This window comes from Mus caroli, unplaced genomic scaffold, assembly GCF_978045245.1.
Source record: "Mus caroli unplaced genomic scaffold, Mus_caroli_1 scaffold_8, whole genome shotgun sequence".
NCBI classification, from domain to species: Eukaryota; Metazoa; Chordata; class Mammalia; order Rodentia; family Muridae; genus Mus; species Mus caroli.
The window spans coordinates 101855183-101990038 of NW_028227263.1; the positions used below are offsets into that span (position 1 = coordinate 101855183).

General features: G+C 50.6%; 8 protein-coding genes and 1 pseudogene across 16 annotated transcripts in view; 4 read left to right on the forward strand and 5 right to left on the reverse strand.

The window, feature by feature from the left end:
• Ntf4 (neurotrophin 4) overlaps positions 1-2160 on the reverse strand; it is a 2846-nt gene extending 686 nt beyond the window's left edge. Inside the window, exons 1-3 of the mRNA XM_021169114.2 lie at positions 2115-2160; positions 1062-1181; positions 1-477 (exon numbers count right to left, since the gene is read on the reverse strand). The exon at positions 1-477 is cut by the window's left edge and continues 686 nt beyond it. Of these exons, the coding sequence (XP_021024773.1) occupies positions 1-466 (466 nt within the window). The 5' untranslated portion in view covers positions 467-477; positions 1062-1181; positions 2115-2160. The remainder of the gene's footprint in view (positions 478-1061; positions 1182-2114) is intronic.
• A 2654-nt stretch (positions 2161-4814) lies between these two features.
• On the reverse strand, positions 4815-9540 carry Kcna7 (potassium voltage-gated channel subfamily A member 7). Its single transcript, XM_021167795.3, has 2 exons — positions 8714-9540; positions 4815-6812 (listed from the first exon to the last, which is right to left on the reverse strand). The coding sequence occupies exons 1-2, from the start codon at positions 9365-9367 to the stop codon at positions 5997-5999; spliced, it is 1470 nt and encodes a 489-aa protein (XP_021023454.1). The 5' UTR covers positions 9368-9540; the 3' UTR covers positions 4815-5996.
• A 14112-nt stretch (positions 9541-23652) lies between these two features.
• Positions 23653-44942, forward strand: Snrnp70 (small nuclear ribonucleoprotein U1 subunit 70). Of its 2 annotated transcripts, XM_021167345.3 has the most exons (11): positions 23653-23894; positions 24227-24306; positions 24587-24743; positions 27266-27328; positions 27457-27511; positions 34491-34555; positions 34638-34700; positions 37716-37797; positions 40778-40879; positions 43927-44014; positions 44092-44942. In XM_021167345.3, the coding sequence occupies exons 3-11, from the start codon at positions 24597-24599 to the stop codon at positions 44792-44794; spliced, it is 1368 nt and encodes a 455-aa protein (XP_021023004.1). In that variant the 5' UTR covers positions 23653-23894; positions 24227-24306; positions 24587-24596; the 3' UTR covers positions 44795-44942. The 2 variants fall into 2 exon arrangements, with proteins under 2 accessions (XP_021023004.1, XP_021023003.1); XM_021167344.3 differs by lacking the exon at positions 24227-24306.
• A 5753-nt stretch (positions 44943-50695) lies between these two features.
• Positions 50696-54084, forward strand: Lin7b (lin-7 cell polarity scaffold B). Its single transcript, XM_021166265.3, has 6 exons — positions 50696-51411; positions 51688-51806; positions 51947-52018; positions 52581-52790; positions 53464-53627; positions 53931-54084. Exons 1-6 carry the CDS (start codon positions 51375-51377, stop codon positions 53950-53952), a joined length of 624 nt encoding a protein of 207 aa, XP_021021924.1. The 5' UTR covers positions 50696-51374; the 3' UTR covers positions 53953-54084.
• A 960-nt stretch (positions 54085-55044) lies between these two features.
• Ppfia3 (PPFI scaffold protein A3) lies at positions 55045-82798 on the forward strand. 4 transcript variants are annotated; one of them, XM_085841755.1, is made up of 30 exons: positions 55045-55270; positions 60194-60448; positions 61371-61472; positions 61785-61949; positions 62656-62730; positions 62903-62977; positions 63813-64034; positions 65109-65255; positions 65352-65486; positions 65575-65658; positions 66513-66644; positions 66877-66939; positions 67030-67109; positions 68151-68295; positions 69494-69681; positions 71469-71691; positions 73157-73320; positions 73413-73540; positions 73935-74028; positions 74251-74332; positions 74821-75021; positions 78043-78105; positions 78267-78293; positions 79335-79510; positions 80011-80108; positions 80551-80726; positions 80809-80877; positions 81064-81235; positions 81550-81621; positions 81731-82798. In XM_085841755.1, exons 2-29 carry the CDS (start codon positions 60209-60211, stop codon positions 81606-81608), a joined length of 3585 nt encoding a protein of 1194 aa, XP_085697881.1. In that variant the 5' UTR covers positions 55045-55270; positions 60194-60208; the 3' UTR covers positions 81609-81621; positions 81731-82798. The 4 variants fall into 4 exon arrangements, with proteins under 4 accessions (XP_085697881.1, XP_029335733.1, XP_021021923.1 ...); XM_029479873.2 differs by having other exon boundaries at positions 81751-82797; XM_021166264.2 differs by having other exon boundaries at positions 81794-82797.
• A 40-nt stretch (positions 82799-82838) lies between these two features.
• Hrc (histidine rich calcium binding protein) lies at positions 82839-86533 on the reverse strand. The gene is made up of 6 exons (XM_021169042.3): positions 84397-86533; positions 84240-84310; positions 83817-83885; positions 83564-83618; positions 83081-83117; positions 82839-82927 (listed from the first exon to the last, which is right to left on the reverse strand). Exons 1-6 carry the CDS (start codon positions 86354-86356, stop codon positions 82891-82893), a joined length of 2229 nt encoding a protein of 742 aa, XP_021024701.1. The 5' UTR covers positions 86357-86533; the 3' UTR covers positions 82839-82890.
• Positions 86534-87520: 987 nt separating this feature from the next.
• Trpm4 (transient receptor potential cation channel subfamily M member 4) lies at positions 87521-116678 on the forward strand. 4 transcript variants are annotated; one of them, XR_002378404.3, is made up of 26 exons: positions 87521-88108; positions 88343-88413; positions 93190-93364; positions 93636-93816; positions 93948-94111; positions 94342-94525; positions 97977-98038; positions 98121-98312; positions 98424-98523; positions 100707-100819; positions 101365-101706; positions 101875-102009; positions 102901-103030; positions 103116-103261; positions 104885-104997; positions 105303-105380; positions 109157-109579; positions 110626-110758; positions 111143-111317; positions 111440-111617; positions 114287-114492; positions 114706-114838; positions 114919-114991; positions 115088-115193; positions 115816-116059; positions 116263-116678. XR_002378404.3 is itself a non-coding variant. In XM_085841757.1 (25 exons), the coding sequence occupies exons 1-25, from the start codon at positions 87800-87802 to the stop codon at positions 115869-115871; spliced, it is 3978 nt and encodes a 1325-aa protein (XP_085697883.1). In that variant the 5' UTR covers positions 87521-87799; the 3' UTR covers positions 115872-116252. The 4 variants fall into 4 exon arrangements, 3 of the variants coding, with proteins under 3 accessions (XP_085697883.1, XP_021023851.1, XP_085697884.1); XM_085841757.1 differs by lacking the exon at positions 116263-116678 and having other exon boundaries at positions 115816-116252; XM_021168192.3 differs by lacking the exon at positions 115816-116059 and having other exon boundaries at positions 87522-88108; positions 116263-116676.
• A 3741-nt stretch (positions 116679-120419) lies between these two features.
• Positions 120420-120943, reverse strand: LOC110298580 (small ribosomal subunit protein uS15 pseudogene; annotated as a pseudogene).
• Positions 120944-132127: 11184 nt separating this feature from the next.
• The window catches only part of LOC110298330 (orphan sodium- and chloride-dependent neurotransmitter transporter NTT5-like), a 12285-nt gene continuing 9556 nt past the window's right edge, over positions 132128-134856 (reverse strand). For both annotated transcript variants that reach the window (XM_021167507.2, XM_021167506.2), the window contains exons 8-12: positions 134502-134688; positions 134055-134256; positions 133765-133924; positions 133277-133442; positions 132128-133007 (exon numbers count right to left, since the gene is read on the reverse strand). In XM_021167507.2, coding sequence (XP_021023166.1) covers positions 132546-133007; positions 133277-133442; positions 133765-133924; positions 134055-134256; positions 134502-134688 — 1177 coding nt within the window. In that variant the 3' untranslated portion in view covers positions 132128-132545. The remainder of the gene's footprint in view (positions 133008-133276; positions 133443-133764; positions 133925-134054; positions 134257-134501; positions 134689-134856) is intronic.

Sequence of the window (134856 nt, forward strand, 5' to 3'; positions counted from 1 at the left end):
CCCCTCCGCCCACACCTGGGCCACCTTCCCCAGCGCTTTCGGCCTTGCAGCGCGTCTCGAAGAAGTACTGACGCAGGGGACTGCCACCTGCCGCAGGCACCTCGCCCAGCACCTCCACTTCGCGCCCACGCAAGTCCACAGCTGTCCGCCGGTCGGTCACCCAGCCACTCACTGCGTCGCACACTGCCAGCTCACCCCGGCGGCTTGCGGGTGCCGTCTCACTCACCCCGCGCCGGCTGCGGTTGGCTGGGGCCCCTGCCGGCTCTCCATAGGCCCCGGCCTCCAGCAGGAAGAGGAGAGGGGGCCCGGCAGGGGCGCCCCTTGACAGGGCCACTCGGGGAGACAAGAGGTCCCACTCAGGGGCCAGAAATGGGGGCAGGGTGGAGGATGGGGGGTGGGGCTCCATGGGGACGCTGGGGAGGAGGAAGAGGAAAAGGAGGAGAGAACAGGAGTGGCGAGGGAGCATGGCTTGCACACCTGAAGAGAAAGAGGCCGTGGTTAGAGAAGAAAGACACCCGAGTAACGGGATCCTAAGTCAGGGACCCCTCCTCCTGCCCCACCCGAGGGCAGATGTCGCGTGGCAGACTGTGGGAGGACCTTAGGAGTACCTTATGCTCTAGAACCTGGGGATTGTTTAACTTTTAGGTTAATAATAAGTATCCAGTTAGTCTAAACAAAAAGGCAAAACTGGGTGTGGTGATGCACACCTGTAACCTCGGCAACCAGGAGGCAGAGGCAGGAAGATGGCCACAAGTTGGAGGCCTGTCCGGTTTGCATGAGTTCCACGCCAGCCAGGGCTGGACGGTCAAACCCAAGGAGAAATGCTTTCTACCGGGTCACACAGCCAAGAAGTGGCATGGGTAAGATCTGAATTCCGTGCAGTGCCACTTGGCCCTCGTGTTCCTATAACCTGGAGGAGCCCTTCGGATCCTGTCGTTCTCGTTTTCCCTGAGTGTGAGACTGACTTGGCTGCTGGGAGATGCTGGGAGGGATATGGAGAGACTAGAACATTCTAGAAGCCGGGCCAGGACTGAAAAGCAGCAGGTGAATGAATACCAGACCTGTCAACAGCACCTCCACCTCCTCACTCTGGGACTGGGGGCCCCCAGGCTGTGTGGGGCCCCTGTGTAGGATACAGGTAGTCTCCCACCTGACATCTCAGGAGAGGGAGGGGCAACCACCTGCGGGAGGAAGGAAACCAGTTACATAGGCAGATGGGGGAAGGGCGCGACCTCTCTCCCCCAAAAAATGCCACCCTTTCCAGAGTCTTTGAAAGCCTAGGGTACCCTGGAGTAGATGCCCCGCCCACCTCCAGAGGGCCCCCCTTCCCTGTGCAGGTGACAGCTTTGGAGGGATGGGAAGCAGATGGGGGGGCGGGGAGCAGAGAGGAGGGGCAGGTGAGGCAACTGGAAGAGATTACATCCCCTCCTCCCGTCCTCCACTAAACGCGGCGGGGGTGGGGCTGGCCTGGACACCCGGGTCCCCGCCGGCCCACGCTCTGGGTCCCTGAGGCTGCTTCCTGGAATGTTCGCTCCTCGCAGGACAGGCCAGGGCCCGCCCAAGACTCCGACTGCGCATACCTGGAGTGTCTGGCTGGCCAGGCTCCGAGGTGGGGGAATGGGAAGTGTTGAGTGTGATCAGGGGCAGAAGTTTACCACACCATTACAGGGAGTGCGGGTGCCCGCTGCCTCCTCCCTCAGACTTTGTTCAGGTCCACAGCTGCCTCTCCTTCCTCAGACCCAGGGGCCCAAGGCCCCTGAACCATCTTCCCTCAGCGAAGGTGACCTGGTTCCCCAGATGCCTCCTCCTGCAAACTAAGTTTCTTGGACTCCAGACGCCTCCTCCCTCAGACCCACAGGTTCTAGGGCTGCGGCCCCTCCTCCAAGGTGTTCATAAATGGAGATTCCCTGCTTCCCACATCCAGGAAAATGGGGCTGGGGATCCCTATTCCTGAGTTAGGTGGAGGGGACCCGCTCCACCTCTGGGAGACTTCCGTCCTGCCTCAGTTTCCTCCGCCAAACCCCGCCCCTGTCGGCCCCGCCCCCGTCCCTCCCTACCCGGGGGCCGGGCGACCCGAACCGTGTAGTCTGCCAGAGGAGGCGCGGAGCTCTTACCTGGGGCGCCCTTCTCTGCTCCCCGGCTGCCCCTGGCGCCTCTGCGGCTCCTCCTCCGGCTCGCTGGCAGCTCGGACGCCCGCTGCTCGCCGGCTGCTCGCCGTTTGCGCTTGGGAGGGCCTGGGTCTGGGAGGAGGCGGGGCGGCGCCCGACGGCGGAGGAGGGGCGGCGGATCCCGCCTAGCACGCGCGGCCCGGCACCTTGGAAGCTTGGCCTCGACCACTTCAGCTCCAGAAGTCTAGGCTGTAACCCTCCTCCATCAGACACTGGGGTCCACACCCCGCCCCTCCTCTCTCAGACCCAGGGGTCCAGGCGCCAGCCCTCCTCCTTTAGACTCGGGTCCAGACCCCAGTCCTCCTCCCTTAGACCCAGTATTCAGAACCCCAGCCCTTCCCTTCAGACCCGGGAATTGCTATGGTGTCTAGTGCAGGTTCCCACCCTCCGCTCCTGTCTCCCTTCCTGGGTCTCCCAGCCAGACATTAGCCAGCTGGGCTTGTGCAGTGATAAGGCTCAATGCCTGGAGACAGTGACTGTCCGGGCTCCCCCACATAGTCTTCTATCCTGGAATTTCTTGGCCGGGGACCAGGAAGACTTGGTTGGGGTGGATAAGAACACTTCAAGGTAATTAAGAGTGAGGAGACCATGATGGGCTTTCAGAACTGTGACCTGCCCAGCGAAACAGCTAACCGTGACCATAAGACACGGGGATAAAAACCCACCCAGAGGGCTGGAGAGATGGCTCAGCGGTTAAGAGCATTGAACTGACTGTTCTTCCAGAGGTCCTGAGTTCAATTCCCAGCAACCACATGGTGGCTCACAGCCATCTGTAATAGGATCTGATGCCCTCTTCTGGAGTGTCTGCAGACAGCTACAGTGTACTCGTATATATTAAATATAAAATAAAATAAAATAATTGAAAAAAACCCACCCATAGAGACAGGGCCCTAGAGCGAGGAAAACACCCCCTCAGAAAGGCAGGATGCTGGAGAGACCTCAAGCAGGGTGTCTCTGCAGCAGACAGGCCCCTTGGGTGACAGGGCCCTTGACTCTGCCATGTCCCCACTCTGGGACTCTAGTTCCCCTACCCCTGAGCTATATTTAGGAGGAAAGCTGACACTTGCCTTTGGGGGGGTCACTCAGCACCCATCCCCCCAACCTAAATATAGCATGGCAAAGTGGCAGGAAGGGTGTCCCCGGATTAGGGTGTTCCCCTCAAGGTGCCATCCCAGCTGGGGTGACTCAGACCCCACTCAGGTTGTTTACTGGAGGTGGGATGGGACACTTCCTAGTCTGGGTGCCCATTTGGGTCACCTCTCTGACCTTTCATTCTTTCCTGACATGGCCCGTTCCTACCAAGGGACTCCAACTCCAGTCTCTGGGCATCAAGGGAGAAGTCTATAAAGAGGGGGAAATTCTGTCTCTTGTCTTTATCTCTCTCCCTGCTTCTCTTTCTCTGTCTCTGTCTCTCTTTCTCTCCCTCCCTCCCTCTCTCCCTCCCTCCCTCCCTCCCTCCCTGTCTCCCTCCCTCCCTGTCTCCCTCCCTCCCTCCCTGTCTCCCTGCTCTCTGAGCTCTGCTTTTCCTTCTGCCTGGCATCTGTCTTCTCTCCAGGGCATGCTCCCCCTCTTCCCCCAGCACCCCTTCCCTGTATTCTGTGATAGAGTCCGTCCATGTCTTTGGTCCCTGTGCAAATCCATCTCCATTTCTGTGCCAGTCAGTGAGTATGTTTGGGTGAAGTGCCCACCCCGAGATTCTGCCATGTTTGTCACCGTCACACTCTTGTCCCTGTCCCTCCTTCCTCTCTCTTGTATGGCAATATGGGTGGTGGTGAAGGCAGCTCCTGCCACAACCTTTTCCTGATGGCTTATGGCTTGGGTGTCTCAGAGGAGCCAAATTCTCCTGGCAGCCTCTCTAAGATGCTTCACCCTCAGGTCTTAAGCAAGAGTTCATATGACTAAAGCAGGTGATATCGTTATGAAAAATAACTCAACACTAGGCACCGATGATCAGGCTTTAATAAGTTAATGCCAGTCAAACACCTTGAACTCTTGTTAGTGATTGTAACCTCTCCTGCTCCCCAAAATGTCTCTCAGGCCCAGAAGACTCCAAAAACATTTTCCTGGAGCTTAGGGTGATGCTGTTTGCTCCAATATCACCTTCCTTCTCTAGATGAGGCAGTCTTGCCAGATGTGGTGACACCCCCCCCCACACACACACAGCTTTAATCCCAGCACTTGGGAAGCAGAGACAGGAGGAGCTCTGTGAATTCAAGGCCAGGCTTGTCTACGTAGTGAGTTCCAGGACAGCCAACACTACAAAGAGGGACCCCGTTTTAAGGGATAAAAACAAAAGACACAGGACCAGTGGCCTCAGGCAATACCTGCACACCAGAAGTTGTGGGGGTGTCACAGGCAGGCCACCTGGCACCAGCCTTGGTCCTATGACGTGCTGGGTAACCTTGAGGGAAGCCACAGCACACTACAGCCTTGGGTTTCTGTCCTAGGAAACACAGAGCACCTCCAGGAGTGTGGTGACCTTCCTTGGCTGTGAGGGATGCTGACGCCACGGCTTAGAGTCTGTTATGACTCAGAGAACAGAGAGGATGACCCTTGGGCTCCAGGTCCCTCTCCCCCCTACATCTCTTCCTCTTTCCCCGCTCTGTCTCTCCCTCCTTTCCTTCCCTCTTTCCCCCTCCCCTTCTCCTTCTGTTCCTTCTCTCCATCTTTCTCTCTTCTAGATCTCTGTCCCCTGCCACATCTTTTCCAAGCACCTACTCTTGCCCTGCTGTGTTTTCTTTCCTTGTGGCTCCAGCCTCTGAATCTTTGTACTACAGCATGGGACAACATAGAAATGGGTCCCACATGAGCAAGACAGGCAGGCAACTTAGTTCCCATCGTCTTTCTAGGTGCCTGGGGCAGGAGGACCCAGAGACACAGACACTACCAGCTCTACAGTGCATACCCCTGAGCAAGCTTGTTCAACGGGCCACACACATCCACGTGCCCATGCTTGCTCCCTTGTAGTTAGTTTTATCTGTGCTGTGACCCTGATCTACTGCTTAAAATGGCCCTCACGTACAGTCAAATTCAACCAACAGTTCCGCAGGACTCACAGTAACACAAGTCAGCATGGTCCCATGAGACCATAGAAGTCATCAGACTCAACTTTTTGGAGACACACGGGGTCACACATCTCAGCTTTGCATGGCCCTAAAATGGTTCCAGTCCTATAACCCTGCACAACACAGAGAATTGTGCATTGTGGGGGTCTCTGTCCCTTTCTCCGAGTCTCTGCCTCTATCTTTTATACCCTAACCCTTTTTCCATCAGGACCCAGAGTGATCACATCCTGTCTGCACGACTCCAGAGCTCACAGAATCTAAAATAACTTGAGTCCTAGAAGAAACACGAATCCACACAATCTGCTATGTATCTCCACATAACCTCTTTGTGTGACCATGTAGCCACAAGCTCACACTCTTAACAGTGCTCCAGAGACCTACAGGAGCCGAATTGGCCCTAGAGGACCCAAAGTTCCAAAAGTACCTATCAAGTGTGACCGGGTCCACACTTGCCCCCAGTGGGACCCCACGAACATCTAGAAATCTCACAATCTATGACCAAGTCTCTTACAGTGCTACCCATAGAGCCCTTGGACATTTGCACAGCTCTACCACATTGCGCAACCAATGGGGGAAGCCCTGGACACAACCCAAATCCTGGCAATTCCTGTCACATAAGGTCCCCCTAGGAGCTACCATGTGACATGCCTTTAGATTCAGAATCTGTACCCTTTCGTTACCACCTTAGTCCTTAACTCAGCACCCGACCTTGCCTTCCCTCCTCCCTCCCACCCCACTGCTCCCTGGAGACCCCAGTTGTCCCTCACACCTCTGTCACCATGTGTTTCCCTGCAGGGGGCCAGAGTGGTGGGAAGAGTTCCGGCCCCTCAGAGTCCACCAGCCCCCCATTAGCCTTGCCCTCCAGGGCACCGCAGGGCTGTGTGTCCACATGGCTGTACATCCCTGCCTCTTCGCCCTCTGTCTCCCGGTGGTAAAAGTAGCTAAAGTTAGAGACAATGACAGGCACAGGCAGAGAGATGGTGAGCACACCGGCAATGGCACACAGAGAGCCCACGATCTTGCCACCCACGGTGACGGGTGCCATGTCTCCATAGCCAACCGTGGTCATGGTGACCACTGCCCACCAAAAGGACTCCGGGATGCTGGTGAAATGGGTGTCCACCCGGTCCACTTCAGCAAAGTAGACTGCGCTGGAAAAGAGGACCACGCCAATGAAGAGGAAGAAGATGAGGAGACCTAGCTCACGCATGGAAGCCCGCAGTGTCTGACCCAAGATCTGTAGACCCTTCGAATGCCTGGATAGCTTGAAGATGCGGAAGACACGCACCAATCGGATGACCCTTAGGATGGCCAGGGACATAGCCGGCTGGCCCACACCCCGCTGCCGGGCTAACTCCGTGCCCAGGGCCACGAAGTAAGGCAGGATGGCCACGAAGTCAATTAGGTTCATCACGTTCTTGAAGAACACAGCTTTGCTTGGGCAGGCCACCAGACGCACCAGCAGCTCAAAGGAGAACCAGCAGATACACAGGGTCTCCACCACAAAGAATGGATCGTTGAAGGGCTGTCGGGGAGGAGCTCCTGGCATGGGACTGGAGCCATTCAGCCGGGCGAGGAACTGCAGAAGGGACAGAAAGGGGTCAGGGAGCCAGGCCAAAATCTCTAGTCACTGTTTCAATATGAAATTAGCAGCATCAGTGTTCCTGAGGGGTGACTTCACTGCTCTACACAGCTCAAGACCCCAGCGACTGCCTTTGGATAGCTGAATGTCTGTTCTTCAGACCTATGGGCAGGAAAGGTGGTGTCTCCTGGGCCTAGTGACATGAGCCTGTCATTCCACCCTCAGGAGCCTGAGGCAGGACGGGTCTGACAATTAATGAGACTGTCTCAAATACAAAGTGAAAAGAAAGTAAGGGATGGAGTTCACTGGCACAGGTCCTGCCTAGAACCCCTCTCTCTGTGAGGGGCTTAGGGTGTGGCTCAATGGTGGAGTCCTGTTCTGAATGTGCAGAGAGGGGGGCTCAGGGTGTGACTCAGGGAGAGCCGTTCCTAACTAGACACCCCCCCTTCCCCACGGAGGTATAGTGGTGTGGTTCAATGCTAGTGCTCTTGTCTAGCATCACCCAGTGGTAGAGCGTTTGCCTAATGCCTTGGATGATGCCATCAAAGATTGTACATCAAAGATTAAAATACGATCAATTGTTGTTCAAACCCCAGCACTCAGAAGAAGGCAGAAACAGTTGGATCTCTGTGAGTTTAAGCCCAATCTTGGTCTATATAGCAAGTTCTGGGTCATCCTGGGCTACATAGTCTTTTCACATGTGTATACTTAAAAAAAGATGTAACCAAATACAGTCCCGCTGTTTCACTGCAGGGAGCTCATGATCTCATGGCTGATCCAGGAGAATCTCTTTCCTTTCAGTATCTTACCCTGCCTGCCCAGTGTTGGATCTCCAAGGGCAGGGCCCTGCTCCTGTTCTGCCTTCCTCATGCCTCCTTGTTCCTGTTGCCTTCAGCCCAGCCCAGACAGCAGATAATGGTTCCGAATGGTTAAATGTTTGCTGTAGGGTCCTCAGCTCCATGCCCTGGCCTAACTCTGTGCAAATTCTTGTTGCTACCTCTGCTCTCAGTCCTAAACCTCAGCCTACCGTGTTCCAGTTTCCTGGCGGTCAGCCCTGCCTGACCATCCATCTTTCCTATTTCTTTGCCAGGTGCACAGACACTGCAGTCTGTCTGTGTCTTTGGCCTCACATGTTCATTTTGCAGGGCTAGGGATGGACTCCAGGGCTTTGCATATGCGTGGCAAGTTGCTCTCTATTGTTCCATGCCCCAAGCCCCACATTGAGGGATTTTAGGCAGGAGCTCTGTCACTGAGCCACACCCCTCACTGGGTGGATTCATCATCTTCTTTCTTAAAATTATTTATTTTATGTGGACAGATGGTTTGCCTGCATATATATCTGTGCACGTGTATGTGCCTTGGTGTTCAGAAAAGGGCATCGGATCCCCTGGAACTGGAGTTAGATACAGATGGTTGGGAGCTGTCCTGTGGGTGCTGGGAATTGAACCTAGGTCCTCTGGGAGAGCAGTCTCTTTATCGCTTAGCCATCTCTCCAGGTCCCTCACTGTAGGGTGGTAGGGGAGTTCTACCACTGTGCCACATAACCCCCAAGTCACTTTGTGCAGTGCAATGCAGATGGTCTACCACTGAGCCCGGCACCAGTCCCTCGCCAGGAAACTCTGGGCAGGTTGTCTACCTCTGAGGGAAATCCCCAGCCACTGTTTCCAGGCAGACTCTCTCATACAGTAACCCACACTGGCTTTCAACCCGTGGCAATCGTTCTGTCTCCTTGCTAGGATTCACCTATGAGGACCCTATGAAGGACCATATGCAGCTTACATCTTTGATTTTTTTTTTTTTTTAAAAGGGCTTCCATCCTCCTGCCCCTTGCCACACCTTCTGACTGGCCAGGTCTTCCCAGGCCCCGCCCTGGACCTCCCCAAATCCCCGCCCCTCACCGGGCCAGTAGCAGCCGCTACCGGCGCGATCCCCGGGTCATCGCGGTCGTCGCGGAAGTCTGGCAGTGTCTCGAGGCAAAAGACTACGATGGAGACCAGGATGACGAGTACGGAGACCACGGCGAGCACGCGCGCAGCCTGCGAGCTCTCAGGAAATTCGAAGAGCAGCCAGAGCTGACGCGCAAAGGCGCGGCGGGGCAGCGGCCGCTCCGGCGGCACCGCGCAGCCCTCGTCCTCCCGCAGCCGCGCCAGCGCCGCCGCGCCCAGCCCGTAGAAGGACACCTCCTCCAGGAAGACGTCGAGGGGCACGTGCGCCGGCCGTCTCAGCCGGCCGCCCGACTGGTAGTAGTAGAGCACCGCATCGAAGCTGGGCCGGTGTCGGTCGAAGAAATACTCGCGGCGCGCGCCGTCGTAGAAGCGGCTGCGGCGCACCGGGTCCCCCAGCAGCGTGTCCGGGAAGCGGCCGAGCGTGCGCGCGCGGGTCTCGAAGCGCAACCCGGCCACGTTGAGCACCAGCCGCTCGCAGCAGCCGCAGGGCGGCGGGCACCGTGGCTCCATGGCGCGCACAGCCCGGGCGACCGGTGAACGGACGTGTGGCCCCGACGCCGCAGCCACCCCAGCCGGGTGTCCGGTGTCGGCGCGTAAAAATAGCATGGAAAGTCCGGCCAGGGCGCGGGGGAGGGGGCGGTGTTACCCCCGCGGGGCTCGGGGCGCCCTCTGCCGTTCCCACACCTGTGGGAACACTGTCACCCGGCGCTTTTCCGTGGATCTCTTGAGCTTTCCCTTGTAGTCATCTATTTTATTTGTTTGGCTTTTGGATTCATGACCCGAGGTCTTATGTAGCTGAACTGACCTTGAATTTATGATCCTCCTGCCTCCACCTCCCAAATGCTGGGATTGCAGGGGTATGGCATCATGGCTATTTATTTGTTTGTTTGTTTGTTATTTAGACAGTCTCCTCAGCCTGTCATTTAAGCTGACCGCGAACTTGTGGCACTCCTCAGCCTCATCCTTCGGATTGCCGGGGTGACAGTCATGAGCCACCGGAGACTATCTGCAGCATCAGTTTCTCTTTTCCATTTCCAGTCTTTCTGTCTCTAGTCCATCCTCCTTGGGGTGGGGGTGGTGGGGTGGTGGGAATGTATCCCCTTAACCAGTTGTCCACATCTTGCTCTCTGCTGGGAGCCTCTGTATCTCTCTGCCTTTTATTATTTTGTTTCCAGACCCTGGGTTTGGGTATGTATGTCAGACTGGCTCAATATTGCAGTACTCTTGCTTCTGCCTCCCGATTGCTGGGATGACAGATGTGTACCACCACAACTGGATTTGTTACTGGCTTTCTTTCTCTCCTAGTACCTTTCAATGAACGAACATCGTTTTGTGTGTCTGGAGTCATGTGTTTATTCCTTTGTGTCTCTAATTACCACGCCTAAGGAGCTCTGCGGCGCCCTGGTGCTTGAGGAGTTCGTGGAGCCTCTTTTGCAACTGTAAACTGTTGCCCGTGTGCGCCGGATCCCTGGCCACTAAGAGTCCCGGAGTTTGAACTTAGACTTTCTGTAGGTGTTTTGAGACTAATAAAACCTGGGCTGAAGCCAAGAATGGCGCCAAAGGAGGCGGGACTTGCCTGGAAGGGTCTAGAGTCGGCCTGGAAGATGCGTAGGGTCACTGTCGGGAGCCGAAGGACAGACAGAAGATGGCCTTCCAGCCACCGGTGTCTAATGACACTAAGTAAAAAATAGTCCCTTCTTATGGGGTAGGATGTTAGTAAAGGGCATTGATAGCTAGTCACTTTCGGGGAAAGGGATCCCGCGCGCCCTCTGCCGGCCGGATGGAGACCTGCACCAAGAGGTCTCCCAGCTAAACCTGGCCTTTCCCTTCCCAGCTTTCTTTTGGGGACTTACTGAGATCCTCCTGCCTCTGCCCTCCCCGCGACCCCCACCGCCCTAAGTAAGTTATGAGAACATGCGTAGTGTCACACGCCTTTAATCCCAATACTCTGGAAGCAGAGGCAAGCCAACCTGTGGGTTTGAGGCCAGCCTGGTGTGCCCATAAATTTCCAGGCCAGTCAGGGCTACGTGGTGGGATCTTGTCGTTTTGTTTTGTTGTTTTTTTATTTTTTCGACAAAGAGTTTCTCTGTGTAGGCCAGTCTGGTGAGATCGTGTCTTTAAAAAGTCTGGTCATGGAGACCCGGACAGGATAATCCCTGGATTTAATGGCCAGCCAGTCTTCAAATAATACCGTGGAAGGTGATAGAAAGACATCCAGTGACTGACTAGACATACCTGACTAGAGGAGTGCCCTACTGTCCAGATACTTCTCTAGACATTTTTTCCCTCATTTTTATCTTGAGACAAAGTCTTGCTAAGTTGCCTAGGATGATTTTCTTTTCTTTTTTCTTTCTTTCTTTCTTTTTTTTTGAGACAAGGTTTCTTTGTATAGCCCTGGCTGTACTGGAACTCACTTTGTAGACCAGGCTGGCCTCGAACTCAGAAATCAGTCTGCCTCTGCCTCCGGAGTGTTGGGATTAAAGGCATGCACCACCACCGCCCGGCTGATGATTTTTTAAAAAAAGATTTTATTTATTTTATGCATATGAGTACTCTGTAGCTGTCTTCAGACACACCAGAAGAGGGCATCAGATCTTATTATAGATGGTTGTGAGCCACTATGTGCTTGCTGGGAATTGAACTCAGGACCTCTGGAAGAGCAGTCAGTGCTCCTAACCTCTGAGCCATCTCTCCAGTCCTGCCTAGGATGATTTTGAATTCATTTTGTAGTCCAGGTGGGCTTTGAACTGGCAATCCTCTGGTTTCAGCCTGAAGAATGGCCAGGACAATAGCCTGCATCTCAGAGCTTAGCTGTTTCCTTCCCTGTGCCTGTGTGTCTTTTTTTTTTTTTTAAATAAGCATTGGTGGGTGTTTTGCCTGCATACATGTCTGTGTGAGGGTGTCAGATCCCTGGAACTGGAGTTAAGTCATGTGTGAGTTGCCATATGAGTGCTAGGGATTGAACCCTGGATCCTCTGGAAAAGCCAATGGTTTGGTTTGGTTTGGTTTTCCCCAGAGATTTACTTATTATGCTTGCAGGCCAGAAGAGGGCGCCAGATCTCATTATTGTGGTTATGAGCCACCACGTGGTTGCTGAGACTTGGATTCAGAACCTCCGGAAGAGTAATCAATGCTCTTTACCCTTGAGCCATCTTTCCAACCCCAGTAGCCAAAGTTCTTAACTGCTGAGCCATCTTTTCATCCTCCCCACCCCTACCCCCGCACTCTTTACTTGCCACCATTTGAAGGTGCTGTTTGTCAAACACTCTAGGGAACTCTATATATACTGGGGGGGGGGGGGCTAAAATGACATTAAGACACTTCTTTGGATTGAAGCCATGTTACCATTTGCCCTGATGCTCTTCTTCTCAAAAGTTAGATCTTATTCTACCCAGCATACGCCATACGCCCTTCTTCCCGTTACACTCGTGCATGGCTGGTATATAGGTTTGAATGAAAACGGCTCCCATAGATTCATAGGAGGTGGCATTACTGGAGATGTGGCCTTGTTGGAGGAAGTGTGTTACAGGGGGTGTGTGTGCACGCGCGCGCCTGCACGTGCGGGTTCTGTGGTTTCAGAAGCTCAAGCCAGACCTAGTGGCTCACTGTCTCTCCCTGCTGCCTGTAGATCCAGATGTAGAACTCTTGGCTACCTTTCTAGCACTATGTCTGCCTTCACACTGCCATGCTTGCCACCATAATGATAATGCACTAAGACCTCTGACACTGTAAGCCAGCTCCAATTACATGTTTGCGTGTGTAAGAGTCGCCGTGATCATGGTGTCTCTTGATAGCAATAGAGCAGAAAGACAGCTGGAATCCTTGCTCCTGTTTCTGTGTCTGCAGTGTGGGAGCAGAGGATGTCAAGATATCCCATATCCTAATCACTGGGACCTTAGACTATTGCTTCATACGGCAAACAGACTCTGAGAGGCTTAAGTGAAGGCTTTTGAGTTGGGGAATACTGTTCCTGGTTACCTGGATAGGTAATGGTGTTAACAAGAGAACAGTAGGAAGCTAAGTATCTCTATGGCTCTATGGTCAAGCACCTGGTCCCCAGTGAGGGGCTCGTGGCACGATTATTTATAGTATTATTTGCAAGGTCCTAGGCTTCCTCTACAGTATTCAAAATAAATGGTAAATAGATAAAATTAAAAATTGTACCCTGGTGTAGTATGCATGTCCCAGCATTCAAGAGACAGAGGTAGGTCAATTTCTGTGAGTTCAAGACCAGCCTGGCCTACAAAGCATATCCGAGGACAGCTAAGGCTGTACACAGAGAAATCCTGTCTCAACCCTCTCTCCCCTTCCAAATTGCTTTAAGAGCTAAGTGGAGTGATATTAATAATCTATCAGGAAGAAGGTGGAAGGATTGAAGGTTTGAGGTCAGTCTGGGTTATATAGAGAGATTCTGTTTCAAAAAAACCTGAAATAGGACTGGAGAGGTGGCTCGGCAGGCAAGGGTACTTGCCGCTCTTCCCGAGGGCTAGGGTTATGTTCCCAGCGCCCATTTTGGGCAATTCACAACCACTTATAACTCCAGCTCCTGGGGATTTAACACCCTCTTCTGACCTCTGCCAGCACCCATTCTTACACATACATGCACACACACATACACACACACACCACACGAGCACACTTACATATGCGCGCACACACACACACACACACACACACACACACACACACACTCACATACATACACTCACTCAAAGTAAATCTCAAAACCCAAAAGCTCAGCTCATGCAGCTCCACAAATGCTCACACCTCAGTATGCTCTGCTTAAATGAAAGCAAACAGCTGACATTAACACAAGCTAGGTGCCCAGCTTTTCCACATTCCTGCCGGAGTCCAGGGATCTGCCTGTCTCTTCTCCCCCTCCTGCCAACTTTAGGAATACAGACAAATTCTGCTACATCCTGCTTTTTCATGGCTGCTGGGGAGCAGAACTCAGCGGCTGATGGCTTGTGGGGTGGACAGACTTTAAGCACTGAGCCATTTTGTGCACTGAAGCAGAGGCTCATTGGAGTTAATCTAGGCTGAAGCTGTCGGCCAACTTTAATCCTCCTACCTCCATCTTCTCAGTCCTAGGATTACATGCCTGCCCTCCACAGTCAGTTTAACAGGTGTCTTAACATGTTGAAATCTAGAACCCCTTCCAGTACCCAGCTCCTTTCTCCGGTTTTTCCGGTCTACATCAAGAACTCTGTCAATCACTCAGTGGCTCCAGAGAGAGAAGGAGGGGGAAAGCTTATTAAAGAGGAAGGTGAGTTACATTTTAAAATATTTAAACTTCTTTTAAACTTTTTTAAATTAAAATTTATTTATTTATTTGTATTATTTCATGTGTGTAGGTGTTTTGCATGCCTGGTGCTCGTTGATGCCCCTGGAACTGGTGCTACAGATGGTTGTAAGCCTCCTGCCCCCATGTTTTCTGGAAATCAAACCCAGGACTTCTGAAGAGCAGCCAGAGCTCTTAACTACTGAACGATCTTCCCAGCTCCTCGTTCTGGTTTTTTTCTGGTTTTTCGAGACAGGGTTTCTCTGTGAAGCCCTGGCTGTCCTGGAACTCACTCTGTAGACCAGGCTGGCCTCGAACTCAGAAATCCTCCTGCCTCTGCCTCCCGAGTGCTGGGATTAAAGGTGTGCGCCAGCACGCCCCGCCCCTGTTTTGTTTTGTTTTGAAGACAGAAAGATCAGCCTGGAATGGAATTCTCACAGTCTCAAGTGTCGTTATTTCTAGGGGGTCCATGTGCGGGACAGTGTGTCCAGATTAAGAGCTTTTTGCCGAGCGTGGTGACGCACGCCTTTAATCCCAGCACTGGGGAGGCAGAGGCAGAGGCAGGCAGATTTCTGAGTTTGAGGCCAGCCTGGTCTACAGAGTGAGTTCCAGGACAGCCAGGGCTTCACAGAGAAACCCTGTCTCGAAAAACCAAAAAAAAAAAAAAAAAAAAAAAAAAGGAGCTTTTTAAGACTCATGTGTGGGGATGGAACTCAGGGCCTGCAGTATGGTACTCAAGTGCTCTATTCCTGATCCATCCTGTCCACACCTTGCTTGCTGCCCCCTCTCCCTTTTGTTTGGAGGCAAGGTCTTTCAAACCTATTTGATTACATTAAAATACAACATTCCTGGACCGTTAGAAGCTTGAGGGAATTCTTTTTCTCCACTTTGTACTTATTTTGTTTTTAGACAAGATCTCACCATTTAACTTGCTGTTTAGATATGGAGACCAGGTTGCCCTTGAACTCACAGTTGCCTGCCTCTGCCTCAAGTGTACTAGGGTTAAACGCATGCACCACCAAGACGCTCTTTATAATTTTTATTTATTTATTTTTTTTATTTGTTTGAGACAGCATTTCTCTGTATATCCCTGGCTGTCCTGGAACTCGTTCTGTAGACCAGGCTGGCCTCGAACTCAGAAATCCACCTGCCTCTGCCTCCCAAGTGCTGGGATTGAAGACATGCACCACCACTGCTTGGCAATTTTTATTGTTTTTAATTATGTACATTGATGCATTGGGGGGGGGGCGCACTTGAGTGCAGGTCCTGGTACGGACCAGAAGAGGGCAGAAGATCCTCTACTCATTGGCAGCTGAGCCCCAAGGATCCTCCTCTCTAACTCCAAACACAGACTTGGTGTTTGTGAGACACCAGATGTGAGCTCTGGACAGCAAACTCTCTTTTAAAAAAATAATTTATTTTATCTTATGTGCATAGGCATGAGGGTGTCAGATCCCCTGGAACTGGAGTTACAGACAGTTGTGAGCTGCCACGTGGGTGCTAGGAATTGAACTCAGGTCCTCTGGAAGAGCCCCCAGTTAGTGCTCTTTTTTTTTTTTAAAGATTTATTTATTATATGTAAGTACACTGTAGCTGTCTTCAGACACTCCAGAAGAGGGCGCCAGATCTCGTTACAGATGGTTGTGAGCCACCATGTGGTTGCTGGGATTTGAACTCTGGACCTTCGGAAGAGCAGTCGGGTGCTCTTACCCACTGAGCCATCTCACCAGCCCCCCAGTTAGTGCTCTTAACTGCTGAGCCATCTCTCCAGCCTGAGAGGTGCTGTAGTGCCAGGGAAATGTTAGTCATCTCCCAAAACAAACTGGAGCCAATATGAGGCAACTCACAGCAGGGCTTTATTCTATTCGAGCTAGCTTTTCCCCCCTGCCACTCCCCTCCACCAATGCATCACCGAAACGTAGGACAGTTTTGGTGGTGGGGGAGACCCAAGTATCTATTGGGCAAGGCTTTATAGTAAGCAGCAAGTGGCAGGGGGTGGTGGGGGATAAGTGTGCAAGCATCTGATTGGAAAGCTACTGTGGCCTTTAACATCATTGGCTGGTGCTGGGAATCATAAACTTAATTTCTGTTCTCCTCTGCATTGGTGGTCATTAGGCAAGGGGTGGGCTTGTAACCTGGGGGTGCAGGTTTGTTGGGGAATAACCTGGAGATGCTGGTCTTGTTGAGGGTGTAACCTGAAGACACTGGTCTTGCTGGGGATTAGCCTAGAGACTGGAGCCAGGCTCAGGTTTTGTTGGAGGCAGTTTGGAAACTAATACTAGGTACCTGCCTGTTAGTTTACCTGAGTTCAAACTTAGGTCAGGTTCTCTCAAATGAAGTCGGGACTTAAAAGATTTGGCCTCTCAGTGCCTAATCTTATTGCAACTTGATATGCTATGTTTGGTTGATATCCCTGGGAAACCTGCCTTTTCTGCAGGACACCAGAGGACGAGTGGGAGGGGAGGGAGAAGGTGAGAGGGTGTCTTAGTCAGGGTTTCTATTCCTACACAAACATCATGACCAAGAAGCAAGTTGGGGAGGAAAGGGTTTATTCAGCTTACACTTCCATACTGCTGTTTATCACCAAGGGAAGTCAGAACTGGAACTCAAGCAGGTCAGGAAGCAGGAGCTGATGCAGAGGCCATGGAGGGATGCTCCTTACTGGCTTGCCTCCCCTGACTTGCTCAGCCTGCTCTCTTATAGAACCAAGACTACCTGTCCAGGGATGGCACCACCCACAAGGGGCCTTTCCCCCTTGATCACTAATTGAGAAAATGCCTTACAGTTGGATCTCATGGAGGCATTTCCCCAACTGAAGCTCCTTTCTCTGTGATAACTCCAGCCTGTGTCAAGTTGACACAAAACTAGGCAGTACAGAGGGTAAGCTTCTGTCAGGATGAGGGAGAGTAAATTAATGAAAGAGCCTAGCACCTTGGCACAGGCCTTTAATCCCAGCATTTAGCAGGTAGAGGCAGATGGCTATCTGTGAGTTCAAGAACAGCCTCATCTAAAGAGAGAGTTCCAGGACAGCCAGAGCTACAGAGAAGTCCTGTCCCCAAAAACCAAAACAAAAAACAAACAAACAACACCCCCAGCAAAAAAATAAAATTAAATAAACAAATCAACAAAAGGTCCTGAGTTTAAGTCCCTACCACTTTGTATTGAAAGAGGAAAATTACTGACCACCAGAACTTCTCACCCCAGAGTACATTCTGAACTCTCACACCAGAGTCAGACCCCCTCTCAAATGAAAACTGTTCCGGGGACATTTCTGAGATAAGGGTCTCCTGGAACGAACCCAGTCCAACCCCTCCCAACTAAGGACTGTGCCAGGGACATTTTTGAGATAAAGGGTGTGAGTAAAAACCTCAGTTTCAATGAATCAAGTACATGGCCAAGGTGTGGGACGCAGTTGCAAAAGCACTTTGGAAAAACCCTTGTTTGAATCACTTAGTGACGTAAAAACTGTATTTTCCCTGCCCTGCTCCCCCCTTTGCCTCCTACCTATAAAAGCCTGTGAAAAGTTTGGGCTAATCGCCGGATCTCCTCTGCACACCGGCTGCATGAGGTCCGGCCCCAGATATCTGGTATATATGTGCTTTTTGTTTGTTTTGTCTGCTTTCTTGTTGTTGCTGAATTAAATCTTACTCCCTATATATCTTAAGTACCGGTCTCAGTGTCTTCTTGGGTGCGCGGCTGACCCGAGGCTTGAGTAAGTGCCTCCCTTTGGGAGTTTGGAGTCTTTCATTTGGTGCATTGGCCGGGAATCAGCGCGTTTACCCAGAAGTCCTGGACCCACTCAGAAGTAAGATTTACTGTTCTGCTTTGGTCTGGTGTCTGTGTTCTGTTAGTTTCTGATCTGGTGCGATCGCTGTTTTGGTTTGGCAGACGCTCAGTGTGCAATGTGCACAGTGAGACCGCGCTCCGGGTAGGAGCGTAGGGTGTGGAAGGATAGACGTGTCCAGGTGTCCACCGTCTGTGCGCCCTGGGAGACGTCCCAGGAGGACAAGGGGAGGACTAAGGACGCTTAGTGGACCCCTCGGTGCGAGATCGTGGGTTCGAGTCCCACCTCGTGCTTCAGGGTGCGAGATCGTGGGTTCGAGTCCCACCTCGTGCTTCTGGTTGCGAGATCGTGGGTTCGAGTCCCACCTCGTGCTTCTGGTTGCGAGATCGTGGGTTCGAGTCCCACCTCGTGCTTCAGGGTGCGAGATCGTGGGTTCGAGTCCCACCTCGTGCTTCTGGTTGCGAGATCGTGGGTTCGAGTCCCACCTCGTGCTTCAGGGTGTGAGATTGTGGGTTCGAGTCCCACCTCGTGCTTTGGTTTTTTTCTTTTTATCTCAGTCTCGTGTCTGCTTTTCTCGTGTCTGCTATTATTCTAGAAATGGGACAATCTGCTGGGTGTGTAGGTGTGGAACTGCTGCATTTGTGTATTCTGAGATTGTGGGTTTATTCTGGCAGTGGCTGTGAGAGGACGGCTGTCTATGGCCTCACAATCTGCACCCCAAAAAAAAAGATGTTCCAAGGGAGACCCTGGAAGGAGTGCCCAGGGTACAGAACAGTCAAAAAGACCTGGCTGTTGCCTGGCAGAGTGAAGGAGAGAGAGAGTGTACTCTCTGCCAGAGCGGGAGTGGATGTGGAATCCCACCCCTATCAGGAAAAGGAGTCAATGTGAAATCCGACCCCGTCAGAAAATAGTGTTTGGCTGGTTGTGTAAGTCCAGGCGTGGACGAGTGTGCTTGTTTGTGGCCACATGACAGACTGTGTGTGTGTGTGTGTGTGTGTGTTAACCCTTTGCCGACTGTAGACTTGGACTGACGTCAGGACAGAATTTGAAAACTCAGTGCTGGTGAGTCCCAGACTGCTCAAAAGAGCTCTGAGATTGCAGAGCTGGGCTAAGAATTTCCGGCTTTGGCAGCGCGGGTAGGGCTTTGATAGCAGCAGTAGTGCTGAGGTTCTGAGTTCTGCAGACACAGCAGCAACGGAGGCTGTCTGTGCCCTGCGAGTGAGTTGTAAAATGCTGATAGTGAGTGCAGCGGCCTGCCGGCCCCCGCCTGCCAGTCCCGGAGTGGCTGTGAAGCCTGCCACAGCTGGGGAGGGGCCGACTACAGCCGACGTCCCTCCTTTGGCCCCCCCAGAGTCTACCCGCACTCCCTTGTGCCTGCCCGGCTGCGTGCTCCCTCCCCAAAGACAGTGCAGAGAACACCCGATGTCTATCAGGTAGTTAAATAGTTAAATTGCTGCCTGCCTGCCAGCGTTTGTTTGCCACTCCCACCGCATTCCGGCGCGTGGCAGAGACTCAGCGCTGGGCTCTTCACATCAAAGGATCTGTTTTCAGCCTGCCTCCTGGGTGGGAGAAAGGCTCATTCTCCTGTCCCCTGTATCCTGTCTCTTGCTAACTGTTAACAGAAAAAATTGTGTTCATTTTGAAATATCAGTGGTCTGATGTGAAAACTGCACTCCCTTCTCTGCCCCATGTGTTTTCTCCTCTCAGGCACTGCCCTGAGCTGTGTGAGTTTGTTCTAAGCTCCGGTGAGGGAGACCACTCACTTGGGGCTTCTTCTGTCCAAGGTAAGGAACACCTGCGGGTCTAACTGCCAGGCTCTGATGAAGGATAGAGGTCTGCAAAAAAGAGCTGAGAGCAAAGCTTCAGCAGACTCAGAAGAGATAGGTTAACAGTGAAAAGAGGTAAAAATAGAGATAAAGAAAATTAGGTCTGAAATGAGAAAGATACTCTAAATGAGAAAGACAAAAAAAGAGGAACCAGTAAAATGAGGCTGGCAAGTACAGAGACCAGAGTCAGAATCAGAAATGTGCTGTAAGACAGAAAAATAAACCAGGGTAGTCGAACTATGGAAAAAGTTAAGTGACAGAATATAGATGTAATAATTAGATAACATTCAAAGTAAGCAAAGACAAGAAAGAGATATATATAGATAGAAAGAGAGACATTATATGAGATCTCCATTGCAGCTAAGAAATAGGAGTAAAGAGAGATAAATGACAAAGACTAGAACCTAGCAAAGTGACACTTGCTAACTAATGCTTCTTGTTCTGTTTTTGTTCCCATGTTAAAATAGAGTCTTTCATTTGGTGCATTATGCAGTATCTGAAATTCTAAGATTAGAATTATTTACTAAAAGAAGGGGGGAATGAAAGAGGAAAATTACTGACCACCAGAACTTCTCACCCCAGAGTACATTCTGAACTCTCACACCAGAGTCAGACCCCCTCTCAAATGAAAACTGTTCCGGGGACATTTCTGAGATAAGGGTCTCCTGGAACGAACCCAGTCCAACCCCTCCCAACTAAGGACTGTGCCAGGGACATTTTTGAGATAAAGGGTGTGAGTAAAAACCTCAGTTTCAATGAATCAAGTACATGGCCAAGGTGTGGGACGCAGTTGCAAAAGCACTTTGGAAAAACCCTTGTTTGAATCACTTAGTGACGTAAAAACTGTATTTTCCCTGCCCTCCTCCCCCCTTGCCCTTTTCTTATAAAAGCTTGTGAAAATTTGGGCTAGGGGCCGGATCTCCTCTGCACCTTGCAGGCTGCATGAGGTCCGGCCCCAGATATCTGGTATATATGTGCTTTTTGTTTGTTTTGTCTGCTTTCTTGTCGTTGCTGTATTAAATCTTACTATCTATACATCTTAAGTACCGGTCTCAGTGTCTTCTTGGGTGCGCGGCTGACCCGAGGCTTGAGTAAGTGCCTCCCTTTGGGAGTTTTGGAGTCTTTCAGTATGACCTGGGAGTGGGAGTGTATGTCAGTAGGAGGGTCAGAAGTTCAAGGCCATCCTGTAGTGGTTCATAAAGAGATAGAGAAGGGATGTGTTTGGTGGCTTTGCTGTCAGGTGTGGGGGAGGGGGTGCCTCTGCGGGGCCCATGCTGAGACATCCCTTCCCACTGAGGGACCAGCCACAGGATGGTATAGTATAGAACAGAATTTATTCAGGGCATGGGGAGGGGAACTGAGAGGGTAGTAGAGACAGAGAAAGGTAGAGAGAGAGAGTAGAGGAGTAGAGGCCGGCCATGAGCACGTGGGGAGAGAGGCAGGAGGGCAATGGGGGTGGGGGTGGGGGCAGGAGCAAGGGGACAGAGGGAGAGCAAGAAGGCAAGAGAGGGAAGAGGGGGCGAGCAGCCCCTTTTATAGTGAGTCAGGCACACCTGGCTGCTGCCAAGTAACTCTGGGGCAGAGCCTAGACAAAATGCCAACACACCCTTCACTCATAAGGGTTCAATGCCATCTTGGGTTACCCTGTAAGTTTGCTTTTGTTTTTTGAGACTTGGTCTCTCTGTCATATAGATAGAGATCTACATCTAGACCTAGAACTGGACATGTAGCCCAGACTGGCCTCAAATTCCAGAGGTTCAACTGCCTCTGCCTCCAAGATGCTGGGACTACAGTTGTGTGCAGCCATGCAGTGCAGGCTGGGGTGGAGATCAGAGGTCAAGGCCCCACCACAGTTTTGGTTTTCCTCAGTCACTCTCCACCTTAATTATCTAGGCCTTTCACTCCACCTGGAATTAAACTCTTGGAGACTGAGAGGAATCCTCCCCTCTCCATCTCTAGTGCTGGAGTTATAGACGGTGCTATTAGTGCTGAGATTTTTCTAAAGATTTATTTATTATTATATCTAAGTACACTGTAGCTGTCTTCAGAAGAGGGCATCAGATTGAATTACAGATGGTTGTGAGCCACCATATGGTTGCTGGGATTTGAACTCAGGACCTTTGGAAGAGCAGTCAATGCTCTTAACCACTGAGCCATCTCTCCAGCCCCAGTGCTGAGATTTTTTACAGGTGCAGAGGAGGGGCATGTGGGTGAACTCGGCTCCTTAAGCTTGTGCAGCAAGCACCTACAGAAGCCATCTCCCCAGCTCCTCTCTTTGTTTTCTTGAGAGAGGCTTCTCTGTAGCACAGGCTGGCCTTTAAACTACAAACCCTGGGTAGTGGAAAATTCTGTAAACCCAGCACATAGAAAGCTGAGTCAGGGGGATTGCCAAGAGGTGAAGGTCAGGATGGAGAGTACTTTTTTGTAGAGTTGCCCCAGGTTCAATCCCAAACCCAGATAATCTAGGAGCCTGTAATCCCATTAATATGGGAGTGAGATGGACAGGGTTAGCCTGAGCTGCTATATGGGCAGTGCATTCTCTCTCTCTCCTTTAAAGTTTTTTTTTTGTGTGTGTGTGTGTGTGTGTGTGGTTTTTCGAGACGGGGTTTCTCTGTGAAGCCCTGGCTGTCCTGGAACTCACTCTGTAGACCAGGCTGGCCTCAAACTCAGAAATCCACCTGCCGCTGCCTCCCAAGTGCTGGGATTAAAGGCCTGTGCCACCACTGCCCGGCTTTCCTTTAAAGATTTATGTATGTATGTATGTATGTATGTATGTATGTATGTGTATGAGTGCTCTACGTGCCTGTATGCCTGCATAACAGAGAGCATCAAACAGAATAGGGCATTAGATTACATTATAGATAGTTGTGAGCTATCATGTGGTTGCTGGAAATCAAATTCAGGACCTCGGGAGGGAGCAAGCAGCCAGTTGCCCTTAACTGCTGAGTCATCTCTCCAGATCCTTCACTGTCTCCAATGAAGAAGAAAGAAACAAAAGAAAAAGGAAGAAGGAAGAAAGAAAATGAAGAAGAAGAATATGAAGAAGAAAAAGCCTGGAATCGTGTGCTCTATGCCTTTGATCCCAGCACTCAGGAGGCAGAGGTCAGTGGGTTCAAGGTCAGCCTGGTGTACAGAGAACAGGAAATATATTTGTGTGTATGTATCTATATACACACACACATATATATAAAGATAAAATACACATACTGATACAAAATGCAAAGACATCTTTGGCCATGGTGAAACTTTGTCTGAGAAAGAAAAAGATAAAAACAACAGAACACATTAAAAAGAAAAAGTAGGGGTTGGGGATTTAGCTCAGTGGTTTGGTCCTCAGCTCTGAGGAAAAAAAAAGACGAAATAAAAAGGAAAAATAATACAAAACAGATTTATCTTTTTTCTCTCAACAATATGAGCTCCAGAAAGAAGAGATGACTATTATATCATGAGCCGTGTCCCCTAGAGTCCAAACAGTGGCTAGCACATACAAAAAATTTGTGAAAGAGTTCTCTCTCTTTTTTTCCTCCTCCCTGAGACAGGGTTTCTCTTTATAGCCCTGGCTGTCCGGGAACTCACTCTGCAGACCAGGCTGGCCTCGAACTCAGAAATCCGCCTGCCTCTGCCTCCCAAGTGCTGGGATTAAAGGGGTGCACAACTGCTGCCCGGATAAGAGTTCCCTCTCAAATCCAATGTAAACGCAAAGACCCTGTTCATGCAGGCACTTTTTGACGGGCTGCGGAAGGATATGGGACATGGTGCAGTACATAGACGCATGCGCACAAGGTCCGGGAAGTGTAAGGAGAAAGGGCGGACTTTCCATAAGTGTCTCGCGGTCATAGGCGGTTAGCTAGAGCGCGAGGCTGAGACCGACCTAGGTCCCATCACGCATGCGCAGTACGGCCGCCGGGCCGCGGACGCTTGGCCATTTCAGAATGACTACAGGTTTGGCGCGTGCGCAGTGCCTCTGGTAAGGCCAGGGCTGCTGTGAGGGTGTCTTTTGACTCGTACGGCGCATGCGTTTTGCGAAAGGCGGAGGGATTCGAGTCGTCTCCACTCCCAGTTCTGGTCGCGAGCTGAGGCCGCGCGGGTTGCGAGGAGAGGCCTGGTTTGCGCGCGCTGCGCGGACCACCGAAGCTACCTGACGCGGGCGCCGCCGAAGTGGAAGTCGGAGCGGGAGTTTTTGTTTGTGAAGGGCGGCCGCGAGGCCTGAGGCTAACGTCAGGCCGAGGACAGCGCCGCGCGGTGAGTGAGTGGGTGAATGAGAGGCCTTAACGGGGAGTGGGGCCGCTACCCACAAGCCCTTGCGGGGTCCCCGAACCCTTTCCCCGCGGCTGTGGCCCGTTTCCCGGGTCAGTGCCTTTGACTTCTTCCTCCGCTTCCCCCATCCTTTACCCAGAGTTCTCTGGGCACTCCAGCCTTCTTTCCCTCAGGATCCCCCTCCCCCAATCTCCTGGGGTCCCCTACCCACAGGCCCTTGCGGTTTGTGTGTTGCCTTTTTTTCCTCGCTTTTTTTTTTTTTTTTTTGTCGCATCCTGGACCTCTACCCATAATTCCTTTCGTCTCTCGGCTCCTAGATATTTTACGCAGAGGCCCCTGGCTTCCTGGATATTATCCTTATGGCCTCCCTTGAAATCCCTACTTCATAATCTTAAAGGTATGAAGCGAGCAACCTCTAGAGCGCGAGGCTTCGACCTGGGTCCCACACCTCCTACTCCTTTTGCCCTTTGTTTTCTGTTACCAGCTTTAAGTTTTTCAGCTCTTACCAAGAGCTTTTCTTCAAGCAGATGTTGGTCACTCCCTTGACCAGGATAGCAGCATCCGTCTGCAAATCTCACGCCTGTTGTTTGTTTGTTTGTTTGTTTGTTTTGGGTGAAGGGGGCCTAAAAGAAAGCTGTGCTAAGTAAAGTATGCTGACATAACGTTTCTGGTCTTAGATTTGGCAAGATGACACAGTTTCTGCCTCCCAACCTTCTGGCCCTTTTTGCACCCCGAGATCCCATTCCATACCTGCCACCCCTGGAAAAGCTGCCACATGAAAAACATCATAACCAACCTTACTGTGGCATTGCACCGTACATCCGAGAGTTTGAGGTGAGCACGTTGAGAGGGAGGGTTTGGCTCTGGATGGGGCAGGCTACCCTGAGGCATTCGGCTTCAAAACAATTTTAGTTGTGTGGTTTGCACATGTGGCTTTTACTTTTTCTGATCATGTTTTGTGCGCATTTTAATTTTTTTTAATTATACTTTTGTATATGTGTGGGTGTATGTGTGCAAATCTGTGAACGTCGTAGTACAACTTGAAAGAGGCCATTCTCTCCATCTTGTGGGTCCAAGAGATGAAGCCTAGGTTGTCAGGCGGGGCTGCAAGAGCCTTAGCCTGCAGAACCATAGTGCTAACCTCTTTCCGTTGAGTTTTGAGATATGGTTTTGCTGTGTAGCTTAGATCTTTCGGCAGTCCTTCTTTCTCAGTCTTATAAATGCTGCATGTAATGGGTGTGTGCTTCCAAGAGCGGCTCATTTCCTTGTAGGGTTAAGAATATCTTTTGTTTGGATGTGGTAGTCCCTAGCCCAAGTGATTGACCAGATTGGTTACATTGGCAATTGTGTCTCCACCCTGAATCCCTAAGTCCCCAAACAGGGTTTCTCTGTGTAGCTCTGGCTGTTCTGGAACTCACTCTGTAGATCAGGCTGGCCTCAAACTCAAGAGATCTGCCTGCCTTTGCCTCTCCAGGGCTAGGTGATCCACCTCTGTCGATTTTGTTTTGTTTGTGGGTTGTTGTTGTTGTTTTGACTCCTTGGCTAGGGGGATGGGAGGGATACATTCTTTCATGGTTTTGTAGATTTCTCCTTGTCACTAAGACTAAACATGAACTCATGATGCTTACTGAACCCAGAGAGTTAGAATTATAAGTGTCTACCACTAACCCAGAAAGCAGAATGTTTAACGCATTGCTTAGGCTGGCCTTTAGCAAGAGGTAGCAGTAAGATGAAACCAGGAGAGAGCTGAGTCACAGAATTTATGTTAAAGGGTTTGGAATAAGGCAGTAAATATCAGTGTTTGTCAGTGTAGTTACTCTTTGTCTTTAAGAGGACAAGGTTGAGTAGACAATATGATTTAGCAGTAACCGGTGATTGCTGCCAAGAAATCCGAGTTCTGTTCCTAGAATCCACAATATGGAAGGAGAGGGTATGCTCTAGCATGCTGTCCTCTGATCTCTATGTGCACAGTGATATACACATACATCCTTAGCTAAATAATCAGACAAATAAATAAATAATGTAGCCGGGTGTGGTGGCTCGCGCTTTTAATCCCAGCACTTGGGAGGCAGAGGCAGGCGAATTTCTGAGTTCAAGGCCGGCCTGGTCTACAGAGTGAGTTTCAGGACAGCCAGGGCTACACAGAGAGACCCTGTCTCAAACAAACAAACAAACAAACAAACAAAAAACCCAAACAAACAAATAAATAATGCAAAAGTAAGGTTATTTTTAGAAGAGGATAGTGTTTACTAGTGCTGAACACTATAGCGTCCTGCAGTGCTCATGGCTGGGAGCTAGAGGTTTGGCTCTACTTACTGAGTATATATGACTTAATCTGAGTCACTTGAGCTTCTTGGAGTCAGTTCTTTTATGCAGAAAGTTTGTCATGCCCACCTTGAGAGCAAACCTAAGGAATACTGCCATATAACCACAAGTCTTAGGAGGAACATTCTGATAGTAAGTAGGAAAAGCAGAATTTACTGATAACAGAAAGTGATTCTTTAGTAAGATTTGCCTGCCTACCTTGGTGAGCCTCTACTTGAGAAATGTTATTATACAATAAATATTTAATTTAATGGATATAGCTCAGTGGTGCCCTTTTTGCAGGTCATGTGCCAATTAGCATTTAATGATAGCCTGGAGAGGTATCATTTTATGACTTGCTATGTCTTTGCAGATTGTCTTGCTTTGGAAGTCTGCCCTGTCCACCATTATTTCAGACATATTTCTAGCATTTGGCTCTCTGTAAATCATATTTGGAACTGTGGAAAGTGACAGGATTCTTGGCTATGGAAGGAACCATGCAGATTTGGTATTATACTTTACAGCTAGGACATCTACATCATGTCAAATGGCTACAGGCATTTAGATTGATGTTCTTTTTTTTTTTTTTCCCCCCCTGAGCTTGCTCTGTAGACCAGGCTGGACTCCCATTCAGAGATCAGCCTGCCAGTTCTCTCAAGTGCTGGTAAAGGTGTGTGCCACCATTGCCCAGCAATTGATGCTTTTGGTAAATACAAAAAAAAATGTTTCTGTTTAGTTTTTTTATAAAGACCTTCAAAAATCAGACAGGTTTATGTGTTGTTTTTTTTTTTTTTAATTATGCATAGTAGACATAAAGTTACTTGGACTGGGCAGAAATTTCTGAACACTGGAGGTGTCTCTGTGACTGTGCCGCTGTTGTGCGGCAGCCTGGTCAGCATTGGTCCTTGGAGTATACCCAATCTGGAGCACTCCTTGCCTCTGTACAGGGAACTTCTGGCATTTGTGTTGGGAAGGGGTACGAGAGAGTCTTTGTGGTGGTACGCCTTGCTATTCCATCACCATTCCTTCTCTGTCACCTTTCTTGTTTCTAGGACCCTCGAGATGCTCCTCCTCCAACAAGAGCAGAAACCCGGGAAGAACGCATGGAGAGAAAGGTATGCTGTCTTTACCTCTGAGTCTTTTGGCTTGGCTTGTTGTATGTTTTAGCTACTTTTTTCCAGATGGTCCCTGAAATGAAGACACTTCTGTGTACACTTACTTTACTTATTTTTTCTACTGGCAGAGACGGGAAAAAATTGAACGGCGACAGCAGGAAGTGGAGACAGAGCTGAAAATGTGTAAGGTTCTTCTTACCCTTCAGTCTCATTTTGATCCTCTTCCCAGGTCACTTGTGGGGCTCTGCTCTTGGGAGCTTGAGAAGCAGAGTTGGGGTCACTCCCTAGCAACCACTTGCCAAGCACTGCACTTGGATTGGCCGTTGTGGGTTGTCCTGGTGATTTGTATTTTGATGTTAATTCTTTTTCCCCTACAAGCAGTTGATCTTTTGTGAACCTTCTCCCCAGCTTTAACTACTCAGTAAAGGCTAGAGCCTGTGATTGGGCAGTTGAGGGGAAAGGTGGGATGGGAGGTCTTGACGGTGGAGGCAAGTAGAGAGGAAAAGAGGACGAGAAGGGAAGGGAGAGGACTGAAGAAGAGGAGGAAGCTATGGTGGAACAGAACCATATATTGCCAGTAGTGAGGGGTCTTAAACCTGGGGAACAAGTTAGTGTAGTGTTAGGTCTGCCTGATCTAGGCTTATAGCTTATAATTATAAGAACTGGATTGCATACCAGCTTATTGGGGTCAGAAATTATAACAACACCTTTTCCTTTTTACATTTCTTTCTTTTAAAAAAAAAAGATTTATTTATTTTATGTATACGAGTACACTGTATCTGTCTTTAGACACACCAGAAGAGAGCCTCAGATCTCATTATGGATGGTTGTGAGCGACCATATGGTTGCTGGGATTTGAACTCAAGACCTTCGGAAGAGCATTCAGTACTCTTACCTGTTGAACCATCTCTCCAGCCCCCCTTTTTACATTTCTTGTATGTTTTATTAATTTTTCTTATATATATGAGAGTATTAGAAAAGGGCACAGAATTCCCTGGAACTGCAGTTGGACAGTTATGAGTTGTTTTGCAGCAGCTGGGAATCAAACTCCAGCCTTCTGGAAGAGCAACCAGTGTTCTTAACTGTTGAGCCATCTTGCCATCTCCAGTTGGTTTAGGCTTTTAACATGTAGGGAGACTTTTAAAAGACCATATTCCACTGTGTCTTCAGGTAAGGCATGAGGTGATCTGGCTGGTTGGTCCTGACTATTTCCCTAGCTCTCTATCTTGGAATTGGAGATGCTACACCCTCCAGATAGGAGGATTTAAGTAGTACTTGGTAATCAGACTTACAAAAGTATCAGATCTTGGTGTTCAGTAGGTAGAAGACTCATCAGAGGATGAGGTTTCTCTCCATCTATTGTCTGTAGCCTTGTTGAATCATTCTTTTCTAAACTGTATTTTAGAACTTAGAGATTTTCTCAAGAGTACTTAGTGCACATGATGAATAAGATAATGCACGGAGGAGCTCTAGCTCTCGTACTGTACGGAGTCTGTGTGTTTTCTCAGATATCTCATACTCCATATTCAAGCCACCAAAGCACCTCTCCTAATTCCTATGGGATTTTGTCTTCCCTAAGACATGGCTTTTCAGATGTGCAAGGTGTTTCCGTTTGTTGCTACTCAGTTTGTCTTTAGCACCTGAGCTAGGGTTGTCTAAAGGAACAGCACTGATAGAAATGGTGTGTGTGTGTGTGTGTGTCTGTCTTACAGGCTGTAGTCTGGCTAGTCAAACAATGACTTTTTTTCAACAGGAAGGCTAAGAATTTGTTAATTGTAAAGTCTATGTTGGAATTCTGAAGAAGTAGGCTCTAATTCCAGTAAAAGAATGCCTCAGAAGCAGGGTGGATGAGCCTGGCAGGAGACTCAGGGCGGGCAGGCAGGCAGGCAGGCAGGCAGGCAGGAAGCTTCCTTCATTCATGGTTTTATGCAGGTTGCCAGCAAAAGGTATGACCCAGATTTAAGTTGGGTTTTCTTACCTCAAATGATTAAGTCCTCAAAGGCATGTCCAGCTTCTGGGTTTTAGTTGATTCCAGATTAATGAAAGTTGTCAACTAAGATTAGCCATCCCAATACCATTTATAATTTCTCCCAGCTTGTCACAAAGATTTGTCCCTGTTACTTGCTGGTTTACAGGTCACACCTATTCCAACAAAGCCACACCTTCAGATGGTGCCACTCCCTGATCCAAGGATATACAAACCATCACATTCCACTCCCTGGTCCCCATAGACTTGTTCAAAAACATGAGTCTATGGGGGCCACACTTAAACATAGCATAATGCAAAATGCATTTAGTCCAACTTTCAAAGTCCTCATAGTCTATAGCAGTCGCAACAATGTTAAAAGTCCAAAGTTCAAGGTCTCTTCTGAGATTCATTCAACTTAATTAACTGTAATCCCCAAAGCAAGGCAGGAAACCAGCTGGGCAAACTCCAAACTCTTCATCTCCATGGCTGATGTCAAAGCGGTCTTGCAACAAACTGCTTTCTCCTGGGCTGGTTCCACTCCCTGTTAGCAGCTTTCCTCAGCATGTATCCCATGGCTCTGGCATCTTTATCATCTTTGAGTCTCCAAGGCAATTTCAATGTTACAGCTTCTTGTTTCAGTGTCTGGGATTCCACTTGATCTTTTGGATTCCTCCTCAGGGCTGGCATCACTTCTCCATCTCTGTCCTCTGTAGCACTCTAAGCTCAGGTTGATCCACTCCACTATGGCTGCAGTTCTTGGAGATCATCCCATTGTACTGATATCTCCAATACACTGGGGTATTCCACTCCAACTAGGCTTCACCAATAGCCTCTCATAGGCTCTCTTCATGGTGCCAAGCCTCAAATCCTTTGCATGACCCCTTCAGTCCTGGGCCATCAACTACAGCTGAGGCTATACCTTCTCCAGTGGGCTTCCCTGGCCTCTCACAGTGCTAAGCCTCAGCTTCTCTCCATGATCCCTTCATTCCTTCACGAGCTGTACCACCTGAGTGACTCTTACACATTACCAAGTCCAGCCGCAGCATGAGGTACAACCTTGGGTATCTCTGGAACACAGCTTCTTTGTGCTCCCAGAAAACAATTTCCAGAAGATTTCACCTCAGTGATGCTGGTCTCTTCTTAATCACTGCTAATTCGTTAGCTCCAGCTAACCAGCATCAATTTTCCCAGTGGTTCCTCCCATTCTTAACTCTAGAGCCAGAGCCACATGGCTGAAGCTGCCGAGTTCGGCTGCTTACAGGAACTAGAACATGATCCCCTTGTACTATCACATTATCACTGGCTTTATGTTTTCTAAATCCTTCACTGCCTAAGCTTGGCTATCCTGGTTCTTGCTCTGTAGATTGACCTTGAATGCAGAGATCAGCATGCCTGTCTGATGGGATTAAAGGTGTGTACCACCATGCCTGGATCTAATTAAACTGGGTAGAATCTTGCCCCAAGGTCCCACTCCCTTAATCTGTTATCTCCTAGAACACAAGATTTTGCTCCATTTCACTTCCTGGTACTCCTTTAGTACTCAAACCATATATTTTATATTTTTCCTTTCTAAGCTTGCTATGCTTGTTCATACTTCTCTTCATAAGACTTAACCAGAGAACAAAGTCTCTGCTGGGCTTTTTTGAAACTTCTTTTGTCAATGCAACTAATGCAAGTCTCTTCGCCTTAGCCTCAGGCAAACTTTTCAGACAAGGGCAAAAAGTAGCCACATTCTTCACCAAAGTACCACAAAACCAGTCTTTATGCCACATTCTGAAATTCTTCTCCTTTGAAATCTCTTGGGCCAGGTCAACATAGTTCAAATCACTCCCAGCAACTAAGTCTTCCATATTCCTCCTAGGATGACCCATTAAGCCCTATTTAAAGCATTCCACTGCTTTCCAAATCAAAAGTCCCAAAATCCACATTCTTTCAAATAAAAGCATGGTCAGGCCTATCACAGCAATACCCCACTCCCAGTACCAACTTCTGTCTTAGTTAGGGTTTTACTGCTGTGAATAGACACCATGACCAAGGCAAGTCTTATAAAAACAACATTTAATTGGGGCTGGCTTACAGGTTCAGAGGTTCAGTCCATTATCATCAAGGTGGGAGCATGGCAGTATACAGGCAGGCATGGCACAGGAGGAGCTGAGAGTTCTTTGTCTTCATCCAAAGGCTGCTAGTAGATGACTGACTAGGCAACTAGGGTGAGGATCTTATACCCATACCCACAGTGACACACCCATTCCAACCAGGTCACACCTATTCCAACAAGGCCACACCTTCAGATGGTGCCACTCCCTGGTCCAAGGATATACAAACCATTACACTTGATAAGTGTCATAAAGCAAGAGGTTCCCTGTCCAGGGCCCTCTTGGCTTAGACAGTGCTTTAGCATTGTGTCTGTCTTGTTCACTTGTCTCCCCAGCCCAAATCCTCTTAAGGAGCTATCTAAAGACAAGTGCTCACTGCTCCCTCCTACCCTCAGCATAATGCTAGTCTCGTTCTGCCGATCCAGGTGTGCCTTGCACCGGTTGAAGAAAGTGGGAGATAGATTCATGACCAGAAATCTATTTAAAAAAAAAAAAGCTGACAAGGAGAAGTTGGGGGCAGGCAGGGACTAGGGAGACCATGGAGTAAGAAGTCAAAAGACTTATCCTCTGAGGTTGAGCCAGCTTGCTCAGATAGTGAGTTCCAGGACAGCCAAGGGGGCTACACAGAGAAACCTTATCTTAAAAAACAAGAAGGGGTGGCAGTGGGGGGACTCATCAACCAAGCAAAACATTGAGTTTGATTGGATTGGAGTTTAAATGTGTGGTGTATTTAAGTATCATTCTGATATAGCTCCAGTTGAGGGATAGTAGATGAAGTTAGAAATTAGTCATTAATTGGTTTCATTTTATTGAAATGTATTGAAAGACCAACATAGCAAGCTCTGAGATGTGACTGAAATTCCCAAGTTGAATTGGGGACTGTAGAGATCAACCAAGTTAAGCCCCATGTTGGTAATTGAAGCAGATTCATTGTACTGTCCAAAATAGAGCAGAGGATGGATCACGTGCAGTAGGGTATCTGTCTGTGCTCACTGACTGTAGAAGCTTGCTGTCCCCTGTCAAAAGACAGCTTCTATTAAAGGAGACTCCCTTTGCTGAGCGCTTGAAGTCCTTCATGTTATGAACTCCTGGTGACTTCTGTGTGCAGCAGGAATGATTATTCCTGTTTGCAAAATGAAAAACAAGTAGGGTTGCCTTGTCGAGTTGTAGAGTATCTTATAAAAAGGGGAAGTTTTGAGATTTCGTGCCAACTAACAGGAAGCCTAGTGAAGTTTTCTAGCTTTGAGGCTTTCTGTGTCTAGTTCTGTGTTAGGGTCCCGACAAACGAGTCCTAAGTTCAACCTTGACACACTTAGGCACTGACCTAAGAGAAAGGAAAAGGGGACCCTAGGATTGAACCCTGCCTAGGGACAATTAGTGGGACAACTCCTGGGATGGGGTCGGCAATGTTGAGGGGCATCTCTTGAGTAGAGGTGCAGTTGAAAGTCTTAATGTCTTGAAGAGCTCTCTTCTGTCACCGTATTAACAGCCATGCCCTTATGATAGAAAGGACCACTATCATGGCTGATTCTTTGGATCAAGTTTGCCTGTTGGTAGTAAAGTCACAACTGATAACTGAAGAAACCTGCAGAATATCAATGCCTGTGATGTGTCCATATGATAAACAATCTGTAACAAGGACCATTTGACTAGACCACTTAAGTATAGGCATTGCTTTGGCTGCCAATGGGAGGCAAAAGAAATAGTCCTACTTTCTGGCTCAAAGACCTTAGGCATACCTGATATTCTTCTAAATTGCTATGATCTTGAGAAAGGCCAAGATCTTTATTTTACTTTTTTTTTTTTTAAATATTTATTTATTTATTATATGTAAGTACACTGTAGCTGTCTTCAGACATTCCAGAAGAGGGCGCCAGATCTCGTTGCGGATGGTTGTGAGCCACCATGTGGTTGCTGGGATTTGAACTCTGGACCTTCGGAAGAGCAGTCGGGTGCTCTTACCCACTGAGCTATCTCACCAGCCCTTATTTTACTTTTTTAAAGATTTATTTATGTACACTAGAAGAGGGTATCAGATTCCATTACAGGTGGTTGTGAACCACCATGTAGTTGCTGGGCATTGAACTCAGGACCTCTGGAAGAGCAGCTAACTGCTGAGCCATCTCTTTAGCTTCCCCTGGGTGCCCCTCCCCCCCTTATTTTAAATTTTTCAGCATTCCTTTCTGTAGCTCAGGCTGGCCTCAAAAACTTAGCATTCGCCTTTTTCCCACTTAAACTTTTTCTATCTCTTCTATGATCTCTTTTATTTGCCCCTTGCAGCTATATTCTAAGGATTGAATGAATGAGAGAGCCAGGACGGCTAATAAGATGGGCACAGAATGTGTAGCACTGGGGTATAGCTTCCAGTACTCCCACACCCCATTAGGATTGCTTAATAGATTCTTGGTCTTTTTCTGAAGACTTCATTCTTGGTGTGCAAAGGAACAGGGCTTTGGGAGGTCTCTATACCAGTTGATCTTGGTCATTTGCTTTTAGCACTAGCCCAGGGTCCCTGCTTGAGACTATAGGGTATGGAAGAGAAAACGTATCCTTAACTGTCTGCCTTCCTTTTGAGACAGGCTTTCACTATGTAGCCCAAGCTCTGTTCTGCCTCCTTAGTACATGGGCCATCACACCCCACCTATCCTAGACTCTGAGGTCTGAGACTGTTTGCTATCAGGCTTCTCCCTGTGCTTTGGTTTCAGTCAGTTTGCCACAAGCTATCTCAAGTCATCCCTCCAGAGAGATTGCAGGGACTCAGTTTCTGCTACGTTCACCTTGCACTGCATATGGCTAGACAAAGTATATAGTTCTGAAGTGGCTTTTAGGTTTGTCACAGCCATCTGTTTGATGTCATTTTTATCAGAGCAGCCTGTTGTTGTCATCTGTCAATCACTCTAGAAAAAGCCATTGAACTTTAGTGAAACCAGACCTGAAACCGGACATGTACTCACGCTTACTAAGTCACTGAGCTTTTGGGTGGGGGTGGGGCGGCACTAGGTTCCATCCATCTTCATGTACTCAGCCTCTTCCCATCACTCCTCCACCCAAAATTGTGAGCACTGTCTACTTTAAAGATTTTCTTCTCCTTGTGCAGGGGACCCTCACAATGATCCCAATGCTCAGGGCGATGCCTTCAAGACTCTGTTCGTAGCCAGAGTGGTGAGTACTCAGTTCCTGTCCTCAGTGGTTCAGGGGCTTTAGAACAGTGTGCTTTCATTTAACTCAGCTTTATGTCTTGTAGAACTATGACACAACAGAATCTAAGCTTCGGAGAGAGTTTGAGGTGTATGGACCCATCAAAAGAGTAAGTGTGTCCAGCTGGAGAGTTGACTTGGGGGTACTTGGAGACGGGAACAGTAGCCTAAGGAGAGAAAGAATGCTGGGTCCCCATCCCAGGGAAGGGTCACATCTGGGCCTGGGTTTATTTCCTTTAGTCTAGCTTTAATGTCAGAAGTAGCATTGGAACTGGTGAGTCCTTGTGGATTTAAAACATGGGTTTGCAAGGTTCAGCTTGCTGTAGGTTGGTATGTGTGCAGTCAGTCAGGCCCACTAAGGGTAGGTTGTGTTTGGGTACTTGATCAGTTGGTTGAATTTTTTTTTTTTTTTAATAATTTGTTCTTGTCTAAAACTTAGTGCAAATTATTGCCCAAGACCTCCTAAATTAGTTATTTCTTTCTATTCTGCCCCCAGGACTAGGGCTTAAGCCCAGGGTAGATGTATATATGCTAAGCAGGCATTTTATGTGAAACTATATCCCCAGTTCTATTATTGCTGCTTTATAGATTTAAAGATTCTTTGTTTTATGTATGTGAGTGTCCTTTGCCTGCATGCATCTAAATGTATTACTACACTGGTGCCTGGTGCACAAGGAATCCAAAATAGGTTGCTAAATCGCCTGGAACAGGGGTTACACAGGATTGATTGTAAGCTACCATGTGGGTGAGGGGAAGCAAGCCCATGTCCACTGCAAGAGTATCAAGTGCTCTTAACCACTGACCCATTTCTTTAGAAATTTGTTTTAAATTGAAGGTTTCTTTTATGTTCCTGACAGCCTATTTGTATGTGTAGTCCCATGAGTACAGTGTCTTTGGAGGCCAGAAAGGGGCATTGGATCCCCTGGATCTGGAATTACATATGACTGTGAGCTGCCATGTAGATGTTAGGAACTGAACTTGGGTCCTCTGCACTGCCTTATTGATTACATTGGGAAGGAGGATAGGATTGGCATGTGTGGAGCAATCTGTAAAAAGGATTTTCTTCCTGGGTATGAGTCCTAGAGATCCAACTTGGCCATTTCACTGGCTCTTATCTTTTAAGATTGTCCCACACAGTTCAGGCTGGCCTTGAGTTCATCATATAGAGGATGGCCTTAAATTTTGATGTTTTAGGGATTGAATACAGGGCTTCATGTGTGTTGGGTTATCATTCTACCAACTAAGCCACATTCCCTAGCCCTTCACAGATTTTTTTTTCCCCATTTATTTAAGACAGGTACTGACTATTCCAAATAGGCCTCTTTTTTTCCCTTTTCTTTTTTCCTTTTTTTTTTTTTTTTTTTTTTTGGTTTAAGATTTACTTGTGTGTGTTTTGCTTGTATGTGTGCATACCAAGTGCACAGAGTGCCCTCCCTCCCTCCGTCTGGAACTGTAGTTCTATATAGTAGTCTATATAGACTATTTAGCCGTCCTGTGGATGGTAGAAATGGAACTTGGATTGCAGCAAGAGCAGCAAGTGCTCTTAGCCCCAGGAGCCATTTATCCAGCTCCTCCCAGTTTTACTTTGAAATGTGTTGCTGAATTCTCCAAACTGGCGTTGAACTTACTGATAGTTAAGGAAAACTTGTTAGTTTTCATGTAATCTGCTATAAAGGTAGGCACCTGTGACAGGATGTGGCCCTGAGTCTGAGGTACTTGCTTCTGACCCTTTGCTGCCAGAATACATTCCTTTAATCCCAGCACTCAGGAACTTAGAGGCAGGTGCAGCTCTTTTGAGTTCTAGGCCAGCTTGGTCTACATACCAAGTTGAGACTAACCAAGGTTAGTCAAATCTGTCTCCAGTGGGGGTTGGGGAGGTTGGGGAGCGGTCTCGAGCTATGGGACACAGGAGGAGCAGAAGGGAACTAGGAAAAGACACTAATGGTTATCCAGTGCCAGATGGTCAGCCCTGAAAACATAGTCGTGGACTGAGCAAGTTGTATTTAGGGATGCACAGTCACACGTCTGTACCAACAGTTAAAAATTAAAAAGAAGCAATGAATTTGAAAGAGCATGAGAGGGTTTGGAGGGAGAAAATAAAGTAATTATAATCTCAAGAAATTATTTAGATAGGAAATACTGGACAGAATAAAAGAAATAAAAGGAAACATGCTAACTTTAAATATGGTGGTTCATAGCTGTAATCCTCGCCCTGGAGAGACTGAGTCAGTAACATTTGTATAAGGTTAAGACTAGCCAGGGCCACAGATAGGTTTGTACGAAAAAGCAAGAAGGATAGTTGCTGAGCAAAGTTTTGGCATAAAACGTAACTGCTCTGTGTCTTATTTTCCTCTGCTGGGAGACAAAGACGGACACAAGCTGCTTAGCCTGGGGCCTGCTTAGCCTGGGGCAAGGAATTGGCTGGGTTGTCTGACCTTTTCCTGAATCCTGGGTCTCAGGAAATGTTGCCTCCTACTCCCCAAAGCCCAGTGGAACCTGGCTCTGTCATATCAGCTTGGAATCTCAGCTGGCTTTTGAAGAGTTCAGGTTGTAGAGTTAAAGTCCTAGGGTTCCTGAGCAAGCTTAAGATCATGTCCATCCAAGTGTGGGCAGATAGTGATGTGCATAGAAGGCCAGTCAGTCATTCCTTGGTAGCCCAAGCAAATAGTGTTATCTCCCAGAAATCTTAGTGTTATGCTCTACCTCCCATGTCCCAGCATTTCTTTGTGAATCCTGTTTCTCAGTGCTTAAGCCTCTGTGTCCCTGACATATGGAGAGAGGGCTCAGAAGCTTCATCCTGGCCTTGTATGGCCTATTTGGTCACAGGCTCCCTCATCCCTGCCTTGTAGCCTCCTCTGGGGATATCCACCATCAGAATGCTCAGTTTCCATAGAGCTGTATCCATAGCCTTCTCCATCCTAGCCTGCTTTGCAGAATGCTGGATCTCCCACATATTGCCTCTGTGCCCCTCTGGTTTCCACTGGACTCTGGCTTTTACTAGAGTGAGAGTCCCTTGGGACGTTTGAAGGATAACAGTCCAAGGCCTGTGTTAATAAGTTATGTTACAGGGTGGGTGGGGCAGCCCTGTAACTTGTGGAGCTGACTGCCTCCTGCCTACCCTGCAGATCCACATGGTATACAGTAAACGCTCTGGAAAACCCCGTGGTTATGCCTTCATCGAGTATGAGCATGAACGAGACATGCACTGTGAGTACTGTGCCTCTGCCCTTCCTTCTGACCCTCTACCTCTGCTTCCCGGCCTCACCCCCTGACGTCTGTTCCCTCCCCTGCCATACCTGACTTTAGCATTGTCTCTTCTCCCTCTGTTTCTGATATATCTTTTTTTTATATATTTATATATGTGTTTTTTAAAAATCAAAAACAAATCCCCCACAACGTGTGTGTGAGCCCAGGGAGGTAAGTGTCACACGTTGAACCTCAGGGGCCAGGAGGGCACTGGGTAGGGTATGGGGCCAGCTGGAGGTGGGGGGAGGGGTCGGATTTGGGGGAGCTTCTCCCCATTAGGCCCCCACCTCCAGTGGGGGCCACTAGGTTGGAGTGAGCTGGCCTTTGAACCAGCCCTCTCTTCCCCCCCAGTAGAACTGGGCTGGGCCACCCGACCCTCCACCTCCCCACTCCAACCCCCACCCAGTCCTCATCAAGCAGTGAAATGGTGGGCATGTTTAGCACCCACCCCCACAGCTACAAAGCCCCATTGAGGCTATGCGGCGTCCATTTGGGTAGGGCTGGGTGGGTGGGGGTGGGCAGGGCTGCGGCGTGTCCAGGGGCCGCCGTATTAATTGACTGTTCTTATTGTCACTGCAGCCACCACGCAGCTGGCTTGCAGCTGATGCTTACGCTCCCCTTACAACACCTCAGTGTATGGTTGGTATAAGGGTTTGTATCATGGGTAAGATCACAGCACCGCACACCAGCCCAGCTTAGCCAGGCAGCTTAGGAACAGTGAGGCTTCCCCTCCCACCCTAGTCACCTTTCAGTATCCCTTCACCCACAGCCCTCTCCTCATTTGGGTGCCCTCTGCCCCTCTTGCCCCCATCCACATGCTCTCTGGTAATCTCGCTGATCCCAAGGGGAAGGGTGGACCTCGATGGGAAAGGCATTTGTCTCCATCTATAGTCGGGCTCCACCCAGCCTCTGACACCTGGGTCATATTGGCAATCCTAAAGCTGGGGTGTCCTGGGACCAGGGCTCTATGTGGAGCCCTTTAGCCCAACCCTCCCTGCCCTATGACTTCTGTGGAGTTGTCACCATAGTGGTCTTGGAAAGTCTCTGGTTTCTAGCTTGGGGTAATGTGTCCCTCCTGTCTTCCTTGGTGTGGTGGGAGTCTCCTCAGAAGGCAGCTGTGATGTCCAGTGCCTGAGCTCCCCAAATGCATGGATTGGGATTCAGGGTATGGGAGGGGTGGAGCAGGCTTTAAAACAACTAAAGGTGTGGCAGTTTTTACTAAATCTGCACAGAGGTGGAAGAGAGGGAAAGAGAGAGAGAGAAGCCTAGACTGACACAATTACTTGGTCTTGCTGTTTTCTGGGTTGGACCTCTCCTGGGGTTTGGGATGGGGAACCTGAGCAGGGTTCCTGTATTGACTGACCCTCTCAAGCTGTTCTGGGGTTAGGGGCCGATCGGCCCCTCCTGGAGCATGGGGAGCATTCTTTTGTATCCCAGGTGTATCCCCTGTGTACTGGCCTCAGGCCTGTTGCCACTAGTGGGAGGGCATATGGATCCAGGTGGAAAACCTGACCCCAGGACTGAGTGCTGGGCCTGTACCTAGTGGAGTGTAACTGAGGCAGTGGGGAGCAGTAGGTGCTTTTGAGGCCTTGAGGCCCACTGTTTAGGTTGGGCAGGATAGATAGATCCAGGTCTCCCAGCCCGGGCGCAAACATTCCTCTGACATTCAGAGGCTCCCTTTTTTCCTTCATCCACCTGTCTCTAGATGATGTGGGAAATGTAGTGTCTTCCTCTCAGGGTTCCCTGTAGCTTTAGTTGCCCCAATGGTGGTGGGTGTGGGGTTGTGTGAGTGTTCAGGTAAGCTTGGGGTCTCCAGGTAAGCAGTCCCGTGTCCCAACCCCCACCCCACCCCCGGGAAGCCCGCCTCCTCGCCAGGCCCCCAGGAGTTGCCGGCCCCCCCCATCCCGCTCGGTTTGGACACCCGCAAGGCCGGCATCGGTAAATGGCACCTTTTTCTCTTCCTCTGGTTGTTATTGGGGGGGAGTGGGCAGGGGTGGGGTAGGGTATTGTGGTTGGTGAGCACAGCCCCTTAAGCCAGGGCTGGGACCTGGACAGGACTTTTTGGCCTTCTTAATATCCCTGCCTGATCACAGGCCTGGGCTCTGGGCCTTCCCACTATGTCTTATGCTCCTCAACTTCCCTGAGGGTTCAGCCAGGGCTGCATGCCCTGCTGGCCATTGACCTCGGCTTGGAGGACAGAGCTGGCCAGGCTAGGTGGTGGCAGGGTCAGTCGGCTCAGGTAAGGCAGGGATTTTGAGTAGCACGGTACATGTCCCTTTGAGTCCAGCCAGGGTCCTTGGAGGTCCCTGGGGAGCTCAGCACCCACCTATATCCCTGCCAGTTCCTGAAGGTCTTTCCACTCCTGTTCATTTCTGTTCTGACGTCTGTTTCCTCACACTGACCTCCCCTATAAAAACACACAGAAAAACAAAAACAAAAAACAAAAAATAATCTGGTGTGGTCTGGATGTGGTGGGGCCCAGTGGGCCTCCTGCCTCAGCATGGTGTCTAGGGTGCATGCCTGGGTGTGGAGGAGCCTAGCCAGCCTCCTGCCCAGCATGGTGTCTAGGGTGCATGCCTGGGTGTGGAGGAGCCCTCCCCACAGCAGAGGCCAGCATTCAGCTAACCTCCAGTTTCTTTGCAGCAACTTTGGCCGCCCTGGCAGGAGGGGGCTGCTCCATCATGTGAAAGCTGGGGGCGGCCAGAGTAAATGTTTTACCCCCCCAATAGCACTTGGGGGTGCCAAAAAGGAATGAAGCACCAGATGGAGCAGGCCCTTCAGGGTGGGGAGAGGGCTGTCTGGCTGTGGTTGCCTGGCTGACTGGTGGGAGTGTGAGTGTATGTGTGCAGATGGGGTTTGAGGGGCAGGGATGCTGTTGTATGGAGCCTTGTCTGACTAGAGGACCTTCTGGGGAATTCCCCCTCCCCCACATCTGTTGCAGCCGCTTACAAGCACGCAGATGGCAAGAAGATAGATGGCAGGAGGGTCCTCGTGGATGTGGAGAGGGGCCGGACTGTGAAGGGCTGGAGGCCCCGGCGGCTAGGTGAGTGCAGTATTCCCTCTGGGTGCCTGGGCCTGTGATTAGAGATTATTCTTCCTTCAGTCTCCCCAACCCATACGCCTGTTCCTCTCCATTTCCAGCTTGTCTTCTCATCATCTTCATGGCTTTGGACACTGGTGCACACAGACACCTACACATGAGCACCCAAGCATACCCTGGTCTTTCCTGCATGAGTGATTGACCAGCAGCAGCTCTTGTGCAGTGTGGGTAACTTCAGCACTGACCTCAGCCACCTTATGCCCATATACTTGGTATCATGGGCTGGGTTGGAGGGTATCACTGGCTCTAGCTTTGCTCTTGTTCTCACTGAATGGCTTCTTCATTCACTCTCTAGCTGAGTCACCAGCCCAATTCCTGGCTTCACATCTGAAGCAAGAAAGCAGCAGCCTGTGCTCTGACCTTGCATCTGACCCTCATGGCCTTTCTGGTGGTTGTGGGCTATCTCCATGGGGGTTGTTGTGGCAAGTCTTGAAATATATCTGAGGGTCTTAACGCATAAGGAATAGAGGTGCCTACAATGCCAGGCTCTTGTTTCAGTCCCATGATTGTGATATCAATAGATCCTCACCAAGACCTTGAGACTGGACTTGGAGAGTTTGCTGCTCACTCTGTCGACAGGTGTCACTCTCTGAGCTATTTGCTGATGCCTCAAATTCGGCCCTGGCTGGGTTTAGGTCTTTTGTGTGAGTAGTTTTTCACTCTGTCTTAGGCAGTGTTGCCTGGCTCTGCTTGCACCTGTGCACCTGTGCAGAGGTGACCTACCATCCCAACCCCAGGGACCTCCAGGTCTGTTTTTTATTCTTTAAAAAGGTGGATTCTTTAGGCTGACTGCTGTGCTGAGTGAAGTCTCAGAGACAAGGCAGTGGTTGTGGTTTCAGATTTGTTGATATGAATACAGCAAGGCGTGAGCCCTCTTCACTCTGTGGACAGACACTTTAGCCTAGGTGAGACTTTGGGCAGCATTTTCGCCCATGTGCATAATGGTATTTGTTACTATTTGTGTGAGGATCTGAGACATGGTCTTAGTTGTGAAGCTCAGGGTAGCCTCAGACTCATGGTGATCCTCCTGCCTCAGCCTTTAATGAACAAGATGTTTGTTTTATCTCAGTTTCTGAGGTTTCAGACTGGGTTAACTATCTCTGTTGCTTTTAGACTTGTGACAGTTAGATATGAAGAGTGATGGAGGGAAGGAGTCTACTTAGGGTGCAGGAAGTGAGTGTTTATTTTGAAAACTGTTGACATTGTAGCTGTCTTTGGTCACATTGTGGGTTCTTTTTTCAACCCTATTCTTCCACCCTTTCATCTCTGTAACACATAAGAGAGGAGTGGAAACAGAGCCCTGAATACTATCGATTGAAAAGGAGACTACCTGCTGATCAGGGGCATTGACTTCCTTGGGGCAAGTTTGATCTTCACCGTTAGGATGTGTAATTTCTTCTTGTTGTCTCTTATTTGTACCTGACTACTTAACAAACCAACAACCTACCCTCTTGCACATCCAGGGTACATAGACCCTCTGAAAAGTTCTCAGAATTCCAAATGTCACACAATCACAGTAACTGTCCGCAGCTGGCAAAACCATGCCTCTTATAGATCATGAGGCAAACCCGCTGATTCAAAGCAGTCCCATATGCCCACACCTGGGATCAAAACATAAACATGTTCTTATAATATTTCTGTGGGTTTTTTGGTTTTTGTTTTTTTTCGAGATAGGGTTTCTCTATGTAGCCTGGCTGTCCTGGAACTCACTCTGTAGACCAGGCTGGCCTCGAAATCAGAAATCCGCCTGCCTCTGCCTCCCGAGTGCTGGGATTAAAGGCATGCGCCACCACTGCGCGGCTGTTTCCTGTTTGTTTGTTTGTTTGTTTGTTTTTTTAAGCAACCCAAATTACAGAATTCTCACTATAGACATTTTCTTGTATTGATGATGGCCTAGCCCATTGTTAGGCTGTGATCCAGCAGCTGGAAGTCTGGGTCCTGCTTTGCAGTAGTCCACCCTGTTATCTATACCTAGTTTAACAGCCTAGCATGTGGCTGATCTCTTTTCTTTGCCTGTGCTCCTGTGTGAAACACAGCCCCACCGCACTAGACCTTCAGGTGGATGGTGCAGGAAACCACCACAAGCACATGGGATTCTGAGCCATGACCCTTCCCTGCCAAGTCACTGGGGCAAGTGGCTCCTTAGTAGATCCCTGTCTGAAAGATAAGACTGTCACCTGCTCCCTTGTGCTATTGGTTGGGTGAAAATCGCCTTTCTAGACCATGCATTGAATCTGCAAGTTTGAAGTACTCGTGGCACGCCAGAGTCTGGGGAGGTGTGGTAGTGCTTTCTTTGAACAGTTGGGGAGGGGCTGATGGCCTCTAACAGTTCAGTGGAGCGTGCTATAGTGTGATGAGCAGGGCAGGGTCTGAGTTGGTGCTTCGAGACTGACAGGGAAGTAGAAGGTACAGAGACAAGGAAGGTGAGCTTACTCCTCAGAAGGTAAATGTTACATGGTTAAGGTAGGGAGCAAGAGGCAGCTGAGAAGGCTGGAAATGTAGTGTACCCTGGGAATCTAGGTGTGGCAGGTCTTCCAACTTTTCTGGGTTTGTTTTGCTTCGTCTCACCACGTAGTGTTGGCTGACCTGAAACTCACTGTGGGCCAGGCTGCCTCTGCCTCCAAAGTATGGGATTAAAGGGGTATAATCCCAACCTAGCTTCTTTCAGCTTTTCAATGAGTTCACACTTTGGACTTTATGCTCAAAGTACAAATTGGTAGTAGACTAGCCTAAAACCTCAAGCCTCAGGTAAGATGGACAGCTTGGGATGTCAGAAGGTTCTTGTTGGGGTGTCCTCAGCTCTAGCACTTTGTAAAAGTCTTGCTGGATAACATGGCTGTCTTACAACCAGTGGACATGGAAGTGATTGGCAGGAGATTATACCCCATGGCAGTTAGTAGAGGTGCTTGTTTTTTTGTCAGCTGCATAGGCCCCTTTAAGATTTTCCCCTTTGTACTGTTTCCACTGACCTTGTGTTCCTTTGCCCATAGGAGGTGGCCTTGGTGGTACCAGAAGAGGTGGGGCAGATGTGAATATCAGGCATTCCGGCCGAGATGACACTTCCCGATATGATGAGAGGTAAGATTGGGCATCTGGTTTCTTGGGATAGGGCAGTCACAAGGGGTGCCCTGCCACACAGTGCTAACCTCATATAGGCCGGGCCCCTCCCCGCTTCCACACAGAGACCGGGACCGGGACCGCGAGCGGGAGCGCAGAGAAAGAAGCCGAGAACGAGACAAGGAGAGAGAAAGGAGACGCTCCCGCTCTCGGGACCGGAGGAGGCGCTCCCGGAGTCGAGACAAGGATGAGCGGCGACGGTCCAGGGAGCGTAGCAAGGACAAGGACCGAGACCGAAAGCGACGAAGCAGTCGGAGCCGGGAGCGAGCACGCAGGGAACGGGAGCGAAAAGAGGAGCTTCGAGGTGGTGGTGGCGGTGGCAGCGGTGGTGGTGGTGGTGGTGGTGGTGGTGGTGGCGGCGGCGGCGGCGGCGACATGGCTGAACCCTCTGAGGCTGGTGATGGAGCTCCTGATGATGGGCCTCCTGGAGAGCTTGGCCCTGAAGGCCCTGATGGCCCAGAGGAGAAGGGCAGGGATCGAGACCGGGAGAGGCGACGTAGTCACCGGAGTGAGAGGGAACGTCGTCGGGACCGAGACCGTGATCGGGATCGAGAGCACAAGCGTGGGGAGCGGGGCAGTGAGCGGGGCAGGGATGAGGCCCGGGGTGGGGGTGGCAGCGGTCAGGACAATGGGCTGGAAGGGCTAGGTAATGATGGTCGAGACATGTACATGGAGGCAGAGGGTGGTGATGGGTACATGGCCCCAGAGAATGGATATCTGATGGAGGCAGCGCCCGAATGAAGAGGCCTGTTGTGGACATGCTCCTAATCTTGCTGTCTGCCTTCCTAGCCTTTTCCACCTTGGCTTGCCTCTGAGGGTAGATTTTTTTTTTTTTTTGGTTCCGGTCCCTTGGATTTAAAAATAAAATTAATTTTCTGTTGATAGTGGGCATGTGATGTCTTACTGCACTTGCTGTCTTTCCAAAAGGTCACTTCCTACTGCTCAACCCCCTTTGGTGTAGTGCATGTGTTATAACCTGAGGTAGAGGCTGTTCTCCAGGCACTGTAGCTGCTTTAAGTGAGAGGGAAGCCCTGGCTCTCATAACAGGCTGCATCTTTAAGTGAGAGAACAGCAGGCAAAGAGGCAGGATGCCAGCCATCAACAGTTGATACCCACACATTTCTGGATGGAAGGCAGCTGGGAGAGCTTTGAGTATGGTGGGCCCTGAGGAAGCTGGGGCCAGCCTGGCACAGTCCTGAAGAAAGGCTGAAGGTAGTCCCATTGAGGGCTGACTGATAGTACTCCAGTCTTCTGCTTAAGGCTTATAAGTCTTTACATATAACCAAGGACAGATACCACCAGAGAGCTGAGAATCTACATCATGAGAGCACAGATAGCTGGTCCTGAAAGGGAACTTCACTCATTCCTGTGTTTGCCACATTTGCAGGTAGGCTTATGGTTTTGCTAAGAGCATCTTGCTGTAGAAAGCTTGGGGCAACGAAAACTTGTGACAGGCATTAGAGACAGGGAAGACACAGCCGCCTTTACTGAGGAATTGATGTTTAACATTACCTTCACATGCCACATTTGACGTCTGTCTCCAACTGCTAGTGCCGTTTGGATAGATTTAAGAGGTAGGACTGGGAGGAAATAGCTCATTAGGGGATGGTTAGTGGGTGAGTTGTGCTGTTGCTTCTCATGTGATGAGAAGCAATGCCACAGGTTCCTGGGGCCAAGTAGCTCAGAAATGATGAATGAGGATGAAGCTATCCTTAAGTTGTCAAATGTATGCCAAGTATATGGTCTTTTCTGAGGAGATAATTTTAAAAAGGTCTGTTGAATACAGACTGGAAACTAATAAACCAAATGGCCAAGTCCTGCTTAGTGAACAGATTCATTGGGATTGCTTTCTTTTGGGGGGATGGGGGAGCTGTTTTTGTTTATTTGGTTGTTTTGGGGTTTGATGACAGTTTCTCTCTGTAGCCCTCGATGTCCTGGAACCCACTCTCTAGACAGGCTGGCCTTGATTTTGTGCAGGTAGTGACTCTCAGTCGAAGTCTAGTGACCCTACTTTGGGGAATATCAATCCTGTGTTCCTTCCCCTCCCAATTAGAACCATCATACTGTTTGCCTTCAAGATGGGTACTTTTCTCTCTCTCTCTCTCTGTCTCTCTGTCTGTCTCTCTCTGTCTGTCTGTCTCTCTCATATATATATATATATTTATATATATTTGTACCCTGTGCTCTTCAGACACTCCAGAAGAGGCTATAGGAGCCCATTACAGATGGTTGTGAGCCACCATGTGGTTGCTGTGAATTGAATTCAGGACCTCTGCAAGAGCAGTCGGTGCTCTTTTTAACTGCCGAGCCATCTCTCCAGTCCGCTTATTCTTATTAGTGAGAGATAGTCACTGTATTCACATCCTTGAAAAAATTACAAACTGTTGAGGCCTGTCCCTGCCCCTGAGCTGCTCTGTGTGGTCATGAGAGCACCAAGGACCACATTAGGATGAAAAGTGGTGAGATCTAAGCAACCACACTATTCTGGGGGAGTGCCTCCCACCCACTTCCGGGGTGGCCACTAGGAGACAGACCAGGCTAGGAAGATAAAAACAGGATTTAGGCCATCAGTATTCAGCCTCTATTCAAAAGTTACTAGTCATGCTAGGAAGGTGACTTGTTCCGGGATGCAAGGAGAACAGTGCATTGAGGTAAAGCTAAAGCAAAAGGACAGCATAAAGAATTATCAAGTCTGAGGTTGACAGTTTAAGTTGTTTTTGTTTTTGTGACCATTTCTTTGTAGACCTGGCTGTCTAGAAACTCATGTAGAGCAGTCTGGCCTCACAGATCCACCTGTCCCTGCTTCCACCTCTTGAGTACTGGGGTTAAAGTTACATGCTACCACACCCAGCCCTGAGGAATAACTTAGTAGGTGAGTGGCATAGGCAGATCTGAGTTCTAAGCCAGCCTTGTCTCTATAGTGAGTTCTAGAACATCCAAACCTACATAGAGAAACCCTGTCTCAGATAATTTAGTAGATGAATTTAGGAGGGTTTTAGTGCTGAGAAGGGACACCATTACTACAGCCACTCTTTTTTTTTTTTTTAAGAATTACAAAAAAGAAAAAGCCGGTCGTGGTGGCGCACACCTTTAATCTCAGCACTCGGGAGGCAGAGGCAGGCGGATTTCTGAGTTTGAGGCCAGTCTGGTCTACAAAGTGAGTTCCAGGACAGCCAGGGCTACACAGAGAAACCCTGTCTCGGAAAACAAACAAAACAAAACAAACAAACAAACAAAAAAGAATTATAAAAAGGACATTAAAGCCAGTTGTGGTATGAGGGGGAAGATCATGAATTCAAGTCTAGCTGGAATAAGCAAGTCACTGCTTTAAAAAAAAAAAAATACACCGGGCGTGGTGGCGCATGCCTTTAATCCCAGCACTTGGGAGGCAGAGGCAGGCGGATTTCTGAGTTCGAGGCCAGCCTGGTCTACAGTGTGAGTTCCAGGACAGCCAAGGCTACACAGAGAAACCCTGCCTCGAAAAACCAAAAAAAAAAAAAAAAAAAAAAAAAAAAAATACAATTGCTATTGCATTTAAGATTGGGAAAGAAGTAGAGGACGTAGGGGAAAGAGTGGAAGTTTGTAAAAACCAGAAAGCAAGGGCCTGGGGAAATATCCCAGAACACAGCTGTGTCCCGCAGTGAGGATGTCACAGGCAGACATCAGGCACATGGATTAAACCAGGAGCTCCTACCACTAGGAATTGACGAGAGGATGCTAACCTCCGTGTGCACGGCGCTGTGCCACATACACAGCTATAAAGTAAATCATTGTTTGAAATTTATAGAAGGGAAAGTATTGAGTAAACGTACATACAACAATATCTAGGCCAATAAGCAGAAGCGATGTTTGATGCAGGACCAACTTGCAGTGTCTGTGGACTTGCTTCCAGAGGGGCCAAATGGATGTTTGTATCCCACCCCCTTTTCAAGATAGAATTTCATTGTATACTTCTGCTTAGCATGGCCTCTGGACCATCTTAGTGGTGAGATCCAGTTTGTTGGGATGGAGCCCAGGGCTTTGCATTCTTGGTGATTTCTTTACCAACTGAGCTACACCTGCAGCCCCATTGGGCAGAGTGATAAAAAATGTCTTTAGTTCCAGGCAGTGGTGGCGCACGCCTTTAATCTCAGCATTCGGGAGGCAGAGGCAGGTGAATTTCTGAGCCAGTTGTCGTATGAGGGGGAAGATCATGAATTCAAGTCTAGCTGGAATAAGCAAGTCACTGCTTTAAAAAAAAAATACGCCGGGCGTGGTGGCGCATGCCTTTAATCCCAGCACTTGGGAGGCAGAGGCAGGCGGATTTCTGAGTTCGAGGCCAGCCTGGTCTACAGAGTGAGTTCCAGGACAGCTAGGGCTACACAGAGAAACCCTGTCCCTGCCACCTCCCCCCCAATAAAAAAGAAAAAAAAATAGTTTTTAGTTGTGTGTATTCTTGCCTGTCTGTGTATAGATTCCCTGGGAGGCAAAAGCTGTCAGATTCCCTGGGGCTTGAGGTAGAGGTGATTGTGAATCACCTTACGGGAACTCAGTGGGAACTCAAGGGTCCTCAGAAAGAGCAGCACTTACCCATTGCTAGAGATTTTACATCAAAAGGCCCCACAGGCGAGGACCCAGCACCTGGTAAAGAGCAGAGGGTTTTCACAGCACTCTGGGAAGAGAGACAAAGGGTCGAGTGACCCCTGTCTGTCGTCTGGGCACTGACAGGTTTGTGGTTACAGAGTAAGAGTTGCATGGGTAAACAGTCCTAGCCAAGGCGTGGTCCGTCATTTCTTGGCCCCAGTCTGCCCTGCAAGGTGTCCTGTTAAGTCCATTGCTGAGAACGGAACCTGCGATAGGGATCATTTCCCTATTGTGGGGTCCCTGTACATTGAGGTTTTGCCCTTCCTGGCACTCAACTTGGCTTAAAAGGTTAAGAACAATAATCTCTACCTCAGCCAAAGCCCAGAAGGCAGAAACTAAGTTTGCACCCTCTGTCCTCACCTTGTAGACCCAAGCAAGGAGCCACTTCCTGACAAAGGCCTCCAAAGCAAATGCCTGAGAGGTTTGGGTTGCAGTTTTTTTTTTTGTTTTGTTTTGTTTTTTTTTTTTTTTTTTGGGTTTTCGAGACAGGGTTTCTCTTTATAGCTCTGACTGTCCTGGAGCTCACTTTGTAGACCAGGCTGGCCTCGAACTCAGAAATCTGCCTGCCTCTGCCTCCCGAGTGCTGGGATTAAAGGCATGTACCACCACGCCTGGCTTTAAAGATTTATTTATTTATTATACATAACTACACCGTAGTTGTCTTCAGACACACCAGAAGAGGGTGTCAGATCTCATTGTGAACCACCATGTGGTCGCTGAGATTTGAACTCAGGACCTTCAGAAGAGCAGTCAGTTCTCTTAACCGCTGAGCCATCTTTCCAGCCCCTGGGTTGCTGATTTTGAACTGAGCATGGTGCTTACATCCCAGCTCTTGGAAGGCTGAAGAGGAGGGTCACTCCAAGGTCAAGGCCATCTTGGGCTATCTGATGAAATGCATAGTTATGAAAGGCACACTGACTAGTGCTTTTTGCCATTGACACAGCTGCTAGTGAGAGGACTATGGTTAAGAAGCCAGAGAAGCCTGCTCTTGGGCCTTGAAGATATCCTTTTCTGACACCACATCCCACCCAGCTAAACCAGAGTCCTGTGACCCACCAATCAACAACAGCACCCCATGTCACTGACTTCCCGCTAAACCAGCCAGCTCCTCACACCTCCCACCCAAGCTGCCTCCCACCCAAGCTTCCTCCCAGCCTCCTCTGTTCTTTGTTTCCTTGCTCCTGCATTCTTGTCCCCTGAGGTTTATCACCTGTACCCAAAATGCTGAGACAGCCAGCAGCATCTTCCAGCTCCCAGGCTCTGTTTAGACATCACAGGCTTAAGTGGTCATTCGGTTTGTTTGCTTGCTTTTGGTCCCCCCCCCCCCCCGCCCTCCAGCATCTCCTGTAACCTAAGTTCGCCACCAACTAATGATCTTACTGCCTCCACAGCGTAGGATTCCAAACGAGCACCAGGGTTATACAGAGCTGCAGGTGGAACCCAAGGCTTTCGATTTGCTAGGCAAGTGCTCGGTTGAGCCACATCACCAGCTAACTACAGGCTCCTCACATGGAGAATATCTGCAAGCACCCCACAGAGTCCCCAGGAGTCCTCCTCAGTGCTCCCCACTCCACCTCTCAACCCGAACAGGCAGCACTCCACGTTAGTCGACCAGTCTCCTGGGCCTTATTTTCCCTTCTGCCCCTTCTGAAATCCAGTCTCCCTGATGTCCCCAGAGATCTTCAGATAGGTATTTGTCCATCTTGTACACTCTCAGGGGTTTATATGGAGACACAGATCCAAATGCAAATGCTAACCACTGTTCTGCCATCATGACTGCTCAGTCTCTTGGCTACTCTCTGGGTGGCTACTGGGGTGACCCAGGTCTTACAATTTGTTGACCTTATCTTCCAAATATCTCTGAACTGTAAAGGTCCTATTCAAGTTTCTCTCTCTCCCCCACTCTCCTCCCCTCCCCTCCTCTTCTCTCTCTCTCTCTCTCTCTCTCTCTCTCTCTCTCTCTCTCTCTCTCAGAGTGTGTGAGTCTAGGTTAGTCTAGACAGGGTCTCACTATGTATACCTGGAAATCACTGACCTTGGAAGTGCTGAGATTAAAGGCGTGGACCATCGGGCTCTGTGTGTATGTTTTGTCAGTCTCACGTAGACTTGGCTAGCCACAAGACCTCAGTGTAACTGAGGGTGACCTTGGACACTGTTCCGATCTCCCTGCCTCCACTTCTGAATGCTGGGATTACAGGTATGATTTATGCTCTGCAGGGGACAGGACCTAGAATCTCAGCCTGCAAGGTTAGCAATCTTAGACTGAGTTACCCCTTCAGCTTTTTATTTTTCTGCTTTCTTGAAATAGGCTCTTGTTATGTGTCTTCCAGTCCTGAGAACCCACGCCCCTCTGTAGAAATGAGGGGAAGTTACCAGAAAAGCACAGACATACTGTAAAGAGCAAGGCAGACACACCAACGGAGTAACAAGATCGCGGCTAGGACAGACCTATGATGGACAGCAGATAGTGATGTAGGAGCAAGACACCCAGAGGAGGAAGGTCTCTAGAGTTCTGGAGTGGGCGGGACCCTGCGGAGCACCGCCTCCCGTCAGTGTGAGGGCAGGCCCTCTGAAACTGTTGGTTGCCGTGTGGGCAGGGCCTCATGCTGCACCACCTCCTTGCCAGCACCTGGTGGGCGGGGCCTCGCATTGCACCTCCTCGCTGGCGCCTGGGCGGGTGGCTTACATTAGAGGTGATATGGCTGCACTGGTGGAGCCTCTGGGGCTGGAGCGGGGTAAGCGCTCCGAGGGTCCAGTCCGGGCTCTGGGCTCCGTTGGGTCGCGGCAGGCTTTGCAGATGCGGGGGTTGAGGGGCGGACCTAGTTAGGGTGGGCGGGGCGCGGCCTGCAGTCTGAGGGCGTGGGAGGGTCTGGGGCGGAGCGCCCCACCAACACCTCGCCCAGGGTTGGGGTCCCCGCGACCCGCGAGGCACGTGGATCGCTTCCAGTCTGACCTCGGTTGCCCTTCTTGCTGCCGGCGTATGCTCTCGCGGTCCCTGCCGCTTTCTGCAGACGTGTCCCGGGCTGTGGAGCTGCTGGAGCGGCTGCAGCGCAGCGGAGAGCTGCCCCCGCAGAAGCTGCAGGCCCTGCAGCGGGTCCTGCAGAGCCGCTTCTGCTCTGCCATCCGCGAGGTGAGCATCTTGCTTCTGTATAAGTTGTAGTTTCCTTGTACTCCGCGGCGGGGTCGGCGACCGGCGAGCGGACGAGGACACCGGTGTCCAGGGCTGTGGACTGGCAGCTCTCTGACGTTGCCGTGTCCCCGACTTCCCAGGTGTATGAACAGCTCTATGACACGCTGGACATCACTGGCAGCGCCGAGGTGCGGGCTCATGCCACAGCCAAGGTAAGCTCTTGCCCCGGTAGCTCTGGGTGACCACGAAAGCACAGTGCCCTCCTTCACATCTGCGCATCTCTGTGCCACCCTATGAAGATTTATTTATAATGCCCTTTAAATAACTGCACATTTTTAACTTGAATGCACATGAGATTCTCTCTAGCAACAGGCTTGGAAACTGGCCTCACTTTCCTGTCGCTAAGATGACCCTAAAAGGCAATCCGGTTGGATGTTGTGAACAGGGACACCTTTCCAAACTGCAGTGTTTATTACTTATTACTGCCTGCAGACTCAAGATTTCCACCTGATCCCTATCACCCCACCCCACCCCTGAGGGGGGGCACTTGTTTCCATTTGTCTGAGAACAAGATTGGCAGGTGTTAAGTACTAAGGATGCCCTTCTCCATGACTTGTGGAAGAAAGCAAGGGTTCTCACAGGTCGGAGTCACTGTAGGGTAGCCTCCTCTTGAGCTGTGTCAGGATTCCCCTGCTTGATCTTTGCGGCTACACTGGTTGGAGTGCCCATGTCTCAAAGAGGGTCTCTCTCATTGAGGCGCCTTCTCTCTTCCAGGCCACAGTGGCTGCTTTCACGGCCAGTGAGGGCCATGCACATCCCAGGGTCGTGGAACTACCGAAGACTGATGAGGGTTTGGGCTTCAACATCATGGGTGGCAAGGAGCAGAACTCACCCATCTATATCTCTCGAGTCATCCCTGGGGGCGTGGCTGATCGCCATGGTGGCCTCAAGAGGGGAGACCAGCTGCTGTCTGTGAATGGTGTGGTGAGTGGGGTTGGTAGTGTCTGCAAGGCAGCCCTGGACGGTCACATTCCCTCTACACAGGGAACACAGCCTTTGGAGACAGCACTGTGGGGTACACTGCTGACCCTCAAGGACTTCAGAGAGCTTAGCTAGGATAGCAGCCCAGTGTAGAAGATGGCAGTTGTTGTCAGGAGGAATATTTGGCTTGGAGGTTGAAGGATGGGTACTTCTCTGGACTAAGATGTGGAGGGGTGGTTCTGGCTTGGAATAAAGATGGTCCCTGAGATGAGGGGAAAGGCTGGCTCTGACTGATGTCTGGGCCGGTCAGCATCCTGAAACCCCAGTGATTAGAATCCAAGGAAACACCACCAAGGAGGTCGTCTCTCCAGGAAAGCTCGGCTTCTGTCCCTGGGTAGTGAGGGCAGGAGAGCAATAGGCTTAGGGGGTGTAGACAGACTTTTTTTGGGACAGGTTCAGTGGCCTGGTTCATTGAGGACACTGGGACTCTAAGCTATCTTGACATGCAGTTTTTAGGTTGTGGGTGTGTGCCTAAAGTTGGTGATCCACTAGAGGGATATGAGGCCTTGGAGGCTTGACCCCAGCAGCCATGTCACTATCCACTGGTCCCATGTCCTGGGTAGGGTGGTAAGGGCAGCGGTTTGGGCCAGCAGTCTGTGCGAGAACTGCCCTGCAGAGTGTGGAAGGCGAACACCATGAAAAGGCGGTGGAACTCCTGAAGGCTGCACAGGGCTCAGTGAAACTGGTGGTGCGCTACACTCCTCGGGTGCTGGAGGAGATGGAAGCCCGCTTTGAGAAGATGCGATCTGCCCGTCGGCGCCAGCAGCACCACAGCTACACGTGAGCCTCCAGTCACCATCCTCTCCCTGCTGCCTTCCCCAACCTTAGATACCCAAATCAGGCCAGTGAGCCCAGTGGTCTTCAACATTTATCTCTGGCTCTCCACCAGGGGTTTTTTGACCTTTGACTCCTGCCATGGTAGCCAAGGCCCTGGGACCCTCTGGCTCCCCAACTCCAGAAGCCCTGTGCCTGATTTTTTGAACTGTTGTCTCCAGAACCCCACCATTGAACATCTTATGCTCCCCCTCCCCCACCCAATGAACCTCCCCTGTGTCTAAAACTCCCCTCTCTACACCCTCACAGGTCCTTGGAGTCTCGAGGCTGAAATCACAGACCAGGACCCTCCTCCTCCTCCCCTGTACAGTATTATTTATTGTCACTGGCTCCTTATTTAAAGATCTTTAACCCTCACCGAGTGTCTTGTGTGTCTGTCGCGCATCCTGGAATAGTCTCTGTGGGGGAGGAGGACAGTGAAGCTGAGGTTAAGAACAAGCTCATTCCAGTCTGTGTACCATGATAGACAACGCTCGCGCAGCTCTGAAGGCGGAGGCTGGCCGGTGTCCCAGAGACTAGCCCGACCCAAGGCTGCGTCTATGTGAGCGCCAGGGAGCAGCACTAAAGACCACTGCCCCCAACCCTTAAGAGGTTCGGAAGGCCAAGGCCTGGCAAGGTCTCCAGTGAGTCGGACGCGGGAGTCTTGAAACCAGCAGAAGCCGCCTGATCATTGCCTCTGTAGGCGGGGCGGAGCGAACCATCCGCTGGGGGAACCCTGCGGGCCGTGCCACCGGCTGCGTAGGAGTCGGGTTGGTGGGGCGCATGCAGTACCCTAGACGGGCGCAGGGGTGCAGAGTAACACGCACTCGCCACCCGTCGTCCACTTGCCTCACCTTCCAACCGAGCACATCCTTCCGGGAGCCGCCCTTGTCTTAAAAAAAAAAAAAATCCCACCTTGAATGTTGAATTCCTATCCCGCCACACAACCCTCGTGTCCCGTGGGACGCGCGCCGCCGTGGGGACCCGGGGTCGCGACTCGCGCTCCATGCTGCGCGCTACTAGATTCAGGTGACATCATCCTCTGCCGGGCTCCGCCTCCCTCCCAGGCCGCCGCACGCTGCATGCCTATTGGTCGCTGCACCATGAGTCCCGCCCCCAGCTCTCCGCCCGCGCGGCCCCTCCCTCCCGATGTGGAGGCGGGGTCTGGTCGCCGGCCGGCACGGAGGCCAATTCTCATTGGCCATTTAGCACCGTCCGTCAGTCTTCTGTTAAAGGGGCCACGACCGCCCGGGATCTGTGGGGGGGAGGGGGAGGGAGGAGAATTTTTTTGGGGGGGAGAAGGTGGGATTTGGGGGGGCGCTGGTGGGCACCCCTGGATCTGGCGACTGCGGCCTCGCGGGGGGAGGCTGTACGGTGACAAGGGCAGGGGGCTATTTTAGGGAGTAAGAAGGCTGTGAGACCGTGAGGGGGAGGGGGGTCCCCAGCGCTGGAGCCGGAGCAAGAGACGCTGAGCCCGCGCTAGCGGCGTAGACAGGGTTCCAGAGCTCCAGATCCGGGCCCCGGCCGCCGCCAGGGGCCCCGCCCGGTGCCCCTACCCCACCCCGCGTCCCTCCTGCAGCCCAGCTCCTCCCGCAGTCGTCGCGGACCAGGTAGGTAAGAGCCCGGCCCAGCTTGCCCGGCAGCGCCCACCCTGGGGACCCCTGGGCTAGCGTTTCCGACTAGCTTGCCCGAAATCCTACATTCCCATCTTCATCCCAAGGGAACCCAGAGTCCAGATTTCACAAGCCAACCCAAGAGACCCAGGCGTGTCCCTTCCCGGAGCTCAGAGTGCCCCGCCGAACCCTAGTATCTCAGGCGGGCTACCTCCTTGTGCCTCCTCCAGGGCCCAGAAGCCTGGATCCCTCAGCTCAGCCCAGGGGACCCCTCAGTCTAGATCCATCCTCTGGGCCCAGTCCTGGGAGCTCCAGACCCTGGTCACCGCTGTGGGGCTTCCCCCACTGCGACCAAATCATTCCCCCATTTGCGCCCCCCACCTTCTGGTTGAATCAGCCGGCGACGTTCCTCGGTCCAGGCCGGCTCGCCCTGGACACAGGCCCGCGCCGGAGCTGTCCATGGTCAGCTCTCTCGGTAGCCTCGCCTCCCCCATCTCCTTCCACGGCCGCTAGGGAGGAGGGGGGTGCAGGTGGTGTGGGGATTCCTCCCCCTCACCGCGCCTTTGACCTGGGGTTCCCCGGCGCCCCCCTCCCAGGTGGGCCGCAGGGCTCTCAGGCCCATCTTTAGGCACTCTAGCTTTCTGGGACTCTAGCTGCTTCACTTACATAGAGCTTGTGAATGTCCCTGCCCAGGCCACTTAGAAACCTTGGCATGGAGCCTCCCGCTCCCACCTGGTTCTGAAAAGCTGTTAGTGTCCATATATCTGCTGGCCCTGACTAATCCCTGTCACCTATTCAGCACCCGGGGAATCCAGTTTCCTAGCCTTTGCCCCCACCTCCCCACTTAGCACCTACTTTAACAGCTCCCCCCTACCCCCCGCAGACAAATATTACCAGCCTCTTGGTACACCAGCACCTGCTTGCTGCCTTATAGACTCAGGCGCCATGACTTCCTTTCAAAGACCTGGAATGCAATTCCTCGGCTTCTGTCCTCACTTTCCCTTGGTGATCTAAGTGTCTCACCCCCATCTTGTAACCTCCACCTGAACAAACACTCATCTCAGGGACCCAGAATCTCTGACAGTGGTGAGTGTCCTGTCCATCAGACCACCCACCCAGGCTTACACTCCCACCAAACAGTAAGGCTCTAAGTTTCTTCACCCCTAGGTAGATTCAAAGGTCTGGACCTTGGCTCTGCATTCCACTCCCATCTTCATGTCTTGGTGGCCTCAACTTCACATCTTCCATGGCTTTAACAAGCATTCATCATCTGCTCTATCATCTCAGGTGCTAGACTTGCAGAGCCTCCTCTCCCCCAAAGCTGGATATTTCTGGCATCTCCTTGCCTCTAGAGACCCATATGGTAATATCTGATGTCTCATACTCCATGTACCAAACAGCCATCCTTTCCTCCAGGTCTGTTTTGGGATCAAGGTTCACGAGGTTATTTGGAACCAGCCAGCTGTCTTTCTGCACTTCTAGTTAAAATGTGTCCTTTCCCTGTGTTATGTCCAAGATCCTAAGTCCCAGAACATTTCCAGATGATGTGTCTGTTCCGTCTTCACCAAGGCATGTGATCCACTCCAAGGCCATGAACTAACTTCTAAGCATGTTTTTTTTTTTTTTTTTTTTTTTTTTTTTTTTTTTTTTTTTTTTTTACTTGCTCCCTTCCCGTCCCCAGTGGCAGGATTTTGCCATGCATCCCAGGCTGGATTAGAACTCACTATGTTGTCTACATTTTTCCTCCTCCTCTTCATCCTCTTTTTCTTCTATTTCTTCTTCTCCTCTTCTTCCCCTTCCTTCTTTTTCTTCTTTGGTCTTTACCAATATCTAGACAACACGCCTAAGCCATTCTCTGCTCTCAGTCCTCTCCTCAGGCATGCCCTATATTTCTAGCTACAGGGGCTGAGGTTGTTGCTGGGGCCGAGCACTTACCTCACATGCACAAAGGCCAGGCTTCAATTACTAGCACTTGACCAATAACAAAAGGGCCCGCTTTATGCCCACCCTTAAAGACTAGTGTCTGCTGAGTTTCCATGGTGGATGTGTTTTATGCTCTGGCCATGTCTGCTGATGTTCTAGATCCCCTTCTTCCCAGGATATTCTAACTTGCAGAATGTGTCGTTTTCAATGAAATAGTCTAGTATTCTTTGGAACTCTAGCGTGCACAATCTTTTTTTTTTTAATTAATGGTTTATTTTTATTTTATGTGCATTAGTGTTTTGTCTGCATATATGTTTATGCAAGGGTGCCAGGTCCTCTGGAACTGGAGTTAGACCATTGTAAGCTGCCAGGTAGGAGTCAGGAATTGAACCCAGGTCCTCTTGCAGAATAGTCTGTGCTACTGATCACGGTGCCATCTCTCCAGCCCCCCATAGCTTGCACAATCTTAATCCTGGAAGTTTCCAGAGCCGTGTTCTGCTTATCGTTCGAAGCCTTGGGTTCTAGATCCCTGTCTGCAGCTTCTGCCTTTTCCTTGCTGTGGCCTCAGCTTTGGTGTCGGTCTTGGTCCCGGCTGGGTCAGAAGCTTCCAGCTCCATCTGCGGCCCTGGCATTCTGAGCCTGTTCTAGACGCTGGCCTTTTCTAGAGTCTTCAGGTTCAAGATGTTCCTGTTTCCTAAACAGACCACCCCCACCAGAGGATCTCTCTCTCTCTCTCTCTCTCTCTCTCTCTCTCTCTCTCTCTCTCTCTCTCTCTCTCTCTCTCTCTCTCTGTTATTTGGTACATTTTGTTTTTCTGTATGTGTGCATGTGGAGGTCAAAGGACAGTTTGCAGGAGTTCTCTTCTTCATACCCCATGCGTGTCCCAGATTCTCCAACTCAGGGCTTCAGTCTCGGTAACAAGTTTTGTCCACTGAGCCATCTTCCTGGCCTCCTGGCCGTGTGTGTGTGTGTGTGTGTGTGTGTGTGTGTGTGTGTGTTTGGAGCAGGATTTCATTGTAGTACTCTTGAACTCGCAATCCTTCTGCCTCACCTGGACTCAGCGGTGGGCGCAGCTTATGTCCTATGGCCAGGCATCCATGCTAAGCAGGTTCTGAGTCCTAGATTCTGTCTTTTGACCAGATCTATTATATATTGCATTAGGGGTGCTCCTCTATGTCATTTTGCTCACCTCTGAAGGTTCCAGGCACCTATTTATGTTACCAGGTGGCTTTGGGCTGATTCTACCTTCCAGTCCTCAGTTGTAGCATAGAACCCTTTAGTTAGCCGAAAGAGCCGCTCTTGCCTTCAGTCACATGCTCAGTGTGGAAGCTCTTAATCTTTTCTGTGTACTGTAGCATCTTGGTAACACTGACTGTCCATTCTCTTTCTCAGTGAATCGGAGAGTCTACAATAATCTCACTCATCCTAGGCTGTACGTTTTGACACGATTGTGGGTTTGAGCTTTCATGTGTGTGTGTGTGTGTTGGGGGGGGAGCGTCTAGCCTAAAGCTGGCCTTCTCTCTTATAAACTTTTTGATGGATCCAGTTTCTGGGAAGTGTAGAGTTCCAGAAAATTTAAAGTCACAAGGAATTTAGGGACCCCGCTGTACTCTTTTCTGTATTCCAGAGCCCTTCTTGTCTCACAGAAACCCAAGGACCCAATGGCTTTGGTCACAGTTCTCATTTGGGTGGAGTTGGGAAGTATCCAATCTCAAACCGGTTAGGTCGCTGCATGTGTTGAGGGGAAGGAAAGGAGTGAAAGTCTCTCCTGCTTTCGGTCTGGCCAGATGGACTTGTTGGACCTGAAGTGATCCAGGGAGAGGCTCACTGGGCCTCTCTACATCTCTGCCCCGCCCCTGGCCCAGGGAACCTAATAAATCCCGCCTCTCTCTCCTCCCACACTCTTGGTTAACGCCTCAAGAGGGCGGGGCAGGAGGAGCATCCTGGGGTGACTAGAACCTGAGTCTGAGGGGAGAAGGGTTCAACAGCTTAGATTTATGGGTGTGCAGGAGATCTAGGGGTCCGAAGAAAAGAGACTGTTGGAGCCTCAGACCCCTAGATGTAGTGGACTACTAGGTGCGGGGGATCAGCCTCCTGTGACCTGAGTGAGATGACGGAGCCCTGCGCCCTGTTAGGCATTTTTATTTTGTTTTTGTTTGTTTGTTTGTTTGTTTGTTTGAGAAAGGCTCTAACGTAACCCAGGCTGACCCGGAATTCCCTAAAATAACCGAGGATGACCTTGAACTACTGATTCTTTCATCTCCACTTCCCAAATGCTGGGATTACAGGCACGCACCACCTAGCCTGGCTTAATACACGAATATTTTTTTTTTAGTAGTACAAGATTCAATCCAGAGCTTCATTTCTGTCAAGCATGTGCTGTGCCACTGAGTTACGACCCCAGCCCTCCTGCTCTGCTTTCTACTCTTATTCATTCAAGTGGAGTGTTGGTCTTTAGAGCAAATCACAGTCCAGTGATCCAATTCAGTATCCGAAGCCCTGTGACTTTTTCAAGGTGTAGTTCTGACTTGGAGCTCAGTTTCCTCTTCTATAGAGTAGGTTGAGGATTCCAAGCCGAGACACAATAGGTAAAGGCTACTTTTAACCCACTTAGCCAGCGACTGGTCCACCAGCTGTTTTTCAGTTCCTGAGTGACCAGGCTTTGGTTTGCAGTGTCTAGTGGAGCCAAGCCTCAGTGACCCAAAGTGCTTTTACCAAAGAGACTCTCGCTGTTTATCTAAGAGTAATGATTTTCAGTTTATCTGTGCTATGATTGCAAAGGACAGACCAGTTTCCCGCTCTTGGAGGCCAGCGCTTAGTTCCCCCCACACACACTTAGCTGTACCTCAGTTTCCCCGTGTCACGATCAGCTTTGCTGACCTCAGTTGCCGCCTATGCAATGCCTGGATTGGGGCCCCAGGGACTATTTCACTGGCCTTGCCTCAGTTATCTGTTTGAGCCCTGAATAGTTAGTCAGTCCCCTCTGCGTACCCGCAGGCCGGCACCGCCGCCATGATGTGCGAGGTGATGCCTACCATCAGCGAGGATGGCCGGCGGGGCTCGGCGCTGGGCCCGGACGAGGCCGGCGGCGAGCTGGAGCGCCTCATGGTCACGATGCTCACAGAGCGCGAGCGCTTGCTGGAGACGCTGCGAGAGGCGCAGGACGGGTTGGCGACAGCGCAGCTACGACTGCGCGAGCTCGGCCACGAGAAGGACTCGCTGCAGCGGCAGCTCAGCATCGCTCTGCCTCAGGTTGGGCGGGGTCTTAGGGAGGAGGAGCCTAAAGACGAGGGCTGTCCCGAATGGGCGGGGCTAGGCGGAAGAGAGTGCGGGACTGGATTGCTTTGGGTAGGCGAGTCTTAGCTGCGAAATGGGTAGGGCTTATATAGAGAGGGCGGGGCTAGTTGAGGATGCCAGGCCTGAGTGGCAAGAAGGTTAGGGTCGGTGAACGGGCGGAGCTTGAGAGAGGCAGGGCCTGGAGAAAGCAAGGCCCGGACCATAAATAAAGGGCGGGGCCTGAGAGGTTGGAGAAGCAAGCTCGCTGAGAAGGAGGGGCATGGACAGCCAGAACGATGGGACTCAGGGTCTAGGGAGTAAGCTGGGAGTGGCATACGCCTTGAACTCTAGAGGCAATGGCAGGCTGATCTTTGAATTAGAGGCCAGCCTGGTCTACAAAGTGAGTGGGTTCTAGGATGGACAGGGCTATACAGAGAAACCCTGTCTGGAAACACTAAGAAACAAAAAAACAGAAAACAACAAAAACCAAGTGGGTAGGGTTTACTAGGAGGGCAGAACCTGTCGAAGGTTTAGTTTGGAAAAAAAGGTGGTCTAAAATGGGTAGTTCCAAAGTATACCCGGGAGTATGGAATTGGCTTAACATTGGTGGGCGGGGCTTACCATGGAGACGGGCGTGGTTTGTGTAAAAGGGCGGAGTTTGAGCAGCAAGAGGAGATTCTGCTATCAAGACCTATATAGGTCTACAGCAACAAAAGGGAGAGTTTGCCCAAAGGGGTAAGATGTGAGCTGCTAGTCTAGCAGGACTTAGTAAGGGGCAGTTTTGAGTGGCTGGAGGAGGCAGAGACTAGCCAGGAGGGTCAGAGCCTTCATATTCTCACAAAGAGAGAAATACAGAAATAATTGAGTCAGCCATCTGATTCTACCCACGCCTGGACAGGAGTTTGCGGCTCTGACGAAGGAGCTTAACTTATGTCGGGAACAGCTTCTGGAGAGGGAAGAAGAGATCGCAGAGCTGAAGGCGGAGCGAAACAACACCCGGGTGAGGGCTCTGGAGATGGAGCTTAAGCGGGATGGGGCACAGGGTGGTGCCGGCCAACATATCTTTTTCCAGCATCTACTTTTCCATCTTCTCTTTTTCCTCGCTTCCAGTCTCCTGTATCGCTGCCTTCCCCGGGCTCCCATCCCCTTTCACTTCCTCAGCTCTGCCCTGGCTGTCACCGTCTTTTCTCCCCACTTGTGCGTGGTCCTTATCTCTTCTTCCTTGTGCACGCCCAACATCATCCTTTCATCCCTTTCCTTGGCCCTTTCTACCCTTGCTTCTTTCCTGTGACTCGGTGCCTTTTCCTTCCAGCTCCTTCTGGAACACCTTGAGTGCCTGGTGTCCAGGCACGAACGTTCCCTGCGAATGACTGTGGTGAAACGCCAAGCCCAGTCCCCTGGAGGGGTCTCCTCTGAGGTGGAGGTGCTCAAGGCTCTAAAATCCCTCTTTGAACACCACAAAGCCCTGGATGAGAAGGTAGGAGAGTAAGAGGATGACAAAGAGAAGACCTGTGGTCCACCTCAACTGAACTAAATGGGAAACAGAAAAGCTGGTTATGATTGGTTGGAGGTGTTTCACCTGGGAGAGAATGTTACCATGATGATTTGATAAAAAGATACACGAGGGGGCTGATGAGATGGCTCAGTGGTTAAGAGCACTGACTGCTCTTCCAGGGGTTCCAAGTTCAATTTCCAGCAACCACATGGTGGCTCACAACCATCTGTAATGAGGTCCGATGCCCTCTTCTGGTGTGTCTGAAGATAGCTACAGTACTCATATACATAAAATAAATTAAAAAAAAAAAAGGTAAGAACGATTCAAACCCAGCACTCAGGAGGCAGAGGCGAATAGGTCTCTATGAGTTTGAGGTTTGTCTGGTCTACACAGAGTTCCAGGCCATACAAGGCTATGTTGCAAGACCTTGGCTAAAAAAGTAAAAATAGAAATAGAATAGTGTATAATAGTCTGCCTGATGCCTGACCTTCACACTCGTTACATTGGTTTCAGAGCTTAGGGTGTTCTGGGACAAGATCGCCTGACGCAAACTGGGTCTTATCTCTGCATCAGGTGTAGATGTTGAGTTTGGGATCCTTCTGCTTCAGCCTTCCGAGTAACTGGGACGACAGGTACCTACGGTACCAAGCCCTACAGTGGTCTAATCTTATCTCACACCCGTCTGCAGGTCCGGGAAAGATTGCGGATGGCACTGGAGAGGGTAGCAGTGCTGGAGGAGGAGCTGGAACTGAGCAATCAGGAGGTAGGGGCGGGGGCGGCAGAGAAGGGGAGGGCCATGTCTTGGTGGTGGACTAAGAAACTGATTGGTTGTGTTCTAAAGGAAGGGGGCCAATGGGGTTGGACCCCAGAAGGAAATCCCAAGGCCCCTAAGGGGGAACTCAGGTGGGCTCTGGTGTTCTGACTGACTCTTCTAGGCCCTGAACCTTCGAGACCAGCTATCTAGAAGGCGGTCAGGACTGGAGGAGCCAGGCAAGGATGGGGATGGACAGGTGAGAGGTCTTAGTCCCCTCCCCGTGACCTCCTCTCAGCGCTGATTGACTGACTGATTGAGGATAGAATTTAGGGCATCTTATATCCTTTGCAAGTCTTCTACCACGGAGCAACATTTCCAGCCCCTCACTAGGTGACCTCCGACTCAAGATCCTTCTGCCTCAGCCTCCCAAGTCATTAAAAGTACAAGCCTACGCTCCAATTATGCCCAGTAACCTCCTGACTTTCTAATGAGCGTTTTACTGTGGGGTTGTTGTTGTTGTTTTGGTTTGGTTTGGTTTGGTTTAGTTTTAAGACAAGGTTCCTCTGTGTAACCCTGGCTGTCCCGGAACTTGCTCTGTAGACCAGGCTGGCCTCAAACTCACAGAGTTCCACCTACCTCCCGAGTGCTGGGATTAAAGGCATGTGCCACCATGGCTGGCCCCCTTTTCAAAGTTTTCATTGCATTCATCGGTGCAAAGATAATGTGAAAGGTCTTGTTTATGTGCATGGGGAGGTCGGAGAACAACTTACGGGAGCAGTTCTCTCCTTTCATAATGTGATTCGTGGAGACTGAACCCAGGCCATCAGGCTTGGTGGCTGAGCCAGTTCATTGGCCTCAGATGGTCACTTTAATGTTTGTCATGACCCTCACTGACCCAATACTATCTGATCCCCTAAGGTCCTTACTGGTCTCTATGACCCTCAAAAACAGACAGACCCCTTTGGACTTTGGTCTACAAGATCCTGACTGGTCCTTGATTCCCCCGTCCCCATACCTGGCTGCCCTCAGGGTGGCTGACCAAGCTACTCAGCTCTGCACTTTGGGTTCTATTTGTTCGTTTCTCTCTCCAGACCCTTGCCAATGGCCTGGGTCCTGTTGGAGAATCCAACCGGCGCACGGCCGAGCTGGAGGAAGCTCTGGAACGGCAGCGTGCAGAGGTGTGCCAGCTGCGGGAACGCCTGGCGGTGCTGTGCCGTCAGATGAGCCAGCTGGAGGAGGAGCTGGGCACTGCTCACCGCGAGCTGGGTAAGGCCGAGGAAGCTAACTCCAAGCTGCAGCGCGACCTCAAGGAGGTGAGGCGGAGCCCCTGGAGAGCCGCTCTCTGTCCCCCGACTCCCACCCCAGCTTTCTCCCAGCCTTTCAAGAGTAACTGAGTTCAAGAATGACAGGACCTGAACTCAGTCCCCAAGTTATGTGGAATCCCTCCTCAGTTTCCTTATCTGTACAATGGGACTAATCCGAGGGTTTGTGTGTGGCACCTGGTTCCTGTGTTACCATGGTGATAAACCTAGGACTTTACTTACTCTAGACCCATGATCTATTTACCTCTGAGCCATGGCCCTAGTTTCTCACTGGCAGGCACTTTTCTTCTGAGTCACTCTGTCAACCCCTCACTGGGTGACTCTAGGCATCTACCACTGAGCTACATCCTGTCAGTTGCTTTATTCTTTATTTTGAGGAGGGTAATTTGCCCAGTTTGGCTCTGGAATTGTGACCTCTTGCCTCAGCCTCCTGAGTACTAAGCCCTGCTGGTCTGGATACTTGAAGGAAGTGAATTAAAAAGTGAATGTTTGATTCCTCACCAGCTTGGCAGGTGGCAGGGGCTACTTGCCTCTGTCACAAGGCTCCTCATGACAGCCCCAGGAAGGTCTATCTCCCGCCTGATTCTGGCCTATCTTCTCTGGGCTTCTAAGCTTGGGCTAGCCTGGTAGCTCTCTGCCAGATGGTGTGAACCTTCCCAAGAGACCCCCAGCAAGTATTCAGTAGGACAGTGTTATGCCGAAGTGTGGCTTGAGTGAAGGAAGGCTGTATTCCATATGTCTTTTTTTTTTTTATATATATTTGTTTATCAGGTAGGGTCTCCCTATGTATTCCAGGTGGGCCTTGAACTTGGCTGGCCTTCAAAGTTCTCTTGCTTTAGCCTCCCACTTACTGGGATAACAGGAATGTGACATCACCATGCCCTGAGTCTTCCCTCATCTTTATGGAAGCTCTAAGCCAGAACTGCTTTAAAAGTTGTGACACAGAATGGAGCAAAGAGCTTATTTTCTATAAACCCTGGAGTGCCTTGTCTGGGGTTTTTGGCCTCTGCTGCCACAAGTCTTTCTGGGAGTTGTAGTCCACACATGCCATTATAACCTCTGTAGGCCCTGGCTCAGCGGGAAGATATGGAAGAACGCATCACCACACTGGAGAAGCGCTACCTGAGTGCCCAGCGTGAGGCCACATCTCTACATGATGCCAACGACAAGCTGGAGAATGAGTTGGCCAGCAAAGAGTCCCTGTACAGACAGGTGAAAGCCCACCCAGCAAGAGACCCAGGAGACCACGCGACGATACTGTGGCTGGGTAACTGAGCCCCTCTGCTCTTCTGCCTCTTTCTCTCCCAGAGTGAAGAGAAGAGCCGTCAGCTGGCTGAGTGGCTGGATGACGCCAAGCAGAAGCTGCAACAGACCCTGCAGAAGGCTGAGACCTTACCCGAGATAGAGGCTCAGCTGGCGCAGCGCGTGGCTGCTCTGAACAAGGTGACAGCCTGGCAAGGGGCGGGGCCAGAGGTGCAGGGGCGGGGATCGTGGTGGAGTCAAGTCACGCTCCACGGGTCCTGTCCACTAGGCTGAGGAACGCCATGGGAACTTTGAAGAGAGGCTTCGGCAGCTGGAGGCACAGCTGGAGGAGAAGAACCAGGAGCTACAGCGGGTGAGAGGGCCAAGGGATAGTATGGAACAGTGATGTAGGGAAAGGACTTACCTGTGGGCGTGGCCTGGTAGGACTTACCTGAGGGGTGTGGCTTATATGAAAAGTGAGGTTTATATCAGGAGATGGGTTGTATGAGGAGCAGGACTTGAAAGAGCACACACTTGTGTGTGTGTGTGTGTGTGTGTGTGCGCGCGCGCGCGCACAGTTTATATGAGGGGCCAGCCTGGGCGGGGACAAGGCTTAGCTGAGGGGGTGAATTAGATGGCATTCATATGAATGGCAGAACTTAGATGGAGGGTGGAGCTCCTGGAGCTTACAGGAAGGAACTGGGTGGGATGTATGAGGCTTAGATAGGGGTGAGACTGGGCAGAACTTAACTGAGGGGATAGATTAGGTGGGGTCTACATGACATCAGAGCTTAAAAGAGAGAGCCTGAGAGTAAGGACAGAGCTTAGATGAAGGGGCTGGGGTTGGTCGATGACGCTTAGATGAGGCTTCAAGCTGGAGTTGGACTTAGCTGAGTCCTTGGCTAAATGGACTGACTATATACATGGGAGTCAGGGCACAGTGAGGATATCTCAGGGGAGGGGCTAAAATGAGGGGGCGGGGCTTAGATGAGGGGCCGGGTTGGGTGAGGCATGAAGGGTGGGGCTTAACTGAGGATCAGAGTAGTGGGTGGGACTTAGATGACTCTTAGTCAGAGTCTGGTTTGGTTGAGATGAGGGATGGGTTAAGGAGGGACTAAATAGGAATCAAGATGAAGCAAGGCTTAGGTGAGGGGCATGATTTCGAACAAGGGGAATGATCTCAGAAGGACCCGCTGGACAGTCTCTGCCCTGTTTCCCTGTGTTCAGGCCCGGCAGAGGGAGAAAATGAACGATGACCACAATAAGCGACTGTCAGAGACGGTGGACAAGCTGCTAAGTGAATCCAACGAACGGTTACAGCTTCACCTCAAAGAACGTATGGGGGCACTGGAGGAGAAGGTGCGCCCCCTCCCACCCCTGCCCCAGACCTTTGTCAACCAGGGGTGGCTCCAAATGCCGTCCTAGGGCCCATACATCTTCTTCAGGTCTGTCATTTGAGACCTCCATACCGACAAACTCTGCTCTGTGACTGAAGGCACCATTTTGCTTGGCCATTCCAAGAGCGGGGTTTTCCTAGACCACAGCCCTTGCAGCCTGCCTTTGACCTTCCATTTCACCCCTGTCCCCACAGAACTCACTGAGTGAGGAGATTGCTAACATGAAGAAGCTTCAAGATGAGCTGCTGCTGAATAAGGTGAGGACCCGGAACTTAATGGGGAGTTACCGAGTGGCCTGTTCCTCATAGCAGTGACATCGAGCCCCATACCTCTGCCTCTCTCCACAGGAGCAGCTCTTGGCTGAGATGGAACGGATGCAGATGGAGATAGACCAGCTCCGGGGGAGGCCGCCTTCCTCCTATTCCAGGTGACAGAAGCGCTTCCTGCCTTTTCTGTCTGTGGCAAGCTCATCCTCTCCGCTCCTCCTTCTCAACTCTCATCCCTCATTAGTTTTTTTTAAAGATTTATTTATTTTATGTATGAGTGTCTATCTACAGGTACACCTGTATGCCAGAAGAAGGCATCAGATCTCATTACAGATGGTTGTGAGCCACCATGTGGTTGCTGGGAATTAAACTCAGGACCTCTGGAAGAGCAGCCAGTGCTTTTAACCACCGAGCCATCTCTCCAGCCCCCTCGTCCCTTATTTTTAATTTTTACAGTACTGGGGATCAGACCCCCAGGGACTCATGCTATCACCAGGCAGACGTCCTAGCCCTTCACTGGGGGATTCTAGGCAGGAACTCTGCCTCCAAACCACACCCCTTCAGCTCCACACTGGGAAATTCTCCTGTACATCTCCGGACTCTTTTTGCTTTTCCCTTTGAGACAGAAGCTTACTAAGTTGCCCACGCTGGCTTTGAACCGGTGATCCTTCTGACACAGCCTCGCAAGTAGCTGAGACTACAAGGTTACATGGCCAGGTCCAGCTTTATTAATTTTGTTTATCTATATTTAAGAATATTTTAGTCAGGTGATAGTGCATACCTTTAATCCCAGCACTTGGGAGGCAGAGGTAGGTGGATCTCTGAGTTCGAGGCCAGCCTGGTTTACAGAGCAAGTTCCAGGACAGCCAAGAGTATACAGAGAAACTGTGTTTCAAATCGACAAATTCATACACAAATCTTGATCATATCCCCCAAAACTTCCCATAAAACATCACATTCCCAATTGCTTTCTTTTCTTCCTCCTCCTCTTCCTCTTCTTTTTGAGACGGGGCTTTTCACGGAGATCCACCTGCCTCTGCCTCCCTAGTGCTGGGATTAAAGGAGTGAGCCATCCCTGTCTGGCCACAATTTCTTTTCTAAAATAACCCAGTGAGCTCAACTGTTGCCGCCCCCAGAGCAGGCAGATCTGTTCCTGTGACTCCTAACCTCTATTCCTTTTCTGGTCTTTCCTGGGTTCACAGGTCCCTTCCTGGCAGTGCCCTGGAGCTCCGTTACTCCCAGGCACCAACCTTACCTTCTGGTGCCCCTCTGGATCCTTATGGGGCTGGCAGTGGCCGGGCAGGCAAGAGGGGCCGCTGGTCGGGGACCAAGGACGAGTCTTCCAAGGTCAGTAGCCACCTCTAGGGCCTAGATAGAGAGGGATTGTGATGGGGAGGCAGCTGGATCTGCACAGCACGGGGAGGATTCTGGGATGAAAAGTCCCGTCTCTCTGACTCCCTCTCTTCTCTCCTGACCTCCATCACCACCATCCACCTGCCTGCACGTCTGATCTCCTCCTATGATGTGTATACGGTGAGTACTGAAGATGGAGGAAGAGTGGCGAATTCCAGAAGGAGGCCAGGCAGAGAAGCTGGTTGGCTCTGGGGAACTGGGAAGAAGGGAGGAGTCGTGGTGTGGGCGTGGCTTTAGGGCCGTTAGGAGCAAGTAAGAGACTGGTGCTGTGGAGAAGGCATGGTTAGTAAAACCCCTGGCCAGATGTAGTGACCCGTGCCTCTGGGTTCAGCTCTGGGGAGGTGCAGACAGGAGGACCTTTAAACCCTGTGGTCAGTCAGCCTTGATAGTGAGCTACAGATTCAGTGAGAGACGGTCTCAAAAAAAAATAAGGTGGGATTGGGCCCGTTCGCAAATGCTTTTAATCCCTATGTTCAAGCATCCTAGGCAGGTAGGTTTCTGTGAGTTCTAGGCCAGATAGGTCAAACAGCCAATGCATATTTTTTTTTTAAAGAAAAGAATGAGCCAGGCCACTCCTTTAATCCCAGCACTTGGGAGGCAGAGGCAGGTGGATTTCTGAGTTGGAGACCAGCCTGGTCTACAGAGTTAGTTCCAGGACAGCCAGGGCTACAGAGTGAGCTCCAGGACAGCCAGGGCTATACAGAGAAACCCTGTCTCGAAAAATTCAAAAAAAAAAAAAAAAAAAAAAAGAAAGAAAGAAAGAAAAGAGAAAACAACTCATTATTGGGGATGCACCTGCCACAAAACACCTGTGGAGGTCAGAAGACAGCTCTGTGGACTCAGTTCTTTCTTTCTACCTTTAATGAGATCTGAGGATTGAACTAGGGCCACCAGCCTTGTGCAACAAGAATTTTACCCATCGAGCTATTTCGTAAGTCCAGGAAAGAGTCCTGCTAAGAGAGACCCTAGGGACACAGTTCATCTAAACCTGGGCATAGGTGACACTCTGACTCCACCACCATCATGCAAAGATAGAGGAAGGGTCTAGCCTGGGAGAGCATTGTGGGATGCAGGTAGGGTCAGGAGTGTGGGCAAGGCCAGGAACCAACCTCAATCCCCACTTACAGGACAGGACTGGGATCGGTCTGCCCCTGCTGGGTCCATCCCACCCCCGTTCCCTGGAGAGCTGGATGGCTCAGATGAAGAGGAGGCCGAGGGGATGTTCGGGGCTGAGCTGCTGTCCCCCAGTGGGCAAGCTGATGTGCAGACCCTCGCTATCATGCTCCAGGAGCAATTGGAAGCCATCAACAAGGAAATCAAGTGAGTCCTAGCCCAAGCCTGCTGTGCCTTGCCCAAGCTGTCCCCACAGCCCCCAAACTCCTAAAAGTCAGCGTCACCCTTTTTCTAAGCCTGACTACTTCCCCTTTGCCCTCAAGCAGCTCTCCCAGAGCACAGTCTGCAGCCACAGATCGTCTCTGTTATCTGATCAGGGACCCTAAGCCAGCACCTATACCAAAGAGTGCATTCCACAATCACACTCCTCAACTCCGCAGGAGAACTCAAGAAAACCACGGCTCTATCTAACCATGTCCTAGAGCCTCCCGATACTGCAAGAATGTCAACAGAAGGTCCCCACAGCAACCAAAAACCCACAAATCTCACCCTCACACTGAAATCAAGAGCCTTGGTTTGGACTGGGAGTGTAGTTTACTTGGTAGAGCATTTACTTAGCCTCTGTGAAGCCCTGGATTCCAACCCTAGGGTGGAAAAGCAAAGAAGATAGGGAAAGAAAGAGAAGGGAAGGGAGGAAGGAAGGAAGGAAGGAAGGAAGGAAGGAAGGAAGGAAGGGAGGGAGGGAGGGAGGGAGGGAGGGAGGGAGGGAGGGAGGGAGGGAGGAAGGAAGGAAGGAAGGAAGGAAGGAAGGAAGGAAGGAAGGAAGGAAGAAAAAAGCTAGGAGATAAAGTGAAAGAAAAAACAAAGAACAGGAGACAGGAAGGAAGGAAGGAAGGAAGGAAGGAAGGAAGGAAGGAAGGAAGGAAGGAAGGAAGGAAGGAGTTTCAGAGATGGCTCAGCGATTAAAGTGATCACTGTGTGATTTGGGGACTGGGGTTCAGGTCCTCTGAAACCCATATGAATGTCAGGAGGGCTAGCTGGCTCACCAGAAATGACAGCCTCTGGTGACAGGGTGGACTGCAGGAGGCAGCTGGCTGCCAGGGCTAGCCGTGTCAGCAAGCTCTGTGTCTGGCTGAGAAACGCCTGCTCAGTAAACAGGGTAGAGAGAGGCCGATGAAGATTCTGTCAACTTCAGGCCTCTGTGTGCGTTCAAATCCACACACTGCCCGTACACACGCAAAAACTCACTTAGCACAGGTGTAACCACACACACACACACACACACATAAGGAGGAATGAAAGAAAGACTTAACCACGCCTTCCACGAGTCTGTAGCTAACAGCACAGTGTTCCCGGCAGCTTCGCCTGCCCTCCAGAAATCGCCCGCATTGGCAGTTTCTCTTTTCGTGAATTCTTTCTGGGCCCCAGGAAACAAAAGGATCACATTCTAACTGAGACTTTATCTACCCACCCTCCTGTGCTAGATGGAGCCATGACCTTCTAGACCACTCTGATTGGCCTTGATTTCACCCCAATCTTAGGATTTGCTCTTTCAGCTCTTGAAACGCTGTCTGTTCCTATAGAAATTTTACTGTCTTTAGAATTATAATTTGTTGTTTTGGGGGTTGAACCCAGGGCCTTGTGTACGCCAAGTGAGGCCTCTGCTGCTGTGTCACCAGCCCCTCACTGGGGGATCTTAGGCAGGTGCTCTACCACTGAGTCACACACCTAGGGCTTTACTGCGACCATTTCGTTAACATCTTCTAACTGAGAGGAATCACAGCTATGCAGCCCAAAGCCTTCAGTGATTTCTTGAGACTCCCAGGATTTCTTGGCTCCCTTTGAGCCACTGAAGCTATGGATCTCTGGTCCACCAGAACATCCTTGGTCACCTCACTCTCCGAGCCACCCCCTCCTCCCCTCCCCAGTCTTCTGACCACTTGGGATCTGTGACTCCCTGTCCCCTCCACCTAGTCTTCTTTCTCCTCTTCCAGGCTAATTCAAGAAGAGAAAGAGACGACGGAGCAGCGTGCAGAAGAGCTGGAGAGCCGGGTGTCCAGTTCTGGCCTTGACTCGCTGGGCCGGTACCGAAGCAGCTGCTCACTGCCACCCTCCCTCACCACCTCCACCCTCGCCAGCCCCTCACCTCCCAGCTCTGGCCATTCCACCCCTCGTCTGGCACCCCCCAGTCCTGCCCGGGAGGGTACTGACAAGACCGTGAGTACTCTCTGTCACCCCAGCCCAGTGTAGGTGGGAGAGGTCAGAAACAGAACTCCCCACAGAGAGCTACCAGAGCCTTGACACAATGGGCTCCAGAGTGTCCTCAGCTTTTCTCAAAAGTTTGAAAGGACAATAAGGCTGGTTTCTGGAATCTTAATTAGTCAGCTGTAGTCTACTTGAACTTGTGTGTGTGTGTGTGTGTGTGTGTGTGTGTGTGTGTGTGTGTTGATTCATGAACATGCTAGAGCACCCCTGGTGGAGGTCAGAGGACAATTTCCAGCAGTTGGTTTTCTTCTAACAGGTATATCCTGGTGACTAAACTCAGGTCATCACACTTGGTAGCAAGTCCTTTACCCACTGAGCCACCTTGGCGAGCCTACATGATTTGTTCTCATGTGTTATGTTTCTATAATTTCTTTTTTAAAGAACAGAGTCTTGGTGTGTTCCCTAGGCTGCTGTGAAACTTGTGATGTCAGGCTAGCCCTCTTCCTCCCAGAGCTTCCCGAGTGTCTAACCTGGTCTACAGGCATGCACCACATCCAGCTACATGGACTCAAAATATTCCTGGGTGGTGGCTTAGATGATAAAGACACTTGCCACCAAGCTTGACAAGCTGAGTTCAATCCCAGGAACCCACAGGGTAGAAGGAAAGGACTTATTTCTGATAATTGTTCTCTGATCTACCACAAAGGTGTAGGACACACACTCACACGCGCGCGCACACACACACACACAAAATGTAATTAGATTAATTTTTTTTTGTCGATTTCTTTGTTTTATTTTTTGAGACAAGCTCTCACTCTGTAGCCCTGACTGTAGCCCTGGAATTCACTGTGGAAATCAGGCCGGCCTTGAACTCACAGAGACGTGCCTGTCTCTGCCTACTGAGTGCAGGATATCTCCACAATGTCTGACACTTATTTTTAAATTCACATACACTTGAGATCTATAATCTTTAAATGACCTTTGAGAACTTGGGTATGGTAACTCAACACCTGTCATCCCAGTGCTTGTGTAGCTGAGGCAGGAGGTTTGCTGTGAGTTAGAGGCCAACTTGGGCTACATAGTGAAACTCTATTTCAAAATGATGAGGGAGAGGAGACAAAAGAGTAGGAAGAGGAAGAGGAGGAGGAAGAGGAGGAGGAGGAGGAAGAGGAGGGGGAGAGTTCACCTTGGAGGAAGTAAAAATCATATGCAGTTGCGTTTTTTGTTTTATTCTGTAAATCTTGCTTTCTGGTTCTGAGTACCCGAGCCCCTTTAGCTTCCTTGGAGGCTACACCTATTCCACGTCTGCCGTCTGCTACAAAGGTGCTTCCTGGACAGGCTTTTGCCCCATTCGATCTAGGCTACCTACCTTGAATCAGTGCCCAAGCGAGAGACAGTACAGACACCTTTTCATACCCCACAACTAACATCCCTGCCATGATCTTCAAGCCAGTTCTGCATCTGTCTCTGTCCCCAGAACCATGTCCCTAAGGAGGAAGCTGGTGTCCCACGAGGGGAGGGCCCAGCCGTTCCAGGAGACACCCCACCACCCACGCCCCGCTCCGCCCGTCTTGAGAGGATGGCCCAGGCTTTGGCGCTGCAAGCGGGGTCACCGGAAGATGGAGCACCTCCCCGGGGAAGGTAGGCAGAAATGTTGGTCGAGAATGGGGAAGGGACAAAGACTTGAGTGGTGGGGGACAGCATGCATTCCAGGGTCTGCCCTGTGTCTCTAGTGAGAGCACCCCAGATTCCCTCCACAAAGCCCCCAAGAGGAAGAGCATCAAGTCGTCCATAGGCCGGCTCTTCGGCAAGAAAGAGAAGGGCCGGATGGGACCCCCAGGCCGGGAGAGTGTTTCTCTGGGTGAGTACTATAATGTCAACCCTCTCCTCCTCTCTCCCCTCCTCCCTCTCCTCTTCCCTGTCTGCCTTCCTTCCTCTCCTCCTGCCTTCTCATTTGCTAGAAATTGATTTCTATCTTCATTAGGTAATACTTCTTTTATTAAAATTACAATTATGTATTATAATTCTTTGTGTGTTCTCAGTGTGTGCACATGGAGGTTTGAGGACAGCATCAGGAAGTCTGTTTTTCTTTTTCCTTCTGGTTTTGCTTATGTAGCTCTGGCTGTCCCGGGATTCTCTTTGTAGACCAGGCTAGCCTCAAGCCCCCTCCAGTGTGTGGGAATGTCAGGATGCGGGAGCCGCCCGCATTCCCTTGACCTAAGACTTCACTAACTTTGATGCTTCTCTGCCGCCAGCCGGGACACCCTCAGATGAGACACTGGCCACTGACCCTCTGGGGCTAGCCAAGCTGACTGGTCCAGGAGATAAGGACAGGAGGAACAAGAGGAAGTGAGTGTCCACAGGGTTTGGGGTGAGACTACCGGTGGCTGGCTGTAACCTGTGACCCCTTGCTTTCCAGGGAATCTGGGAACACCTTTCTTTATGGCTTTGCTGTCTGGGTGGGGAAGGTGGGTTTATAGGGCATCATGTCTTGCGTTCTTATCCTTCAAAGATGGACCTGTGTGAGGCCCATAAGAAGGGTTCCCAGTTCCTGTCTACCTTCTCTGCTAGGCACGAACTTCTGGAAGAGGCCTGTCGCCAGGGCCTGCCTTTTGCTGCCTGGGATGGACCCACCGTGGTCTCCTGGCTAGAGGTATTCTGACATTGAAATGACCCTACTGTAGAGTCATTAATCCAATCCCCCACATAAGCTTTTGATTTTGTTTAAGAGTTTCACTCTGAGGCTATACTCAAACTCATCGTACTCCTCTTTCTTACCTCAGCCTCTTGAATGCTGGGATTACAAACCTGAGTCACGCACCCGGCTTTCATCCACAGCTCTCTGACAGCTAGGCTAGATGTCGGGTGGGTGGGGAGGTCAGGACCCAAGGCTCTGAGGGAAACCACTTCCTCTTCCTCCCACCCCTGCCCATTCCATCTGTCTCTCCTGGTCTCTCCCTGTCTCTGCTGACTTGTGTCTGTCTTTCCATCTGTCCTGTCCGTACTCATCCCTCGTCTTCTCCCACGTGCCTCTGTCTCGCGGCATCTGTTTCTTTGCCTGAGAACTTTCTCCATCTGTCTCCCCCCCTCCTCCCCCCCCCCCGCGGACTCCTCCACATTCTCGCCTTCCTGTGACCTCAGCTCTGGGTGGGCATGCCGGCGTGGTACGTGGCCGCCTGCAGGGCCAATGTCAAGAGCGGCGCCATCATGGCCAACCTGTCAGACACGGAGATCCAGAGGGAGATTGGCATCAGCAATCCACTGCACCGGCTCAAGCTGCGTCTCGCCATTCAGGAGATGGTGTCGCTCACGTCACCCTCGGCTCCTGCCTCCTCACGCACTGTAAGTGCCCGCCAATCCACACCCCGGCCCCGCCCCGCCCCTCGCTGGCAGACCACCAATCCTGGCTCCATGTGTCCTGGGTGGGTTACAAGAGTTCCGTTTTCAGGGGACATCTCTTTCAGGGACTCGTTTGGCTTGTTACGCCCCCACCCCACACCAGCCAAGACTCCCATTCTGGAATTTTCACCATTTCCAAGAGACCGTCCAAATCCACCGGTTTTTCTTTTTCATTTCTTTTTTTAAAAGATTTATTTATTTATTATATGTAAGTACACTGTAGCTGTCTTCAGACACTCCAGAAGAGGGCGCCAGATCTCGTTATGGATGGTTGTGAGCCACCATGTGGTTGCTGGGATTTGAACTCTGGACCTTCGGAAGAGCAGTCGGGTGCTCTTACCCACTGAGCCATCTCACCAGCCCCTTTTTCATTTCTTCTGCGATGAGATCTCACTTATGTAGGGCTGACTGGCCCGGAATTCACTATGTGGAACAGGCTGGGCTTGAACTCAGAGATCCACCTTCCTCTGCTTCCTGAGCCAGCCCCACCATGCCTAGACCCAGTTTTTTTCTTAAGAAGTTTCAAACATGCAGACAGGTATTGATACCTGTGTCAGAGGCAGTGGGATGGCAAGTTGGAAGCCAGCCTGGGCTACTGGGCTATTGGGTGAGACCTTGCCTCATGATAAAAAAAGAAAAGAGAGGTCATGCAAGATGGGTGGCTCAGTGGGTGAAGGTTCTGGCCACCAAGCCTGACACCTGAGGTCAATCCCTATGATTGTGTCCCCTGACTACCATAGAGTGCCATGTCACATACACATAAAATAAGCAAAGATTCATTTAAACATTTATAACCTGAAGAGTGCTCAGTGCTATATATAGCACTGGCTTAGCAAGCTTGGGTTGGAGGTTCAATTTTTAAAAAAAATATTCTATATTTTATGTATGTGAGTACACTGTCGCTGTCTTCAGACACACACACCCGGAGAGGGCATCAGATCCCAGTACAGATGGTTGTGAGCCACCATGTGGTTGCTGGGAATTGAACACATGACCTCTGAAAGAGCAGTCAGTGCTCTTAACCGCTGAGCCATCTCTCCAGCCCTGGAGGTTCAATCTTGACTTGGGTACTGAACAGACAGAGAAGAGAACTCCACGTAGATATGCCTAATTTTATTGCAACTCCTCTGTCCCATGTACCTGCCTGTTTGCCTCTTGGATTCTTTTTGTTTGTTTGCTTGCTTGGTTTGGTTTGGTTTGGTTTGGTTTTTCTCTCTGTCCTGGAACTTGTTCTACAGATCAGGCTGGCCTTGAACTCACAGAGATCCACCTGCCTCTGCCTCCCGAGTGCTGAGAAAGGCATGCACCCTAACTGCCTTTCTTCTCTTGGGTTCTTGAGTGTCATTTAAGGACAAGACAAAAAAGGTCATCCCTTGAAATGCCCTTAGCAGATGTCTTTTCCTCCTTTGGGCCTCCACAATCTTGGCTCACACAGTGTTGCTATTATTGTTCATTTCATCTGCTCGTCTATCCATATGCAGTTCTCCCAAAATGTTATTGAAATAAGGTCTTCCTTTGAGGCTCACCCAGGCTGGCCTGGAACTCTTGTCGCAGACCTGGAGAGGGGAGGCCCTAGCTCCTGGAGAATCCCAGGCAATGCCAATGCTGAGTGAACCCATACACAGTCTCCTTACTTTGAGACAGTCTCTCCCTATGTAGCTCTGACTTGTCTTGCTCTTGCAGCCCTGCCTCTGCCTCCCTAGCCCCATCACTGTGTGCTCCGGCATGGTTTCCAGCACTCACCAGGAGCCAAATGGTCTCACTCTATATAGATTTTCATGATTCGTAGGCCAGGTATCGGCAGGGTCACCCAGCACAGGGTGGCAAACCTCTTCCTGATGGCACACTCCCCTCCCTTTGCTGCATCTGCTATCACCTTCTTGGTCCTCGCTGTGCATGACACCAGAGAGGTGACATTAAAGACACCCCCACCAAAAGAACACAAATTCCTCTTTAGAATTTTATGTGTATGAATGTTTTACCTGCATGGATGAGTAGGAGAATGCCTGGTGCCCCTGGAGGTCAGAAGAGGCCATCAGATTCTCTGGCAGTGGAGATTCAGATGGCTGTGTGGCTGTGAACTGGTGTGTGTGTGTGTGTGTGTGTGTGTGTGTGTGTGTGTGTGCTGGGAACCAAACCTGGAGCCTCTGCAAGAGCAACATATGGTTTAAATTTTTTTTAATTATATATATATATATATATATATATATATATGGTTTTTCAAGACAGGGTTTCTCTGTTTCTCTGTATGTGTAGACCAGGCTGGCCTGGAACCCATTCTATAGACCAGGCTGCCTCTGCCTCAAGTGCTGGGATTAAAGGCTTGTGCCACCACTGCCCAGTGCAACACATGTTCCTCTTCTTTCCCCCGCCCCCTTTTTCTTTCTCCCTCTTGCTCTGGCCCCACTCGCTCCAGCCCATAGATTTTTTTTATTTGTTTCTCATTATGGATGGTTGTGAGCCACCATGTGGTTGCTGGGATTTGAACTCATGACCTCTGGAAGAGCAGTCAGTGCTCTTAACCGCTGAGCCATCTCTCTAGCACTGAAAGGTTTTATTTTTTTTAAAGATTTTATTTATTTATTATATTATTAAACTTTTATGAATAAATTTATATTTATAAATTTATAAATAAATAAATTTTGTGCACGTGTGTGAGTGTGTGTATGTGTGTCCACCGTAGAGCATGTGTGAAGGCTAGCAGTCTCCTTCCGCCTCGTGGGATAGAACTCAGGTCATCAGGCTTGATGGCAAGCACCTTTACCTGCTGAGCCATCTTGCTGGACCTTTCCAATGCTTATGCCTCAGCATGGACGATGCCAAAGCATGGTCATTTCTTTCCTCTGTCAGTCATCTTTGAAACCCCAGACAGAATGAGCATAAGCGGATGAGTTAGAGGGGGCGATTAGGAGACCATCTGTATTCTGTGTCATCTGCCATTCCTTAACTCCCTGCGCCCTTCAGCCCACAGGAAACGTGTGGATGACACACGAGGAGATGGAGTCTCTGACGGCAGCTACAAAACCCGTGAGTGCCTCCTGCTGGTGGCCTTGGGGGTGGCACTATTCCTACTGGGTGTGGGGGCCGGGAGGAGTCTGTCTGTCCGTGCATCGTCTGTCCCTTCCGTTCTCCTCTGCCTGTCCCCTTAACCCACCCCTTCTCTCCCCCTCTTCCCACTAACGGGTCAGGAGACCAAGGAGATCAGCTGGGAGCAGGTAGGGGTGCAGGGAGGGCTGGACGCATGAGCAGGTTGTGCACGCTGCATGGTCTTTCTGTTTCTCTGTGCCCCACCCCTCGTCTGAACATTCTAAGTCCCTGCCCTGGAGGGGAAGGCTGCAGCGTGGAGCTCAGCTGTTCCTAGTTCTTGTGTTCATAGTGACTTGGGGGGGTGGCAGGGCAAAGTGGAGGCCCTCAGTGTCTACCTCCAGCCTGGTGCACGGGCTATCATTCCATGCCTGTGGGTTGCTCAGAAGCTGGGGACTGTGGGATTGCTGGAGCCAGAAGGAACTGCCCGGTGATGTGAGGGTCTGCATTGAGGGGTTGGGGAAGAGGGCTGCCTGCACCATTCAGGGGCTTAGCACAGTGTCAGCTGTGCTAGTTATGGTGGCCTCGAGGTGGGCCAGGCCAGTGCGAGGTGGGGAAGACACAATACACTGTGGCCTGGAGAAGAGAAACACAGGGTGCCTGACTTGAGCTTGCCAGGGGTGGAGGCACCGAGTTGAGCTCTGGTCTGTTTCCTTGCCCTAAAACTGCAAAAGGCTTGTCTCATAGCCATATCCTATACAGGACTGCTTGAACTAGTATTTTCCGTGTAGTGCAGCAGTGATGTCTGTGGGTGGCAAGAGAGCCACGCTGAAACCCTGACATTCTGGGTGTAGTCATGTTTGGGCGGAGTGGATGCAGACCTTCAGGGCTGGGGGTGGGTGTGGGGCAGCTGGTGGAGCCCTTGCCTAGAATAGAGTCTTAGGTTCCAGTATCAGCCTGGAATATGGGGTACACATCTGTAACCCAGCACCCAAAAGGGTGGAGGCAGGGGGATCTAGAGTCGAAGGTCATTCTCAGCTTCACCCGAAGTTTGAAGCTAGCCTGGGCTACATGAGACCCTCATCTGGCCCAGCGTTCCCAGTGGTGGGACCAGATTGTTCTGTGGTGGGGAGAGAACTAATTGGGATGGGGGCTGAATTTTATCCTTTCCCTATACATATGGGAAGGGACAAGAGGGCCTGACCCCTTCCCTCACCTGCCCATGGCCCCAGATCCTGGCATATGGCGACATGAACCACGAGTGGGTGGGGAACGACTGGCTGCCCAGCCTTGGGCTGCCCCAGTACCGAAGCTACTTCATGGAGTCGCTAGTTGATGCACGGATGTTGGACCATTTGAACAAGAAGGAACTGCGAGGCCAACTCAAGATGGTGGACAGCTTCCACAGGTGGGGGCTGCCTGGCCAATGAGAACAGCCCAAGGGGAAGAAGTCACACCCCTAGAGAGGCTTTGACCAATGGGAAGTTCTATCAAATTTTCTCTTGGTGCACCTTGAACCAAAGATGGGTGGTTCATAGAAAAACTGATATCTGATGTGGTCCTGGTGACCTGCTACTGGGGGAGGCCGGAGGACTGCAAGTTTGAGGTTAACTTGGGCTACATAGTGAGTTTTAGTCCAGGAAGCGTTAAAAGATCTTGGAGAGAGAGGGAGACAGAGAGAGAAACAGTAACCAGTAGGCACTGGGGACTTGTGCCTTTGCCTAGTATGGATATCACACACACACACACACACACACACACACACACACACACACACACACAAAACACACCTGGGAGGGAGGAAGGGAGGGAGGGAGGGAGGAAAGGAAGGAGGAAGGGAGTTCTATAAGAACAACAATAGTGGCCATGGGAAGACTCCTAGGTGATTCAGTTTCTCCCACTGCTCAGGGTTAGTCTGCACTATGGTATTATGTGCCTGAAGCGGCTCAACTATGACCGGAAGGACCTGGAGCGGAGGAGGGAAGAAAGCCAGACCCAAATCAGAGGTGAGGTCCCCCGGGGACCAAGTGGACGTGGAGAGACAAACTGGAAGATGGGAAGCCTGAGAAACCAAGAACTACTGGAAACAGGGTGGAACCACCCTGGGGGCGTGGCTAGTTAATAAACTGAGTGTGATGTTTTGTAGACTGGCAGGGCACGGCCACTGGGGCGCACTATCACACAAGGGGTGGAGCCAGAAATAGGGACTTGGCCAAGAGAGAATATGAACCTGTTCTCTAGGAGGCGCTGTTCCCAGAAATAATGAGTAGAACCAGTGTGGAGTGTGGCTAGGGAGGGAAAAGGGAGTAACAAGCCTAGTTGGCCAGAAGATGAGGGATGGAGGCAGCATAGAGATTTAGCTAGGCGAGGAAATGAGGGTGGAGTTAGGCCAATTTGGCAAGGCTGGCCGCTGGGAGGTGCGCAGTTAAGAGTCCCTTTCTTCCCCAGACGTGATGGTGTGGTCCAACGAACGGGTCATGGGTTGGGTGTCTGGTCTTGGGCTGAAGGAATTTGCTACGAATCTCACGGAGAGTGGGGTGCACGGCGCACTGTTGGCTTTGGATGAAACCTTCGACTACTCCGATCTGGCCTTGCTTCTACAGATACCTACGCAAAATGCACAAGTGAGCTTTGGCTGGTCCTCAAACATGCTGGGCACCCCCACCTGTATGCTCCAACTAACCTCTTTCCCCTTTTCTTTTCCAGGCTCGGCAACTGCTGGAGAAAGAATTCAGTAACCTCATCTCCTTAGGCACAGACAGACGGCTGGATGAGGTGGGCGTGGCAATGAGGTCTAGTTTCCCAAGTTGCACTTACAGATCAGCGCTGAAGGGGTGGGGCTTGGCGTTGCCAACCAATTGTGGTTGGATGCTGAACTTAGTGAGGGTCAAGATTAAAGCAGAGGAGTAGAGTCGGAACTTGTGCCCGCCTCCCTCACCTTGGCTCCTCTCGTAAATCTAGGACAGTGCCAAGTCCTTCAGCCGCTCCCCATCCTGGAGGAAGATGTTCCGCGAGAAGGACCTCCGGGGTGTAACCCCCGATTCAGCCGAGATGTTACCCCCCAACTTCCGCTCAGCTGCAGCAGGAGCCCTAGGCTCGCCCGGGCTTCCTCTCCGCAAACTGCAGCCTGAAGGTAAGGGACTCTTAAAAGTAACAGTCCAGATCCTGTTCACCTTCCATCTATCTGGTCCAGCCTACCTGCCTGGGCTACAGAAGAGTTCAAGACAGTCAGAGCTGCTTAGTGAGACTGCTTCCAAAAGTAAAATGAAGGCTGGACATGTAGCTTACTGGTGAAGGAACCGCCTAGAATCCCACATTGAGGAACTGTGGGTGTGTGGCTCAGTGGAGGGCTTTTGACTAGCAATTCCGGGGCCAATCTCCAGGATTGGGGGATTCCTTGGGGGAGACTAGGGTAGTTCCAGGTTAAAGCGCTGTTACTCTCTCCAGGCCAGACTTCTGGGAGTTCGCGAGCAGATGGTGTTTCGGTCCGGACTTACTCCTGCTAGTGTGCACCTCCAGGTGAGGACTCTGCTAGGTGATTTTTTGGGGGTTCAGGGTGGTACAATGGGAACGCGGGATGGCGTACCAGATGGTTCCCACTCTGTGAACTGTCTGACCTCAATCAAAGCGACCTCATTCTCACTCCAGTGAAGACCCCTCCGAAGGCTGGGCCGTTTTCCCTCCTTTCCAGAGCATTGTCTAGCCGGAGACCGCCGTGAGGGAGCTCGCCCTGCGGACTGCACCACCTATACATACCAGCCGGGTGTGCGTGTTCCCGCCTCCCAAATGGACTGGGCCTGGACCAAACCATAAGAGATGGACTGAAAGGGGGCAGCCGAAGAAGAGGACAGGAAGAAATCCCACCCCAAACTTCCGTCTCCCTTTTCTCTACTTTGTAATTTATTGATGATCCGTTTCGAATGGGAGTTAGGCGCCCTGCACCTGCGGAAAGGGGGCGGGGCTTCCCTCTCGGGCCGCATGCGGGGAGATGCCACCCCTCCCCTTTCTATTGCCCAGTCGCGGGGCCCAAGTCTTCCTTCTCCGTCCGCTAGGAGGGGAGGGGAGACTCGCTGCTACAAGCCTCGCCCCCTTCCCCAACCCCGTGCCACTCAGTCCTGCCCCGCTGCGTCTCGTCGCCAGTCCTCGGGGTCATCTGCAAGCGGGGTTCCCTGACCCTCCCCCCTGTCTCGTGTTCCCCGGGGCCTCCCCGCCCCCGTGCTATGGCGGTGTCTGTGCCCAAGGGTCAGGGACGCAGCACTGCGTTCCCATTTCCCCTCTGGCTCCGGGGTTTGCATGGGAAAATCCCTCTGTCAACTATGCCGCTGGCGATGTGGCTGGGGAGAGGACGGACAATGGGGGAGCCCCCACCCCGACTCGGCCTCTTGGCTCCAGGCGTTACTCAGTGATCACGGGTAAAGACCTACTGTTTCAAAAGCTCTGGTGGTGACCAGCCTTTTTTTGAGACAGGGTCTCACTTTGTAGTCCTGGCTGGCCTGGAACTCACTGTGTAGACTAGGCTAGCCTCGAACTTACAGAGATCCGCCTGCCTCTGCCTCTGCACTGAGATTAAAGGTGTGTGCCACCACCAGTCCTAGGTTTTGTTCTTAAGAACCCAAACCAACCACCTCCAGATCAAGGGGTTGAAGCTGTCCTCTTTCGGCTCTCTAAGAGAGGCCGTTGCCTCACCCTGCCCTCTGTCTCCCCAGGACACACCCCACTCGGGACACTGCTGTTTCTAGGAGCACATTTATTCAGAGAAATAGATGCGGCTCTTGCCAGGCGGCCAGGTCAGGGCTCTGGAGTCTCCAACATGTCAGCCAGGGCTCTGAACAGGAGAACGGGAAGGTTAGTTAGCCAGCGTGCAGCCACTGAGCCTGACCAGGAGTCCAGGCTGTCTCTTTAACTCACAGTGGGTCAACCCTTCTCTAAACGGGTCCCTGAACGGCATCATCTCCCGGCCCAGCCCCAACACACTTACTGATACAGAGAGGAGGAGAAATAGTCAACGTAGCTTCCTGTGAGGGAGCAGAGAGAGAAAAGGTTTGAGGGACCTCCAGGATGGGCAAACAGTCAGGGCAGTGCGGAAATGTGGTGCCCAGCCCCCTTCTAATTCCAGCCTCAAATTCAATCCCAGCCCTTCTTGCTTTGGACCCTCCAGCAGCCCCGCCCCTCAGAGTCTATTTACCTTGGTCCCACCCACTCTCTTCTAGGACTGCCCATCCATCAGCATCACCTCAATCTTAGCCCGAGAGATCAGATTCTGCCCACATGACCTTTGTCATGGCCACACCCCCTACCCCACCCATTTAACCTCAGACCACAGTCTCGGTTCACATCTCGGCTTGGCTCCAACCCCACTAGGATTCACTTTGTTGGGAGCTGTCCCCTCTGTGGGTGGGTGCCTCACTATGCTGGCCCCGCCCCCTCTGTGGGTGGGTGCCTCTCCCTGTTTGCTGCTCACCTGGAGTGCAGAGCGTGTCACACACCAGCGGACAGAGGTAGCAGAATTGACAGTGCTGAGGGCAGGGAGAGAGCCTGGTCAGGGGACTGAGTCAGGGACAAAGATGAGGAAGGACCATCCAGGGTCTAAGGCCAGGTGGAGGGTCACACGGGAAGGAGGCATGAAGCGATGTAAGGACAGGATTATGCCTTGGGCACTCCAGTGGTCCCTGCCAGCTTGGGACCTGAGCTTAGGGGCTCTGGGAAGGTCTCACCTGACACTGGTCACAGTGTTCCCCCATGTTCTCCTCATCACAGTGACAGTTTTCACATTCGGTACATCGCTGGGAATAGGAAGCGCCTGGTTAGAGGGACCCCAGCCCCAAATCCCTCGGGAGACGATCACTTCAGCTGTTGACCTCCATGTCTGAACTCAGAGTCCCCCTCTTCTCTGGGGACGCCACCCACCCTGGTTTCCCATCTCAAGACAACCCCAAGCCCATGTGACCCGTTCACTGGAGTTTGGGACCTGTGAGTGCTCACAAAGACACCTGCCTGCCACCCTGTGACCCTCACCTGGAGACCTGAACCTTATTTCCCCAGTGGCCCCACCCCCAGCTTTGCTCCTCCCACTCCCAGGCTCTCAGGCCCCCATGGCACCCCAGGGTGTGCTGGGCAGCTCTGGGCTAGGGACCTACGTTGCAGAAAGAACAATAGCCACACAAGGACCCTGGCTGGTAATTTTCGTACTCCTGGGCATCCTGCTGACCTGTGGGGACAGGAGGGCAACAATGACTCGAGCTGGCCAGCTCTGCCTCCCTCCCCCACCCCCACCCGTGGAGCCAGGTCACTTACCTGTGACCTCACGGCTCTCCTCCTCACTGGAACCTTCTCTGGCCACCTCTCTCCCAGCGAGTGGGTTTGGGATAATGGTAAAAGGTAGTAGGTTTTCCTCCAGGATCTCCTCCTCTTCGTCCTCTTCCTCCTCCTCTTCCTCCTCCTCTTCCTCCTCCTCTTCCTCCCCCTCTTCCTCCCCCTGCTTCCTATGATGGCTCAGTGGAGCTGAAACTGCAGCCCTGTCTACCTTGCTTTCTTTCTTATCTTTTTCTTCCTCTTCATCATCTTCCTGGCTCATGGGGAGGCCATGGCCCCCCTCTTCCTCCTCCTCCTCCTCCTCACTATGGGCTTGTCTCTGCTCTGGGTCTTCATCTCCCTCTTGAGAGCTGTGGTCACCTTCCTTCCTTGATTCTCTGGAACTGGGTCCTGTGGGCTGCAGGGGCTGATAAGCAATCCCTCCCTGAACAGGCTCTCTGTCACCCTGCCTCGCCCTTTCATCTTGATCTTGTAGCCTGTGGCTGGGGGCCTTGTGGCCAAACTCAGTAGAAATGTCCTCATCGCCACCCCTGGAGACTCTGCGGTGGTGATGGCCTGGGACTTCATTCATGTGTTCTTCTAGAGAGTCCTCCTCCCTGTCAGCATTGTGGCGTTGGGGTTGGTGACTTGCAACATGGTGGCTGTACTTGACTGCTACCTCTTCTTCACTCTCACGTCCAAGATCATGGTGAGCATGTCTAGGAGACTGGTGCCAGTGTTCAGTGGATACAGCCTCATCTTCCTCTTCCTCACTTTGGTGGCTTTGGCGGCCATGGCTGGGGACATGATGGTAGCCTTCTTCTGAGTTATCCTCATCATCTTTGTGCTCATGGCCTCTGTGTCTGTGGGCTTGATGCACATGCTCAGTAGAGTCATCATCTCCATCGTCATCATCATCATCTTCTTCTTCTTCTTCTTCTTCATAGCCTCGGTGTCCATGCCTGGACACATGATGATCATCTTCATCTGACTCATCCTCATCTTCTTCCTTCCTGTGGCCTTGGGTCTGGTGCCGGTGCTCAGTGGAGTCATCATCATCATCATTATCACCATCATCATCTTGCTCTTCGTTGTGGCCTTGGTGGTCCTGGGTCTGGTGTCTGTATTCACCAGAGTCACCATCTTCATCATCATTTTCATCTTCTCGGCCTTGAACTCTGTGGGTGTGACTGTCTTCATCTGAGTCCCCATCATCTTCCTCCTCTTGATCCTGATGTCTGTGAGCTTGGTGTCCATGCTCAGTGGAGACACCATCATCTTCATCATCATCTTCTTCTTCTTCTTCATCACTGTGGCCTTGGTGCCTGTGGCTGTGGGCATGATGGAGTTCATCTCTCTCCTTTGAGTGGCTCTGGTGACCATGGACCTGGTGTTCATTATCATCAGAGTCCTCCATCACATCCACCCTCTCCTCCTCCTCTCCTCCATCATCATCATCTTCCTCTCCGTGGCCATGGTGGGCATGCCTGGGGACGTGATGGTGATACTCACTGGAGACAATGCCATCCTCATCTTCGTGGCTGTGGCTCCTCTGTCTGGGGAAATGGTTCTCTGCCGAGTCCCCTAAATCTTCATTGTCATGTTCCCGGTGCCCGTGGAGCTGTCTAACATGCCCTCTGAAGACCTCTTCAGAGACATTCTCCTCCCCAACCTCGCGGCCAGGGTACCTGTGGTCTTGGACCCGGTGGCCATATTCCCTAGAGAAGTCTTCATCCTCTTCTCTGTGGCCTCTGTCCGTCTCACCTTGATAGCCCCGGTGGATGTGGTGACCAAACTCAGTTGATAGGTCCTCTGAGGACCCAGGGATGCCTGCATTGTTGTTCCAGTTGCCCAGGCCCAGACCAGCCCCTCTCAGCTCCTGGGTCACCACTGAAGGGACAAGCAGGATGGCCACTGTGGCCCAAAGGAGACAAGTGTGCAACCATGGCCCCTGGAAGCCCATGGGGACGTTTAGCAGCTGAGCGTCTGACCAGGCTGGCTTCAGCTGCCTCTGATGGGTCCTTGTGCCTTTTTGGCTTTGACTTTCAGATCTCTTTTGTCGTGGTATAGCTCCCACTCTCTGCCTCTCTATCTTCCTCAGGTCTTGGATGACCCTCTGAGGATGTCCCCTTTGCAGCTGTGACCCTGGTTCCAGGACCTCCCTTCCCACTGCTGGGCCAATGGGGTCTGTCCCCTCCCCTTCTTGCTGCTAAATTTATCTAGAGCCTAAGTTATTCTGGTCGCTCCCTGCCTGCCCCTCCCCTCCTGTTCCTCTGGCTCAGGACTGGGTGGTGGAGGGGTCTTCATGGCGGGGAGTTGGGAGGGGGGTGAGGCAGGGACGTGACAAGCTCAAGTTTAGCATTTTTAGCACAAAGGCTGGACGTTTAGAGTGTCTTGCTGGGAAAGCCTGGGGCTCTGGGAGAGGAGGATGCAGGAGCAGAGGGCCCTCTGCAAGGTAAACACTGGGAAGTGTGCAGGCAGAACAGGACATTCGGTGTGACAGTGGTGTCATGCAGAAGCTGTGGAAGACAGTGAAGGAATCCTGTGCCCAACACCCCATGACCTCCTCTCACTGGAACTCAGATCTGGGGGCAGGGGACCAAACCAGTGCTATAAATATAACAGGGGGGGGGGGAGGTGCTGGGGGCTCAAGTTACTAGGCCTCAGCTGTCCCTACCAGAGGGACTTGGCTGCAGACAGGTGTCACTGCCTTCTCTGCTGGTCAGTGTCACCCACCCCATACTTGTCAGTATATCCACCATCTTTGAGTTTTTGTCCTTTATGAGTCAAGCCCCCCCCACCCCCCCTTATAGTCACTGTTCTGAGCTTCCGTGTTTCTTCTCAGTATTCTAACCTCTTCTCTCCTACTGTGTCTTCCCTGATCCTTCTCTTTTGATCCCTCTCTCTTTCTCTCTCTCTCTTTCTCTGTGTGTGTGCCTGTCTGTCTCTCTCTGTCTGTCTGTCTCTCTTTCTGTGTGTGTGTGTCTGTCTCTCTGTGTGTCTGTCTGTTTCTGTCTGTGTGTGTGTCTGTGTTTGTCTCCATCTCTCCTCTGTGTGTGTATGTTCTCTCTCTCTCTCGCTCGCTCGCTCTCTTTTTCCCTGTATCTCTGTCTCTGTTTGTGTGTGTGTGTCTCTAGTTCTCTCTGTGTCTCTATTCTCTCTGTCTCTCCTCTCTGATTCTGGGACTCTGTTGCTCTATCACTTTGTATTTCTATCTGTCTCTAACTATCTCTGGATATCTCATTCTTTTTCTGTTTTCCTGTCTTCATAATCTCTCTCTCTCTCTCTCTCTCTCTCTCTCTCTGGGTCTCTGCCCCCTTTTCTTTCTCTGGGTCCCTCTCTTAGTTTCTGTCTCTCTCTCTCTCTCTCTCTGGGTCTTTCTCTCAGTCTCTGTCTCTCTGAATCTATGTTTGTCCCATGGCTGACATTTATCGTGTGCCCCACTCTGCTTCCTTCGTTCCTCCGCTTGCTCTGCCTTCCAAATCTCTGTCTTTCCTGTCCCCCAAACCGACCCCATCACTGGTTTGGCAGCAGAGTTCGTCCCTCCTCCGCAGCCGCCCTCTCCCCGCCTCCCGTGACGTGTCCCGGGACTCCCCGCCCCGGGCTGGGCTGCGAAGTTGCGGATCCGGTTTGGTCGGGCGGGTCGGCGGCTGGAGGAAATACACGGAGCCTCAGGGGCTGCGGCCGCAGCATGGTGGGGCCGGAGAAGGAGCAGGTATCGCACAGCGTGGGGCTGGGAGTGAGTGGGGTCCAAAGGCAGCGCCAGCTCCGCGGATCCGGGTCAGATGCTGCAGTGGCTGGACCAGGAGTTCCCAGACCGAGCGGCGTGGGTTCCTGGCTGAGCCCGAGGGAGGAGTTCCCAATGTGTCCCGTGGACGCCCGGGGTTGTCTTCGAATCCTGTGGGTCTGACCCGACTCCCTGCCCTGCCCTTCTTGTTCCGGTTCCCAGAGCTGGATCCCTAAGATCTTCAGGAAGAAGGTGTGCACGACGTTCATAGTGGACCTCTCCGATGATGCGGGGTGAGCAGTTCGCGGCTGCTGACCTGGCAGCGTAGGTTCGCGGGCCCTGCCCCACTGCAGACAGGCTCCGCCCCCATAGACTGGACTCGCCCCACTCAACGCAGACAAGGGTGCCCACCACAGACTGCCCTTCACTGCCTACCGCAGGAGGCTTTGGTGCACAGACACACCCCACCCACCACAGAAGGCTTGGCTCAACACACTCAGGCCCCGCCCACTAAGGACATTCCCGCCTTCACTTGAGACAGACCTCTCCCCCTGCCCTTGTTTTGGGCCACCCTGCTTAGGGCACTCCCCTCTAGGTGCGGATCCATTCTGTGTCTTTGTGTCTCGTCCATGTGTCTCTGTCTCTTTGTGCCATTTTGTCTCTGCTTCGGCTTTCTGTGTCATCCCGGCTCAGCGAGCATAGCCACACAGCCCTGCCATCCTTACATAGCTCTGCAGCTTTGGGATAGTAATTCCCTTCTCGGGCTGCGCTTGTCACCTGGGCACAGAACAGCTCCTCCCTTCTGGGGCCGCCGTGCAAACTAAACAAGGTCACTCTGGGATGTTTCTGGAACTCTGCCCATCACCTAATAAACATCCGGGAATATCTGCAACTCCCATGAGAAGAAGAGGGCAATTACTACTGCGAGCTGTGCTGTGCTGTAGGTGGCAGGGGACAGGAGCAAGCCCTATAGGCTTCTTGGCTGCATGCTTAGTCTCCCTAGCTGGGTCCAGCTTTAACTCAGTTCTCAGGGTAGACTTTTGGCCTTGGGGCAGTGAAACCTGATTTCCTTAGTGTGACTTTATCAGGAGCCTGTTGTCCCACCAGTGTGGGACAGGAAAATGTTGTATAAATAAACAGAGATACTGGTTTACTGGTGGGTCTGGCAGAGGGTCACAGACAGAGTGACTAAAGTCAGTGGGAAGAGATGGGAGCTGGTGGGCTACAGGTGTCATTGGAAAGATGGTGCAGTGTGGTGCTTTGAAGGTGGCTCTGGGCCTTGGAAGTGCTCGGTCGAAGTCTTCCCTAAGGACAGCCCAGCGTGGCTTGAAAGCAGAGCAGAGTTCAGGCTGTCGAGAATGTTGTGAGTGGGAAGGTTGGTGGGAGACCTCATGGGCTCTCAGAGGCCACCCTGAGTGTGGTTTCCTAGGGCTGCGTGAGGGCGGGTAGGAATTCAGAAAGGTGAGAAGAGATTGGGGACCATCACCAAGATGATGAGCCCAGGAGAAGAAGCAGATTTGGAAAGGGATGCTGAGTGCCGGCCCTTCTGTGTACATGATGGGCCTTGGAGAGGGGCAGGGGAGGGTTGGGACCCTGCTGGTACTTAGCAGAAGATTGAGATTCATACTGGGGTCTGAGGTCCCAGCTATAGGTGGAGATTGAATCCATGGAGGCAGGTGAGGAAAATACAAAGGCCCCCTCTCTTTCTCGCCTTCCTCTTCTTTCCTTCTTACACCTCTGGGCTTAGGGTGTAATTCAGTGGTAGTACACATACTTAGCATGTGTTGGTTTCCATTCCCAGGACCAAAAACCCAAACCCAAGAAACCTGTCAGGTGTGGTGCTACAGGACTGTCGTTTGCTCTAGCATTCAGGAGACTAAGGCAGGGGATTACTGTAGTTCTGAGACCACCTGGGTTACCGAGGCAGACCTTAAAAAAAAGAAAGCCTATATATATATCACAGCACCAGAAAGCCACCGGGGGCTGCAGAGATGGCCCCCGTGGTTAGGAACTCTGGCTGCTGTTATAGACAAGCACTCAGTGCCCAGCACTGCCCTGGCAGCTCACAACCACTTGTAACTCCCATTCCAGGGGATCTGACGCCCTCTTCTGGCCTTCACAGGCAACTGCACACCTACGGTCCACAGACACACATGCAGGCAAATCCTCACCCACAAAATTAAAAACCAAAACACTCACCCAACACCCCCCCCCCACACACACACACACATCTCTTAACGCCTTTAAGACAAGTGCTAGCTGCTGCTGACACTTCTTAACTCTCTCTCTCGGCCTCTGGGGTCGATGGACTAGAGTATCATGAGGGGTAGCCAGGAGGCTAGCATGGATCCTGGGTGCTCTGAGGGCAGCAGAGGGAAAAGAAAGCCACCATGAGGGGTGCACTACAGTTTTGAGGAGAGGAAGGACCAGGCCAAGGTTTCCAGAAGGGTGCATTCCATGGTGGCCAGTGGAATGTCTCACCTTCTGACAGTGAGATGACACTTGAATGGAGCCATTGTGCCTCACAGCCATACGGAGCAAAGGTGACAGGAGGCAGGCGGGCAAGGGAAACGTTGCCAGCACCATGGGAGCAGAACCTACTTTCTTCTGTGACAGGGATGCTCACTGTCCACATTGAGTACGGTGGCTAGTATCAGTGACAGAGCTCTGAGCGATGAACTGTGTGACTAGAAACAGAGTTTTCCTTTGATTTAATTTTGTGTGTGCTCCTGAGTGCAGGTTCAAATATGTGCCCTCGCGCATATAGAGGCCAGGGGATGGCCTCAGGAAGTGTTCCCCACGCGCTGTGCGCCTTGTTTTGTAAGACAGTGTTTCTCACTAGCGTGGGGGTGACCTGGCTAGCCCCAGGGAGCCTTCTGTCTTCTTCTCCCCTGCACTGGGATTGCAACTTGTTTATGGGTCCTAGGGATAAACTCAAGAGATGTGCATTTGTCATCAGGAGGTGGAGCAGGGGTTCAAGGCCAGTTTGGGCCACAAAGTTAGTTTTCGATTGGCTTGGACTCTCAAAAGACAAGGGGCGGAGGGCTGCAGTTATGGCTCAGTGGTTAGAAGCACTGGTCACTCTTGCACAGGACCTGAGTTCAGCTCCCAGCACCCATGTGAGGCCTCACAATCATCTTTAACTCCAGTTCCAGGGAATTCAACGTCTTCTTCCAGCCTCCACAGGCAGCGTGGACACGTATATGTGGTGTGCTGATATACGGGAAGACAAATATTCATACACATAAAATATAAAAGTATTGAAGAAAACCAAACCCCCAGGGCTTGGGTCACGGCTCAGTTACTAGAATGCTTGTTTACCACGCGCTCAACCCAGGGTTCTGTCCCCAGCACCAAAATAAGCCAGGGCTGGTAGTGCACACCTGTAATTCCAGAGCTCTCGAGACTGAGACCAGAGGATCGGAAATTTGAGGCCAAAAAATAAATAAATCAGAAGAAATAATTTGTGATCAGCTTTAGCTAATGTAAGTTTGAAGCCAGCCTGGGCTCTTGAGAGCCTCGTCAAAAAACCACCTCCCCACATTTCTCCATCAGTGGTTCAGCTAACTTCTGAAAGGTGAGCTCCACTATTTGAATTCCTTCCAGAATCAGAGTCAAGGAGAATTAGCTATGTTGTCCCCAAGTCCCTGCTCCTTACTCTGGGGAATTAAGGTGACAGTCACCTGAGCCCAAGGGACGATTGTACGTTTATGATTTTTAAATATTCCTTTTGTCATTTTTGACATTTATGTTTCTTTTACCTGTATAGGAATTTTTCCTGTGTGTGTTTGTGTATCACACGCATGTATGGTGTCCGAGAAGGCCTGGAGAGAGTGTTGGATCCCCCAGGTCTGGAGTTACAGATGGTTGTGAGCCACCATGTGGGTGCTGGGAATTTATTTCGGGCCTTCAGTGTGCACTTTTAACACTGAGCCATCTCTCCAGCCCACTGTGTCCTATTTAGAGTGGAAAACCTTCTATCTAAGGAGACAAGAAATGGAAGCCGTCATCTGTTCTGTTTCTCAGAACCAGAAGGAATGGTGTTGGGAAGGAAGAATTGTCCTGGGGTACAGTGAACAGCGAATAAGGCAATTTTACCTTTTAGCTTCTGCCCAGGGCCGGCTGCTCGCTGGGGCCTGGGGCCAGGCAGAGGCTGGCTGGCAGGCCAGCGCCCAGCTGAGGGCCCTCCTCACAGTTATGGAGCTCTGAAAGAGGCTCAGCTTTTCTCCTGTGAAATTCTGAGTTATTTAAAGCTCTGTCTGGAGTTCATGCAGCCGGGGCTGGTTGCTATCCTTGCTTCAGAAAACACTGTGATACACTGTGATTTTCTTGGCTCCTCTGAGTTCCTTGGGGCTTTTACCATCTTTGTATCTTTGGAGGAGGAAATTTAGTTTCAGAGAGGCCTCAACAGTAGCCAAACTCTCTTTGAATTTTTTTTTTTTTAATTTTGTTTGGTTGAGACTGGGTTTCTCTGTAGCCCAGGCTATCCTAAAATTCTCTGCATATCAGGCTGACCTCAAATCAGGATTATAGACGTGTGCCACCATGCCTGCCCCTTTCTTTCTTTCTTTCTTTCTTTCTTTCTTTCTTTCTTTCTTTCTTTCTTTCTTTCTTTCTTTCTTTTTCTTTCTTCTTTTTCTTCTTCTTCTTCTTTATTATTATTATTTTTGGTTGAATCATTTTTTTTTTTTTTTTTTGGTTTTCCTGGAGCTCACTTTGTAGACCAGGCTGGCCTCGAACTCAGAAATCCGCCTGCCTCTGCCTCCCTGAATCATTCTTTAAAGTTGCTTTTTCATAGTGTATGTCCTTCTCTGGGGCTTGGGGCAGCAAGGGCACCTGCTGATGGCCGCTTGCTATTCTTGATTCTGATCCCGCAGGCTACTCCCCCTGTCCTGGCTTATTTGCGGTGAAGCTTGGCTATAAGGGCTCCTTATCTCAGTTTCTTTTCCAGACAGTCAGAGCCAGTGCTGGGTTCATGGTACACTGTCTCTAGGGATACAGGGTCCCATGTGGACAGGATGAAGTCAGTGGGGACACCCAGGGTTCATACTCTACCCTCATGCCCCCAGAGGGACCTTGTGCCAGTGTGGGCAGCCTCGGGATGCCCACCCTTCTGTGGCTGTGGAGGATGCCTTTGGGGCAGCCGTAGTTACCGAGTGGAACAGTGATGAACACACCACGGAGAAGCCCACAGATGCCTACGGGGACCTGGACTTCATGTACTCTGGCCGAAAGCTCAGCAACGTGAGGCCTGCATGTCTGGGGCGCCAGGCTGGGAGGGGCTGGGGCAACGCCGAATGTGTCTCCCCATTGGTCCACCCTGTCTTTGCGTGCCTCTGTCTTAAGAGTCTGTCCCTCTCTCTTTCTCTAGGTCCTTGCAGCCTCCCGGTCTGTCTGTCTGCTTCTCTCTAGGTCTCTGTCCTCTCTCTAGGCCACTATCTGCGTTTGTCTGGGTCTGTCTCCTGCTGTCTCAGTCTCTCTGTCCCCCATGTGTCTCTTCCTCCTGTGTCCACAGTTTCTCCGGCTGTCTGACCGCACGGATCCGGCCACTGTGTACAGTCTCGTCACCCGCACTTGGGGCTTTCGTGCCCCAAACTTGGTGGTGTCGGTGCTGGGGGGGTCGGGGGGCCCCGTGCTCCAGACCTGGCTGCAGGACCTTCTGCGTCGTGGGCTGGTGAGAGCCGCCCAGAGCACAGGTGACCACGGGGGTTGGGAACTGTCTGTCCTGGGCCGCGTCCCCACTGTTGCCCTGGTTGGAGGACATTGCTCCCCTTTCCATGTCTTTGCTCACTGTTTCCCACTCTGTCCCTCCCTCTGTCCTACATAGGGGCCTGGATCGTCACTGGGGGACTGCACACAGGCATTGGCCGGCACGTGGGTGTGGCTGTAAGGGACCACCAGACAGCCAGCACTGGGAGCAGCAAGGTGGTAGCCATGGGTGTGGCCCCCTGGGGAGTGGTCCGGAACAGAGACATGCTGATCAACCCCAAGGTGGGAATGGGGTTCAGAGAAGAGTCCCTGGCCTGGAGTGCTGGTCTGAGGGTGGAGGGCAGGGAGTAATCCTGAATTCTGAGGGAGGAGGCTGGGAAGGACTCCTGGGTTTAAGAAAGTCTGGGGAAGATACTTGGATCTGAGGGAGGAGGCCAAGGTCTGGTCCTCGGGTCTGTGGGGGGAGTGTCACATCCCTTCTAAAAGACTTCTCTATCTGGCACTGTCCCCAGGGCTCATTCCCCGCAAGGTACCGGTGGCGTGGTGACCCTGAGGATGGAGTTGAGTTCCCCCTGGACTATAACTATTCTGCTTTCTTCTTGGTGGATGACGGCACCTATGGCCGCCTGGGTGGTGAGAACCGCTTCCGCCTTCGCTTCGAGTCCTATGTGGCTCAGCAGAAGACCGGAGTGGGAGGTGAGTGGGATTTGTGTTTCAGAGCCAGCACACAGCCTCACGGTCAGCTGTGGTCAAGACTGGGCAACTTTCTTCTGTTAAGAGTCTTGTCCCTGCTGGGGATGGTGGCACAGACCTTTAGTCCCAGCACTGGGAGGCAGAGGTAGGCAGACCTCTGTGAATGTGAGGCTAACCTGCTCTACACAGGATAGCCAGGGTTATACATAAAAAGACTCTTTCTTAAAAGTAAGTTAAAGCCGGACGTGGTGGCGCACGCCTTTAATCCCAGCACTTGGGAGGCAGAGGCAGGTGGATTTCTGAGTTTGAGGCCAGCCTGGTCTACAAAGTGAGTTCCAGGGCAGCCAGGGCTATACAGAGAAACCCTGTCTCGAAAAAAACCACACACGCACACACAAGTAAGTTAAAAAGAAATACAATAAAGGGAGTGTAAAGAGATAGCTCAGTAGTTAAAAATCACTTGCTGCTCTTATAAAGGACCTGGGGTCCATCTGATAACTCCAGCTCCAGGGGATCCAGGCTCCCTCTTCTGGCCTTCCTAGGCATGGCACTCACAGACACATACACATACACATACACATACACATACACATACACATACACATACACATACACATACACATACACATACAGAAGTTTGTTTTTGTTTTTTGTTTTGTTTTTGTTTTTGTTTTTGGCTTTTTAAGACAGGGTCTCTCTGTGTAGCCCTGGCTGTCCTGGAACTCACTCTGTAGACCAGGCTGGCCTTGAACTCGGAAATGCGTCTGCCTCTGCCTCTCAAGTGCTGGGATTAAAGGTGTGCACCACCACTGCCCAGCCATTTTTTTTGGGGGGGGTTTGTGGGGCACACTTTTAATCTCAGTGATCTGCAGGCAGAGGCAGGCAGAGCCCAATGAGTTCCAGGTCTACACAGGGAGTTCTAGGAAAGGCAGAGCTATATCTAATGAGACCCTGCCTCAAAAAAAAAAAAATGAAGGAAAGTGAATTATGTTTTCCTGATCCCCGCCCCCCACACTGGGGTCCCCTGTGTCAGACAGTTCCGTGTATACGCATTCCGTATACAATCTTCGTCGCCTTTTCTTTTTCTCTCTTCTCTTCTCCCTCCATCCCTTCCTCTTGGCCGTCCTGCTGCCTCGGCCTCGCCAGTGCTGGGATTTCTACTGCATGGCATTTGCTTCTCTTTTTCTCATGGTGTTAGACACAATCCATTTCATTTCCCGTGTGTAGAATCTTCATGCACAGGCTTCTTTACCTTCTCTTTCGGCCATGCTGGCAGCTGAACCAGGCCCGTGTGCACACCAGGCGAGTGCTGGACCATGTGTGCTACATCGCCAGCATTCCCAGCTCTCAGGTGGAATTTTCCTTGGTGGCAAATGCTAGGGAATCATACATTTGAATCATCTGGCACGAGTAGCCGTGGTGAATGTGTGTGTTTGTGTGTTGCCTTCATGTGCAGATGTGAGTTCTATACAGGTCTCCATCTCATGTGGCCTGACTCGCAGCTAGGCCTCCATAGTCACTGTCCTATTCCTGTGATGAGATGCCATGTCCAAGGTAACGCCTAAGAGAACATTTAACTGACAACTGGCTGGCTCACAGGCTCAGAGCTGTAGTCTCTGGTGGCTCACAGGCAGGATTGGTGCTGTAGAAGTGGCTGCTACTTCTACATCTGGATTCGCAGGCATCAGGGAGAGGGTGACACTGGGCTTGATGTGAGCGTTTGAAACCTGACAACCCACCCCCTGTGACACACTTCCTCCAACAAGACTCCTGATTCTTCTTAAACATTGCCACTCCCTGCTGACTAAGTATTCAAATATATGAGCCAGTGCGACTATCCTTGTTCAAACCAGAGCAATAACCTTCTATTACTTTGCAGCAGTTTCGTTTTTATTAAGAATACATGATTGTGGGGCCAGCAAGATGGCTCAGCTGAGGGCACTTGCTGCTAAGCCCAACGATCTGAATCGAATCCCTGAAACCCACGAGGCGCAAAGAGAGAATCAATCTCTGCAAGTTGTCCTCTGACTTAGACACACACACACACACACACACACACACACACACACACTGTGGCTCCCACATACACGCGTGAAATAAATTAATCTAAAAGAGAGAGGAAATAATTTTAGCTGAATGTGATGACACCTGGGAGGCTGGAGCAGGAAAGCCATGAAGCAGCAGAGACTGGGCTACAGAGTGAGACCCCGTCTCCTACAAACACAAACCAGCCACAGCAGCAACAACCACAAAAGCACACATTTACATTTATCCGTCTTGCTTGGTGCTGTTTTGTTTTCCACCCAGCCCCCCAGTCTATTTTATTATTTTACTGAGGGTGGAACCAAAGTGCCATTCCCTCGGGGCTTTGACTATTGGACTTTGTTAATGGTTTTATGGTGCTAAGATTGCCCATCTACTGTATCCCCTTCCTTTCCACTTGAACTCTCACCTCACTGGCCTTTGGAGTGCTTAACCAATCCTAAGATTGACTTGAGAGCCATGAGTCCAGGTCCCAGGCTCTGCTCCCGTCTAAAGCTAAGGTGACCGCCCTGGACTTCTGGACCTGGTGTTGTCTGTCATCCCCAGCATCCTGTAAAAGGATCAAAAGTTCACAGTCATCCTCGGCTTCATAAAGAGTCGGAGGCCAGTTTGGGATGCATGAGGCTTTGTCTTAAGAAGTATAGGGTCTGGGGTGCTGGGGCCTGACTTGACAGATATGTGCTTCTTGTGCAAGAGTGAGGACCTTAGAGTTCACACTCTGTTGGCTGCAGCAGCTCACATCTGCAGTCCCTGCTCCCCTTGGTGAGGTAGGGGACAGAGGCTGCTAGCTTGGTGTATGCTAAACAAGAGACCCTGCCTCAAATCAAGGTAGGAGGTGAGGAGCAACACCTGAGCTTATGACACATATGACACGTGCACACCTCTATTCATGTGCATGATCACACGTGTGCATACACACATACATACACACACACACCCCATACAACACCAACACTCACACACACACACACACACACACACACACACACACACACACCATACAACACACACACCCCATACAACACCAACACACACACACACACACACACACACACACACACACACACACACACTAATAATAAAACCCAGAAAGTCTTCAGCAATTAATGGTACCTGCTGCCAAGCCTAATCACGAGTTCTATCCTCAGGACTCACAGAGCCGAAAGAGAAAACAGACTCCCACAAATTGTCCTCTGACCTCCACACATTTGTGAACACCATCCTCCCAACACTATATAAATGAATAATAATAAAAAAAATTCAAAGAAGAAGGACAATTCCCATGACTTTTGGCCAATGTTAGGACAAGGCCAATGTCTGCCCCAAGAGATTCCTGGGAAATGTAGTTCTTTCCCATCTCCAGCAAAGGCTGGTAGACTGTGCCTGAGTTTCCCTTCCCACTTTCTCTCAGGGACTGGAATTGACATCCCAGTGCTCCTTCTTCTCATCGATGGAGATGAGAAGATGTTAAAGGTATCTGGAGCTGCATCCTTGTTTTTGAGGTGGGAGGAGAGCTGAAGGCCAATACTGACTGGCTCTCTTCTTGCTTCTGAAGCGGATAGAGGATGCCACCCAAGCTCAGCTCCCCTGCCTCTTGGTGGCGGGCTCTGGGGGTGCCGCAGACTGCCTGGTGGAGACCCTGGAAGATACTCTGGCCCCAGGGAGTGGGGGACTCAGGCGAGGCGAAGCCCGGGATCGGATTAGGCGATACTTCCCTAAAGGAGACCCTGAGGTTCTTCAGGCCCAGGTATGCCATTGTGGAACCATGGTGGGAAGGGCTGGGCACCCTGGCTGGCAGGTCCTAAGGATAGGTGGAACCACAGGGCTTAGCTGGGGACTAGAATTCTGCATTCTGCAGGTAGAGAGGATCATGACCCGAAAGGAGTTGCTGACGGTCTATTCATCAGAAGACGGCTCCGAGGAGTTTGAGACTATCGTTTTGAGGGCTCTTGTGAAAGGTAGGATGGGCCTTCCACATTGGCCCTGTCTTCACCTCAGCGGTGGCTGACTCTGTCTCCACCCTCGATCCTCTAAGCCTAAAACCACACCTTCTTTGTGTCTCCTATGTCTTTCCTGTTTCCTAGGTTTCTGCTAGATGTTGTTGGTCAGTTTTCCCTAGACGTTCGTATTGTTTTCAACCACTTACTTCCCTGTTGGATCAACCCATCCATATTCCATTAATCCCTTCCTATTTTCATCTACTCATCACTCCATTTGTCCTTCATTCTTCCATCCATTTTCTGTCTTTTCATCCAACCTCCTACCTATTTACAGCCCACTTATCCATCCATTCCCCTATCCATCTATGTATCCATGTATCAATCCTCTATCCATCCATCCACCCACCCACTTGTCCATCCATCCATCTACTTACATATCTATTCATCCATCCACCCACCCACTTGTCCATCCATCCACCCATCTATCCATCCATCCATCCATCCATCCATCCATCCATCCATCTACTTACATATCTATCCATCCATCTACCTATCCACTTGCCCATCCATCCACCCACCCACTTGTCCATCCATCTACCTATCCACTTGCCCATCCATCCATCCATCCACCCACCCATCCACTTGTCCATCCATCTACCTATCCACTTGCCCATCCATCCATCCATCCATCCATCTACCCATCCATCTACCCATCCACTTGTCCATCCATCCACCCATCTATCCATCCATCCATCCATCCATCCATCTACTTGTCCATCCATCTACCCATCCACTTGTCCATCCATCCACCCATCCACTTGTCCATTCATCTATCCATCCACCCACCCACCCATCCACTTGGCAATCCATTCATCCATCCACTTACATATCTATCCATCCATCCACTGACCTATCTACCTACCCATCCATACATCTAGCCATGCATTAAATCATTCGCCTAGCCACCCCCTCACTTGTCCATCTATAAATTCACCCATATGCCCACCTATCCATTTATCCACCTTAATTATTCACCACCCACCAGTTCTTTAACTATTCATTGACATATCCATTAACAATTCAATCCATGTATTCGCCTTCCCATTCACCTTAAATCTCAACATTCTGCGAGATGTGCATGTCAGTTGTAAGCTTGGCTGAAGAGGCTCACATGACCACTGCCACCACCTCACGCTCAGAGGGAAGAGAGGGATTTTGCAGTAGTCCCCCAGGTAGCAGCTTTGTGTGGCTGAGGATTTAAGTCTGTGTAATGCGGTCTCTAGCATGGGATATTTCTGAGGAGACAAAAGAGGCCTGGAAGTATGTACTTGGTAGACCGTGCTGGAGTCAAGAGCAGCAAGGGATGCAGGCCCTACCAGCTGAAGAGCTGGAAGCCAGGACTTTCCCTTGGGAGGCAGGGATGGGACACCAAGACCAGATTGTGTTCAGGAGGCCCCTGTAGAGCAGGGAGGGTGGTCTGGCGAGGAGAGATGAGACCATGAGCAGATGAAGAGACTGAAGTGACACATGCTCTGAGATGTGCTACGGCCACTGGGACTGGATGCGAGGCATGGCACAGTGGCTTAGGGGCTTATGAGCTATGGGACATGAGAGGTGGATCCTGGGATTTTTGCCTTGCTGAGTAGACTGACTTCAAGAAAACGTGTGTGGGACACAGTGAGCAGGAAGGTTAAGGGCAGGAGGCTCTGGGGATGAGGGATGCCAAGTTAAGGCACAGGGAATTTTGTTTTTGAGGGGACATATGTCCAAACTTTTCATCCACTCATCAATCCCTTCGTCACCAAGCCCTTCACCCATCCACCCACGGACAAGCAGGATCTTACCAACCGTTTGCTTTCTTTCTCTGACCCTTTGGAAGAAGTACCAGAAAAGCACAGAATGAAAATGTGCCTCATGTCCGATACATTTTTGCTTCTCAAAATAAAATGGGAAGTTGTATGATCCTGGGCATGTTCATGACCCCTCTTTGGATATCTGTTGGCCCAGACATTAACCTTAGGGACCGAGGAGCAAGCTGAAGATGGCCGCCATTTGGAATCACTTGTCATTGTTAACAGTTGACATTGCTGTCAAGAGGGTCGCTCTGACTCCAGTTCTATAGATGAAGAAACAGCAAAATGGACATCACTCTCTGTCCCTACTCTTCCCCTGAGCCCCACCTCTCCCTTTTGTCCCTCAAGCCTGTGGGAGCTCTGAGGCCTCAGCCTACCTGGATGAGCTGCGTTTGGCTGTGGCTTGGAACCGCGTGGACATCGCCCAAAGTGAACTTTTCCGTGGGGACATTCAATGGCGGGTGAGGAGTCAGGACACAGGCCCACTTCTCTACCTGGCTGACCTCTTGACACCTGGTCCTGCCTTCCATCATGATCTGTCTGGCCTTCCCTTAATTGGCCACTCATCTCTGGTTGTTCCTCTGTCCCTGACTTGTTCCTTGTCTCCCTGTCAACCCACCCATCCATCATCCACATACTGTCTGTCCATCCACTCATCCATCCATCCATCCATCCACCCATCCATCTACCTACACATCCATCTCTAGCCATCCACCCATCCATCTCTCTAGCCATCTATGCACCAATATTCACTTACTCAAACATTCTCACCCTCTTTTCACCCACCAGCCTACTCCATATATCCATCCTCCAATGGATCCTTTCATCAATCCACCCACCAACCTATCCACCCACTTATTTATCTGTCCACCCACTATTGACCAGTCAGTCAGTCTGTCTGTCTATCATGCTTCACTTGTGGCCTCTGTCTCTCACCCTCCATTTCTGAGTTCACCTGGCATGTCTGCCTCAGGTCATCCCTGTCCCATCCCTTTCCCTCACACAGTCCTTCCACCTGGAGGCATCTCTCATGGATGCTCTGCTGAATGACCGGCCTGAATTTGTGCGCCTGCTCATCTCCCATGGCCTTAGCCTGGGACACTTCCTGACTCCCGTGCGTCTGGCCCAGCTGTACAGCGCAGTGTCCCCTAACTCACTGATCCGCAATCTTCTGGACCAGGCGTCCCATGCTAGTAGCAGCAAATCCCCTCCTGTTAATGGAACTGTAGAGCTCCGGCCTCCGAATGTGGGGCAAGTGCTGAGGACTCTGTTGGGAGAAACGTGTGCACCACGGTACCCTGCTAGGAACATCCGAGACTCCTATCTGGGCCAGGACCACAGAGAGAACGTAAGGCCCATCAAGGCTGAGGATGCATGGCGGGGCTGCATGTGGAGGGGGACAGGGCTTTGGGAAGAGGGGATAGTAAGATGGGGGAAGGTAGTGTTTGAGAAAGGGTGTGGTAAGCCTGGGGCAGCGGGTGGGGCTAGTTCTCGCTAGGCTTCAACATGCTTTCAGGACTCTCTGCTTATGGACTGGGCCAACATGCAACCATCAACGGATGCAAGCTTTGAACAAGCCCCCTGGAGTGACCTGCTTATTTGGGCTCTGTTGCTGAACCGGGCCCAGATGGCTATCTATTTCTGGGAGAAGGTAAATGTGCCTCCTCATTTTGGACCTTACCTTGGGACACTGTGCTTAGAGACAGCAGGGCCCCTTAGATGGCTCTGACCTCAGACCTTAGCCAGACCTTAGCCAACTTGCACTCCATTCTCTGTCTTTCTTTTGTGGTTTGTTTTGAGGCAGGGTCACAGATAGCCCAGGCTGGCCTTGAACTTGATATCAGCCCAGGATGATCTTGGACATGTGCTGCTGTCCTTGGTTCATGCCATGCTGAGAATCAGACCCACGGTTTTGTGCATGCTGGGCAAGCACTCTAGTGGGTGCTGCCATCCCCACCCCTAGTTTTGATTTGCTGAGACAGGGTCTTCCTGTGTAACCCAGACTGGCCGGGACCCTGTGATTCTCGTGCCTCAACCTCATGAATGCTGCCTGTGACACCCCCCCCCCACGGCCTACACACACACACACACACACATACACACACACATTCTGAATGTTTTAAAGAGGTATGCGATGAGCCGGGCATGGTGGCGCACACCTTTAATCCCAGCACTTGGGAAGCAGAGGCAGGCGAAATTTCTGAGTTGGAGGCCAGCCTGGTCTACAGAGTGAGTTCCAGGACAGCCAGAATTACACAGAGAAACCCTGTCTGGAAAAACCAAAAAAAGATGTATACGATGATGACATTATCTTCTCAAACTGAATTCAGTGCCCAGGAAAAGAGCGATGCGCAGTGCTCAGGGCCACTACTTGGCTTTCTCCCGCCGTTGCTGTGATGGTAGTGACCCGTGTGCATTTGTTTGGGTGAACCCTTGGCCTTAATGACTCTATTAACTACTGACCCTCCACAATCACAAGATTTCTCTCTGTTCCTTCCCCAGATGTCTAACCTCACCATGTTCTCTTTCTCTGTCTCTTCAGGGCTCCAACTCAGTGGCCTCTGCTCTTGGGGCTTGTCTCTTACTCCGAGTGATGGCTCGCCTAGAGTGGGAGGCTGAGGAGGCCGCGCGGCGGAAGGATCTTGCTGCCACGTTTGAAAGCATGAGCGTGGGTGCGTGGGGCAGAGTGCCTGGGGTGTGGGGGCGCACGAGGCACCTCCCACCTCCTTCCACTCTCATCTGTATCCTTGTCCCCAGACCTCTTTGGAGAGTGTTACCACAATAGTGAAGATCGAGCAGCCCGCCTTCTTCTGCGCCGCTGTCCCCTCTGGGGAGAGGCCACCTGCCTCCAGCTTGCCATGCAGGCTGATGCCCGAGCGTTCTTTGCCCAGGATGGAGTCCAGGTGAGCCTGTGACTCAGACAGCTGTGAGCACCACCCCAGGAGTCCACTTGTGCCTAGAACAATTACACTTAACCTCTGAGCACGGAATGGCCCTTTCACAGGGGTCGAATATCATATATTTGCATTAAGATTCATAACAGCAAATCCCGTGGTGGCGGCACGGCACACGCCTTTAATTCCAGCATTTACAGGCAGAGAGGCAGGTGAATCTGAGTTGGAGGCCAGCCTGGTCTATAGAGAAAGTTCCAGGATAGCCAGAGACACACAGAGAAACCTTTAAAAAAAAAGTATTTTCTAGGTCATCACAGCATTAAGACCATTGAGAACCACTGCCTTAGAAAATGTTATTTCATAAGAAGACCAATCATCTATAACTTTTCGACCCTCCCTCCCCTCCCCAAGTAGTGTTGTTGCTACCAGGAAGTACCATTTCTCACACAGGAAGCCCCTCATTTTCACAGGGGAGTTCCTGTCCTCCTAAAGGAAAGACCACTTCTTCAACAGGAAGCTCTTTCCAATTTTTTTTTTTTTTTTTTTTTTTCTGAGACAGGGTTTCTCTGTGTAGCCCTGGCTGTCCTGGAACTCACTCTGTAGACCAGGCTGGCCTCGAACTCAGAAATCCGCCTGCCTCTGCCTCCCAAGTGCTGGGATTAAAGGCATGTGCCACCACTGCCCGGCTATTTTTTTTTTTAAGATTTATTTATTATTATACATAAGTACACTGTAGCTGTCTTCAGATGCACCAGAAGAGGGCTTCAGATCTCGTTACAGATGGTTGTGAGCCACCATGTGGTTGCTGGGATTTGAACTTAGGACCTTTGGAAGAGCAGTCAGTGCTCTTACCCGCTGAGCCATCTTACCAGCCCTCTTTCCACTTTTTTTTTTTTAATGTGCATTGGTGTTTTGCCTGCATGTATGTCTATGTGAGAGTGTGAGATCACCTGGAACTGGAGTGACAGACAGTTGTGAGTGGGCAGCTCTGCTGATTTCCCTCTGTCTGTCTGTTTTTAGTCAATCTTGTGTGTGAGAAGGAGAAAATACTTGCCCTTTTGGGTTAAATGATTTGGTCAGTGCAGAGTGCTCGGCCCAGCATCTGCCCCATGACGTCAATAAATGCTGGCTGCTCTGGGCCTGCGGGAATGAATGGTTCACTGGTTAAGGGCACAGGCTGCTCCTGCAGAGAAAGTTTAGATTCCTACCACCCATAAGGCAGCTCACAGCCATCTGTAACTCCTTCTATGGGCTCTGGTGCCCTCTTCTTACCTATCTGGGCACCAGGCACGCCATGGTGTTAATCCCACGGGGTGAGAATAAGATTACTACCACAGTTTTTGAGCTGAATTTGGAACACTTTTGTTTTATAGATCTTTTAAGCACAGTAATTTAAACTTAAAACATAATCTTAGCCCCCACAATGGTGCACAGACATGCCGGCAGGCGAAACACCCACACACAGTGAAAGAAAAATTGGCTGTTCCATTTTCCTGGCTGAACCTGAGGAGGCTGCCTCTGACGACTGTGCCCCATGCTCTAACAGTTGAGACCCCATATGGACACTTGCTCTGTGCCCTGGTGGCAGACTCCAGCCCTTGTCAGGGTCTCTAATGTTCCCACATTCCACAGTCTCTTCTGACACAGAAGTGGTGGGGGGAGATGGACAGCACAACTCCCATCTGGGCCCTGCTTCTCGCCTTCTTCTGCCCGCCTCTCATCTACACCAACCTCATCGTCTTCAGGTCAGTGCCTTGGCTGCAGGCTCAGTCCCTCTCTCCTGCTCATTTCTCTCTGCCCTCTTACTTAGCCACCTCGCATGTCTCTTCCCTGAGAAGGGCACTCTTTCCCTTCTCTGGAGGGAATGTTCTGGAAGGTGGGGCTGTTGTCCTGCCTTTGCGTTCTCTCTCTATGCCATTTCTCTACTTTTTAGGCCATGGCTCTGGAGGAGGGCAACTCCCTTATCTCTGCACTGTTTGTGGTAAACTAAGTTTGGGTCTTTCTCAAGAACCCCTCTATTTCTTACTCTGTGTCCTGCCCCTCACGGCAGGAAGTCAGAGGAGGAGCCCACACAGAAGGATCTTGACTTTGATATGGACAGCAGCATCAATGGAGCAGGTCCTCCTGGGTGAGTGACAGCCCAGCATTGTGGGAGGAGGGGGAGCCAACGAGATGGCTCTGCAGGTAAATCTACTCAAGTGGAAGGACCCGAGTTCAAGAAACAATTCTTTTTCTAGGATTCTTTATTTTATGTATATGACTATACTGTAGCTGTCTTTAGACACACACTAGAAGAGGGCATCGGATCCCATTACAGATGGTTGCGAGCCACCATGTGGTTGCTAGGAATTGAACCCAGGACCTCTGGAAGCCCAGTCAGTGCTTTTAACCGCTGAGCCATCTCCCTGCGCGCGCGCGCGCGCGCGCGCGCACACACACACACACACACACACACACACACACACACACACACAGAGTTAAAACTTTAAAGATTGTCTCTGCCCATCAGAGGGATGATCTCATCACAAGAACTTAGTTTGGGTTGGGCTGCCTGCGCTCCCTTGCTGTTGGTTACTTAGTATTTATTCACCTTTCTATTATGTTTCTGGCCCTGGGGCCCTTGCCCTGTCACTATGTTGCAGTCCCCATGGAGATCTTTTATTTAAAGACCAGGCTCGATCCGTATAGTTGCTAAGTACTTGTCTAAGCTCCTCATAGCCCTAGGCTCCATCCCGGGCCAAACAAACAACACAAGACCTACAGGAAACCTCAAGGAGTCAGCCAGTCAGGTGCCTAGCGCCAAGCACAAGTGTAAGGAGCTGAGTTCAGACTCCCAGCCTCTGTAATAAAATCTAAGGTGTGGCAACACATGCCTGCACTAGTGCTGCTAGACAGAGAAGGAAGGGTCCCTGGGGCATTGTGGGCCAGTCAGGATAGCCGAATCAGCAAGTCCCGTGTTTAAAAATAAGAGTGAAAGCGACTGAGGGAGACATCAAACTCCAACCTCTCAAGTCTTAGTCTGGCTAATAAGATGATTTTGAAATGGACTCAGAAGGAGGCTTGGGACCCTTTTATTAGATGCTGAGAGAATAGGAACAGAGCAGGCGACTATGAAGAGGAAGGGAGGAAGGCACTCCTTTGGCAGGGGAGGTTAGACAACAGTAGCACGCTGGTGAGAAGGGACGGGTGGCCCAGAGCACCAAGGAAATTAAGTCCAGGCTTTGGGAAGAATCCAAAACAAACAAAGACAAAGAAACGGAGAAGGAAAGATTGTTTTTCTGAGTTAGGAGTCAGAAAATCGGGCAGGTTGCATGTGGAGGAGTAGGATTTCGGTCTCCAGGGAAACAAAAGTAAACTGTATCGTATTGTATCATTTTGGAGATAATTAATCTTTCCCTCTCCTTCAAGTGACTCAGACTCCCTGGGGCAGAGAAAGACTCTGGGACAAGTGACTGGCAAGCTGTGCTGGTTTAACCCTTTAGACAATTTAAAAGATTTTATTTTTAATTATGTGTGTACGTGTGGATTTGTGTGTTGTGGGGTCTATGCATGCAGTTGCCCTCTGAGACCAGGACTGGGAATTGTCACACACACACACACACACACACACCATGACAAACCAACCAACCAACCAACTCCCACAGCTGCCAAACGGAATAAGAGACAGCTTATTCTCAAGCCAGATGTGAGTGACCTAAGCGTGGAAACACGGGGCTAAGTTAGTTCTATGTCCCAACGTGGAAACTGTTTCATGGAGTTTTTATAGTAACAGAACAAAGAAAGTTATAAATCAAAGCACTTAAAAATACAGTGGTCGAAATGTTAAGTGAGCAGACAGGGCAGGCAGGGGAATCGCAGCCTTGGGCTCAGATCCTATCTTACTGCATTCTTAGGTGTCTCTAGGGTTGTGTGACGTTCGTACATTGCACAAATTTGTATCTGTTTATCAAGATGATAGCTATGAGACTGAGGTAGACTGGAGGTTAAAGATAGCCCAAAAGAAAATAAACTATCTGATAGTAAAGATAGCCCAAAAGAAATTAGACTATCTGATACTAACCAGGTTCTGCAGTCTGTGAAGTCTTTATCAGTTGATCAGCCTCTGCAGACAGTGTCTTTCTAGGAATTCCCAGTGACAGAGTCAAACCCGGTCCAGTGCTCAGAACTGCTGGACCAATTCTTGAGCCCCTTAAAGTTTTTCTAAATTAGATTTTATTTTGTTATTTGTTGTACATTGTTTTTTGAGGGTGTGTATGCTGCCCGCAAGGGTGTGGAGTCCAGAGGACAACTTGTAGAAGCCGGTTCCCTCCTTTCACCTTGGCGACCAAGGTCATGTGGCAGACACTTGTGTTTGCTGAGTCTCCTCCTTCCTGGGTCATAAGAGGAGGCAACGATGCTATGTGACGTTTGGAGTAGTTTAGAATGTCCTGTCTCCATGCAAGGCCAGATGAAGAGATTTGGGAGCACAAGGGTCCTGACAGCCACAGATCATCAGGGAAACTCGGCATGTTATACACACGGCGGGGAGGGGGGGGGGGCTCTTCTCAGTGGAGGAGAGAAAATTCCTGTTTTCCTGCCCAGATGCCTGGGAATGGATTTTGTAAACAACCTGGTGACCTTTCTGCTCTCTGTGGAGGCAGACCTCACCCAAATCCCCCAGACTGCCTATCCCAGACTCTCTCTTCCTAGACCATTGCCCATGCTTCGGGGGAGAGGTCACATGTACTTCATGGCCCGCTGACCTCTATGCTATTAGTCAGAGACCACACTACATTCTAGGCCTTTTAGCTATAGGACCTGGCCTCCTGGTCACATGTATTTCATAAAAGCATTTCTAGGTGTCACACAGTAAGCTTACTGTGCACCTAGAATTGAACTTAGGAACTGATTGTTGCCTGGAAGCCTTTTCCCAGATTGGACTGTGTTTTTCTTTTGTTTGTTTGTTCTGTTTTGTTGTTGTTGTTGTGGGTTTTTTTTTTTTTTTTGGTTTTTCGAGACAAGGTTTCTCTGTGTAGCCCTGGCTGTCCTGGAACTCACTCTGTAGACCAGGTTGGCCTCGAACTCAGAAATCCGCCTGCCTCTGCCTCCCAAGTGCTAGGATTAAAGATGTGCGCCACCACTGCCCAGCTATGGACTGTGTTTTAAATATGCTGACAGTGGCCCTAGTGTTAGACTCTTCGCATCACCAATCAGCCCGCACTGGCTTTTCAATCTCATCAGTTTGCGGGTCACGGCGGGCATGGACACCTTCCGGGTCCCCCTCAGTACAGCTCACATTCTAGTCTTTTGACTAGGAGGAAGTAGATGGACCCCAGCAAAGCTCACATGCCCCCACCTTTTCATGTGGTTTAAGATCTAAAGCACTCCAAGGCTCCTGCAACATTCTGCGTGTTTCTGGTCAGTTTTAAAGACAGTTATTGTGCTCAGTGGTTTGTTGTTGTTGTGTGGATTGTTTTTGTTTTTTGTTTGTTTTGCATAAGGTTTCTCTCTATATCCTTGGATGGCTTGGAGCTGACTAGGTAGACAGCACTGCCTCGCAGGGATCCTTCTGCCTCTGCTGGGCCGAACCATGCTGGGTTTATGCTCACTCAGTTTTGTTTCTTTCTTTGATCAGTTTGTTGTGTTTCTTCACAAAGCTCAGGCTAGCATCAAACACCTGGCAATCCTCCTGCCTCATCTCTCAAAGTGTAATGAATCCTCATTCCATATTTTATGTACCTTCCTCCCTCGCTCTATATATCAGGCTGGCCTGGAACTTGAGGCAGTTCTCCTGCCTCAATCTCAAACGTGGGATTGATTGGGTCTTCAGGTTCCCAGAGTCCAAAGTGGGACAGTGTAGAAGTTAGACTGCAAGGCGGGCAGCCAGTCCAGGCTCAGTGGTCCCTGAAGCTCGCTGTCTTGCAGGACTGCAGAACCCTCTGCAAAGGTGGCCCTTGAGAGGAGGCAGCGGCGGCGGCCAGGACGTGCCCTCTGCTGTGGCGAGTTCTCCAAGCGCTGGTCGCACTTCTGGGGTGCCCCAGTGACCGCCTTCCTGGGTAACGTGGTCAGTTACCTGTTGTTCCTGCTGCTGTTTGCCCACGTGTTGCTGATGGATTTCCAGCCCACAAAGCCGGGTGTCTTTGAGCTGCTGCTGTACTTCTGGGCCTTCACGTTGCTGTGCGAGGAGCTGCGCCAGGGCCTGGGCGGTGGCTGGGGTAGCCTGGCCAGTGGGGGGCGTGGTCCGGACAGAGCTCCCCTGCGCCATCGGCTGCACCTCTACCTCTCAGATACCTGGAACCAGTGCGACCTGCTGGCACTCACCTGCTTCCTGCTGGGTGTAGGCTGCCGGTGAGTGAGTAAGGGACTGGCAGGGCCCCTGCCTAGAATCCCCCAGTGAGAGGCTGTGGCTATGGCTCAGTGGTGGAGTACCCTGGGTGATGGAGAGTCACCTACGTCCCCCTTTACTGAAGCTCTCCTCAGCTGGCATACCAAGAGGTAGATTTCCTCCAGTCCACGTGAGTTAGAAACTGAGTGACTTGGTATGAATAATTTATCCAAACAGAAGGGAGATAAGTGGACTTAGCAAACTAATATTTCTGCTTGTCCCAGCCTTTATTTAGTGTGATGTGTTGTCTGAGAAGACAGGGCCATGGCCCCGCCGATTGCAGGAAAGCCACTGTCAAGGGTATATTTGATACATTTTATCAAGCACCCTTTTCCAAGGGCTGACAAATCATTATTGCATCTAGGGAGGAAGAAACACCGTCACTTCCAGTATAATTGGCTTGTCCTCCTTTAAGCCCGTGCCCTCCAGATCCACACTTAGGTTATTGCAAAACAAAAAACAAGAAACAAAAAAAACCAAGTCGCGTCCCTGGTGTAAAGTGGGTGGGGTCAAAGGCCGGGTGGATCGGTTTCATCCGCGGATTTCTGTCTAAATAGCTGGCCCCATTGCCTGCCTGCCTGAGAGCGGTAGCTGTGAGCGCCCCCATGAGGACGTGCTAGGCAATACCTGGTGCTTTGTAACCTCAAGCTGTCAATCAAATCACACAACCTCTGTCAGTCTGCAGCCTGTAAATGTTTTCATTTATGCACCCCTGACCACTCCATATTTTAGGGGCTCCCTCCCCTTTTGTGGGAAACAGGGTCTCACTCTGTAGCCCTGGCAGGCCTGTCTGGAATTCCCAGAGATCCTTCTTCCCTGGCCTCCCCCGAACTTGGATAACAGGCTCACAGCATGGCACATTCTAAACACGATTCTTAGAAGGCCATCCATCCATACTGAGTCCAGAGAAAGCTGATCAGAAGGGTCCCTGCCTCTGCCCTGTGAGACCTCAGCTTCGTCTGAGGAGACACCCCCGATCTGAGCTGTGCTCTCTCCCCCAACTCCTCAGGCTGACCCCTGGGCTCTTTGACTTGGGACGCACCGTCCTCTGCCTTGACTTCATGATCTTCACACTGCGCCTGCTGCACATCTTCACGGTGAACAAGCAGCTGGGGCCCAAGATTGTTATAGTGAGCAAGATGGTGAGTCTGAGGAGGAGGGGCAGAGCAAGGTGGGAGAGAATGGGACCTGGAGTGCAGGGGGGTGGAGCCACGGGTGAAGGGAAGAATCTAGAGGGACCACAGAGGACATGGAGAGGGGTTGGGGGAGTGGAGTCTGAAAGGGAGGGCCTTGTCTTTTAGTGACTGGATGTGGACCTGAAGGTGGCAGGGGCGGGGGTGGGGTGGAGTGGGTGGAGGAGAGGGCTTCTGAGGTGGGCAGGCAGGACAAGAAGGGACAGGCCTTTGAGGATGCTGTGTCTAAGGCAGGGAGAGTAGCCAGCTGGAGTAGGCGTTCCGGGAAGGGAAGGGGCAGAGCCAGGGAGGAAAGGGCTGGGTCATTTCACCCACATCTTCCTCTGCTTCTAGATGAAGGATGTATTCTTCTTCCTCTTCTTCCTCTGCGTGTGGCTTGTAGCTTATGGGGTGGCCACAGAGGGGATCCTGAGGCCCCAGGACCGCAGTCTACCGAGTATCCTGCGCAGGGTCTTCTACCGACCGTATCTGCAGATCTTCGGACAAATTCCCCAGGAGGAAATGGACGGTAGGAAAGGGCTCTCCAGCTGAATCTGGGTCTCTCTCAGTGGGTCTCTGACTGTGTCTCTGTCTCCCATCTCCTCCCCTCTCCCTGCCTCTCTCTGCTCACACCTGCTGTTCCTTTTGCAGTGGCCCTCATGATTCCAGGTAACTGCTCTATGGAGCGGGGCTCCTGGGCTCATCCGGAGGGGCCCGTCGCAGGCTCCTGTGTGTCCCAGTATGCCAACTGGCTGGTGGTGTTGCTTCTCATCGTCTTCTTGCTGGTGGCCAATATCCTGTTGCTCAACCTGCTCATCGCCATGTTCAGGTGTGCCTGGCCTTGCCGCCCGGGGCTTCCCCCATATTGAACCTGTTCAATATGTGCCATGTCCTGACTTTGACCCAGTGCTGGCCTGATCCTGTGCTTTACTTACTTGGACTGTGAGACTTGCTGCTATTGTTTTGGCATCTCTGAGGCAGTGTCTTGGAACTTAGGGTAATCTTGCCTCTACCTCTTAGCACCGGATCACATGCGTGCCTCCAGGGCACTAAACTCTTTCTTTTGAAGAAGCCCATTTTAGTGACTTGTTTGCAGTTTGTTTTATTTATGTGTATGAATGTTTTGCCTGCATGTATGTATATGTACCATGTGCATGGAAAGTGCCTACGGCAGTCAGAAGAAGGGCATCAGATCCTCTGGGACTGGAGTTACAGGTGACCGTGAGCTACTGAGTAACTGCTGGGAACTGAATCTGGATCCTTTGGCAAGAGCAGCCAGTGCTCTTAACCTTAGCCGAGCCATCTCTCCAGTCCGGTTTTTTGTTTGTTTGTTTGGTTTTGGTTTTTAGGTTTTGTTGCTTAGATTCTTGCTCTTGTCCCATGTAATGTGATTTATTTTGTGTGTCTGGTCCTTCAAAGGATCCCCAGTTGCTAGTTAACTGGTTCTTTAAGATTTCTTAGCTGAGTCCCAGCACTTGGGAGGCAGAGGCAGGCAGGGCTCTGAGTTCCAGCCCAGCCTGGTCTACAGAGTGAGTTCCAGGACAGCCAGGGCTACACAGAGAAACCCTGTCTGGAAAACAAAAAGAAAAACAAACAAAAGAGTTCATAGCTGTTAGAATTGCCTGATGCCAGGGCCTTCAGTGTTGATTGCCTCTTGGATTTCTAGGAATGGGAGAGAATATAAAAGGCCAGCTGAGGCTGAGAAAGGGCTTGGGCTTGGGCGACCAGGGTGAGAAGAGAAGAGAGTTGGAGACAGTTGAGCCGGGAGGAGCTGAGCTGAGAAGATAGGCTAGACCAGTTGTTACAGTTTGGAGCTGCTAGTATAGGGAAAACTGGGAGAAGGGACATCCTCCCCGCAGGCTCTTAACCTAGTGGATCTAGAGCCCAGTCCCTACGCATGCTGAATCTCAGTCACTCCCTCACATGGTGACGTATTTATTTCCTATTTGTGCAGAATCAGGGAGAGAATATTGGGGTGGAGACTCTTAGCTGTCTGTTTACGTTGGCATAAGCAGAGCCCTGCTTCAGATTCCTCACCTCTGCTGTCACACAGCCTTAGCAAATGAGCAAGGACCTGGGTTACACCTCCACTCGTGACACTGTGCTCAGGATACTGCCCATGTATTGACTTCCCAGTGCGTCTTCACAGAGCTTTTAACACAGAGGAAACGACGCGCTGTTTGGTATTAAATGGACCCAAATTGATTTCGTCACTAATGCACACCTTCATTCTGATCAACCACTCATTCCGTAATCCAAAGCTGACTGTCCCCAGCTGAGGGTAGATCAGTTGGGAGAAACCTTTGAAGGGGCGGGGCTGGAAACTAGGAGGAGGGCTGGCAGGGAGTTAAGAGAACTGGTTACTGTTTGTAAGGATAGGCAACATTAAAAGGAAAAAGAAATTTAAAAACCCCCACACATTCTACAATCCCATACAGAGGGTCAATCTAAACTCCAGAGTCTGGAGACTTGAGTTAATTTGGGGGTTTAGCTTTTATCTATAGATCATTAGCCCATTTGGAGTTAATTTAGTTCGCAGTGTGAGGACAGGCCCTACTTCATTCAGTCTTTGTGTCCGTTCAGGAGAATGCATTAAAGACACTGGGCATAAAGTCCTTGTTAGAAACCAGCTGGGCTCAGGACGGTGTGGTGGAGCAAGCTTGTCCCAGCACTTGGAAGGTCAAGGCAGGAGGATCATAAGCCTGGGTACATGAATCCCTATATCAAAATCAAACAGGGGATGGAGAGATGGTTCAGTGGTTAGGGTCACTGACTGCTTTTATAGAGGACATGGGATCGATTCCCAGCACCCACGTGGAAGCTCATAACTTCCTGTAATCCCAGTTCCAGGAGATCCAACATCCTCTTCTGGCCTCTGTGGGTAATATGCACAGACATACATGTAGGCATGTCATAGCTATACATGTAAAAATAAATTAACCTTTAAAAAAAAAAAGCCAGGCAATGGTGGCTCATGCCTTTAATCCCAGCACTTGGGAGGCAGGGGCCAGTGAATCTCTGAGTTCAAGGCCAGCCTGGTTTACAAGAGTTCCAGAATAGCCAGGGCTACACAGAGAAACCCTGTCTCAAAAACAAAAACAAAAACTATCAAGCGCCCACTGTATAATTTTGAAAACATCAAAGCCAGAATGTCGGAGTGGGGTGGGCGTGGCTCAGTCAGTAAAGCATTTGTCTTGCAAGCTCAAGGAACCTCAGCTTGATGCCTGGAATCCGTGCAGACTCTTCATCCATTGTATGTATGTATGTATGTATGTATGTATGTATGTATGTATGCATGCATGTACACCACATGAGTACAGTGCTGGCAGAGACCAGAAGAAGGCACCTTTTGGTATTGGAGCTTCCACATTAGTGCTGAGAACTGAATGTGAGTCCTCTGCGGGTGCCACGTGCTCTTGACCGCTGAGCGGTCTCTGACTACTTTATCTCGACTCCTAATCCAGTCCTATGATCAGGGTCCTTTATTGGCCTCCACAGCTACACCTTCAGCAAAGTGCACGGCAACAGCGACCTCTACTGGAAGGCACAGCGCTACAGCCTCATCCGGGAATTCCATTCGCGGCCTGCCCTGGCCCCACCCCTCATCATCATCTCTCATGTGCGCCTCCTCATCAAGTGGCTGCGCAGGTGTCGCAGGTGTCATAGGACTAACTTGCCCGCCTCTCCAGGCTTCGAGCACTTCCGTGAGAATGGAACTTGGTCTGCAAGGGAGTGGGGCTGGAGTGGGGCGGGGGGGCGTTTGGGGAGGGGAGAAGAAAAGCAGGTGGATGGGGCTCGGGGAAGGTGTCAGGATCTGCACCCATCTGGACACGAGGCATGAGGAATTTGGTGGCTTTGGGGAGGGGACAAGTTCCCAAGTGGTCCTGCCCGTTGATTCCTGGGACTTGGCCCTGCAGGTGTCTGTCTCTCTAAGGAAGCAGAGCGGAAGCTGCTGACTTGGGAGTCTGTGCACAAAGAGAACTTCCTGTTGGCACAAGCTCGGGACAAGCGAGACAGTGACTCGGAGCGTCTGAAACGCACGTCTCAGAAGTGAGGCGGGGGCCTGCTGTGGGCAGGACCTGCAGGTGGGATGTTGTGTCTTCAGCTGGGAGAACTCTCTCTCTTTTTAGGGTGGACACTGCACTGAAGCAGCTGGGACAGATCAGAGAGTACGATCGGCGTCTGAGGGGACTGGAGAGAGAGGTGAGGACCTGGGCGTGGCAGGGCGTGGGCGTGGGCTGGAGGGGCTGGGACCCCCTGCTTCCCTGCTCCTGCCTTGACTTACTCCTGTCTTCCCAGGTCCAACACTGTTCTCGAGTCCTGACTTGGATGGCTGAGGCCCTTAGCCACTCTGCCTTGCTGCCTCCAGGGGCCCCACCCCCTCCGAGCCCCCCTGGGTCCAAAGGTCAGTGTGGTCCTGGGCTTCTGCAAGACATCCCCCTTGCGCCTTCCCGTTGTTGTTCCTGGGTCCCTTGCTTGGTCTGCTGAAGGCTCTGTTGTCTGCTTGTGTGGGGGGTGTGTGTAGCTGGTGTGAGCGTGCATGCCTGTGCAGGCCAGGGTTGATCTCTCTCTCTCTCTCTCTCTCTCTCTCTCTCTCTCTCTCTCTCTCTCTCTCTCTCTCTCTCCTCTCTCTCCTCCCTCTCCTCTCTCTCCTCTCTCTCCTCTCTGTCCTCTCTTCTCTCTCCTCTCTCTCCTCTTTCCTCTCTCTCTCTCTCTCTCTTTCCTTGAAACGGGACCCTCTCTCTCTCTCTCTCTTTTTCCTTGAAACGGGACCTATCCCTAGGCCCAGGTGTCTCCAGTTGGCTTTGGGTTGCTGTCCCGACAAACTGCGAAATCCATCTGTATCTGCCCCACTCCCCCGTCTTTTGAAGTGTGTCCCGTTTTCACCCTAGGGTGCCACTGTCTCTCCCCCCTCTTTTTTAATATGGGTGCTATGTGCCTGTTCTGGTTTCATATCTGTTGCTAGGATAGAATACTGACCAAAAGCAACATAGGGGGTGAAGGATTTACTTGACTTATGCTTCCAGGTTACAGTCCATCAGTGAGGGAAACAGGGAGAGAGCATGGACGTTCTCACCTGTAACCAGAAAGCTCACAGCCAAAGAAATGCACCAGAAGCTATGAACAACGCTGTTCGCTGGACCACAGCGCCTTCCGTCCAGCCAGCTTCAGCAAACAGTTCAGGACTCCTCACCCCAGGAAATGGGGTTGCCCACAGTGGCCTGGGCACTATCTATCAATCAAGATAATCCCCCCCAGACATGCCCACAGGTCTATTTGATCTAAACCATCGAGGCTCTTCCTCTCAAATGGCTCAGGTTGACAGAGCTTAACCAGGGCACAGTCTGAGCTCAGATCTCCTGCTTGTGTGACAGGCACTTTGCCCACTGACTGTGTCCCCAGCACTGCTTCTTTTTGTCATTCTCTCATTTCCTGGGACTCATCACCCACTGTCCTCTCTGTCTCTCTTCCAGACTGAGTGTTCCTGGTGGATGTCTAGGGTTTCCATCCAGAGAGGCTTCGTTCCTCGAGCTGGGCCCAGTCTGCCTCAAGCAACACAACTGTTGGCCTTATCCTCGCCACGAAGCCCATGCCCATGGGTTGCTGTCCAGACACACTGCGAGTATCACCGCAGGGACCCCTTCCCAGAGCAGCCTCACCTTGGGTGAATCAAGCTCTGAACTGGCAAAGTTGGCCTCTTTGTGGGCCCAGCCACAGCAGAGGAGGCCAGAGGGTCCTGGGGTGCAGGAACCACAGACCCTACGTGCAGCTTCCCCACAATGGGGAAATAAAACCATTTGATGAGGATTTTAGCACATGCTTGGCTCCTGTGGAGCTGGTGTGTGATGTTGGGAATCTCTCCTTCCCCCAGACCATTGCAACTGCCGACTTAGACCCAGAGCCTCTGTTTGAGTGGCTTTCCCTGCAGGAGACAGGGGAGTCTGAGCCCCTGCCGCTTTCTGCTTTCCCGTGGGAACATAACAGGGTGGTAATAAGAGAGCTGGTCCCAGAGGAGGGTGGGCGCTGCTGTCATCTGCTCAGGCGACATACAAACAGATGATGCAGATTTGAGTAGGTAAATGCGTATGTGTCTTTAAAAAGTCTAATTAGTGGAAAATTGCAGGCCACACTCACACGGGGGTGGAGGCAAATCCACATCATTATACATTGCAATTTAACTAAATAACCCATAACAAACTAAGCCGGTAATGACAAGGCTGAACTGACAGCGATTATTAGTTAAATAGTGAGAAAGCCACCAGCAGCCAACACATCCAAAAATCAAAACCAAAACATCCTCCAAATTGGAGGGATTCCAGCTCCGGGGCCTCTCTGGGTGTAGAGTCATGTTGGAACACAGCCAAATGTACAACCAGACTCTCCCTGAAAATCCTGGGTCCCTTCCACCAACCCAAGAAGGGGCTAGTGCTAGCACTCACTGACACATGTCGCCATCTGTGTGGCTGGCCTTGCGTTGTCTGGTTCATAAATCCGACTTTTCATGGAGTGCATCAAGGGAGGGCAGATCCATTTTTCTTGGGTGCTAGGAATTTAGATGTTTAAAGATTCCTTTTTTTTTAAAGATTTATTTATTTATTTATTTATTTATTATATGTAAGTACACTGTAGCTGTCTTCAGATGCACCAGAAGAGGGTGTCAGAGCTCATTACAGGTGATTGTGAGCCTCCATGTGGTTGCTGGGAATTGAACTCAGGACCTCTGGAAGAGCAGTCAGTGCTCTTAACCGCTGAGCCATCTCTCCAGCCCTAAAGATTCCATTTTTATTTTGTGTGTGTGTGTGTTCGCGTGTATGTGTATGTGCCTGTGCATGTTTGTTCCTGCCTGTGTAGGTCGTATTGATGCCCGTATTGATGCCACAATGTATGGATGAAGATCAGAGTGACCAGTTAGGGAGCAATTTTTTCCTTCTACCACGTGTCTCCCAGAATCAAACTCAGGTTACAGCAAGCATCTTCCAGCACCATGTAATGCTGGCCCAGCCCTTCCCTGGGGGATTCTAGACAGGAGCTCTCTACCACTGGGCTGCTCTCTTAATCTCTCTCTGGACTCTAGGAAAATGTTCTAGCTGCCTCCCCAGACCCCTTGAGCCTTTTTTTGGATCTAGGAATCAGCATATCTCGCCAGCAGAAATGCCGCTCCAGATGGCTAAATGTGAGTGAATCTGTTGTAAGAATCCTTTAAACTCAGTCCGGGAGTTTGGTTCAGGACCCCATGGAGCCTCAGTGTCTACTGTATCCCTTGGAACTGTGGAGGCCAGGGAAACCAATGCCCCTGTGTTAGCACCACTTTCTGAACTGTGAAAAGGCGAGCCCCTCCCCCTCTCTGACCTTGGAGTCTTATGCCTTTTGGCTGCATCTATAACACAACACTAGACTAACTTGTAAGCAAGGCAAAGTCAAACCCCAGACCTGGCCAGACAGTGGTGGCACATGCCTATTAATCCCAGCACTTGGGAGGCAGAGGCAGGCAGATTTCCTGAGTTCAAGGCTAGCCTGGTCTACAGAGTGAGTTCCAGGACAGCCAGGGCTACACAGAGAAACCCTATCTGGAAAACCAAAACCAAAAAACCCAAAAAAACCCAGATGTGACAGTGTTGATGAGGAACATGTACTTTTAGTGAGGAGTGGCTTCCTGCTCTAGGAGAATGGGAGCTCGGTAGGTCGGGATGAGAGGAGCCTGCCCAGAATCTAGCTGGGATTTTTGTCAGACAAGTGGAGGGGGTGACTGGGAACAAGGGTCTGTATGGGTTACAAAAGTACAGACAGAAGCAACAGAGGAGAGGTTTATTTTGGCTTATGATTTTAAAGAATATTGTCCACTGCTGTGGGGGTAGCATGGTTATACTGAATCTGTGGTGTTAGCCCGTTCATGCCATGGCTTACTAGGAAGCAGAGATATGCCGGAAACGGATCAGCTCAAAGTCTCATTTCCAATGACCTACTTCCTGTGTTCACCTTTTCATCACCAAAAGTTCCACTATTTCCCAAAGGATGCGACCTGTTGGAGACAACAGATGTTCAAGCACATGAACACATTTCACACCCAAACACAAGGAGCTCAGGACAGGATAGCAACAGCAGTGTAGAGTGCTCTTGGCAAAGTGCTCATGATACCTCCTTGGGCCAAGCTGGTCACCGGGATGGACATGATATTGAGGCTGGAGGCTGATGGAGGGTGAAGCCTGTGGGATGGATCGGGATCCTTCTCCCTAGTGCAGGCGGGTCCTGGGGGCTGCCCCGGCACCCTTACTGGGGCCCCAAAGGAAGCTCATCATGGTCTTCACTGTTCTAGCACGCTAGACACTCCATGCTCCTGGCTGGTAGCTGAAGCTATAATTATTGACTATAGGTTTGCCTATAGCAGGGAAAACGCCCAAATCCAATTGATGAGGCTCACAGTGGGAAAGGACTGCCAGTGGAGCCGCCTGGCTTTCCGTTGTCATGGAAGCGTGGCATGAGCGGCTGTTGCAGAGGCTTCTATTTCCTGGGTACCAGGGGATCCTCCACATCTGGAACTGCTCTTCGCTCCCATGCTACCTGAAAAATCTGGAACCCCACAGAGAAGAAGGAAAAGGCAGCTTTGGTGTCTTCCCCTCAGGGAATCCTTCAGATGCCGCTTTCCATCACAACAGCGCCACCTGCCAGATGCATCTGCGAGCACATGCATTTGGAGAATGGCCTCTATCATTCTCTAGAGATCCTCGCAGGGTCAGGCTGGAGCCCAGAGACTTTGATTTCCCTATCTCACACCTCTGTTTCAGGATTAGTTAGTGGAAAACTGACTACTACAAGGCTGGGAACTGCTGAATGTAAGTTCTGTGCTCAAGAACTCACCTTGTCCAGTCCTCGGACTATTTCAGAACGTCTGTTTATTTTTATTTATTTATGAGATAAGGCCTTGCTATGTAGCTAAGGCTGGCCTCTAACTCATCACTCTTCATCTTCAGCCACCCAAAAGCTGGGATTATAGGCATGCACTTTCGCCACACTCCCACAACTAGGTCATCTCCGTTTGGCATGAAAAAGTAGCAACTACCCCTTTGTCCCTTTGAACAAAATCTTAGCCACCTCCTCACCCCCCACATTGCTGGTACCTCAATTCACAGACATCCCACCCCTTGAATGACTGGTTGGGACTGTGGTAAGGGCTGATGTGTTCGCTAGGTGGCAGCATCCACCAGTCTCTGTTGAAGGTTTTTCTACACTATGTGACCACCACCGGTAACAGGAATAGACTGGCCAAAACTCAGCTGAGAAGAACTGGAACTCCACTTGCCTCAATTCTGGGCTCACGCAGCTTATGCCATTTGTTAATGCGTGTGGCCACCCCCCAGGAAACTTCATATCTTCTTGGTTGTGTTTTGCATAATAACAGACCAAAGCAGGGGGAGAGCTATAGAAACCGTTTGAAAATTTCAGGTCCTGCTGCCTGTTGTTTCTTGGGGCTGATGTGCCTTTACCCACTGCACACCCTGACAGAGAAGTCGGTTCAGTCTACTGTGGTGTCACAGCCCTCAGGGGCTGAGGGAGATTATTCTGGGCTATGGAATGAATTCAAGGGTCAGCCTGGGCAACTTAGTGAAGCTATTTCTTCTTCTTCTTTTTTTTTTTTCTTTTATTCAAAGTGATTTTATTGCTCGTGCACACAACAGCATTTATGCCACTAGAGCAGAGGCTGTGGATGACTCATATTTCCAATTGGGTGGGAGCACCCGCTTAGTCTTATAGTATCGAGCCAATCGGTGAATTCTGCTCTCTGTCAGAATCAGGCGGAATTTAGCATCCTTATCCTTTCTGTTCCTCTCAAGGTACTTTCGGACAGCAACAGTTTTCTTAATCAAATGGTAGAGATCCTCGGGGAGGTCAGGGGCAAGGCCTTTGGACTTGAGGATTCTCAAGATTTTATTTCCAGTCACAAAATGGACCTGGGCCACCCCGTGTGAGTCCCTCAGGATTACACCTATCTGGGAGGGAGTCAGGCCTTTCTTGGCCAATTTGTAAATCTGTTCCTTCACGTCGTCAGACGTCAACTTCAGCCACGTGGGGACGCTACGGCGGTAGGGCAGCACCGACTGGGACAGGCCCTTCCCGGGAGCATGCATGCGACCCATGATGGCGGAGGTCTGGCAGCAAAGAGAGGTGAAGCTATTTCAAAGTTAAAATAACAACAACAAAACAACAAATAAGACTGGGGAGGCAACTCAGGGGGAAGATTTCCTGCCTAGGTTAGCTGCATGAGGGGTTGGGGGTGTAACTCAGGGGTAGAGCCCCTGCCTAGAGTTGCCCAGTGAGCATGAACCAGACATTCAGTTCAGTCATATGTATCAACACACACACACACACACACACACACACACACACACACACACACACACTTTGGTCTAGTCATAGTTGTCCTTAAACTCACATGGCTCTAGATCAGCAAAGGACTGACTGGGATAAATTTGGTCAGTCACCTGGCCCACAAGCTAACATGTATTTGTACCTAATGCGAATATACAGTAAAGGCCATATGTCCTGCAGAGCTGAAATTATTTGACCTTTTAGGTCTTAGCTCGTACTGCTTGCTGAGGGTGTTCACAGCTTAATATGCAAGTCTCCAAAAACAAAGTGGAGTGACTATCTAGGTGGAACTGCTACCCGTCTTTAACCCCAGCACTCAGAAGGCAGAGGCAGGAGGATCTCTGTGACTTTGAGTGAGTTCCAGGAGAGCCAGGGCTGTGTAGTGATGTGTCGCATGACGATGCTGAGTGGGCAGGTGGTGGTGATGATGTCACAGGTGAACACGAAGCTCACAGTGGCTGATGGAGTCTCTTTGGATCTACTGCTTCCTGGAGTCACCCCAGTGGCCTCTGATGGGTGGCACAGAGGTTGGTAGCACATGTGACATTGCCCCTAAGATGGGTTCTAGTAACTGGGAGCTAAAGAGAGTGGTCAAGGGAAGGAGAGTCTGCCATAATCCTTCTGGGGGATTTGGGTGAGGCCTGTCTCCACAGAGAGTAAAAAGGTCCCTGGGGCGTAAACGATATCCACTCCCAGCTTTCTGGACAGGAAAATAGGCATTCTCTCCTTTGAGAAAACATCCCTGTGTGATTAACATTCCTTATGAATCTCTCCTTGTTGATCTGTGGGCAAAAAGACCTTCGTGCCCCAGCCTTAACAGCACAGCTGGGGTTGTTCAGAGAGAGAAGCAGGCCCCTTCTTTCTTCTCCCTGCTGCAATTTTTAAGACAGTTCCCTAGTCTGTTGCCCAGTCTGGCCTGCAGCTTTTATATCACTTAGGCTGCTGACCTCAGCTTTATGGTGATGCCCCCGCTTTAATATCTTTGTTAGGTACAAAGGAAACTCCAGTTCCCTCAAACTCCAAAAGGCCGTCCAAATGTCCAGAAATGGGCTCAACCTTGGAGTATAGGAGGATTTCTAGTGGTTAGATAAAAGCCACCAACATCCTCCAGGAACTTGTGAAGCCAGGTCCCTCTAGCAAAAAGTGTCATTTCCCTTTCCTCGAGCAGAAGGGACAAATGGCTGTCTGTGGTGCCTGTTATCACACTCAAGCTCATGCTGGCCTCCGGGTTCTCTCAGCATCACGAGTACCTGTTATCTATTTCAGAGTCCAAGTTAGTTCTTCTCACCTCCAGTTCACCGGCTTGCTTTGCCCAGCTTAGTCCTTCTCCTTATAACTCTGCTAATTTTGGCTATACTCTCTGTCTTAGTTAGGGTTGCTATTTCTGTGAGGAGACACCATGACAACAGCAACGCCCATAAGGAAAACATTGAATTGGGGCTGGCTTACAGTTCACGACATTTAATCCACTATTGTCACACAGGAAGCATGGCAGTGTGCAGGCAGACATGGTGCTGGAGAAGGAGCTGAGAGTTCTCCATCTGGCTCAGTAGGTAGGGAGTGAACTGGCTTGAGCTTCTGAGACCATAAAGCCACACCTCCTCCAACAAGGCCACACCTCCTAACAGTGCCACTCCCTATGGGTGAATGCTCCCCCCCCCCTTATTCGCTCAAACTACCACACCCTCGCTCTGCTAGGCCACCCTTTCTCTCTTTTCTCTATTCTCTATCTCCTGTCTCTTAGTTAGGGTTTCTATTGCTGTGAAGAGACACCATGATGGTGGAGACTCTTATAAAGGAAAACATTTGATTGTGACTGGCTTACAGTTTCAGAGGTTCAGTCCATTACTATAAGGTTGGAAGCATGGCGGCTGCAGGTAGACGCAGTGCTGGAGACATAGCCAAGAGGTTTACATCTGGACGCACAGGCAGCAGGAAGAGAGCATGACACCTCAAATTGTCCCCTGTGCCTATTCCATATGCCTCTGGCTGCTCTCTCATATCTACAGTAAAAACCTTCCCCGGAAACATACCGCACTTTGTCAGGGGTCAGTTTATACAGCACCAGAGTGCTGGAATTACTACCTCATCATGTTTGTCACTGAGCTGTCTTTCTGCTCTTTTGCCCACTTGTTTTGTTTTGAAACAGGGTCTCACTCCATAGGCCTGGCTGTCTGGGAGCTCACTATGTAGACTGAATTGTGCTCAAACTCATAGCGGTCTGCCTGTCTCTTCTTCAAGTGCTGAGACTGAAGATGCCCACCGCTATGCCAGTGTAGCTGCTTGACTTTTTCCCCCCTCCCTAGTGGGTTCTTTGTGGGTTTGTCTTCTGTCTCCTAACAGTATCTCCTCTGGCTCAGCTTAGCTTCTTCTGAGTTAGCATTGCTGTCTCTGATTTTTTGCTCTGCTCAATCTCTTCTTCAGCCCTACTCAGTCTTCCTTCCGGCACCAACTGTCTTCTCTGTTACTACTCTTCTGCCAGCTGGACCCTACTCACCTCTCCCAGCTTCGGCTGGCTTTTTATAGTCTCTGCTTGCCCAGTAGTTCAGAGGCAACCAACACCGAAGAGCATAGGGCCAAGCAGTCCTAAAGGCTAAGCAGCCCAAAAGAGCCAGCTGACTAGCAGCTGGGGATCCTTTAAAGGGCCAGGCACACAAAATAAATCACATTGCATTTCTCCCCATCTGGTTTAACTGCTAATTATGCAGCTTTGAATCTGCCCTGGGCGCTCCCTGTAGCCATGCTACTGTTGTGATTTTTGCTTCTCCATTCTGTTTAATGTCCTTTCCAGGGTTTTCTTGCATCTGCTGTGTCGGTCTTTCACATCACATCCACAACTGAGATAAGAACCTAACAGTGATGCTTCCCTTCCTGTACCTGGGTACTGCTTCCTGAATCTTTTATGCTCCTGGATTATTTCTTGTCCAGGTTTCTCTGGCTGGCAGGGTCAGTAGCTGGTCAGGCTCTCTTCTCTCTTTCTGGGTCAGAAGATCTCCTCTGCTCAACTCTGAGCTTTATTAATTTTGATGGTATCTACAGCTTTTTGTTTCCTATGAAAATATAAACAAATTTGCATCCCCAAGGCAAAACATTCACTGAATTCCATCTGATGTTAAGACATCCTTATCAGTGTAAAGTGTTTTGCCCTGGATGGGAGGGTACCCTGGGACTCAGAAGCCCAGGAGCCACACAGTTCAGAGGTGGGACAGTGTTACAGTCAATGATAGGGACATTTTGACAGGACCCTCCATTTTGATGGCTTTTGCAGCATGCCACTTAGGGACTACAATCAGCAGTTTCTATATGCAAAACAACTCTTTCTGCATATCGAGAGTCAGGAATTATATTAAGACGTTCAGGAAAATCTAATAATATCACAAAAATTGCATATAACTCTGATTTTTGAGCTAAAGTATATGGGCTTAGAAGTACTTTGCTTAATTTTTTTCTGATGTATGTAGGAGAATCCAATTAGTCCATTTTATAAACAGAAGATGCTTACTTTTAAGATATCTATTATTAATTTCTCCCAAATAGTTGTATAAGTTCTTTGCCAGTCATCATTGATCACCCATAATGACATAGTCTCAGCATTAGTATATGGTACTACAATTTCTACTGGGTCTGTTCCTAACAATGGACATAGTCTTATTCTTCCTTTCATAATTAAATCAGAAACCATTTCTATATAAAGATATATAACTTTTTAGTTTATGTGTTATGAAGGCCCATTCTAAAATACTATCCTCCCTTTGCATAATGAGCCCAGTAGGGGAGTGAGTTGAAGGCAAAATAACCAAAACACAGTCCAGTTTGGGATCTATGAGATCCACATGTGCATTTTGCAGTCTCTGTTCTACCAGAGCTAACTTTCTCTCTGCTTCAGCTAGTAACCATCTTAGACTGTTTAAGTCCAAATCTCCTTGTAAAAATTGAAAAAGAAAATTACTTAACTCTTGAGTAGTTAATCTAATGGTGGACCATAGCCAATTAATAGCTCTCATTGATTTTTAAAAATCATTAAGAGTTGCAACTAATCTCTTCTGTATCTTTTGTGGTGGATCAATTTTTTTAGATTTATTTATTTTATTTGTATGAGTACATTGTATCTGTATTTAGATATGCCAGAAGAGAGCATCAGATCCTATTATAGATGGTTGTGAGCCACCATGTGGTTTCTGGGAATTGAACTCAGAACTTTTGGAAGAGCAGTCAGTGCTCTTAACCACTTAGCCATCTCTCCAGCCCTGCAGTGGAATTTTTTGTTGACTAATTTTATAACCCAAATAGTTAATAGAATCTCCTCTATGATTTTTTTCAGAAGCAATCTGCAAACCCCATCAAGACCAAAAAAAAATTTTTTTTTGTTTCATCATTTTCTCTAAAGTAGCTCCATCAGAATTGGCCAACAAAATATCATCCACGTAATGACAAATAATGGATTGAAAAAATTGCCTACAAATTATTTCTAGTGATTGTTGCACAAACTATTGACATAGAGTTGGACTATGTAACATTCCTTGTGGAAGAGCTGCCCACTGACTTTTTACAGGCTGAGAGCATTATTATACGTAGGCACCTATGAAGGCAAAATTTTCTTCATCCTGCTCTTGTAAGGGATAGTAAAACAAACAAACAGACAAAAAAAAAAAAAAAGAAAAAGAAAAACAGCCTTTAAAATAAATTACTATCATAGGCCATGTCTTAGGTAATAAAGAAAGTAAAGGAATTCAAGGCTGTAATGGACCCATTGGTTGGGTTACTCTATTCACCACTCTCAAATCTGTTGTCATGTCCCATTTCCCAATTTCTTTCTTATAACAAATGCAGGGGAATCCTATAGGTAGATCCTTCTATATGTTGTGCCTCCAACTGCTCTTGTACCAACTGCTCAAGTGTCTATAGTTAGTCTTTAATTAAGGCCATTGGTCTATCCACACAGGCTTGTCTGTCAACCATTTTAAGGGTAATGCCATTGGTATACTAGATAGGGTTGAACAGTTGTTATAGCTGGGAGCTGTTAGTATTGAGGAAACTGGGAGAAGGGACTGCTTAAGCAGACTGTTGGGGAGCTGAGGGAGGAAGAATTGGGAGAAATATTTGAAGGGGCTGGGCTGGAAACTGGGAGGAGGACTGGCAGGAAGTTAAGAATTTGTAAAAAAAAATAGGAGACCATTGAGCCAGGAGAAGCTGAGCTGATCCAGAAAAGAGAATGTTAGCAGACAGTTAGGAGGAGAACCCATGTGGAGCCCACAAAGTAGCAGAAAAGTTACATGCCAGACTATTTTACTTTTAGGTGTGTGTATGTGTGTGTGTGTGTGTGTGTGTGTGTGTGTGTGTGTGTGTGCCCACGCACATCTGTGTCTGTCTGTCTGTCTGTCTGTCTGTCTGTCTGTCTGTCTGTCTGTGTGTACATGGGTTCTCCTGGAATTCTAGTTTTGAGCCACCTGACATGCTCTTAACCACTGAGCAATCTCTCCAGCTCAGTGTTCCTTGTATATTGAGACAGGGTCTTTCACTGGTGTTACTTAGTAGGGCGGCTAGTAAGTAGCCCCAGGGATCTAGCTGCCTCTGCCTCCCCAGTCCTTGGATTACAAGTTCACCCTACTATACCAAGTCCTCATGCTTTCAAGCACAACATCAACTGAGCTACTTCCAGCCTAGAGTGAGGTTGCTGCTCTTGTTCAAACTAGATCCAGGTGGGTTGGGAGATATCTTGTTTGCTCTCAGCTTCTCAGGCTTTTCCTGTTTGTAGGTGGGTCAGGAGGCTCCTGACACACACACACTCCTATAAGTCTGCCAGTGAGCCACATCTCTCTGTTGTGCCTTCAACACAGTTTTGATGTCTTTGCTATTTGATTCCAACATTTGTATCACTTCTGTCTCTGACCTAGAAGTCACTCACATCTCTTTCAAGGAAATTGTGCCAGGTTTGGGCTCCCTCATACCCTCTGTAGTGGTTTGAAAGAAAATGGCCCCCATAGGCTCACAGGGAGTGGCACTATTAGGAGGGGTGGACTTGCTGGAGGAAGTGTGTCACTAGAAGTGGGTTTGGGAGGTCTCAGATGCTCAGGCTAGGCCAGTGTCTTTCTCCCTTTCTGCTGTCTACAGATCAAGATCTAGAACTTTTGCTACTACTCCATCATCACATCTGCCTGTGTGCCACCATGCTTCCTGCCATGATGACAATGGGCTAAGCCTTTGAAACTGTAAGCTAGTCCCAAATTAAGTGTTTTCCTTTACAAGGATTGTTGTGGTCATGGTGTCTCTTCACAGCAATAGAACACTGGCTGAGACACTGGCTCACTGGCAGACTTATAGGAGTGTGTGTGTGTCAGGAGTCCTGAATTCACCTCAGAGATGGCTCAAATTATACCTGAAGCTTGAGTGACCACTCACCATATTCATATACCTCAGAGCCCTGGACCTTCTGGTGAGGTGGAATGGAGCAGCCAGACAGGGTTCATGCTACACTGCTCTCCAGGACAGAAGCAACCCACTCAAGTTTGCACTCAGCCTAGTCTCTTGGAAGTTCTCTGTGGCAGGCCTTTCTTGCTTCTGGTCCTGATCTTGGGTGCAGGTCAATCCAATAAGATCAGGAAATATGCCAACTAGCCAGAATTTAGAACTGTCAATCAGATAATGCCAAGGGATTATCCATATTAGCTTTATTGATGTATGAACATATACACTAACTGTGGGCTGGGGTCCTGTCCTGACTAAAGAGGAGAAAGCTAGCTGGACAGCTGTATCCATTGGGCTGCATTTTGCCTGTCTCCTCAACTCAAAGGTCCCCAGATGACAAGCTCCTACCACTTCTCAGTGGACCCTGATGCTTGATCTTCCTCAGATTATTCTTTTATTATTATCTTATTTTATTATTCTTTTAATATTATCCCCCAAAGAGTCAAGAATGGTGCATGTCTGTGGCATCTACACTCAAGGAGTGGAAGGAGGAGGATCAGGAGTTCAAAGTCATCCTGGGCTGCCTAGTGAAGTGGAAGCTAGACTGAGCTGTAAGAGACCCTGTCTCCAAGAGCAAACAGATAACCAGGCATGGCAGGTGTCTTTATTTTCTATTGCTTTGAAGAAATGTCACAACCAAGGCAACTTATACAAAAAAGGATTTATTGGAGCTTATAGTTTCATGGGCATGGCACTGGAGTAGCAGCTGAGAGCTCACATCATTATCTCCAAGCAGGAGAGAGGAGAGGAGGGGAGGAGAGGAGGAGAGGAGGGGAGGAGAGGAGGAGAGGAGAGGAGGGGAGGAGGGGAGGAGGGGAGGAGGGGAGGAGAGGGGAGGAGGGGAGGAGGGGAGGAGGGGAGGAGGGGAGGAGAGGGGAGGAGGGGAGGAGAGGGGAGGAGGGGAGGAGAGGAGGAGAGGAGGAGAGGAGGGGAGGAGAGGGGAGGAGGGGAGGAGAGGAGGGGAGGAGGAGAGGAGGGGAGAAGAGAGGAGAGGAGAGGAGAGGAGAGGAGAGGAGAGGAGAGGAGAGGAGAGGGGAGGGGAGGGGAGGGGAGGGGAGGGGAGGGGAGGAGAGGAGAGGAGAGGAGAGGAGGGGAGGGGAGGAGAGGGGAGGAGGAGAGGAGAGGAGAGGAGAGGAGGGGAGGGGAGGAGAGGGGAGGAGGAGAGGAGGGGAGGGGGGGGAGGAGAGGAGAGGAGAGGAGGGAGGGGAGGGGAGGAGAGGGGAGAGGGGAGGGGAGGGGAGGGGGGAGGGGAGGGGAGGGGAGGGGAGAGGGGAGGGGAGGGGAGGGGAGGGGAGGAGAGGGGAGGGGAGGGGAGGGGAGGGGAGAGGGGAGGGGAGGGGAGGGGGGAGGGGAGGGGAGGGGAGGGGAGAGGGGAGGGGAGGGGAGGGGAGAGGGGAGGGGAGGGGAGGGGAGGAGAGGGGAGGGGAGGGGAGGAGAGGAGAAGAGGAGACTACTTGGAAATGGCATGGGCTTTTGAAACCTCAAGGCCATCCTGTGTGACACACCTCTTACAGTGAGGCCATACCTCCTAATCCTTCTCAAACAGTTCCACTAACTGAGGACCAAGTATTCAAATAATTGAGTCTATGAGAGTTATTCTCATTTAAACTATCCATAGTGGCACACACCCTTAATTTTAGCACTTGAAAGACAGATGCAGGGGGAACAGGGGGAGCTCCTAGGCCTATCAGGGCTACATAGTGAGACCCTCTCTAACAAGCAAGCACACAAGGAAAAAAAAAAAACCTAAAACAAAACTATCCCCAAAGAATCATCTATCCACATTTAGCTAAACAAGTATCATCCATGTCCTTGACTAATATCTCCAACATTGTCCTGTTGGTGTGTGGCTTGATGGAACCTCTCTTACCTGCCTGACAACTTCATTATTGCTGAACATACCAAGAGACTCACTCTCCTGAACTCTGTTACTAACTAAAAAGATAGCAACGAAGAGGTGACCCAGGAGAGATGGGGTGGGGTGCTTAATTCCAGTAGAGACTGCTTATGTTAAGGAGGCTGTGCTGGCTAGATATTTGTCAACTTGACACAAATTAGGGACACCTCCGTGTGTCCTCTTGACTCTTTTGTTTAAGAGGTGGTTCTGACCTCCTTGCTGCCCAAATTCTGCCTTCTAAAACTGCTCCAAGGGGGTACTGTGCTCAGTTGCTTTAGAGTCCTGAAGAGGACCCAAGGTCAGCTCTCAGGGCTTGTGTTGGGAGGCTCACAACTGCTGTTAATACAGGGGCTCTGACCACTATGGGTACTGCACTTCCATGTACACACACAGCATATAAATTTTAAAAGAGAAAGCTATTTTGTTCACTTTGGTCAATGAGACAGTCTTATCTCTCAGCATGCTTCCTGTTTCTGTGATAAACACCAGGACCAAAGACAACCCAGGGAGGAAAGGGTTTATTTCAGCTTACAGTTTCTAGTCTGTCATCTCAGGACAGTTTCTAGTCTGTCATCTCAGGACAGTTTCTAGTCTGTCATCTCAGGACAGTTTCTAGTCTGTCATCTCAGGACAGTTTCTAGTCTGTCATCTCAGGACAGTTTCTAGTCTGTCATCTCAGGACATGAGGGCAGGAGCTTGAGGACAGATCCTGGAGGGGGGAGCTTACATAGAGACCATGACTCCGAAAGGATTATGCTTCCCAGCTTGCTCCCATACTCAATCCCATCTTTCTTATACAGCCCAAGACCACTTGCCCAGGAAGTGACAGTGGTGAGCTGGCCCTCCACCATCAATTAACAATTAAGAAAAGGCCACAGACCACAGGCCAGTCTCAAGAAGGCCATCCCTCAGATGGGAGACCCTCTTCCCAGATGTCCCTAATTTGTGTCAAGTTGACAAATATCTAGCCAGCACAGCCTCCTTAACATAAGCAGTCTCTACTGGAATTAAGCACCCCACCCCATCTCTCCTGGGTCACCTCTTCCACCTCAACTCCACTTATCTGTTCAAAAGACTCCACCTAGGTGAGGGCCCAGGTCTGGTCTCAGGCTGAGACCTGACTTCTTTCCAGGAATAATGGCCACAACTCCAAAATTCCCACTAATCTCTCCTCTTCCCAATGTGCGGTGTGTGCATGTATGTGTCATGTGTATATGCCAGCAAAGGCCCGATTAGGATATTAGATCCTGTAACTTTTTACTATCAAGTTGGGTAAGACTTGAGACCTACCTGGGAAGAGGGAACCTCAATAGAAAATTTGCCTCCATCAGATTGGCATGTAGGCAAGTCTGTGGGGGCATTCTCTTGACTAATTAATTCTCTTGATTGATGTGAGAGGGTCCAACCCACTGTGGCCTTTGCCATTCCTAGGCAGGTGGGTCTGGTATATATATTACAGCTAACTGAGCAAGCCAGGAAGTACTGTCTCTCCACAGTTTCTGCTGCGAGCTCCCGCCCGGCTTCCCTCCTTGATGGCCTTGAATTGCTATTCGGAAGGAAACCCTTTCCGGCTGAGGTTGCCTTTGTTTATCGCAGCAACAAAAAGCAAATTAGGACACATCAGCTGTCAGGGTGTGTGTTGGAGAACCAAACTCCAATCCTGTGCAAAAGCCACAGAGAGCTCTTCACTGCTCAGCCACCTCTCCAGCCCCGGCAGCTCATCCTGATCTACATCTGATTTACAGACCCGTTCATTTCTCTTAGGTGCCACAAGGGCTTTTCCCTCTCTTTTCTTCAATTTCCACTCCCCCCCCATTTCTTTATTTACTTTATATCCCCATTGCAGCCCACCTCTGGTGTGTCTGTCTGTTCTCAGCCGTCCCCCATGGACTGACATTGTACAGGTCAGACTGCCTTTTCCTTGGAATTTGTTTGCCCTGTTTTTGTTTTTGATTTTGTTTTGTTTTGTTTTGTTTTTGAGATAGGGATTCTCTGTGTAGCCCTAGCTGTCCTGGAACTCACTCTGTAGACCAGGCTGACCTTGAACTCAGAGATCTGCCTGCCTCTGCCTCCTGAGTGCTGGGATTAAATACAAACCACCTGTCTCTCTTTGGGCTTTTTGATGGCTCCTCACAGGTAAGGTCAGGTGATCCCCGGCAAGCTTTGGGGATCAAGAATTCGGCACTGACTGCTTCCAGGATCAAGCTGAATAAGTGCCACTGTTTTGGCTGGAGGGTCATCAGAGTGTCTTAGACACACCTACTTCCAGTGAACAAAAAGCATTCCGAAGTCATGCTCACCTCTCAAGTCTCAAGGCTGGAGAGATGGGAGCAGCAGTTAGAGCGCTGGCTGCTTGTCTAGATTTGGCTCCCAGCACAGAAATACAACTCCAGTTCCAGGGTGGTCCAAGACCCTCGTCCCAACTTCATGCTTCGTTAGGGAACCAAGTGCACACGTGGTTTATGTATGCGGTGCACATGTGACTAAAACACTCTTATACACAAGGGACCTGGGCCCCTTCTGCTGTGGGGACACAAAGCTCTAAGCGGCTCACTGGGAAGTGCGCGTGTGTAAGAGAGAAGACTGTACACACTGCCGGTATGTGTCGTCCACCGCCTCATTTATTGACAGACAACTGCTATCTTGGTGCCATCTGTGATGGCCATCCCTTGGAGGTCAGCCACACTTCTGACAGGCACGATGGCTAGGCAGGGCTAGGGACTGTGCCGGATGCCCATCTGGGCACACCAAAATTGTGTCTGTATCAAGGAGAGGGAAGGGGCCCTGGGGCCTGCCCTGAGCACAGTGTCCAGTGCTAGAGGACGGACCAATGCGTCATCCATGACTGTCTAGGGGCCATGGAGGCTACCGCAGAAGTCTGGGCTGGGGTCTGCATACCCCGTCTTCTGCTTTCTGTGGGGCCTGTGCTAAAGGCTTGGTGCCCATCACTGGTTACCGAGACCAGATGATGTGGCTGGCCGCTGCTAAGCGGGGCTCTCACAAGCCTTTCCGTCACAAGTTGCAAGCCTGTCACTTCTCTCCAGTGTTTTGGGAGTCCAAACAGGATTCTGAGTGGCCAGTGTACTTTGCCACCTCATGGATGGCCAAGGTGGAGAAGCCAATCTGAGAAGGAAGCGTGGCATTGGGCAAGCTGAAGGTGGAGTAGTTCTCACTGTCCTTTTTTGTTATCAGGATTTGGGGATGAAGGAAGTTCTCCGGGGGACTCTTGCTTTGGAATAAAGCCTTGCTTTTCTCCTGATTTCTGAGGGTGAGTTTCCTCATGGGGTGCACAGGCCACTGGGTGACTCTGTTGGGCACTGTGACTGTCTTTTTGGAGGACAGAGGCTTTTCTAAGGTTTCACAGATGTTTGGGTCATCCAGATACCACCAGTGCTGCAACGGGTACACGAGGATCGGCAGCAGTGCCAGGACACTGAGGAAGGTGACCCAGCCCAGGGCTATCTTCTTGTAAGGCCGCTTCACTTCGTGGCTCTGGGGACAGGGATAGTGGGCCACAGGGGGAAGTGGGGGGCTCAGTCTGGGTGTGGTGTCCCCAGGTTCCTCAGGGTAGGGTATACATGATGAGGGCTCAGTCTGGGTGCTCTGAGTGCAGGGTTCCCCCAAGTCCCTGGGGTAGGGTAGGAGATGTAGGATGGGGGCCTGTGTCTATGTGCTTGAGATTTGGGGTCTCCAGGTCTCTGGGGGTAGGAGATACAGGGCGGGGTGCTGGGCCCCCAGGTCCCCACAGGCAGGGTCCGCACCATGCTATCATTCCAGGAGACATAGTAGGGGGATCCACTGTAGTAGAGATTCAGGAAGTAGATGGTGAGCAGGACCAACAGTGTGGGCAACGTCACGTAGCTCCACAGGAAGGTGAAGGGCGCCCACACCAGGCCGCCCAGCTGGCCGAACACCTCAGCCCTGAACCTGGGAGAAGGAGGAAACTGTCAGGACATCTGTTAACCTGGACCCAGGGAGAGTCTCTGTCTCTGGTTCTCTCAGATGCTCTTTTCGCTTGATGTGGGGACTGGGCCCTCCCTGGCTCTGGGAAAGCCATGTTGTCAACCCCTGAGAAGTGAACCACGACGGTCCCTTAGCCTTCAGTGTACCTGAGACTGCGTCTCCCTGTAGGAGCTGACTGCTGTCCGAGGACCTGTGGGGGGTGCCTGTATCCCCGGAAGGCCTAGGGTGGACTTAAGAGCTACGCATTCCTCCCACCCCTCCCGACCTCCCCGAGTCTGGAAATCACCTCTTGATTCCATAGAGCCAAGCCAGAGACAGGTTCTGGATCACCACAATTATGATGAGGACCATGGGGACCAGGAGGTCATCGAACAGGAATACCACGTAGCTGCCAGGGCGGCTGGAGAAGATGAGGCTCCCCAGAAATCCTCCCAAGCAGACAAGCACTAAAGGTCAAAGTGGATTGGGGCACACTGGGGTTTGTGAGTTGGGGGGGGTCCCTGTGAATGCTGGAATACTTGGGGTGAGCATGGGGGAGGTTACAGGGTATGGTTTTTTTTTTTTTTTTTTTTCTACCTTGGACTAGTTTGGGATGCTTTGCAAAGGTGGAGATGCTTTTCTGCAGAGGAAGCACGATGCCCTCCAGGAGAGTTAGCATGGTGCCCAGACCCATGATAGCCAGGGACATGAAGAAGATGATGGCCCAGAAAGAGGAGCCAGGAAACTGTGAGATGGCTTGAGAGAAGGCCACATACGACAGGCCAGGGCCCTCCATTATCTGTGGGGGGAGGGGGGGAGAAGGGTTCTGAGGCAGTGCAGTATCCAGATAGGATGGGCATGGTGCCGGACTTGATTAGTAATGTCTTTCATGGGTAGAACTGGGACACCCAGCGTTTTCTGGGTTGTCGGATGTGAGCCACAGTGTGACTGTGACACATAGATGTGGTGGCTGGGTCGGGACTGTTACTCCTATTGCCTGCCTCGAGTGAGGCTGCTGGGCCCGGGCCCCCTGACAAAACACACCTTTTCCGTTTGCATCAGGATGCTGCAGGGCAGGGTATGATGGATGACCTGACTCTTTAAGTTGCTGGGAAGCTGGTTGATCCAGTTTAGGTATTCCAGTGGGGGGTTGTGGATGATGTCTCCGGGAGGCCAGGCAGCCTTGGGGAGGACCCCGTTGGCTATCAGGTTGATCAGATTGGAGACACTCCTGATGGGGTCGGAAGGGAAAAGAAGACAGACAGAGAATGGGCTGGCTCATCAGCCGTCACCATCGAAGGAGAGTAGGGACCAGGTATGGTGGGACGGTCCAGGAGGCATGCTGTCGTGGCTCTGGCCGTCCACGGTTGAGGAGCTCCATCTTGTGAGAGCATCTTTG

Bases quoted from the DNA above. Each gene is read 5' to 3' on its own strand.
- Lin7b (XM_021166265.3), top strand. From the start codon at position 51,375: ATGGCTGCACTGGTGGAGCCTCTGGGGCTGGAGCGGG. The intron at 52,019-52,580 runs GTAAGCTCTTGC...TCTCTCTTCCAG, and splicing joins GGGCTCATGCCACAGCCAAG to GCCACAGTGGCTGCTTTCAC. The intron at 52,791-53,463 runs GTGAGTGGGGTT...ACTGCCCTGCAG, and splicing joins TGCTGTCTGTGAATGGTGTG to AGTGTGGAAGGCGAACACCA.
- Kcna7 (XM_021167795.3), bottom strand. From the start codon at position 9,367: ATGCTATTTTTACGCGCCGACACCGGACACCCGGCTGGGGTGGCTGCG. The intron at 6,813-8,713 runs GTGAGGGGCGGG...TCCCTTCTGCAG, and splicing joins TAGCGGCTGCTACTGGCCCG to TTCCTCGCCCGGCTGAATGG.
- Ppfia3 (XM_085841755.1), top strand. From the start codon at position 60,209: ATGATGTGCGAGGTGATGCCTACCATCAGCGAGGATGGCCGGCGGGGC. The intron at 65,256-65,351 runs GTGAAAGCCCAC...TTTCTCTCCCAG, and splicing joins AAGAGTCCCTGTACAGACAG to AGTGAAGAGAAGAGCCGTCA. The intron at 67,110-68,150 runs GTGACAGAAGCG...CTGGGTTCACAG, and splicing joins CCGCCTTCCTCCTATTCCAG to GTCCCTTCCTGGCAGTGCCC.
- Trpm4 (XM_085841757.1), top strand. From the start codon at position 87,800: ATGTTTGTCCCATGGCTGACATTTATCGTGTGCCCCACTCTGCTTCCT. The intron at 94,526-97,976 runs GTGAGTGGGATT...ACTTTCTCTCAG, and splicing joins GCAGAAGACCGGAGTGGGAG to GGACTGGAATTGACATCCCA. The intron at 114,493-114,705 runs GTGAGAATGGAA...TTGGCCCTGCAG, and splicing joins TCCAGGCTTCGAGCACTTCC to GTGTCTGTCTCTCTAAGGAA.
- Snrnp70 (XM_021167345.3), top strand. From the start codon at position 24,597: ATGACACAGTTTCTGCCTCCCAACCTTCTGGCCCTTTTTGCACCCCGA. The intron at 24,744-27,265 runs GTGAGCACGTTG...TCTTGTTTCTAG, and splicing joins CGTACATCCGAGAGTTTGAG to GACCCTCGAGATGCTCCTCC. The intron at 27,512-34,490 runs GTAAGGTTCTTC...CTCCTTGTGCAG, and splicing joins GGAGACAGAGCTGAAAATGT to GGGACCCTCACAATGATCCC.
- Hrc (XM_021169042.3), bottom strand. From the start codon at position 86,356: ATGGGCTTCCAGGGGCCATGGTTGCACACTTGTCTCCTTTGGGCCACA. The intron at 83,886-84,239 runs GTAGGTCCCTAG...TCCTATTCCCAG, and splicing joins GCTATTGTTCTTTCTGCAAC to CGATGTACCGAATGTGAAAA. The intron at 83,619-83,816 runs GTGAGACCTTCC...CCCTGCCCTCAG, and splicing joins AACACTGTGACCAGTGTCAG to CACTGTCAATTCTGCTACCT.